At 37.5% G+C, this 144,179-nt stretch overlaps 2 protein-coding genes across 2 annotated transcripts; one reads left to right on the top strand and one right to left on the bottom strand.

Moving 5' to 3' along the window:
• Window positions 1-29,836: 29,836 nt before the first annotated feature.
• On the bottom strand, window positions 29,837-112,134 carry ilrun (inflammation and lipid regulator with UBA-like and NBR1-like domains). Its single transcript, XM_039748684.1, has 5 exons — window positions 111,812-112,134; window positions 72,156-72,310; window positions 66,180-66,377; window positions 43,428-43,732; window positions 29,837-32,446 (listed from the first exon to the last, which is right to left on the bottom strand). Exons 1-5 carry the CDS (start codon window positions 111,967-111,969, stop codon window positions 32,411-32,413), a joined length of 852 nt encoding a protein of 283 aa, XP_039604618.1. The 5' UTR covers window positions 111,970-112,134; the 3' UTR covers window positions 29,837-32,410.
• Window positions 112,135-120,776: 8,642 nt separating this feature from the next.
• Window positions 120,777-136,738, top strand: snrpc (small nuclear ribonucleoprotein polypeptide C). Its single transcript, XM_039748683.1, has 6 exons — window positions 120,777-120,865; window positions 123,490-123,532; window positions 124,051-124,159; window positions 124,353-124,445; window positions 131,276-131,380; window positions 136,335-136,738. Exons 1-6 carry the CDS (start codon window positions 120,858-120,860, stop codon window positions 136,457-136,459), a joined length of 483 nt encoding a protein of 160 aa, XP_039604617.1. The 5' UTR covers window positions 120,777-120,857; the 3' UTR covers window positions 136,460-136,738.
• Window positions 136,739-144,179: the final 7,441 nt, after the last annotated feature.

The raw sequence follows: 144,179 nt of genomic DNA, 5'->3' as shown, positions 1-144,179 counted from the left end.
TACTGAGCAATGAATTCAGTGTGCGTTTTCGCGAACAGGACTTTGCGCTGTTTACGTCACCATACTCTTACAATGTTGAGAATGCGCCTGAGAATATCCAAGTGGAATTGATTGAACTGCAGTCAGATTCTATTCTGAAGGCAAAATACAACGAAGTTGGTGTGCCAGGCCTGTATGCTTACCTGCCACCCTCGTATGTGCAGATCCGTAAGTTGGCATCGAGAGTATTGTCTATGTTCGGAAGCACTTACCTTTGTGAGCAATTGTTTTCATTTATGAAAGCTACCAAAATCCCACATCACTCAAGACTTCCTGTCAAGCACCTTTCATCCCTCATAAAAGTTGCAGCTGCACAAGATTTCAAGCCTGGTATTGACAAACTGGTTACTAACAAGAGATGCCAAGTGTCAGGACAGAAGAAATAGATCTCACGCTGTAAGACTCCTATATAAGCAATGCATGTAATATAATAAATATAATAACATAAGGACCTAGCTAAGAGGCTAAGACTCTAATTGTATGCTGTTGTACGGAGACTGTATGGAAATAAATTGCTTTTCTTTAAACTTTAAGCGTTACATTTTTTAAAGTTTTCAGTATTGGAAAGAAAGCTACAGTAACTTTGTATAATAGTATTTGTTACAGTGCGGCACACCAATGGTTGTGAGTTTGACATGCCTGCTGTAAATGATCAAATACTCTTATTTTGTAACATGGAGCATCATCCTTTCCCCTATTTTTTTCAGTTTTAGAGGCCTTCTTGTCATTCATTTCTTTATCCCCCAAATTAAACTAATTGAACTTACATATTTGGAGTCAAATGGCTATTGTTTGATTGATTAACTGCACCCCTGGTCAAGATATAATATTTTCTTCAAGGTTAAAGGAATAATATTTACAATGCTTACAAAACATATCACACACCCTGAGGCATTTTGCACTGTTGTAATAATAACATTTTGCTGGAAATTTGGTTAGTCATCAATCAACTCTATAATATTAACTTGATATATTTGCCTAAATCCAATCACTATCCATGTATACAATTCAGGATCAAATGGAGTTGTTGCCTGTCCTTGCATCTCTTGCGGCAAAGCATAAACTAACCCTGGGATGAATGCCAGTACATATGTGGGCACACTCACACATGCAACCACACTTGTTTTGAGTCAAGTGTTAACACAGCTCCTGAAGAAAACATGCAGATTACCAGGAGGACATAGAAACTCAGGCTGAGTTCTTTCTAAGATCTGAACCCAGCTATCTGGAGCTGTGAGGCAGAGGCATTAAGCACCACACCAATGTTTCCCTCTCTTCTGAATTAAATCTAAATAGAAAACAGTGAAAACAGAAACTTTCACCTCCTTCACTATGACAAACCTAAATACCCTCTAGTGCAACTGGTTGACTTTAGAAAGCAGAAAATAACTGAATGGAGTCCCCCTGTGGGCAGCAAAGGTGTTTCAATGAGCTCCAGTTAAATACACTGCCAGTTGTCCATTTTTCATTTTCTGAACTTGCATATTCCAGTTCAGGGTCATGAGGTATCTAAATCTATCCCAGAGGTACTGGCTCAAGGTAGGAACCAGTCCTGGATGATCCATCTAATGCAGAGGAAATTCACTCAATGAGAGAGTCCCGAGTTATCTTAACAACAAGACCCTTTGAGATGTGAAAGCCTATTAGTACATTTGACTAATCTAGATGAGAACAGGTCATGCAGCCCAACACAGCTCACCATTCCTATCCACTTAATTATTTTAAAATAACATCAAGTTTAGTTTTGAAAGTCCATAAAGTCCTACTGTCTACCACACTACTTGGTAGCTCATTCCATGTGTCTGTGGTTCTCTGTGTGAAGGAAAACTTCCTAATGTTTGTGTGAAATTTCCCCTTAACAAGTTTCCAACTGTGTCCTCATGTTCTTGATTAATTCATTTTAAAATACAAGTCTTGATCCACTGTACTAATTCCCTTCATACTTTTAAACACTTCAGTCATGTCACTCTTAATCTTCTTTTGCTTAAACAGAAAAAGTCTCAGCTCTTTGAATCTTTCTTCATAATTCATCCCCTGTAGCCCTGGAATCAGCCTAGTCACTCTTCTCTAGACCTTTTCTAGTGCTGCTATGTCCTTTTTGTAGCCTGGAGACCAAAACTGCACACAGTACTGAAGATGAGGCCTCACCAGTGCATTATAAAGGTTGAGCATAACCTCCTTGGACTTGTACTCCACAGATCGTGCTGTACAGTATAACCTAACATTCTGTTAGCCTTCTTAATGGCTTCTGAACACTGTCGGGAAATCGATAGCTTAGAGTCCACTATGACTCCTAAATCCTTCTCATAAGGTGTACTCTCGATTTTCAGACCTCCCATTGTGTATTCAAAACTAACATTTTTACTTCCTATGTGTAATATTTTGCATTTACTGACATTAAATTTCATCTGCCACAAATCTGCCCAAGCCTGTATGCTGTCCAAATCCCTCTGTAATGATTTAATGGATTCAAAATGATCTACTAATCCACCTATCTTGGTATCATCTGCAAATTTAACCAGCTTGTTACTTATATTCCAGTCCAAAATCATTTATATATATTAAAAATACCAGCAGGCCTAGCACTGACCCCTGTGGAACACCATTCTTAACCTCAGCCAGTTCTGAAGAGGTTCCTTGCACCATCTCCCAGAATGTAGATACTTCCTGTGTCTAAAGTAGCCAATGTGGACATTATGCAGAAAGCAACCAACTGTAATTTAAACCCTGCCTTCTGGAGATATGTGGCAGTAAATCTTACCATTGCATTGCAATTAGTTCAGCTAATAGAAACAAATACATTAACAAAGGCAAAAAAAAAAAACTCAAGGCACCAGTCATGGAAACGGTTAAGAAAATTTCAAGCCTTTAAAAATCTTTAGAAAAAAAAACCAATGAAGACATACGAGACTAACTGAGAATCTGTGGGGGAAAAGGTCTTTCTCCTGAATTGACAGGACAAGAAGGACCATTTTCTGTGTAAAACTCCTTTTTCCGGGGTCGTCTCATCTTCTGGCAGATCAGTGATCAGATTTGAAGTTAATTCCTGTCTTGTACACTTTGCTGCTGGAATATGCCCTCCTGTATCCTTGTATTGCATTTAATGGGTTTGATAATGGATGAATAGATAAATTAAATTTAAAATGTCCCACAACACTGAAGTTCATTAAGAAAGTTCAGCATGAATGAGTGGATGGAAAATTGAAGTGGATCCCAACAATTGTTCAAGGTACAGTATAATAAATTGATTGTATTGATTGACTGATGTAGGCATTGATAGTAAACTGTCTTTGTCCAATTCTGGTATAAACCTGATATCAGGTGTACAAAGCTGTCTCCCTCAATATCAAGTACCTTTAAAAGCTTTAAGTAGGCAGACACATAGAGACATTACCAAACACTATGGTAGATAGCAGCTATAAGGACCTTCAAAGACTGATTAGTCATTTTAATTTTTAAAGAGTTTGCTGAATGAGGAACTGAAAACTTAGGTTAGACTGTAAAGCCTGTCTTCACAAACTTTTTTCTTAAATAGTCTTAAATAATCTTTTATCTAGGAAACAGTAGTGTCTGTCATCTACATAAATAAAACTGTAATCTGCCTGTTTGTCCATATGTTTGTTTGACAGTGGCCCAAAAGAGGCTGAACCTATTTTCATGAAATGTAAGTGTGCGTTGGAGTTGGTCCAGTTTAAAATAGAGGCTATATGGCGTACCAGGCAGAGGGGTTGTAATGGATGAGGCAGCCCCCAAAACCAATGCCAATATGAGGACTACATTTACATTTATCTTCTTAGTAGACACTTGAATCCAAAGCATCTTAAAAAGGGAGTAAACATAACCAAGTAAACATTAATCTGGAGACTGTTTGGAAACTAAGTGTTAAAGATCAAGGGTACAAAACTGATCATCACAAGTGCAGAGCTCAGAACAATTACAATTCCCATCAGGCAGCAGGAGTGCACTGGCAATGATGGAAGGGACCAGCACATTCAATGTTGTTCTACCCGCCAAAGCAGGATCTCATTTAATACTATTCTTGACTAAATTGGATAACAATTTCATTGCCAAAGCATTTGACTAAAAATACATGTTTTTGACTCATCTTGGGTTGTGTTCAGCCATGTTGAACTTCCAAAAGAGAGTTCTTTTCCCAATTTATTTTCATTTAGACCTTTTACTGAAAAATATAAACGTTCAAAAGGTATATATGGTGTTGCCAAACCCTTAAAAAGCGATGTTCTTTTCTTTCACCCCCTCCTCCAAATTAGGTTGAAAACTTCCAAACACCCTTTATAGTGAGTGTCGCCGTCACAAAATGTCATGTGAAATGACATTTGTGAAGCTGTATGTGAAAGGAAACTTGGCCGTTTTGCTGACCGCCACCTAATATTTTGTGATGTTATATTATACATAACCAAGGGAGCAAGATTCAAGCCACCGGACAAGGACTACAGCGATATATATGATGTATGCTAGTAAAATGTACAGCTAGGAATTGCAATGCACTGCAACAATAATTCTAAAATTTACTTAGAACACTACATTTTTAATCAAAGCACAACTATTTTTGAAAAATCCAACACAATTTGTACACAGTGGAACCTTGGATTGTAAGCATAATTTATTCTGGAAATGTGCTTGTAATCCAAAGCACTCATATATCAAAGTGAATTTCACCATAAGAAATAATGGAAACTCAGATGATTCATTCCATAACCCAAAACTATTCATATAAAAATGATTAATACAAAATATAAAGTAAAAATACATAAACAAATTAACCTGCACTTTACCTTTGAAAAGAATCATGGCTGGTGTGAGGGAGACGAGAGAGAGGAGGGTTATTGTGTAGGACGACTTTCACTCTAACTAAAGGAATCCCTGCTATCTGTTGGCTCACTGGAATCTTTTTCTTTTTTTTACGACTTTAACAAGGAAACCTATCCAATGACAGTTGCTTTTGCCTGAAGAGTCACTACACTTGGACACAAAATAAAAACATGCTTTACGCACTGTAAGGTTTCTAAACTCATGTGGGATTCCACCCAAGAGAGTCCCGAAGCAACCGCAGGCTCCCATCGCTGTAGCAAAAAGAGAATCTGAAAAGATCGCGGACATGCTATAAGTGCCTGCTGTTGATGGGGGATACAAGGAACATTATAAATATGCAGGGCACAGTATTACTTGGCCATTAACCTGGCCATGACCCTGCCTGACTGCTGTGTCTCTGTATAGAAGAGCGGTAGATCCCAGTACAATAAATAACCGTGATGTTCCTGTTTCAAGATGAATAAAGCCGTTGTTGCTAAAGTACTGAGACTCAGCTTCATGTTTTGGGGTGCAAGACAGGGACTCACACATTACAACACACACACGTGGTCACCATGCTATAGTAAACAGTATACGCTCATACAGATGTTGACTATATGAGCGAGGCATGTTGACTGAGAATGAGAATGGGAGATGATTACCCACAAAATCCTGCAGCGAAAGAGAGAAGAACCATCACCTCTGTTGTGATCACGTCACGCTCAGCAGACAAAGCGTACACGTACTACTCGTATTGCAAGACCTCGCTCGTTTATCAAGTTAAAATTTATTAAAAATTTTAGCTTGTCTTGGAAAACACTCGCAGACCAAATTACTCGCAATCCAAGGTTTTACTGTACCTGCAAATAACTACTAAGTGCAACTGAGATAAGCCATGATGAAAGAGAATGAAACATCATTTTTTAGCACTTACTGAGTCGTTCTTCATAATATGGTAGATCAAGGATGACTGAGGACTGTGTTAGTAACTGTTACTCTTTCTTGGTGCCAGGCATTTATTCAAGTCCATTTTATGATGAGGAACATACAATTGCAGGATTTGATTACAGTACCGTGATTTGTAGAAATTTAAATCAATGTTCAGCCAGTGAACTTGTAATCATCTGTAAACATCTATTAAATACCACCACTAGTGTTGTCTGCTGTAATAATATGAAGACTTGCTGCTACGTCTCTGAACTCCAATTACTAAGCCCCTCAAACACCGTTGATTCAGTAATTAATGTGGGATTACAGTAAACATCTACTTGCGAAACCACACTAAAGCAGGAAATACAATGACATAGTATTCATGGCTCCAGCCCAGCAAAGAGTTACAGCAGTTATAGAATCCAATCATGCACAAAAAGAACAAATTCTCGACTCATGAGAGCAGAAAAGAAGAGAGTTACCAGAGAGGTGGTGTAGAGGATGGGCGAGACTCCTGCATTTCAGCCAGCACTGACAAAACCATGTCTAGAACACATATAGTGCATACTGTATTTCCTTTCATACCTTAACTCAGGGGTCCTCAATCACAGTCCTGGAGGGCCACAAGTGGCTGCAGGTTTTCATTCCAGCCAGCCTCCTAATTAGAACTGTCTTTGCTGATAGTGAAATTTGGTATTTAACTATATGTCTTGTTCATGTCATTCATCAAAGGCAAACTTTAGATATATTGTAGGTCAGAGGTCCTCAATTACAGTCCTGGAGGTCCACAGTGGCTGCAGGCTTTCAGTTCAACGAATTTCTTAATTAGAACCCATTTATTTACTACTAAAGCAATATGTTTTTTGGGCTTAATTTTAGTAATCTTGCTGTAACAAGTCAGAAAATTAATTGCCTATTTTAGTTAGTTTTTAGCAGCTGCATTTAAGTCTTCATTCTTGCCTATGAATTAGTTAACCAGTAAACCGGTCTAATGGTCTTGTAACTAAGAAACTGGCTGGAAGAAAAACCTGCAGCCACTGCGGCCCTCAGGCACCATGATTGATGACCCCTACCTTAACTGCCAGCACTTGGTACTTCCACTAGGAAATCATAAAATGAAGAAAAGCTTTGGAAGGTGTGGTAGATAGGGGGCACTCTCACTCCCTTGAACCCCTGTCCACGACTCCAAACACCAGGTAAAAGTCCAACAGTTGACTTTATTAATTCGCCACAGTGCACAAAGCACACTCTCCACCACTATACTCATAAACAATCAATAACAATTACAATAATACAATCATCCAGCTCCCAGACGCGTTGCCACCCTTCCACTCAGCTCAGCTCACCGTCTGGGAGCTCTCATAGTCCTTTTATATTCCCTAACCCGGAAGTGTTCCCAATCCCCAGTCCATGTGATCCTCAATCACTTCCGGGTCAGGTAAAAAGTTCTTTTTTTCAAACCGGAAGCCCGTTGCTCTTCCTTTGATGAACTTCCGGGTCATAGGGCACAAATAAGTCCTTGGTCCTCCCTGCAGCTCCCTCTTGCGGCCCCTGAGGTATCCAGCAGGGCTGAGGATAAAAACTACAGCGTCCATGATTCCCTGCTGGTCTTCGGGGCACCTCCATACTGCAGGGAGGGCTCCATCTGGCAGCCTGGGGGTATTGGCCGGGATGATAAGACGGCCAAATATCACAAAGGATTAAGATGGATTAAAACTTTTGTTTTCTGATTTTTACATTTTATTTTCTTCAGTAATTTTTTCATTACTGGGTTGTCAGCTTCAAGGACAAAACAACATCCTTAAAAGAGACCAGAGTTTATTGCAGGGTACAATTGCACACAATAGCTCGATTAAACTAATAAGCATTCCAGAGGGGAAACCGGACCACTCAGAGAATAACACATGTAAACACTCAATGAATAACATGAAGAGTAATTCAACATAGCAGCAAGTGACTGGACTGAGAGCTGAATGCAAGTCCCTGAAGCTGTGAGGCTCCTCACCATAATCAATAATATAAGTAACATCTCTATATATAAATAAAATCCAACGCCTGTCTGTCTGTCAAATTTTCACTAGAGAACTACTTAATGGAATAAGATCAGGTTTTTTTCTATAATTTGCTTGAACGTTCCAATTGATTTTGCGTCTTCTCTCAATGCGCTAAGTATCGTAGTTCGCTTGCGGTACCAATTTATTTGCACAAATCCAAGAGACACGCAGAGGCCGAGGGTGAGGGGGGCAGAACCCTCCTCACTCACGCATCAGCCTCGGGGCGTATCTTATGTCTGTTTAGCTAGCAAACGAGAGAACTACTTAATGGATTTAGATCATTTTTTTTCCAGAATTTGCTTGAACATTCCAGTTGATTTTGCGACTTCTCTCATTGAGCTAAGAATCATAGTTTGCTTGCAGGAGCGATATATTCGCGCTAATCCGAGACAGAGGCTGCGGGCCAAGGGGACAGGGAAGTGTGACATCAGGAGTGGAGAGTCAGTCTACCTCTGCATTTTGGAGTGTACTTTGCCTCTGCTTAGCTAGTAATACCTTTTTGTCTATTGTTTAACTAAAATTTGATTCAGAAAACAATAAAAATATATATTTTATGTTAATAATAAAAGGATAAGTGTCTGTGTGTCTATCTGGTTGCTATGTCTCTGTAATCCAAAAAAGGATGCATCACAAACATCTTTACTAATAAAATGCATTGCATTCATCATTCCAACAGATGATGCATCACAAACCTTAATGCTGCTTTTAAAAATCCTATACCAAATGGCATATAACAGAGACATACACATTTCATGGTGCACTGCAAATGTTACACTGATGTCTATGTAGATTACTGAGATTTCAACCTGTCTTAGACAGGCAGCACAGCTAGTTACCTTTAAAAACAAAAAATGGCTGTAAGTAATAAAAAAAAAAACAATTTGGACATGAGCGTCAGTAGGCTTTGTGCCCTAGAAACCAAGTTACCAAGTTAACTATTCTATAACATCCATCCATCCATTTTCACACAGGGGCCTGCTGGAGCCAATCCCAGCCAACACAGGGCAGGAACCAATCTCAGGCAGGGTGCCAACCCACCACAGGACACACACAAACATATCAAGGCCAGTTTAGAATCGCCAATCCACCTAACCAGCATGTCTTTGGACTGTGGGAGGAAACCGGAGCGCCTGGAGGAAACCCACACAGACACGGGGAGAACATGCAAACTCACGCAGGGAGGACCCGGGAAGCAAACCCGGGTCTCCTAACTGCGAGGCACCAGCGCTACCACTGCGCCACCATGCCGCTATTCTATAACATTTCAGTAATTATTTACTGCTCTGATGCTGATCTTTCTGATCATAAAATAAGTCATTATGATAGCAATTGACTAGAAGAATTTATAATTGCAGAATTATGGTATTTGAGGGTTACTCTAGAGTACCTCTTTCTCTTGTATTGTTTGGCTCAAAAACTAATCAGCACATCATCATCTCATAACAGGCTTACATTTCCAGTTCCATATTTTCCTGTCCAGCTGCTTTAGCTCCAGGCTGTCCTCAACAAACTTTGACACACAAACACACACCCATCATCAAGATATCATTGTTTTCAATATCAGGGGACACTAAAACGTCAAGATCAGTTGAAAACTAGAGATCAAACTTTTTGACGAATCTACAGCTTTTGCTCGTCCCCCACAGAAAATAGGTTATGGTAGGGGAGGACACAAAGCAAAAATAAATTAAAAATATTCAAAGAACATGTTTGAAATACTACTGTCTAAAACTGAAAACATTGTTTCAAAGTTCATGCATGTTAGGTTAATTGATCATTTCAAACTGGCCCCTGAGTGGACTCTGTACATGGTTAGCTCTGGCCTTGTACCCTATACTGCCATGAACGGCTCCAGCCATTTTAATTAATCATGTAGCCTTACAGGTCTTAAATTGTTAGCAAGGCAACCTAGAACCAAAACCTTTAAGAAGTCATGACTGATACGCATACAGGAACATTGCAAAAAAAAAAAACAAATTAACATAAATAGTAATGAAACAAAAAGTTAGAGTGGGGAATTTTGTATACCACACCTTATACTGCAGTATCTGATATTTAATTGCAAAGAAACCTGAACATTAAGCCAACATGCATCATGAATATACTGGAGCCCTTCTTACAGTTTTGATATTGCTGCTCACCTCAACATTAACGCACAATCGGAATACCGGAAATACACAAAAAGTAAGAAAACAAGCGTGATAAGCAGTATCCACAGTAAGGACAACTACAAAGGATCAGGTCTTAATTATATGTCACTGAGTTTTTCCCCTCAAGCTTAAGCTTCTGCACTTTGTAGATTTTGTGGAGCACAGGTTAGGTGACATTTCTGACTGTTAGTTGGTGTGTGTTTGAATGTAAGCATGAGTGTTCCCTGGGAGCTGAGTAACCCTGACTTTCATAAGCAGGTTATTAGGTGAATGGATGGACAGAGTAAATCTCACTTTCTTTTATGGGACACTTGCCTGTACAGAGAATGGCTCATGTCACTACTGCTTTCTGAGTTGGTAGCCCAGTATTCTGGAATGATAGCCAGGAATGGCCTGACAGTCTTGTGAGACCCACCTGTTTTGAGGACCCTTTACACTGGCTGTCAGAAGTCGAGTAATGACTTAATAAATTGAATAAATGGGTCCTTTTGGTAAATGCAGGGAACGAACTATCTTCCAGAAAGGAGACACTCAAATGACTTGTTAATTTTTATGCTGGTACTACCTGGAGGGCACATTCCTGTAAATGTTCTGTTATCTTTTTGTGTGAACTTAAAGACAGTATGGGAAGCATTCATAAAAACTCTTCTTCTTCTTCTTCTTCTGGCTGCTCCCGTTAGGGGTTGTCACAGCGGATCATCTTCTTCCATATCTTCCTGTCCTCTATATCTTGTTCTGTCACATCCATCACCTGCATGTCCTCTCTCACCACATCCATAAACCTTCTCTTAGGCCTTCCTCTTTTCCTCTTCCCTGGCAGCTGTATCCTTAGCATCCTTCTCCCAACATACCCAGCATCCCTCCTCTGCACATGTCCAAACCAACGCAATCTCGCCTCTCTGACTTTGTCTCCCAACCATCCAACTTGAGCTGACCCTCTAATGTCCTCATTTCTAATCCTGTCCATCCTCGTCACACCCAATGCAAATCTTAGCATCTTTAACTCTGCCACCTTCAGCTCTCCTGCTTTCTGGTCAGTTCCACTGTCTCCAACCCTTATAACATAGCTGGTCTCACTACCGTCCTGTAGACCTCCCCTTTCACTCCTGCGAAACTAACACAAGTCATTTTCTTTAATATACCCATGAATGCTATATTCATTAGATATCAAGAACAAGTTATGCATTTTCTACATTTATATTTTCTTTGTCAAAAAGTCATGTTATGGCAGAATAACCTGTTCTTTCAATTTTTTTTAAATATATTTTTGAGACTGAAACCTGATCAGCTGCACAACCTGTTGATTATATATATATATATATATATATATATATATATATATATATATATATATATATATATATAATATAAACTGAAAAAGAAAAAATAATCCTCCCACATTTTTATAAACAAATTTAAGTAAGAATGACTAGAACATTATTCCCCACCACTGGATTTGAATGATCTCGTGTTACAGTGGCATTATAGAAATTAGTTAATCTGCTAACACGACATGCACATCAGAATAATGGAGCGGGCCACACCAAGGACACTGCTGAAAACTGATCCTCTATGCCTGAAGACAGGGGGCAACAACAGAACACACATCACACAATGTCACTTATCATAACAATTGCTACTCCAGAGTAAGCTTGATTGACCAAAATTGTTTTTTGTGGGAGGCTTCATGGTGAAAGGTGCAGTTAAGGTTACAGAACATTCCGGCATAATCTAGAAAATGCACTCACTATATTCAGTAAACTGAGGGTGCAGCACTTTAGGGGATGCTGTCAGATAGGCAGGGCTCTAGTCCATTACACATTTCATTCAAATCTGCAGTTATTCTAAGCTTTCACACACAGACGGACGATGAGTCCAAGCCTCAAATGAGCAACAACTGGGTGCAGGGTTTCATTTAAGTTTACTGGATCTTGGGGATGCAGCACAACCCTCTTTTAATTCACTCATTAATATACCAGTATGAAGGACAAAGAAAATAAACCACGTGTACGTCCATGACTTTGACTGTTACTGAAAATGTAGAAGATCCTGGTGGTTGCTTACCAAGAGGTAAAGTATGATCCACTCATTTTTTTTTGCTAAACACCCTTTAAGGGCTGCGTGGGACCTGATGCCATTTGGTAGCATCAACTGCAAGTCAGGGTACAGCCAAATGATCACAGTGCACACATGGCACATCTACACTGGGCACGTGTTTCAAATACACAAGTATCCGGAGAAAGAAACTGACGAGACATGCAAGAACAGCAAAAGCACTATACGAGAAAATGTTTGAGGATAAATGACAGACAAATGACTGAGAAAAGAAAATAAAGTGCCTAAGTGATATAACAAATAACAAAGTATCAGGTGATTGAAAGTAGTAGCCACATGTCACAGGATTACAAATCAATTGTCACACCCAGGTTTTATATCAGCACTTTGCTTTTGTCACACAACATGCAAGCTACTATTTAATGAAGTGAGACAACATCTAGTTTTACTGCCAGTCTTCAAGTACTCACGTTTAATCTTCATACAATGGCTTAGGGAGCTTATAAGATGAAAGTGCCTATCACACAAAGGCTGGGGAGCCACATTCCTGTGTGCAAACCTGTGGCAGCAGCAGTGTGGCAGCCCAGTGTCCCTGGGATTAAAAAAACAAAAACCTGACTCACAAACACAATGAAAATTATCTAATCAACATTACATATTTTTCTTTTTTTGTTGCTCATTGAAAGAAACTCTGTCATTTTTTTATTCCTTTAATTACGAAATACAGTGTAGCTTCAGTATAGAATAAATTAAATTGATTCTAAAAGGAAGGCCATTTCAGATTAGTGCCAGTTTTTTCAATTTTGTGGCATGATCTGGATATTTCCCACAATGTGTGCTCTTGAGCAAGTGATGCACGTTGCCCATGAGTAATAAAGGAATGTCTACGCTGGTCCTGTCCTATTGAGATAAAGGAAATGCAATCACAGGGCTTATCAGCACCTGCTCACCCACGTCTTCTTTTAGAGGGGCTTTCGTCTTCGGTGTGGGTTCATCATTATAGAAATTAGTTAATCTGCTAACACGACATGCACATCAGAATAATGGAGCGGGCCACAACAAGGACACTGCTAAAAAAATTGCAATTGAATTACCCCTTGGGATTAATAAAGTATCTATCTATCAGATGAGACCCTTGGCTCCTGCCTCTTTGGTTCTTCTCTTGTCAGCAGTAAGCCATTACCCCAAGAGCAATATGGCATGTCATGCCATGACAGGATATTCTCAAACCCATTTAATCCATTTCAGGATTGGAAGTTTCCAGGACCCTCATTTATAAAGCTTGCATACACACAAAAATAGACTTGAAATGTGCACATGCAATTTCTCATACATGTCTGGATTTATAAAAGAAAACTTGATGGGGGAACGTGTATATTTATGGTATTTAGGAGAAACTGGGAAATGCAGCTAAACCAGCTAAATGACGACTTGTGCGTATAACAGTTCATATCTCAGAGCCGTTATTATAACATGCATTGACATGGCAAACATTCACTCCATCATGCCTGCTGTACTGGAAGCCATTAACCACCCATCGAGGTGCTGCAGCCAGTTTTTGTATGGTGTGAGTGTATGTACATTAAACATAACATGTTTCTTTCAACATAAAAAAGGTGATTTGCAGCAGTGTCTGGTTCACCCAAATGTAATCGGAGCAAATTACTGTACTCATACTGCAATAATGGCACTGAGCAAGAATGAAGCTGCTTTTGTTAACCATAAGCAGTGACATTCCATTAACACACAAGTCATCTGTAATACCCAGATGAGACTGGTAAGCATTGTGTCTCTGTGGTCTGGGTCAACTTGTAATTCATTCATGATGAGGCAAAGTAGCTTTGGCAGACATGACAATATTGTACATGGTGGCTAGCATCTTGGTAAGGTAACTGGCTAAACTCTCAGTTTTTTATACAGTCTGCACTGCTTATTGTAACAGAAATCATATCATTACATGTGCCAGGTAATAGCAGCTACCCACTCAGACACTGGCACCTTATGCCTTTCCCAGAACCCCAGAACACAAAGGAGAGGTGTTATAATGCTGCGAATGATCTTGCACTTTCAGTTGCAGAGCACAGCCAGATACTCTAGAATGCAGGTGACAGGATCTCGGCCTATCAGGAAGGAGGCTGCTCTACCAGCCAATGAAGTTCTGCAGCATTGTGACTGCATTTGTATGAGGCTGATTAGCATGCTCCATATATGGATGTTTCAGTACAGCTTTCAAGGCTAATACAAATCGAGTAGAAATGTGTGTACCTCAGGTTTTAGAAATCTGATTTTCTTAGCATCGTTGGGCATAAAGAAAAGGAAAATTCAATTTTAATATGTATGCATCTATTGTATGTATTTGTATGGATGGTATGTAATATATTTATACACTATAAAAATGGGTGTGTGACATTTATAAATAATAATATAAAAATATAAATAATAATATATTTTTTATTAGACTGTAATGGACAGGGCTGTTTTCATTTTGTGTTCAGTACTGTCAGATGTGGCTCTTGTCCCATGAAACCACGGACTTGTGTAAATAGATCTGAGAATGTGTTGTTACGTAATGTATTTTATAAAACAAACACTACACTTTAATAATTATTCCTGTAAGAGTCAATCTGAGAAAGTGAATGTTAATATTCACATTTAGTGTTTGTTTAATCTAAATTGAATACAAGTTTCAGTAGACGGATTGGGAGAGCATGGGGGGAGGTCATGAGGTCGCCACAAAGGGGTGTGTGGCTCTCCCGATATCTCTGCAAAAGGACGAAGGTGCAAGTCTTTAGAGTCCTGGTGCTTCCTGTCTTGCTATATGGTTGTAAGACATGGATGCTATCCAGTGACCTGAGACAAAGACTGGACTCCTTCAGTATTGTGTCACTTCGGAGAATCCTTGGGTACCGCTGGTTTGACTTTGTGTCGAATGAGCAGCTGGTCACAGAGTCCTAAAAAGCATGTTACCTGCAATGTGAAGAGCGTCAGTTATGACACTATGGTCATGTGGCGCGATTCCCCGAGGGTGATCCAGCTGACAGGATCTTCATTGTTGAAGACCTGAGAGACTGGGCTAGACCAAGGGGAGACCAATGTAACACCTGGCTGTGGCAGATACAGGGTCATTTCCGGAGGGTGGGAGTACACCACGTTTTTGCCTTGGGGGTTGCCAAACAGTATCCTGAACTGTTTTGTTGAGTGGTGGGAGCAACAACGTGCTGTACCATTGCATGCTCCCCAGCCTGACCTGACCTGACCTTCATGTAGTTACTTAGATAATAGTATAATTGCCCCCCACTGTTTGCTAACTATAGAACTTTCCCAGACATTTGTGTAATAACAGAGTTAATTAGCTAGTTAAGAAACAGTCTCTGAAGCTAGAAGCGTGGGCTGTTGGAGTAGCTTACAAATAGAACAATAGAAAAATGTTTTCTGACTGCTTTATAAACAAATGAACATTTGAAAGTATGACCATATAAAGAGGAATTAAACAAGATATCCATCCATCCATTTTCTAACCCGCTGAATCCGAACACAGGGTCACGGGGGTCTGCTGGAGCCAATCCCAGCCAACACAGGGCACATGGCAGGAACCAATCCTGGGCAGGGTGCCAACCCACCGCAGGACACACACAAACACACCCACACCCCAAGCACACACTAGGGCCAATTTAGAATCGTCAATCCACCTAACCTGCATGTCTTTGGATTGTGGGAGGAAACCGGAGCGCCCGGAGGAAACCCACGCAGACACGGGAGAACATGCAAACTCTACGCAGGGAGGACCCGGGAAGCGAACCCGGGTCTCCTAACTGCGAGGCAGCAGTGCTACCACTGCGCCACCGTGCCTCCCCTAAACAAGATATGCAAGTCTAAAATAGGACTTTTCTTTTTTCACAATATCAATTTTCCTCTAAACTATGTTTGCTTTGAATTTTACTAAAACTTTTAAAGTGAAGATACTTTGACTGTGAAAATATTGAAATATATGTTACATTATTGCCTGAATCATTTAATAAAATAAACTGAAGTAGCAGAATTTTGGAATCCTTGGACAAATGAAGTGTCCCAAGAATGAGTCAAAGACATTATGAAGGTTTGCGGCAGCCACCTGTATATTGTTCCAAGGCTGCAAAATTGAGTTAAATTAAAGAGAGATGTACAAAGATCCGAGTCCAAAACAAGAGTTAAGATGGTGGCGTTATATGCCGAGCAAAGGAAGTGATATCATCAATGCATCAATGGTGACTGGAACCGGAAGTGACATCATCACTGGTGACCGGAACTGGAAGTGATGTCATCGGTGGCATCGGAACCCTGCAGGATTTCCTGTGGATGGTCTGCAAGAGATTGAGAGAGACAGTCCGCGCACCCTGCTACCCCCTGGTCTGGCGTGGAACTACAATCATTTAGGCCCTTTAGCTATCTCCCAATCGCACATGTATGACAGCAGTAACAACTCCTTTTGCTCCATTAATCCCCTTGGGGATTAATACAGTGTACCAAATACCAAACTAGAAGGGAGGCACACTTTTAGCACTGATTGAAAAGGATGTTGGCAGAGGTAGGTATGGGTGACATGGGAAGCCACACAGGGTGTCTACACCAAAATAATTCGTAATGGGGATTACAGCCAAAGCCGATCAAATCCATTAGGTGATCTTTTTATAAAAATTAAGGTGTGCGCATTCTGTAAATTCCGCAGGATGTACAGAGGGGGCACTGCCCACCCCCAACCCCAAGCACCTTGGGCTCCAAATGGGCTTCACCCAGCACTGTCTGATGCCTCACAGATTCAGTTTCCTGAACCAAATTCCAAGTTCTCCCCACATCTCAAAAGACATGGAAGCTAGGGATTGGCTATGAGGATAAGTGGGCCCTGTGATGGACTGGTGTCCTGCCCAGGGTGGACTCCTCCTTTATAGCCAGTTTTACCAGGACAAGCCACAGCCCATTGTGACTCTGAATTGATATAAGTGTATTTCAGAGTGTATCTTCATGCTATAGAAGGTATGTTCTGGAAATTTAATATTTCTTTTCACAGTTATTCTGATGATACACAGGTTTATATTTCTGTGTGTAACTCTGCAATTAATTGGCTACACAATTGTCTTTTTGAACTAAGATCTTTTATGGCAGACAACTTTTTTGATCTCAATCAAAATAAAAAGGAAGTGCTGAAAGCTGCTCCTTCAGCCAAAGCGCAAATTGGACTTGAACAGCTCGGCTCTTTCACTGGGTTTTGCAAACCTCAAATTCCGTAATCTTGGTGTTGTCATTTTTGACAGTAACCTCTCTTTTGAGAAATAGAATAACTCTGTAAAGTTGCATTTTATGAACTTTTTTTCTTATCTCATAGGGATCTTAAGAAAGCTACTCATGTTTTAATCTTTCCTCAGCTTGATTATTGCAACTCATTGTATTCTGGGATCAGCAATTCCGATACGCAGGTTGCAGTTGGTTCAGAATTCTGCTGTTTGTTTTTTGGTTGGGTAGAGAAAGTTCGATTTTAGTTCTCCAATATTAGCTTCTTTAAACTGACTGCCTGTTAGTTTCAGAATTGAGTTTAAAATTTTGTTGCTAGTTTTTAAATCATTACATGGATATGCTCCTGCCTATTTAGATAGATAGATAGATAGATAGATAGATAGATAGATAGATAGATAGATAGATAGATAGATACTTTATTTATCTGAATTGTGTGTTTTACACCAGCCATCCAGAGAGCTCTGATCTACCAGTCAGTTGTCTCTTATGGTCCCTCGCACTAAGTGTAAAACTAAGGGGGACAAGGCTTTTGCAGCTGCTACATCTCATCTGTGGAACTCTTTACCTCATTAAATTAAGGAGTTACCTTCAATTGAACTGTTTAAAAGAAGATAGAATACGCATTCGTGTTCTCTACTTTTTCGTGACCTTCACTGATACTGATGGTTTCCCTACTCTTAGTCATCGTCTTTCGTTTTCTTTAATTTACCGCTAGCTGTATTTTGTTTAATTGTACTTTATTTCAATTTATTTTATTTATGTTCATTGTATGTTTTAATGCAAAGCGTTTTGGCTACAGCATTACTGATGTCGTTTTAAATGTGCTCTATAAATAAATTGACATTGACAATTATACTGGACAGTTCTTTTCCAAAAGTTTTCCTTACTGAAAAATTTTTGCCAATTGCAATAAACAGCTGTAAATTGAACCTAAATATTATTTTAGATTGACTGCGTCACATAAGAATTGGAGAAGCAGAATTTTAACATGTATTGAATTTATTGCGTTTTGCTGCTGATTTTTGTTTGTACTCAGCATCTAATGATTCTTGTTTCAGTGTCCCAACAGTAATTGGCCAACATTGATGGATTCCACTTGCCCTGACACCACTTTTGCATCATTAAAATGTACTGATGAACCTTTTCACATATTCATATACCAAGATGATCAAGGAAGAAGTCCAAGAGTGAATGCAGAAAATGAATCTTTAACACTTCAAGGTTCAGTATGCTTGAATCATGTTGTCAATCAGATGGCGGTAGCCTGGTGCTTTGTAGTTGCTAAGAAAATTCTCAACAACATCCCTAAATACCTTCCACGTGATTTCCTCCAGCCTCACTAGTAGAACTCGGATCCACTTGTTGTTGATGACTTGTTTGATTTGTAGACCAACAAGAATGCCTTCCTTAATCTTGGCATCAGTTATTTATGGAAATATCGGTCTTCAATATCAAAATCCTTCACCTTCCTTGCTCATTTCTTTCACAACATTTTCCATCAATCCATGCACTATATGAAGAGGTCAGGGTAGGTTAGGTAGCATTCACTGGTACAGTGTGTTGTTGTACCCACCACACAACACAACAGTTCAGGATCTTGGTTGGAAACCCCACCAAGCAGACATGCAGTCCAGTACCCACCTCCGGAAATGCTCTGCTCCAGCTAGGTGTTATGTGGGCGTCCCCTTGGCCTGGTCCAGCCACTCAGGTCCTCAACAATGAGGATTCTGCAAGCCGGATCACCCCCTGGGAACCATGCCACATGGATGTAATGTCGTAACTGACGCTACCTCACAACGCAGGTAATGTGCCTCATTCGGGACTCTGTGAGCAAATGCTCATTCGACACAAAGTTAAATCAGTGGTACCCAAGGATTCTCTGAAGAGCCACAGTATTGAAGGAGTCCAGTCTTGGTCTCAGGTCACTGGATAATGTCCATGTCTCACAACCATATAGCAAGACAGGAAGCACCAGGACTCTAAAGACTTGGACCTTTGTCCTTTCGCAGAGATATTGGGAGAGCCACACATCCCTTTGGAGTGACCTCATGACCCCCCCTGCTCTCCCAATCCGTCTACTGAAACTAAAGACTTGAACTTTGGTCCTATACAAAAGATATTGAGAGCACCACACACCCCTTTCCAGCGACCTCATGACCCCTCCATGCTGTCTCAATCCATCTACTGACTTCATAGGACGAGGCACCAAAGACATGGATGTCGCTGCCGAGGTAAGTAAACTTCTCAAGGAGGTGAAAAATAACTTTGTTGGGTTAACAAGTGGTTTGTGTGTCACACTTTTCTGCCCCGGAAGATAATGCATATAAAGTGGTCAGCTCTTTTAATGTAATGAGACTCTTCAGCATGGATGTTTTATTCTCAAATGAAACATCAGTACTTGGGATATCTGAGCTGCTTGATTAGTAGCAGTGCCACTACTTTTAGGCCACCACAGATGATCCAGTTGTAGTTGGACTGTATATGTATATTTACAATACAAAAATCACAAAAAATAGGCAATTGCAATAAAATAGCAAGTGTCAGGAAAGTTTAAAGGTGATTTTATAGTGATCAGCATGCCAAAATCTGTAAGATACACCCAAACTGCTTAGGAAGTTAAATCTTTACTGTCCTGTGTTAGAGTGTTTATTAATTCACTCATTTTACAGATCTGCTTATTCCAATACTCTCTTCTGTGTTCTAAACCTGCATTATAAAATACATAGGCAACACAACCAAAAGAAATATGTATCAGGAGCCAACTATAAACTTGTTTTCTAAGGAAATAAGGAGATACATATTTCATGCCAATTTCTGAGAGATTTATGTTTTTAATAGATTCTTCTCTGTTTCTGTGTGGAACAAAATACTGAAGACAACATGGCGGCATACTGGTTAGTGCTACTAGTTTACAGTTCCAGAGTTTAAAACTTAATCCTGGCTACTGCCTCTTTGAAGTGTGCACACATTTTCCTCCCAGATCTCAAAGATATGCATCTCACATTTATTGACTGTTCCACCATTACCCTGAATAACTAATTGGGCCCTACAATGGCCAGGTGGCCCTTTGGGTTGGTCAGCAGTTCTTCTGTCCCTTCATGATTAAGCCAGTGATGAAACAATTATATATTAACAGAATTCTTCATTACGGTTATTCATTATTTTTCTTCTCAAATCATATGACATTAATGCTACAGAAACGCTCACAGTACACTGTATGTCCCAAAGAGAAGGGTGCTGGGAGAACTATTACAATATGCCAAAGGCACACATATTATTTTAATTTGAATTGAGGCATTGTGTAGGCGTATTGCTGATGATATAAGGGGGCCATGTTGGCTGAAAGTTCTTAGTATGTCAGAGCAAGGATGTGCAGCATTGTACATAATGGCTCTCACTTTTGTTTTAATCCTGTCCTTTTCTATGACCTCCAGGAAGTCAAGAGTGTGTCTCATAACTGAGCCTGTCCTTTTAATTAGCCTGATTCAGTTGGCCTCTCTTCAAGTGATGTTAACAGCCCAGCACACCACAGCATATAGAAATCACACTGGCCATCACAGAGATGTTGAACAGAGTCTCCTAAGGAAAAAAAAGAGTCTGCTCTGCCCTCTCTTCTGTAATTACTCTTGTAATGTGTTACAAGACCAGTCAAGTCCTTGGAATAGTGCTCCACCTCTATAGTGCACCGGATGTAGAGGCTCTGGTGCAGCAAAAGTCATAAATCATATCCTTGGTTTTGATGATTTTCTCTGTACCAAGAAACAAAATTCTCCACCTGACTAATACACTCTGTCTTATCACCATTATCGATACATCCCATAAATGCAGTGATATCTGGGAATTTCTGCAATTGACATGACTTGCTGTTATATTTATAGTTTTGACATGTACACCGTAAACAGAAAAAGAGACAGGACTGTTCTTTGGGATGCTCCAGTTTTGCTCATATCGGTATCAGAAATACAGTTCTTGAGTCTCACAAACTGCAGTCTACCAGCCAAATAGTCCATTATCCAGGACACCATAGACTCATCCACTTGCATATCTCTGACTTTACCTCTTAACAGGGGTGGTTGGCTGGTGTTGAAGGCACTGGAGAAATCGAAAAACATAATCCTCACAGTGCTGACATCTTTGTCCAGGTGAGAATAAGCCATGAGGAGCAGATAAATAATTGCATCCTCCTCCTCCTCCTCCTCCTCCTCTACAATCTTTGTCTGATAGGCAAACTGCAGAGTGTCCTGGTGGTCTACCACAAGAGGACCCATATAGCCCAGGACCAGTCTCTCAAAGGTCTTCATGATGTGAGATGTAAGTGCCACTGGTCTGTAGTCATTAGGTAAACAGGCACCTGGCTTCTTTAGAACTGGAACAATACAAGATGTTTTCAACAGCAGTGGCACTTCTGAAGCCTTAGGGAAAGACTGAAAAGGTGATACAGGACACTACAAAGGTGGTCAGCACAGGCTTTAAGGACCGACTCCACCTGGTCCCACAGCTTTTCCTGTGTGTAGCTTCCTCAGTTGCCTCCTTACTTGGAGTTCAGTTATGGACAGTCCACAGTCATGGTCAGAGGTGGACTTGTCACTGGCCATTCCAGTTGAGATGGGAGTTGTTGATGTAGTAGGGGTGGTGTGGGGAGACTAGTCATTGGAAGAAGGAGGCAGTGGGAGGACAATCTATAAAAAAAAATTGTTTCAGGGCATTAGATTTGTCCATATCCTCTTCTAGCACCTCAGCCCTGGATTGCTTGAATCCAGTAATCATACCCAGTCAATTTCAGGCATCCTTTATGTTATTCTAAATGAGTTTGTTTTCTACTTTGGTTTTGTAAGCTTCTTTTCCTTCACTCAGCTTTCACTTTAGCATATGCTGTATGTCCTTCAGAGCCCCTTTGTCACCGGACTTAAATGCCCTCTTTTTCTCAGTCTGATCTTTTAGCTACTTTGTAGTCCAGGGCTCATTGTTTGGAAAGTAGTGACCAGGCTGGGACGCGTACCCTTGTCTAAGGGGCTGTAAAGCAGTAGTACCAACCATAATATCACAGTGTAAACCTCCAGATAATCCAGGATGTTAGCGACACAAAAGGAGATGAACCACACTAACGTAAATAAGTCAGTATCATTTACACAGGTGCTCTAAACATTTTGCAACCTAAGATAGTCCACAATTAGGACAAACTACATGACCTGATTACACTACATGAAAGTTTCTAAAATGCCATTGTGGTAAAGGGCTTGGTTCCAACATCTAATTAAATAAACAGACATGTGGGAACACACCTGAGACAAAATGACATTCAGCCAGCCGTAAAACAAATACAGACGCACTTGTTAAACAGACGATGACAACGAAAGGCCACACATTACCTCTTTTTAACCCCTGGTATGTTACTGAGACTGAAAAATTAACGACATAAATGGGGAATCAGGGGATAATGGGAGTTAGTCCTTCAGCTACCGTAGGAGTGGTGATTGCCATTTAATTAGTACAATCCGGCACCCCACTGCTCTCCCTTTGAAACATTCCTATACCTTATCTCTATCTAACTTACATTGTCATGCACTATTTGATATGAAGGGTTGGCCTTCCTCTTTTATTACAAACATAAGCAGGGCGTTGTCCAATTATTCCTTTACACAAGGACATTTAAAGTTACTGCCTTGAACAATAGTGGTTTTGGCAGGCTTGTTGGAAAGAAAGTCAAGGGCCTTGAACAGGCTCCTGTCAAAAACACAGGTAACCCTATTCCGGGGTTTCACACTGAGCGCAGTGCTAAAATTCTGAAATTGTGCAATGCATGAAAAGTACAGCCATGATTTGAATATACACAAAACAAAGGTCACCTACTATTTAAGAGGAGATTGATCCTGTTGCAAAATATTAGCAAGTTCCAGGAAAAAAGAGAAAAAAAAAAAAAAGTACTGTATTGCACTGTCTGTTGCAAGAGATTTTTTTACATGAGAAAGGTGGATTGGACAAGTCACCTAAGAAGAATAAACTTGTTTAACATTAGCTCAAATGTCTAGGAATGGGAAAATCTTTCATCATCTAATGAGCATTTTATTTGTTTCGGTTTCCTGTTCATCTTATCAAACTAAAATAATTCCTGAAGAGCTCATGGGAGAGGAGACACAGGCTTTTCAACTGAACCACCACCATGAGGGCTTCTATCAAGTCTTAAAAGTGACTATTCATATTCTAAAGCTTAGACAGCAACAGAAGCATTAAATGTAATATTTTTAAATACCTTACAGTGGGGGAAATAATTATTAGATACCCTGCTGAATTTGTAAGTTTGCTCACTTACAAAGAAATGAACAGTCTCTAATGTTTATGGTGGGAATGAAAACACGTTCAAAAGGGAAGACAAGACTTCATCCTTCTTCCCTATAATGTTGCTTCTAATCCATGTGCCAAATAGAAAAACACACAAAAAGAATCAGTGTTGTGTACTTAATTTTTTGTAGGACTGCATGGTGGCAGAGAGGTTAGCACACATATCTAGCATTGTGGGTTGAATTCGGGATCTACAGCTTGTGTGGACTTTGCACATTCACCCTTTGTCCTGTGCCTGTGTATTTTTTTTCTAACCGATTCAACCTTTCACATATAGAGGGTATGTGTATTTGACATACTTTACCCTATGTAGATGTGGCAAATGTTAGTCCCTGTCCCACCTTGTTTAGGTTCTGGGTATGCATGGCCCTAAAGTAAATTACATGAGATTGAGAATTATTATATAAATTGTTGTAATTTCCTTCTGTGAATAATGACAATAGAATTATAAATGCTTTGGGGTTTTTTTTGTCCCTCAAAACTCCTCATTGCTAGCATTTCAAAGCTCTAACTTTTTTAAAACTCTTGGCTATTTCACCGACTTGCATTGAGCTATATAATTGAATTGCTGCAGAATTCACGAAAAAATGAATGTTGAGTGTTAGGGACCATCTTCAGCATGTATCATTACATGTGCTTTGTGTTCTATTAATTAGATGGTGTTTAATTAATGTGTTGTTTTTTTGAATGAAATAAAATTCTAACTGCATATATCACAACTGTTAACGTCTTTCATTTCCAATTGTTCAACATACCTTAATAGCACAGATTGACACATATCCTCACTTATAAGCCAGGAACATTCATACTCACTTTAGATTACTCTGGTGACATGTTTGAAAACACTCAATGATGCTATAAGACTCCAAAAATGTTTGATTTCAGCACCCAGAAATTGTTCCAACACCAATTATTTATACACCGTGTGCACAATTATTAGGCAAGTGAGCATTTTGACCATATCATTTTTATTTATATATTTCGACTCTAAGCTGTACAAACTTGAATAGTTGTTGGATTTAAGCATATCAGGTGATGAGTATTTGTGTATTGAGGGAGGGTGTGGCCTAAGGAGATCAACACCCTATATCAAGGTGTGCAAAACTATTAGGCAGCTTGTTTTCCTCAGGTAAAATGGGCCAAAAAAAGATATTTAACCGTCACTAAAAAGTCAAAAATTGTAAAAAGTCTTTCAAGGGGATGCAGCACTCTTGAAATTGCTCAGATATTGGGGCATTAACACAGAACAGTCAAACATTTCGTTGCAAATAATCAACAGGGCCACAAGAAAGTTAACTGCCAAAGATTTGAGAATAATCAAACGAGAAGTTACCAGGAACCCATTATCCTCTAGTGCTGTCATATTCCATAACTGCAACCTATACGGAGTGCCCAGAAGTACAAGGTATTAGGTGCTCAGAGACATGGTCAAGGTAAGGAAGGCTGAAACCCATTCACCACTGAACAAGACACATAAGTTGAAACATCAAGACTGGGCCAAGAAATATCTGAAGGCAGATTTCTTTTTTTTTTTTTTTTAAAAAAAAGGTTTTATTGACTGATAAGATAAGAGTGACTCTTTCCGGAGCAGATGGATGGGCCCATGGCTGGATCAGTAATGGGCACAGAGCTCCACTTTGACTCAGACACCAGTAAGATGAAGGTGGGGTACTGGTATGGTCTGGTATTATTAAAGATAAGCTAGTTGGACCTTTTCAGGTTTAAGATGGACTCAAAATAAACTCCCAAACCTACTGCCAGCTTTTAGAGACAAAGACACTTTATTCAAGCAGCGGTAAAAGAAAAAGTCTGCATCTTTCTAGAAGACCATGATTTTTATGCAGGACAATGCTCCATCACTTCCATCGAAGTACTCCACTGCGTGGCTAGCCAGTAAAGGCCTTAAAGATAAAAGAAAAATGACATGGCCCCCTTCCTTACCTGACCCAAAGCCCTTCTTAAATGGCAGATTTACGGAGAAGGAAAAGGGAACACCTCTCTGAACAGTGTATGGGAGAGGCTGTGGTTGCTGCTGCACAAAAAGTTGTCAACAGATCAAGAAACTGACAGATGCTATTAATGGAAGGCTTAAGACTGTTATTCAAAAGAAGGTTGGCTATATTGATCACTAATTTTTTTTTTTGAAATGTCAGAAAAGTTTATTTGTAAATTTTGAATTGCTTATTATTCTCACTTTAACAAATGAAAACAAACAAGTGAGATGGGAAAATTTTCATTTTTCCTTTAGTTCCATAATAATTCTGCACACATATGTATTCCCCTGAGAATGTTCACATTTCCTTAGTTAAAACATTCAAGTTACAGGTTTAACAATATTTTGAATTGACTGATAGCACTGTATTTGTTCCATATAAAAATGTATCCTCAAAAATTAGTGCCTGTCGCTCTGCCACAGATGTTAAACTGTCCAACTTTAATCCTACAATAAAGCCTGCCTTCTTAACAAGTTTGTCCAGGCGTGAGGCGTCTTTCATCTTTATGCTGCCACCCCAGCACACCACCGCGTAGAAGAGGGCACTCGCCACAACCGTCTGGTAGAACATCTGCAGCATCTTACTGAAGGACCTTTCTTACATAGAGCATCAGTATTGGCAGTCCAGTCCAATTTGTCATCCAGCTGCAGTCCCAGATATTTATAGGTCTGTACCCTCTGCACACAGTCACCTCTGATGATCACAGGGTCCATGAGGGGCCTGGGCCTCCTAAAATCCACCACCAGCTCCTTGGTCTTGCTGGTGTTAAGGTGTAAGTGGTTTGAGTCGCACCATTTAACAAAGTCTTTGATTAACTTTCTGTACTCCTCCTCCTGCCCACTCCTGATGCAGCCCACAATAACAGTGTCATCAGCGAACTTTTGCACGTGGCAGGACTCCGAGTCATATTGGAAGTCTGATGTATATAGATTGAACAGGACCGAGAAAGTACAGTCCCTTGCGGCGCCCCTGTATTGCTGCACACAATGTCAGACCTGCAGTTCCCAAGACGCACATATTGAGGTCTGTCTGTAAGATACTCCACAATCCATGCCACCAGGTGTGAGTCTACTCCCATCTCAGTCAGCTTGTCTCTAAGGAGCAGAGGTTGGATGGTGTTGAAAGTCCAAAAACATAATTCTTACAGCACCACTGCCTCTGTCCAGGTGGAAGAGGGATCGGTGAAGCATATAGATGATGGCATCCTCCGCTCCCACCTTCTCCTGGTATGCGAACTGCAGAGGGTCGAGGGCGTGGCAGACCTGTGGCCTCAGGTGGTGAAGCAGCAGCCGCTCCATGGTCTTCATCAGATGTGACGCCAGAGCAACAGGCCGGAAGTCATTCAGCTCACTAGGACGTGATACCTTTGGGACAGGAGTGATACAAGATGTTTTCCAAAGCCTTGGGACTCTCCCCTGTTCCAGGCTCAGGTTGAAGATGCGCTGTAGAGGACTCCCAGTTCCAACGCACAGGCCTTCAGCAATTGTGGCGATACACCATCTGGACCCGCTGCTTTGCTGGCACAAAGTCTTTTCAGCTCTCTGCTCACCTGGGCTGCTGTAATTGTGGGTGGGGATGTCTCACCTATGCTGGTATCAGCAGAAGGATGGTTGGAGGATGCAGTACTCCGAGGTGAGAGTGGGTTAGGTGATCAAACCTATTAAAGAAGTTGTTCATTTGGTTTGCTCTCTCCACGCCTGTCTCGATGGCGGCACCCCGCTTCGAGCTGCAGCCAGTGATAATCTTCATCCCATCCCACACTTCCTTCATGCTGTTGTTCTGCAACTTCTGCTCCAGCTTTCTCCTGTACTGCTCTTTCGCCGCCTGAGCTGGACTCGGAGTTTCTTCTGCACGCACTTGAGCTCATGCTTATCACCACCTTTAAAAGCCCTTTTCTTCTGGTTCAAAAGGCCCTTGATGTCACTTGTAACCCATGGCTTGTTGTTAGCATAGCAGCATACTGTTCTTACTGGAACTACAATGTTCATACAGAAGTTGATGTAATCAGGTTGTGCATTCAACAGCCTCTTCAATGTTCTCACTATGTGACCCAAGCAATATATCCCAGTCTGTAGTTCCAAAGCAGTCTCTCAGAGCCTGCTCTGCCTCAGGGGACCACTTCCTGAATGAGCGTGTAGTTGTAGGTAGCGCCCTCACTCTTGGTTTGTATTGAGGCTGAAGCAGAACCAGGTTATGATCTGCTTTCCCAAGCGCAGGCAACAGGGTGGTGCTGTATGCGTCTTTAACGTTTGCATACAGTAGGTCGATAGTCCTGTTTCCCCGAGTGTTACAATCCACATACTGGCATTACATGGTTAAAGTCTCCAGCGATTAGCACACGGTGTATAAAAAAAAAAAAAACAACAAGAACTATGCTGCATGAGTATGCAGAAGCTGAACTGGAGGAAATTAGTTTTTAATTTTTTCTCTTTAATTGAAGAAAAAATCTCCAGCTATGCACTTGATTTATATATAGCAAGAATAGACTTAAAAGTGTTCTACAGGAAACCAAACAATTCAAAGTCAACAGATCACTGACACACTGAACAAAGCACTAGGCATCACATTTTAAGGTTTTCTTCTTCTCTCTAGAAAATTTCTCTGCTAAAATTTGTTGTTAATTACATCAACTTAAAAGAGGTCTGTGCACAAAAATAAAATACATTTACTGTAAGACATGTTCAGGGACTTCTTAGACAATGCAAGTGGTTATCTAGGTTTATTTTCTCAATTTTCTATGCTAATTAACAAAGCAATAAGTAGAAACAACCCATTAGAAAATTAAGGTAATGTAGATTTATAAGAACACATTGCACATCTCTTTTCAGAAAACAAAATCCTGTCGAAAAATGAAAAACGGAACCTGAATTTGGCAAGCACCCAGCCTGTCACAATTCTGATCCTTCGTTACACAAACTTTCAGTCTGTCACTTGAGGTGAGTTCTGTTCCTGCTGTGTCTGAGAAGATGGGAAGAATTGCTCTTCTTATTATATGTTCTGTTCGCTTTGTCAACATTTCTTCGATCCAGGTTTCTAAACAATTATTATAATACAGAGTTTTAAGGGGGCTGGTCTTAATGGGTTTAGTCACAAGGCAAGAACCAGTCCATCACAGGATACACACAACTCCCAACCTCAGAAATCCTAGCCTAAGTTAGAGTGATCAAACTACCTTACCTCCATATCTGAAGAAGAAAAGTGGAGTACCATTAGAAAACATTAATGAGCATGGGCAGAACATGAAATTAAGCTTGACCCTATCAGCTGACACTTAACTGACTGACTGGAAACTCTACAGTGGTTTTGTTTGAGCCAGGTTGGGTGTACTCTGTGATGGACAGATGTCTAGCCTAGCCTAGGTTTAGTTTGGTTTCTGCCTTTCAATGATCCTTCTAGGCCAGGTTCCTTACGCATGAAACCATACATTATATTAAGTTGGTTGAGAAACTAATTAAATTGAACAAAAAAGGATGAGGCTTTATTTCTGAAAACCTACACGTTCATTTTCTCTGTCTGTCATAAAAATCCAAGGCACAAACAAATCCTAAACATGACAGCATTCAATCAGAGAGCAACGTGTACTCTTACTCAAATTAGGCCTTATATAGGTGATACAATTTGAAGGGTAAATAAAGGTAAAGTGGAAAGATACAGAATTACTATATTCTGGAATGACCTAAAGCTACCTTTATTTTGCAGATTAAAATAGACTGCCCTGTAAAGTTCACAGCACGACCTGCTATCTGCAAGACATTACAACAGTAAATGCTTTAGTAGGACAGAAAGTGAAGGTAACAGACAATCTTCTCAGACAAAAAAAAAAAAAAAATCACCATTTCAATATAAGCAACATCACAGAAAAGGCAGCTGCTATAGCACACATTACAATGGCACAGGTGGCAGCCACTGTACAGTAAAGAACAAACAGGTAAGCAAAACTCAAAGTGCCCCCCCCAAGACAACACACAAAAAGGCTAACTGATTTTTATCATAGTAGTTTCCCGAGCCAAAAGAGAAAACACACCTATTGGGCGCCAAGGTAAACCAATATTGATCATTATCTGTCACGTTATTTTTGTCCTCACTAGATACACTTTTCTTTCTTCAGTAGACAATTTGCAAAGAAATCAATTTTTTAATAAACAAAGACAAATTAAAAATGGCAAAAAAGAAAAAAAAATACAAGACTACTTCATTCTTATTTTCAGTGTTAATTTAATCATACAAATGTTCATTTATACATAAAGGAAGAAAAAACTTTCATTCATTGTTTTTTTTTAATATTTTTTTTAAATGTGCTATCACAGAATTCTACCCAGTCTTTTACAATTCATCCAACATGCCAGTCTACCAGCGTGCACTCACCCCAAAACAAAGAAAACAGGCAATAAACCAAGCTCACACGCTTACAAAAAATAATAATAATTAAAACAAAATAAAAGAAGGACAGTGTATGCTTTTGGGAATGAAGAGGGCTGTGTAAAGTTCAGATATACAAGACCAAACTGGGTCTACATCAAGTTATTATTGCCAGTGCGACTAGTGATAAGGGCCAGGGAAAGAAAAGACCCTGTAACAGTTTAATACATCATTATATTGTGCCACATGTGTCAAGCGTCAATGTTTTCTAGCTCTTGGCCACCTCAGAATAATAAACCATATTAAATTATGACTCGCTCCTACATGCTAGAGAAAAGATTATCTCATGAACATCTGTAGAGAGAAGGAGAAAAGACAACTTAGGCTAAGGCATTTTTAGTACTATTAACATATGAATGTCCCCAAAGCTACATAGTCAGTGTCAGTTTTTATTTGATACAGCCACCCTAACACATGGCTACTGTGAGGCAGAAACAGAATACACTTTATTTATAAAAAAAAACTCTCACCTCACTCCCCCCAAATGACAGTGACAGTGTTCTCACATAATACAGATGGACTAATATTAAGAATGCTTCACTTCATTGATGGAAAAACAAAGCAAAGAGACTGGCAGTGATGGAAAAATAGTTAAATTATTTCAAAACTTAAAGAAAGTATGAAAACATATACAAAAATGCCTTCCTAAAACAAATCGGGAAGAAATATCCTGAACTTTCCTGTGCTGTGAGAAAACAACTGATGTATCAAGAGAAAGATTGTCAGCAAAAATGCAGTGCAGGTGATCATCAATTCACAGCTTCACAAATCATTTAGTGAGATAATCAGTGCATATCTGTACCAAAAATCTAAAGATTCTAAGCTTACTAACAAGGCACATTCAATATTCTATTAAAAATTAGAATAGCTTCCCAAATGATACAAGTCAGGAAGTGGCTTGCATCTTGGCTCTGGCTTTTAAATGGAATGAAACAACAGCCTGAATGAGCTGTAGCAAATCAAGTTATCATTGCCAAAGAATGAAATGGACCTCTTGACTTGCCCCTCTGGTAGCAGAGGCAAACAGATTATCTGGTAAAATGAGGCACAAAGAGATTTCAAGCATATCTTCCGAAAAGGGTGACAGTGAATAAAATCAATAACAACAAAAAAAAATTATTAGGATAGATATGGTGCAAACCTTTGAGTTATTTAGACATGGGCAGTGACACTGGTTATCTTTTTTTTTTATACTTAAATGCAGTGCCAAATTTCCCAAAATGTGCACTGAATGAGGCATTAAAGACACCTTCCAAAACTGTGAAAGGACTGTGTATTTGACCCAACACAGGAGCAGAATCAAAATATTATCACATACACTCACATAAAATGGGAATACGCACTTTTGTAGTAGATCTGCTGGTCTATGCAATTTCCAATGCTTTTCAGCATATCTTTGAGGGACTGTCAGTGATCTTCGTAGTTCACTGCATATCAAGATGACATAAAGATGAATTGCCCCTTCATGATTAGTGTCTTGGAGCTCAGCATTAACCCTTATTGAAAATTAACACTAAATGGCTGTATTGTAATGAACAATATGCATTATTTCTGCCCAACTGCACCCTCTTAATACTACATCTCTGAAGGCATCAAAAATACAATGCAGCACTGATCATGCGATGCAAAGTCCACGCATGATTAATGAGCAGCTTCATAACTGTGGAAAGGATACTTTATTGGAAAAATAAAATATATCTGTAATTTAACAATTTTGGCTTTAAAATTACAGGGAGGGATATAAAGAATGTGGCTAAAACATATACACTGTCCAAGAAACAAGAATATAGAAAATACAAAACAAGACAGCAACATCTACTCAAAATCTACAGTCTCTCATTAGGCAAAATAATTTTGTAAATGGCTTTTCTTTGTTTATCATTCACTCTGTCTCACTCACTCATTCACTCTCAACTGTGACAGGAACATTTCATAAAAAAGGACCCCAAAACAAACAATACACACAACAGCTTTGTGAATTCAGTTTCCTCTTTTAAACAAATCATAGCACTCCTTTAATTTAGCATTCACACATGCATACATGGGATTTGCTGTAGTTACCAGAATCAAAATGGGGAATGAAAAAAGAGAGTAAGGAACAAAAAAAACAACAACAAATTGCCCTGTTTGTTGTTTTTCTTCTTCTTCCTCTTTATTTCTTATCACTGCTGATTGCCACAGGAAGTGGAAAGAAAAGGAAGGGGCAGGTCTTCCAAGCATCAGTTTCAACTATAACAAGCCCCACCCTTAGATAGTCCAGTTCCACCTCACTTGGCAGGCTTTGTCTTCATGTCTGCCCTCCCCCCTCAGTTTTATTTGTTTATTTATTTTTTAGAGAATTACCCGTGTTTTAAGACTGTCCAAAAGGATAGGGGCCATGAATACCCTAAAACAAAAGAAGAAAATCACTCATTAGTTCACATGCTTAAAGTACCAAGAAAACATAAATCACAGTCAAAACATAAAACGTTTATCTATGTAACACTTCCAGACAAGTATGTTTTTCATTCACGTCCTACAGAGTAGGAAAGCAGTAATAATAATAATAATAATAAATTTTATTTATATAGCGCCTTTCCCATGCTCAAGGCACTTACAGAATATAAGAAAGAATGGCAGGTATACAGTATATAGCATTGTACAAACCACAAATAAATAAAGAAGATAACGACAGTGAATTCAGAGAAAAAAAGAATTAAAAAAAAAGCCTAACAGACAACATAATTGATGGTCTAGCACACACATACAGGTTACATGAGCATCTTGACAGAGAGGTAAACTGAGAGAAGGGTAATAAAGTCAGGTAGAGCTAAAAGCCTTCCTGAACAGATGAGTTTTGAGTTGTTTTTTAAAAGAATTCATGGAGTCAACTGATCTAATTAATTTCAGTAGGTCATTCCAGAGTCTGGGCGCTATACAGCTGAAGGCCCTATCACCTATGGAGTGTAGATTAGTGTGGGGCACAACAAGATTACCAGAATCAAAGGACCTTAGTGGGTGGGCGGGCAGGCACATAGTGATGGAGGAGGTCACTGATGTAGTTTGGCGCGAGGTTATTTAAGGCTTTGTAGGTTATTAGTAGGATTTTATATTCGATTCTCTAAGACATAGGGAGCCAGTGAAGACGGAGCAGGATGGGTGTGATGTGCTCGCTGCTGCGGATTCGAGTGAGGACTCTTGCAGCTGAGTTTTGAATAAGCTGGAGCTGTGATATAAGATTACAAGGGGCACCTGCCAACAGCGAGTTACAATAATCGATGCGGGATGTGATAAAAGTATGGACAAGTTTCTCAGCATTAGAAAAGGAGAGGAAGGAGCGAACTTGTGATATGTTACGGAGGTGAAAGTAAGAAAGTTTCTTAATGTGACTTATGTGGGCGGAATAAGAAAGGGAGGAATCAAAAATGACACCAAGATTCTTTGCAGTAGAGGCAGGTCTGATGAGATCACCGTCAAGATGGACTAGGAAAGAGCTCATGTTATTGAGTTACATTTTAGTCCCAATTTGCAGGAGTTCAGTTTTGTTGCAATTTAATTTTAAAGAGTTCTGCTCCATCCAGGTTTTAATTTCACTAAGGAAGGTTGTGAGCTGAGAAAGCGCTGATGAAGTTCCACTTTTAACATTGAAGTAGAGTTGAGTATCATCTGCATAAAAATGATAACCCAGTCCATAGCTACAGATAATATGGCCAAGGGGAAGCATATAAATACAGAAGAGAAGTGGGCCGAGGACAGAGCCCTGATGAACTCCTTATGTGACTGGCGCCGAATTGGATCTGCTGTTGCCAAGACTAACAAACTCTTGCCTATCAGTCAGATAGGACTTGAACCACTGGAGGGCAGTGCCAGAGATGCCCAGCATGCTCTCCATTCTGGACAGTAGAATGTCATGTTTGACAGTGTCAAAAGCTGCACTGAGTTCTAACAGAATTAATATGCTGGTTTGTCCAGAGTCTGCTGCCATAAGCAAATCATTTGTTACCCGCAGCAGAGCAGTTTCACAGCTGTGCCACACCCTGAAACCAGATTGAAAGGGTTCCATCAAGTTATTAGTGGTTAAGTAATTGGTGATCTGGGAGGCTACAACACGCTCAAGAACTCTTGACAGAACTTTTCAGTAGACTGAAAGCATGTCTTTAAGAAATTCCTCTCCCTCAATTCAGAGTCTAAGTCATCAACATGGATAACTTTAAGGACTTTACGTAAATGCAACAGACTATACTTTCAAAGATTATACTAAAATGTTTCAATATGATGAAGTAACAGAATGAAAATGTAGTAGACCGTACATTCATTAAATTATGGTGATATTTTGACTTAACAAATGCTACCTTGTCATCAGTGATTAAAAATTACTTGATCAAAATTGTACTTTATTTTATAAATTTTATTTAGCGTCTCACCCTTATGACTTTGAATTTCTGAAATACAAATTCAGATTTTTTTGTACAAGATGTTACACCACTTTGGTACATATTGAACATGGACTGTCAACACAGAATCCATGCTATTTATTTATATAATACAATTTATGACAGCACGTTCAGCACTAGTTACTTGGAAGTGCATTTGTATGTTCAGTGGGGTTTTGCACATGCCTGGGCTCCAGGACAGGTAAAAAGAGTACTGCTGAATTTGAAATGTTTGTTTTTAGAATAGTAAATATATGAACAAATAAGATAAGTAATGTTTAGCACTCAATGCTTTTTCCATATAAAGGTGCGATTTCCTGTAAAATTTAACACGTTAAAATATTTTTTCTTTTATTCAAATGCGAAATCTTCAAAGCATATAGAAGTATGTTTATATTGATGGTTGAAATTGATATTAAAAAAGCTAAAGTAAAATTCATATTATATTTCAATCATTTGCCTGTAAAAAGAATAAATAGCATTTTGAGTGTTGACACACAAAGTGCTTCATAATTTGGCACTGGTGAATAGTGCTGACTTGACTTCTCTCTCTGTTATAGCGCTATAGGCCCTTACACACAGTTGTTTGATGTCTGTTACGGCACAAGTTTTATTCGTGTCAGAGCTCTCATTCCAGCAACAGTGTGTTAAGGTTGAAGCAAATAATGGTACTATAGCAGACACACATCAGCATATAACATGAACACTTTCTTTAAATGTAAAAATCAAATACTTGACATTATTTTGTTTCAAAATTTTGGTGCTACTGATCAAATCTGGAAGTGCCAGCAGACATGAGACCAGTAAGTGGGGTGAGCAGTTTGGTAAAGATGGCATTTTCGTGCAATTTTTACGAAAATAATATATTATAGGTCTTACACAGATTATCAAATATTCTCCTTAAGAATATTCTTGTGAAGTGCAAAATTCATGGTTCCTTTAATAATGACCAAGTCACCTACATTCTCAGGCAACCTAAAACATCACACTGCCACTCCCATGTTGTATTGTTGATACTGTATGATGTTCTTATTTGCAAATGCTGTTATTAGCTTTACAGCAGACATAGCGAGACTGGTGTCATCCATGGTTCTACTTTGACTAGTTTGTCCATACAATATTCTTTAGAGATCACCTGGGGGTTTCTTTTCAAATGTGTCAAAAGAATGGGTGTAACTGTTAGCAGAAGATTCTGCCTTCCTACTCTTCCATGAATCTCATTTTTGTTCAAACTTTTTTTCTTGTACCGGAGGCTAAAGTCTGTGAAGGGTGCTATATAAATAAACTACTACTACAACTAGAGGCCTGCACTGCTTTACAAATACTTCGGGGATGCATTGTGACTTTTTAAATGAATCTCTTTCCCCTTCAGGTAATTCTAGCAGGTCAGCTAAACTTTCCTGGGAAGATTCATTAATATTCCAAATATTCTCCATTTAGAGGTAATGAATTTCACTGTGGTTTTGAGCCCCAAAGCCTTAGAAATGGCTTTGCCACCTACTGATTGCTAAGTTTCCACAACTTTTCCTCATCTCTTCTGGAATTTCTTTAGATTGAGGTATAATATTGTTCATGGTAAGCATCAGTACTGCATATGGTGAGATTCAACACATAATTATCAATTTACTATGTTTATCCACTTGAGTGAATACCTAAGGGGCAATCACACTATATCATAGGCAATATAAGTGTTAAATAGCTTTATTATTTAAATAAAGTAGCAACTACAAAATGGTGTTACATGTTTACTCTTGTTCCCTTTATCTAATCTTACATTTTGTTTAAAGATCTGAAGTAATTAATTGTGACAAATACAAATATACAAAAATAGATGATATCCGGCATAAATTGAACAATACAAGATAGAACAAGTAAAAGCAAGATGATTTAATTAACTGAGCTGCAGAATGATCAATAGCTTTCACAATTCTTTATATTTAGTGATTTGCATCCTGTCCAAAGCTGTTTTTGCCATGGAACCAAAACTTCTGGGAAAAGCAATGTCCCCCACCTACACCCCACAAACCTGAATAGGGCTAAGTGGGTTAAGAATGTTATCTTCCACAATACAGATACAAGGCCAGGAATTGCCAGTGATGCTACATCACAGTATGTTATTTATTATCTCAAAATTGGGGAAAATTGTTTCTTACAATTTCAAGAGATTTCACTGAGTGATTATGGAAATTAAATGGTACCAGCTGTATTTATGGTAAACCCTACTCATCGTGTGATCAGAAACAATTCACTTCATCCACCAGTATTTCAGCTGCTGAAATAGATACTAGAAACATGCAAAAAAGATCAAAATGGCACTTGCTGAAATACTACAAAATCTATGCATGTATACAAGTCCGGTGATTGACTGGGCCATGCAAGCAGCTTTATTTTCTTTCTCTGAAACCAACAAGAGAGTTTCCTTGGCTGTGTGTTTGGGATCGTTATCTTGCTGAAATGTCCACCCTTGTTTCATCTTCAGCATTTTGGTAGATGGCAGCAGATTCTTTTCAAGAATGTCCCAGTACATTTCTCCATTCATCCTTCCATGATGTTCCCACCTCCAAACTTCACCCAAAAAACACCATACCAACAGTGATGTGCAGTGCCATTTCTCCTCCAAACATGGTGTGTGCAATGACATCCAAACAGTTCAATTTTGATCTCATCTGACCAGGCTATATTTTCCCAGTGTTTAATTGGCTTGCCCAAATGTTGTGCAGCAAACTTTAACTAGCTTCAACATGCTTTATCTTCAGCAGTGCAAAACTGCATGGTGAGCATGGATAGAGGACATGGCAATTGAGTGCATTACTTATTGTTTTCTTTGAAACAACCTGCTAATTCCAAGTCTTTCTGAAGCTCTCCTTGGCTCTTGGACAACTCTTCCTATTATTCTTTTCACTACTCTGTCAGAAATCTTGCGAGGAGCACCTGGTCGTGGCCGGGTCATGGTGAAATGACGTACTTTCCACTTCCAGATTATGGCCCAAATGGTGCTCGCTGGAACATTCAGAAGTTTAGAAATAACCACTGCCACCAGTATGTTTTGAAACAATAAGGTTGTGATGGTCTTTAGAGGACTCTTTGCTTTTAACCATCATGAGATGCTTCTTGTGACACCTTGGTAATGAGAAACCTTTTTATAGGCCATAAATTAGGACTAAACCAGATGTTACTAATTTGCATTGATAGGGGGAAGGATTGCTTTCTAAATACTGACGAGATTTCAGCTGGTTTCTTGGCTTTCCATGCCTTTTTGCACCTCCTGTTCATCATGTGTTCAATACTTTTTTCCCTGTGTCATTCCACTTTATTACACATAACATATGAATTTATTTATTTTGATTTCTTTGTATGTGTGGACTACTTGGTGAAAATGTCATGTCAATAGCCCTGTTAGAAATATATTTACTGAGAAAAAAGCTGACACATTCAATACTTATTTTCCCCGCTGTACATTTAAGAATGTAAAATACAAAACAGCAAACAAACAAAATATACTATAAAAGGATCTACCCTGATATCTATCTGTATCACAGTTCAATGTTATTTTAAATATTTCAAGAGATCTACTGAAGTGTTCAACAGAAACAAAAGAAAGATAAATATTGACTTTATTCATTTGTTTACTTGCAAGCTATATGTAAAGTATAGTAGAGCTGTGCTTGTAAATTACAGGTTTCTCTGTAAGATTCCTGATAATTCTACAGGGCCTGACCACAAAGAGCATCTCTGGACTTACACTCGCATAGTTCAATTTTAGAGCTATTTACTTTCACAGACTGAACATAACATTATCATCAAGCCCAGTGGAAGACGGTCTAAATATAAGTAGCTATATTGTACAGAACTGAGTAAAGTGTCTCATTAAGTGTGCAATTGTTTAATCAACTGAAACTGAAAACAAAGAAAAACAAACAATCTCAAGACCTGTCTCAAGAAAACAGAGGCAGACAGAAAACACCTTCTGTGCTTTAGAGGTCAAAAGTTTTAGAACACCCACACTCCAAGTTCAAGTCCAGCGAAAAACCTGAAATAGTACAACAGTAAATGGTTAAATGCCAATGGTTAAAAACTGATGAAAATGACTTTTTCAGGGAACATCTAATTGGTTAACAGCTTAGAGCTTCTGTGCATCAATGGAATTTAATTAAGCCTTGAATGTTGGTGCAGACAATTACGTGGATTACTTAAAAACCTTGTCTGTATAAAAGCAGTGTTTGAAAAAAACTGTTTTGTGACAGCCATTGAAGCATTTTGGACAACACTGCACAGCAAGAAAAAGTATATTGCTATCATAATGGTGAGATTAAAGCAATTAACAAAGCAAGACAGACAGATTATTATAACCATTAAAAGTTTAGCTCTTTGGAACTGGAGGAAACCAACAGGAGTAGAATTGCCAGACCAAAAGCTACAACAGAATCCAAACAAAGTTTCTAAGAATTAACAGCTTAGCTAGGTGCCTCACAGCACAACTGATTGAAGCACAGCCGAACAATGGTCAAAATGAGCACTTGCAATTGTGAAGATTTCAAACTGTGCATTTGACAGGTCAAGTGGTAGTAAGAAGGCCTTTGCAAAAATGGTCAAAGTTTTAGAACACACACATTTTTCCAGTTATTAAAATTTACAATTTAATGTCTCAATGTACTCAAATTGAAGTACAGAAAGTGAGACTGGTTTACTTAGACTACCATTAAGCTGTACTTGAAGCTGTTGTCCTGTGATATGAATATGAAAATATTTTTTCAAAAAACATTTGTTTTGCATCAAAACTGCAATTATCAATGTTCACAACAAATTACATTATAAACATGCAAATATATAACCACAGAACTAAAGTTATTAACCCACATGGCAAGGTATCAGGTTTTAGCATCTGATAAATTAAAACAAAACATTCCTCAACTTAAATCAACCTCAGTACTATCCTGAGAGATGATGAATGCGTTTTTAAATGTACAGATTTTTTTCATTCATGATTGAATGACAAATTACAAAACCATAAACCATATTGTATCCTGAATAAAGTAAACAGTAGACAGCAGAGTAAGGAAAGTGGGTGTAGGAAAGTGGGTGAGCCATCTTACAAGTGAGGCAGGAAATACCAATTATGTCAATTTTTGTTTTACTTTACTGTTATATAGGTAAAATTTCGTTACAATGAATATCTTGAAACGAAAATTTCATTACAACGAAGTATATTTATGGTCCCCGCAGCTTCCCCATATGACACAAGTCTATAGAAATCTTGTTAATACGAAGTACATTCAGCAGATACTTTCATTACAAGAAGTGCACAAACGACCTTGAAATGCCTGAATGAATCAGCTGCAGAGCAGTTAGTTCTGTGGCCGCAGCTCAGTTGTGCACAACAATCCCTAAACAGAAACACTGTAATTTTTTTTTCTTTCTTCGAACTTTCCTTGTACTGTTTTTTTTGCCTTTTTTGTTTCCTGTGGTTTTCAGTGATACCTTTTGCTTATTGCTCGTCAACATTTGAAAAACATCCATTGGAATTAAACTCATTGTTACCCTCCTATTGAAACAGAAGACACGAAAAAACGCTAACAGTTCATATTAGGAAAAAAAAACTCATTTTTTGCAGCTCTTGATTGCGCCAAAAAGAAAAAAAGACGTTGCCAGTGAATTCGGAATTTCGCCATTGACACTGTCAACTTTCTTGAAAGACAGAGCAAAAGAGAAGAAAAATCTCGGGTTATAAATGTATGTGAACTGCTGCATTTGAAGACGTCGAAAAAGCAGTTTTTATGTGGTTCAATGATGCTCGTTCAAGAAACGTTCCTATTAATGCAGCACTCAATCAAGAAAAAGTGAAATTTGTAAACTCTCTTGGGACCTCCCCCAACTAGAGAGCACACCAAAGAGTGTCCTGAAGTGTGATCTCCGTGTCTGTACGGGGCAACAGCAGCCTCACAGCAATGCTGCGTCTCACCGCCAAAGTAAACAGAAAAGATCTTGATAGGTGATGCAAGGTTTGGAGTACATTGTAAATGCAGATAACAGGATTACTCGGTCACTGACCTGGCCATGACCCTGACTGACTGCTGTGTCTGTGTATAGCAGAGTGGCAGATCACGCTACAATAGATAACTGTGCCGTTCCCGTTTCAAGCTGAATAAAGCTGGTTTTGCTAAAGTACTGAGACTAAGCCTCGTGTTTTGAGGTGCAAGACAGGGACATATAGAGCGAGCCTGATGTTTTATGATTTGCTTCTGTGGCGCTTCACTGCACCGCTGTGAGCCTGCTATTGCCCTGCCCCAGCAACGGACAAACAATCTTCTACAGACGCAATCGCGCTTCGGGATGCACTTCAGCGTGTCGTTCCCGTTGGGTGGGGAGTGAAGGGGGGATCCCTAAAAGTGCTCAGAAACCTCACAATATGAAGAAGAAGAAGAAAAGGATGATTCGGCTTCTGATTGATAACTGTGCCGCACACAACATGCTTCCACATTTAGATAATATTCGCATTGAATTCCTCCCACCCAATTGCACAGCAGTGCTTCAGCCATTGGATTTGGGCATCATTCACACCCTAAAAGTGTATTATGGCAAGGAAATGCTGAGAAAAATTCTCGTCAGCATAACTTGTAGGCTGGAGAAGATTAAAATGAACGCAAAAGATGCTATTGAAATGATTGCAAACATCTGGATACAAGTTAAAGAAAGCACTATAGTAACAAATACAGACGGGAGAGCTGATGTTTACTTTTGGTACTGAAACATCTCAAAATCCTGGTACCGTACCAGTTTTAAAATGTGTGTTTTTCAGAACATTATCAGTACTAATGCACCATGCAGCCCTTGAGTATCATATTTCAAAATGCAAACCTAGGCTTGTCAAATATTACCACTGTGGCCTTATGGCTTGCTATATTGATATATGGAAGAGAAAATGACCAAATAGCTATCAGTGTGATTTTGGTGCTGATCTAGTGCTATTCATTATTTTCTGCTAAATATCTATTGTAGCGATCGTTCCTTTTGCAAATTAATGACAATAATGTTGCATTTAACCACTGGCCTATAAGGCAGTGGTAGATCTATAATTATGACTGCTTCTAACTAGTACTCCAAACACATTCTATATCCAGATTGACAAATGGCTTAGCCAGGTTGGAGCCAACACATAACTTTCTTCATCAAAGTTTATTCCTTGTCTATTTAACAAAGGACTTAAAAGTAAATTTTGAGTGGAAAAAAAAAACAACAACACACGCATCTAACACATAATTTCAAGAGCGACATTTGGGGGTGGCAATTGGGGGCGACAGCCCCAGGCCCCGCTTTTGAGTTATTTTCAAGTTATATTCTCCAGTTATATTTTGATTAAGTCTGTGTGTTATCTTGCAAAACTTTAGCTGAAAACTGTAATGAGAAAATCTCTGTACGTTAACATTATTTTTATTAAATTTGAACGCAAGTTTATATAGTACGCACATAACCATAACAGCGTTTGATGTAATCGGCCCCGCATGGGGTTGGTCAGCCTTAAGTCGCCTCTGCATAATTTTAATAGGAAATGGGTGGCATTTAGCAATTAATGCTGGAATTTAGACAAAACTGACACTGAATTTGGTGTTAGATATTGTTAATACTATATAAAGCCAATGGCCTGTAATACATGCAACATTTATTTAAATATTAATTTCAATTATTTAATAATTTAGCATTTTATACAAAAAACACAGAACCATTAATTTAAATGGAAATATCTTAAGCATTCCCTACTCAAAAAAATGACCAAATGTTTACTCCAAACACGCAAAAACAGGACAGCTAAATAATAGTGGTGAAAACTTTCACTTGAATTTCACATTCTATCCTAATTGTAACTTCTCGGAAAGGTAGTTATTTAGCATAAGGAAGACAGAAGCTTCAAGGCCAGGTCGCTCTACTCACTAATCATGTTACTGAAGGATTGTGTTACTTGTTGATTAGTAAATGTGAATGGGAATTTCAGTTTACTCTGTATATAAACAATACTGACCTTAAGAACCTGTTAACCTATAAAAATCTAGACAATTAATATAGTAACAAGATTGTTGTCACTAACCTGTCATCTTTAATAGGGATTTTGAATTATACTACATAACATTTTTGCAGAAAGAATTAAGGAATGACTGAATGTTTCAGGTAATGACTCACAGTAAACTAACCACTGAATGAACAACAGAATTGTTTGCTAAATTAGTTTCCCCTTTAAGTTAGTTTTACTGAATGTTGCACAAATACATAATATACATCATCAAAAATACATGTAAATCTGTAAAATATTGTAGCAACCAGCTCCTCAGGTTTGAAAATGAAGAAACACAGAAGAATGAAGTAGGAATCAGAGAACAGTTTACTAGAACAAAAAAATAAAAAAGTATGTTTTACTGGAACAAAAAAAAAAAAAAGTATGCCTTTTAACTTGAACTATTTACAATTGCCCATAAATCTGTAATTGTTCTGGTCCTGAGAGATACCGTTAATCAATATCAAAAAAACAGAAGAACATCGACTTCATAAACCAATAACACCTTCCATCTTGAACCCTCTCCTTCGAGGCCATTCCCCAAAATAAACTCTGCCTCCATCCCCTCCGTTCTGGGTCCCACCCTCTTTCAGTGTCAATCATACCCCCACTGTCAGTCCTCCACGCTGTACTCCGCCCTCCCTCAATCGAGCCCAACAGTCACTCCCAAGGGCATTCAACCTGGCCAGGACTATACAATATATGAATAAATCTACGTTTTTAACTTTGATTAAATATGTTGTTGCCTCGAAAGGAACTCATTTTTACTTTACCTTTAAAGAAATCACTTCTTATTTTTGCCCTGTTTCTGTCTAAATGCTACTCAGATTTGATAAAAATTAAACAGAAAGGCCAAGCATTGAAATGCTTAATATGCCTATGTTTTCTGACCTTCACTGCACCATACATACCTGACTGTAAGTCACTACTGATAGGTTGTTTTGGAGACTGTTTGGTGTTATATTTACAGAGCTGTGAGACAGTCCATTTTGATCCTGCTGGATCTGATCTGATGATGACACCCACGGGCCTCCAGGATCTTTGAGACTGTTGTTATCTCCATCATGCTTGTTCTTCTGAGGAGAAGCGAAAGGGTTGAAGTTGCCCTCTACTTTGCGATGCGGCTGCGTACTAAATTCCGTCTCAAAAGAGGATAATTGTTGTGTTACTCCCAGAAGTCCTCCAACTTCAACGCTCAAAATTACCCAGATGACATCTAATGAGAAAGAGGAAAAGACTGTCATATTTTCAAAGTAATTATATGAATATAAATTAGTACCATTTCAGTATTACCAAGAATAATGGAGTACTGTCAGTTAAATAGTCAGAAATCAGACTTGGAAATTTATTTGACTTCTGGAGTAATTTAAGGTGATTTGTTTTGTCAAAACTATGAATGACAAGAGACAAGATTTGGGTTGTTCTTAGCCTGGTTTAAAGAAGCAAGATTGGGATGGGTGGGGGTTGGATGAAGAATGTGTAAGCAAAATTCATACATCTTATTCATGCCTATAACTGTAATAATAAGGGTGACATTTTGCAGAACAAAATATTTCTGACAAGGATTGACAGTGTGAAGTGTGGATTTCTGCTGAAATCTGCAGATAGGTGTTAATTTGCTTCTCTTGTTTTTGAAGATGAACATTAAATTTAGTAAGCTAGATGAGAACCTGTCTGAATCATATGCAAAAAAAGTTCTATTGTACTGTAGTTCTTTCAGATCACATATAGTATTTTTGTAGGAGACCAATTTAATCTCATAACAATAATACTCAATGAGTGGAGATCCTGAAACAAAAGGCATTCCCCTTTGTAGCTACTGAAATAGCAGAAAATGCAAGGAGTTTCATTACGGTGTTTAAGAAACTAAATAAAATAAAAATATGACTATAATTTAATATATTTCTTGATAAATTAGAAATGACAGTTTTACGCATTGACAAACCACAGAGGCTTATAATAATTCAAGATGGTGTAATTTCATTACAAAGCAGGAAAGCCACTGGTCCATGTGAATTTATCCAGCTGAACTTTACAGAAGGATGTTTGTTAAATTAGTCCTATTAATGATGGCTACAGTGTATTCATAAAGAATTCAAAACCCTTCACTTTTTAAAATTTTATGCTGCTGCCTTATGCTAAAACCATTGAAATTAATTTTTTCTCTCATCAAGCAACACTCAATACCCCAGAAAGACATTAATGAAAACAAGATTTTTGAATTTTTTGTACATTTACTTTTACTCAATGCTTCGTTGAAACACTTGGCAACAAATAGTTTGGAGTCTTCTTGAATATGACAACCTTTGCATGCCTGGTTATAAGGATTTTCTGCCATTGTCCTTTGCATATCGTGTGAGGCTGGATAGAAACTGTAGGTGGATAGCTATTTTAAGAACTTTCCAGAAATATTTAATAGGGTTAAAGTACAGGCTCTTGCAGGGCTACTTAAGGAGATTCACAGAGTTGTCATAAGTGAATCCTGCATTTTCTTTGCTTTGTGCTTAGAATTGTTGCCCTGTTGGATAGTGAAACTTCAGCCAGTCAAGAGGTCCAGAGCACATGGGAGCAGAATTTCATTAAGGATATCTCTATTCCATCCAGCTTTCCCTTAGCCCTGATTAGTTTCTCAGTTCCTTCTGCAGACAAAACAATGCACAACATTATGTTGCCACCACCTTGCTTCATCGTTGGAATGGTATTAAGCAGGTGATGAGTGGTGCCAAGATTTCTCCAGACATGACACTGAAAATTGAGGCCAAAGAATTCAATCCTACTTTATCAAACCAGACAAACTTGTTTCTTATAATCTGAAAGTCCCTTAGGTTCCTACCTGCAAGTTACAAGTGGGCTTTTATCTGTATATCACTTTGGAGAGGCTTCCATCTGAAGACTCTGCCATAATGCCCAGATCCATGAAGTGTTGCAGTGAAATTTCCCTCATCTTCATACATGCTATCTGATACTCAGCCAGAGTGACCATCACTTTCCTGGTTACTTCTCTTACCAAAGCTCTTCTACCCGATTGCTCAGTTTGGCTGGGCGGACAGTTTTAGGAAGAGTCGTGGTTGCTACAAACTTCTTTGATTAAGAACTATGAAGGCTACTATGCTCTTGGAAACCTTCAGTGTTGGCAGTTTTTATAGTTTTCCTCAGATCTGAAAAAATCTTTGTGCTGCACGTTTGACGGGGTGAATGGCAGCAAGAAAGCCATTCCTTAAAGGACAAAATAAGAAAGCGAGGCCTGTCTGGGCCATGAAATACCAACTGTGGACTACTGCAGACTGGAAGGAAGTTTTACGAACTGATGAATCAAAATTTGAAATCTTCGGTTCATCAGGCAGGGTGTTTGTACCCCATAAGGTTGGTGAAAGGATGGTTCCCTCAGTGTGTGACACCAACTTGACCAAACATGGAGGTGGAAGTGGAATGGTCTGGAATTCTTTTGCTGGAGGCAGAGCTGGTGATTTGCTGGTGACTGGCATTCTGAATCAAAAGGGTTATCACAGTTTAGCTGTTATATCAGCAAAAGGTGGCTACTTTGATAAATCAAAAATTTTATTAAACTTTTGTACACTTAATGATGGCTTTACTTATTTTTTGTTATTTACCATTGTTTATTTTTTCTATGCTTTGATTTCATGAAACATTAAGACATTAAGCTGTGTGCATTTCCATAAAAAATGAAAAAACTGAGGAGTTCTAAAACTTTTGACCGATAGTGTATGTCTTTGGTAATGGTTGGAAATGAAATTATAAGAGAATGAATGGAATAAAACTATCCCTCAGTGTTGGAAATATGGCTTTCTTCTCTACTTATCCAAAAATATCATTGCCAATTGTGCTTAGTCTACTAAATCAATTTCACAATACTTCTGGTTCAAAGTTAACTGGAATAAAAGCATTCTATAAACAATTTAGGTGTATAGGATTCACCATTACAAGAAAGAATTTCAAAATCAAATTTTTGCAACATGCAAAATGTAAAGAACTTTTTAAATCTATTTGTGCAACATGCTGGAAAGCATTAAACAAGGTGTTAACAGGTAGGCAACTCTTCATCTTTCTCTAGCTTGAAGAACAGTCATTCTAAAAATAGATGTTCTTCCAAAATTTCTTCCCCAAGCCCCCCCCGCCCACCCAGGAATATTGCCATACACACTAACAAATCCATTTTTTTTTGTTTTTTAATGAATTTTATTGTAATCATTCCATACAAAATCAATCAATTTTTACAAAAAGTAGGATTGAGAACAAGTCGACCCCCACCCCTGAGTGAGAGAGCATGGCTAATGGGGTAAAACTTAAGACTTGTAAACATACCTAAATTGATAAGTTTGATAAGCAATAGAGATGAATGGAGAAGAAAAAGAAATGCAGAAATAATTGCTTTCTTGTGGTTTAAAAGCTTATTCTTAAATAATATTGATTAGATCCTGCCATGATTTGAAAAAAAATCTGTACAGATCCTCTGAGTATTTGATTTTTTCCAATTTCAGATAGTATAAAACATTGATTTCCCACTGACTTAAAAGTGGAGATTTAGGATTCTTCCAGTTTAGCAAAATAAGTCTGCGTGCCAAAAGTGTAGTGAATGCAATCAGTTTGTTTGTCCTTCTCCACTTTAAGCCCATCTGGAAGAACTCCAAACACAGCTGTTAATGGGTTAGGAGGGATTGTGACACCAAGACTGTCTGAAAGGTAATTACAAATTTTTGTCCAGAATGGTGTTAATTAGGTGCAAGACCAAAAAATGTGACCCAGTGAGGCTGGGACTTGATTGCAGCATTCGCAGGTTGGATCCTGCCCTGGAAACATTTTGGAAAGTGTTAGGCGAGACAGATGTGCTCGATATATAATTCTGAGTTGAATAATTGTATGCTTTGCGCATATGAAGCTTGAGTGAATTCTCTGCAATGCTATTTTCCCCTCTTTTTCTGATATATTGATTAAGAGATTTTTTTCCCAGTGTTCTCTTGGATCTCTGAAAGGGAGGGACTGTAAAATAATTTTATATATTGCAGAGATGGTGTCAAAGTCCTTGAAATTGGGCAATATTTATTCCAGCATGGACGAGGGTGCAAGATGAGGAAAATCAGGCAGGTTCTGTTTAACAAAGTTCCTAATTTGAAGATAGTGAAAGAAATGTGTAGCTGGAATGTTAAATTTGGAATGTAATTGTTCATGGGATGCAAAGATGTTGTCTATATAAAGATCTCAAAGCAAGTTAATCCCAAATTTTTGTCAGATATAAAACTGCATATGTTTGCAAAGGTTGAAAGAGGTGGTTCTCTTGCAGAGGTGCCACAGATAAAAGCTTCTCCATCTTAAAATGCTTTCTACATTGGTTCCATATTCTGAGTGAGTGAAGCACAATTGGGTTATTAGTGTATTGCCAATAACTTGCATTTATTGGGGCACAAAGCAGGGAATACAAAGAAGTACTGCAGGATTTTACTTCTATTACAGACCAGGTCTGTGTAAGTGTCCAGATTTTTATAGCTTGTATGTTTGCTGCCCAGTAATAAAACTGAAAGTTAGGTAGAGCCATGCCACCTTCTGCCTGGTCATTGTAGGGTCGCTCTTTAGATACGTGGTTGTTTTGAGTTCCAAATAAATGAGGTTATTGTTGAATCTAATTGCTTAAACAATTATTTATTGATGTATATTGGAATGTTTTGAAATAAAAAAAAGCTTAGGAAGAACATTCATCTTAACAATGTTAATTCTTCCAGCTAGAGTGAGATGAAGGGTTGACCACCTATGCAAGTCTTGCTTAATTTGTTCTATGCAGACAGCAAAATTTTGTTGATAAAGAGCTTTATGTTTACTTGTGATGTTTACCCCTAGGTATTTAAACTGTTCAGCAATGATAAAAGGTAGGGTGTCTAATCTAATATTATATGCTTGAGAATTCACTGGAAAGAGTACACTTTTATTCAGATTAATTCTGGGACCAGAGATCTTTTAAATTCTATAAGTGCTGTTAAGACTGCAGGCATAGAATTTTGTGGGTCTGATATATACAGTACCATATCATCTGCATATTGAGAAATTTTCTGTTCCAATCCTTCTCTGCTAATCCCCTTTATCTGATCAGCATTTTGACAGTGAACCGCCAGTGGTTCAACGGCGATTGCAAATAGCAGCGGTGACAAGGGGCATCCCTGTTTGGTACTTCGTTCTAGTTTAAAGTATTTTTTATATATACAGTAATCCCTCCTCGATCGCGGGGGTTGCGTTCCAGACCCCCTCGCGATAGGTTAAAATCCGCGAAGTAGAAACCATATGTTTGTATGGTTATTTTTATATATTTTAAGCCCTTATAAACTCTCCCACCTTGTTAACATTATTAGAGCCCTCTAGACATGAAATAACACCCTTTAGTGAAACGTTTAAACTGTGCTCCATTACAACACAGAGATGACACAATTAAAAGAAAGCAAAACATATCATCTTCAAAGGAGCGCCGTCATAAAGGAGCGCCGTCAGGAGCAGAGAATGTCAGAGAGCGCTCGCAAAGAAAAGCAAACAATCAAAAAATCAATACGTGCTTTTAAGTATACAGAAGCACCGCAATAAAGCGGCATTTTGTAGAGGAGCGTCCGTGTCCTCTGTGCAAACAGCCCCTCTGTGCACACACCGTCAGGCAGAGAGAGTGAGAAAGATAGAGAGAAGCAAACAAGCACCACGTGGGAAGCATATCTTATAGCATTGAGGAGTTTTAGTTAATATGTAATACATGCTCTGATTGGGTAGGTTCTAAGCCAACCGCCAATAGCATCCCTTGTATGAAATCAACTGGGCAATCAAACTGAGGAAGCGTGTAGCATAAATTAAAAGACCCATTGTCCACAGAAAGCGGCGAACCAGCGAAAAATCTGTGATATATATTTAGATGTGCTTACATTTAAAATCCGCGATAGAGTGAAGCCGCGAAAGTCGAAGCGCGATATAGCGAGGGATTATTGTATAACTCATTGGCCTAATTGTATGGTAGGCACATAGGCCACATGTTAAAAGGATGACAGTCCAGAGATCAGAAGCATAGAATGGAATGTCATGACACTGCCACACTTACAACTTTACTGGATCACAAATATTCAAAAAAAAAACTTGAGGTAATCAATGGAAGCAGACATGAACATGCATAGTTGGCGTTAGACAAGAATGTCTTATATCTCTTTGAAGGCTGAGCCTCTGTTCTCTGTAGTTCAATTGCAGGAAAATTATATATTTCAGCCCTTCTTAACTTGCACAGTATTTATCACGTTTATTAAATATCTGGGCCTATATTAGTGATATGTTTATATCCTTTGATTATATCTGTCTGAAATATGGAACTTCTTGAATACATTTCTTTATTTGCTTTAAAATACAGAACCTTATTAAGAGGAGCCTGCACAGCTTTTCTAATCTTCAATCACAAACAAGTTTAAGTATATTTGAGATAGTAAAGATAAAAAAGTATCAGCAGTGTTTCCATACTTGATCAATTAAAGTCATGTTGTGTACTACTGGATGTTCACATGCTATACTGGGTTAGGGCTTTTTTGAGTGATATTTAAAACCAGCGGCAGAGCTAAAATCAGGGCTCTCTGGATGTACACAAGGATGACAAGAACCTTTTTCATCAGGCACAATTCTGCGTGTAATAAAATGATCAAGTGTCCACATGCCGTAATCACCAAGGGAAGAGGAAATGATTGCATGTCCAAGGGCTGAAATTACCAAGGAGAATGTCCTCACACATTAGTTCTAAGGCATGATCATCTGTCAACGTGCCAAAACCACAAAGGTGGACCCCAAAATCCAAAGCTGGATGAAACAATCAAGTGTCTATACACCAACATAACCAGAAAGGAAAATAATGAAATGATAAAAGAGTGTCTGCACATGAAGACAAAAAGTGGAAATTGACACAATGCATTAAACAACCAGGTATTTGCTCACTGCACTGCAAGCTTGCACCTTGCTAGGTCATCATGTTTCGGAATGGTCCAAAATTAAGCCCATTATGGGGGAAAAAATATTTGCTTAACTGACACATAGTATTAGATTTACCATAATTCCTAATCCTCTAATGGTAATGTTTGGACTAACATGAGATGGGATTAGAGTATTGAGAAACTCATGGTGATCTCTTATGCTAAACTTTTTAGTGCTGCAATTAATTTTGCTTAACTAGAAGAATCACAATAAACCCTTTATAACTGTTTTTCTACGAAAAAAAATCAAATTTTCTTTGTGTGGAACAATGGAGATTTTTCTTCAGAACTGAGCAAAACTGTTTTAAGTCTGTTGGGATCCTGGTTAATTTTCTGTTGAATTGTTGGTGTTTTAATTAATATAGGAAACTATAATATAACGGGCTTTATTTATGGTTTTAAATGGCTCTCTATCCTGTTAAGGAAGGGGTGTCAAGTGATGACTATGATTAATGTATCTTAACTCTTTCCTTGATATGTCACAATTGTTTACATTTATGACTGGTCTGTTTTTCCCCATGTAGTGGTGTGTTTGATCACTTATAAAACACATTTGATAAATAACATTTAAAGAAATGAAGACAAAAACACTAAGAAACAAGAATCATGAAAAGCAATTAATTCCTGTATAGTCAAAATATAAACCTTAACTAAAAGCCTGATGTTAAATAAATAGTATACATTTATGAACGAATTAAAAAAAAAAATTGTATGCTTACTTAAATGTGTCTATGACAAGCATTCATTTAATTCCTTGCAAAGAAAACATGTAGTTACAGATGTCACTATAAGTTGAAAATAATTAAAATGTTTAAAGTGTGTCACCTAGTAATCAAAACCTGAATTACTTGCACAAACCTATCAAGTTTATTTTGGTAGCTTATCAAGAGTAATTATATCCATTGATAAACTGAACCATTAATAATCACTAGTACTTTAATGTGTTAAAAGCCATACTGTATTTGTAAATAAAAATAACACATTATGAAAAACAAAATCTACTGTTTTATGACAAGTATGAACTAAAAGTGAAATACCCTATATTAATCAATAAATGAATTACCATCTTAGTGTTAATACCAAGGTTATTATAGTTTTGCGTTTTTATATTAGTTTTTATTTCTACATTTTTCCTGACCTTACTTGGAAATTCAGTTTAGTTTTAGTTTTCCTTCATCAAGTATTTTTAGTTTAGTTTTATTTCACAAAAACATTTCTATTTTATTTTTATATATAGTAGGGGGCTTTGCTCACCCACCCCGGGGTTTGGTTTACCAGATATAGAATTTAAAGAGATTGTTAGTTTCATGGGAATTGTTACATATGCATTATTTTTCACTAAAAACCAATACTTTATTTCCGGCCCCAGGCGTGGTTACATAATTTTCGCGCATGACGTATAACACTGCTCGCGTTGTGAAGGGGCTGAATGCATGCTAAGGAGACACTGTCGGATCATCTGCTGTGTTTCTGCTGCTGGCGAGCTGCCTGTTCTGCTGGTCTCACTGCCCGATCATTTCAAAGCCTGTACAACAAATGTCCGTTTGCCACTTTGCATCTTTGTCACTCGCGTTGTTAAGGGGAGGCAAGGGTTAGATTGGCTAAACGCACGCTAAGGAGAAGCAGTCTGATCATCTGCACGCTTTTTGCTGCTGGCGAGCTGCGTGTTTTGCTTGTCTCTTGTTGTTGTTTTAAGAGCTGGGAGCACATAAAGTGTGTCTGCCAACAGCAATCCAACAACTGCTAGGTTAGATGTCCGTGGACCTGTTTTAAATGATGTCGCACTGCCTTGTCTCACGTGACGTTGTAAAAACAATTCTTGTCCTTTATCTCTGGCCCTGGGCGTGGTTAAATCTCTTTCTCAGGACGTATAATACTGCTCGCATTGTCAAGGGGGGCGGCTCAACGCATGCTAAGGAGGTACTGTCGGATCATCTGCTATCACGCTGCTATCAGTCTTCTGTGCTGTACTCTGACCTCCCTCAATACGGACCTAACATTCACTTAAAACAAAAAAGGCTTCGACCTGGCTGGGACGCTACAATACTTTAGAATTTTACTGTTTTCATTATTTTTTATTTATTTTTTTATTTATTTTTTTAACTTTCTCTGCATGTGTATCACGCCATCGTTTGATTGAGACTTTCGAATTCCACTGCTTTCATAATCTCTTATTTGCCTTTTCTCTCCAATGCTTTTGGGTCTCTTTTCTCCGCGCTGCTCTTTCTTCTTTGCTTAGTCGTTGACGTTTCATCTAGAACGTATTGTCCTTATACGCTTTATATGTGCTGAGAGCACTGGATCTGTGTGTGCTACGTGCCTTTACACGACTGAGTGCTCTTATTTGATATTGTTTGCGTCTCGCGGGTCTTTAAGTGTCTTCCGAGAAGATCACGTCTCGTCACCCTGCTTTTCCTTTCCAGGATTTTTTTTTTTTATAATGGAGAGATTAGTTTCAGTTTTAGTAATTATGGCATGGAGCGTCTACGGAGTTAGTTTTGTGTCACAATCAGACAGAACTGTACACTTAACAGATTTGGATATGGGTTTAATGTAATTGGAAGCTTACTACACTGCCTGGTTTACTATCTGGTTTTGTTTTTGTCTGATAAAAACAAGCATAATCAAAACTAGATATTGAATATGAACAATTTTACACAATTTTATAATTTTTAAAATAATTTCTCATGAAAATCACAGGGGCTTAGGAAGAACAGGGTTCTTAAACTTGAATCAGTGTGCAGACCCCACCTAGCGGTATTGAGGGAAACAAAGTACAACACGCATGTAGTGTCAAGGTTAGGGGTGGTGAGTTTTGAATAGCCCACCATAAGAACAATAAACCCATAATGAGCAGGGCAAGAGCAGGTAATAAGAGCATGGACAGGCACAAAACAGCAGATACAGCATCTGAGATTAAGAACAACATATACATTATCTAAACCTGTTTATCCAGAGTAGGATTGCAGGAAACCTGGAGCCTACCGCAGCAGGTTTGGATGCAAGGCAGGAAAAATCCCTGGCATGCAATATGTATGATAAGGCTGATGTTAAGAACAAAAAGAATATGATATTTCAACTATCTATTTTGAGAGAGAGAAAAAAAAAAACACTGAAAAAAGGGAGACAAATATTTTAAAATATAATTCTGCTAATGCATTACTTTCACAATGTCAGGTATTTTGAGTTGTGAATATGAATTTAAAAATATAAATAAATATGGAATAAATACAAAAATCCATTAGTATGTTTAGTTTTTCATCACTTGTCAGACTCTCTACCTTTGTTTGTTAAATGATGGTTTTAAAGCAAAAGTGATTGGTCAGCAACAATATGACCTACTCAGTCTCTCGATCAGTGCCATTTTATTTTCAAAATCTGGGAGTGGTCTCCCCTCAACTTTCTTGTATGCTCAGATATGGGGATGGATATTTGAGGAGTAAACCGCAAGAGAATGATTATATTTTTATATTATGTACATTAAGGAACCATCAGCAACAAATCAAATAAATAATATATTGGACAATTATTATAAAAGTTGAATAAATCGGACTCTGCAGCTGTATAAATAATTTTTTTTTTTTAAAAATCGAGTATGTATTCAGGTAAAGTACCACTTCCGGGTGATGGATTTGGCCCAAAAGTTAAAACAGATCTATAATTGTGGTGTAACAACCACATGCCGAATTTCATCCATCTATCTAGTTGCGTTTTTGAGTTATCGTGTTTATACATACACAGACACACACACGATTCCAAAAAACAGTATTGTTGGACACTGGTTAGTCTATAATGTCAAGATTCATCAAAATATCAAGGTCAAATTTTTTCATGATTACTATACTTTCTCTATACTTCGTATATGAGAAAGTAAAAACGATTTCTCTTGTGCGAAGTGGCAGGTGAACTGCTATTAACAAAAAGCAGACATCTGAGAAATAAACTGAAACGTTACTCATTTGTGATTTTTCTGTCCATATGATAAACGTTTTGTTGACCAGCACATTCTGATTTCAGCCGTTTGAATTACATCTTGATATACAACAAGCACAAAGAAAAGCGGCATGCAAATTGCTTTCTATTTCTCACGCTTTACGCACTTGCACTCCACTTGCTCTGTCACCTCAAATACTGAGTGAACAGCCACCCTCCGTCACCAGCCGCTGTTCATTGGATGAATATATGTGGGTGGCTCATGGTGGTTGACTTTCTGTTTTAAAGTTAAAACTTTCAAGGTTTAAAGACTAACAGCAAGAATATTCATTCAAAAATGAATACTAAACATATTTTAGTAAATTATTATTTTATTTCAGTTAGTCTTTCCAGCTACTTTATTAGTTTCGTTTAATTTTAGTTTTTCATTTCAGTTTTGTTAATTATTTTATTTCAGTTTACAAAAATATTTTTTTTAATAATAGTTTCAGTTTTGATTTTAGTTTTTATTAACTATAATAACCTTGATTAATACATCAGAATAAGGAGAAAATGCTAAATACTAAAAGTGAAAAAACTATTCAAACAAAACCATGTATATCATTAAAAACATATTTTGCATGCAACACAGAAATGTTGAATTTGCACATCAATATTTACTTAATTTCAATTACCAAAAAAACTTTTTTATTCCTCAAGATATTGTCAAGTTACCAGTACCGGAGATATTAACTCACACACACCCCTATCTATCTACTACATATACAATGCCATGAAAAAATATTGGCCCCTTCCTGAAATCCTCTATTTTTTGCTAATTGATGCTAATCTCCAACAAATTTAGCATCATACAAAAGACAACCTGATTAAACACAATGCAGTTTCTAAATGGTCACTTGATTTATTGAAGAAAGACAGTTCAGCAATATGTATCTCACCCATGTCAGAAAGTAATTGCCCTAGAAACTTGATACTTGGCCGTGCCACCTTTAGCAGTAAAAAAAAAATAGTAATCATACACTTCCAGTAACAGGAGATCAGTCTTTGGCATTGCTGCAGAGAACTTTTAGCCCACTCTTCTCTACATAAATGTCTAAAATTTAGCCAAATTGAAGGAGTTTTGATACAGTGTTCCAATTACGTTTTTTTTGTCCAATATCAATTGCCGATGTCAAGTTACAGGAACAGGTTTTGTTTGCATCCCCCATCCCCAGTGTACCAACTGGACATCCTTAATTCTTGAGGTATAATTATAAATTCAGCACACCCCCAAAATTTGTGGAGTTACATTCATAGAGCACCCGTGAATTGTGAAAAACCGCAAATTATGGATGTGGTTAAAAAAATGCCTATTTTTATAGTTTAAACCCTAAATATGCCCACAAAACACTTTCATTTCATTTTAACCTCTTTTTAATACATTATCAAAAAAAAAAAAAAAAAAGAATGTAAAGGTAAACCTGTGTACTGTACAGTACTGTACTGATATGTCACCTGCAGTCCTAGAATGTAAAATACAGATGTTACCGCTAATATGTACTGTAATTCATGCATGGGCATTTTCATTGCCAGAAGCCTTACAAGGTGCAGGGCATTTCGGTGGCATCTTGGGGCTTTAGCCCTTAAACTGCCACATACTTGGGGGTTAATGCATCCCCGGACACCAAATGCTTTTTTGCTACACGTTTTAAGTAAATGTCACAATTCACAAAGAAAAAGTGAAATTTTAATGGAACACTTTTTTTTTTCATGCAAAGAGCATCACAATTACTGCAACACGGATCATTTTACACACCACTAATGAACTGTAAAAACTATTTTAAAAACTACTGGAACAATATGTACAAGGTGCAACTGACACCATTGATGAAATTCAGTAAATCACCAAGCCAACTGCACTTGAACTGGCTGCACACAAGAACACAGAGGTACACTGTGTGTACAATTATTAGGCAAGTGAGTATTTTGACCATATCATCATTTTTAATGCGTATATTCCAACTCCAAGCTGTATTAACTTGAATGCTTATTGGATTTAAGCACGTCAGGTGATGTGTATTTGTGTAATGAGGGAGGGTGTGGCCTAAGGAGATCAACACCCTATATCAAGGTGTGCAGAATTATTAGGCAGCTAGTTTTCCTTAGGCAAAATGGGCCAAAAAAGAGATTTAACTGACTCTGAAAAGTCAAAATTGTACAAAGTCTTTCAGAGGGATGCAGCACTTTTGGAATTGCTAAGATATTGGTGTGTGATCACAGAACCATCAAACATTTTGTTGCAAATAGTCAACAGGGTCGCAAGAAACGTGTTGAGAACAAAAGATGCAAATTAGCTGCCAAAGATTTGAGAAGAATCAAACGTGAAGCTACCAGGAACCCATTATCCTCCAGTACTTTCATATTCCAGAGCTGCAACCTACCTGGAGTGCCCAGAAGTACAAGGTGTTCAGTGCTCAAAGACATGGCCAAGGTAAGGAGGTCTGAAACCCAACCACCACTGAACAAGAAACATAAGTTGAAACGTCAAAACTGGGCCAAGAAATATCTGAAGACAGATTTTTTTCAAAGGTTTTATGGACCGATGAGATGAGAGTGACTCTTGATGGACCAGATGGATGGACCTGTGGATCAGTAATGGGCACAGAGCTCCACTCCAACGTGGAGGTAGGGTACTGGTATGAGCTGGTATTTTTAAAGATGAGCTAGTTGGACCTTTTGCATTGAAGATGAACTCAAAATCAACTCCCAAACCTACTGCCAGTTTTTCAAGACACTTTCTTCAAACAGTGATACAGGAAAAGACCATGATTTTACGCAGGCCAATGCTCAATCACTTGCATCGAAGTTCTCCACTGCGTGGCCAGCCAGTAAAGGCCTTAAAGATGAAGGAATAATGACATGGCCCCCTTCCTCATCTGACCTAAACCCTATCGAGAACTTGTGGGCACTTCTTAAACGCTAGATTTACGGGGGAGAAAAACAATACACCTCTCTGAAGAGTGTCTGGGAGGCTGTAGTCACTGCTCCACAAAAAGCTGATCGTCAACAGATCAAGAAACTGACAGACTCCATGAATGGAAAGGCTTATGACTGTTATTGGAAAGAAGGGTGGCTATATTGGTCATTGATTGATTGATTTATTTTTTTTGAAATGTCAGAGATGTTTATTTGTAAATTTTGAGGTGTTTGTTTATTATTCTCACTATAACAGCTGAAAATAAACAAGTGAGATGGGAAAATTTTCATTTTTCCTTTAGTTGCATAATAAATCTGCACACTAATAGTTGCCTAATAATTGTGCGCACATATGTATTCCCCTGATGATGTTCACACTCACATTTCCGTTGTGAAACATTCAGGTTTATTAACATTTTGGATTGACTGATAGCACTGTGTTTGTTCCATATTAAAATTAATCCTCAAAAATACAACTTGCCTAATAACTCTGCACTCCCTGTACGTTGTAAATACTGATATTTGCAGGCTAGTCTAGTGCAGCAGCTGAATCCCAGAGACAGTGAGGCTGCAGTGCTGCAGGGGCCGGCAGTGGTCATGAGTTGGCCGCTCAACAAATGTACGGCACTAACTGATCAGCTCCAGCATGCTGATAAATTGCACTGGAAACCAACAATAGCCGGTTGCGGTGTTCAATGAATGTACATCACCGAATATACTCGGCTCCTATGTACTGGGAAATAGCACTCGGAAACTAGTATAGCCAGTCTTGGTGGTTTAAGGATTAAGAACAAAATGGAAAACACGAGAACACTCAGCTGGAGATGCATCACAGGGTAGCAGTCAATCAGCCGCAAGGAGAAATGAATAACGCTGTAGCGGTCCAGTGCCGCTAAGATTCACACTGTTGAGAAGATTGGTCAGCAGAAGACCAATCAGAGCCACTGCAGGGACTGCTGGGAGTTACAGTTTCAAATTCTAGTAGAGTACAACGCTCTTGGATTGGCTACTTTCACCATCCCAAGCCGTGTTTTCCTCTACAGTTGCTTCTTGTTCTCTCTACAGTGCAGTATTGCCATAAAAAGGCCATAAGAAATTGTGGAGAATATTTGCGGTTTACGCTAATAATTATTAGTTAGATGCTAAGGAAAAATCTGCAAATGACTAAGGCCGCGAACCCTGAACCGCATCTTCACGGGGGTCTACTGTATAGATTATCATTTAATTACGCAGTTCTTGGTATGTACCAAAACGTATACTGTATGACACAAATAATAGACACAGCAAAAACCTTTAAAAACGCAAACATACAGTAAATCTATCAAGTGTTCATAAGATGTTTAACATGAAGATAAAAGTCCAACATGCTTAAAAAGATTTCATGTGAAACAAACATTTGCTGTTAAACTAACAAGCCTTATGTTTACTAAGCAGCAATTTCAAATTCTTCTTAACTTCTTATATTCTACTTGAAAATGTAAGCCGTTGTATTTAACAAAAGTTTGTTTACTGTCCAAATTCAGACAAACAGAGGTTGTTTTAATTAAAGAACAAAATAAAAACATCTGAATTCATTAAAGTAGCTTTTCTTGCCGTTTGTCCTGTTGCACAAGACCACTCCTCCAATTTGTGTTTCTCAGTTTATTACTCTACTTTCTTTAATGTAGAGGCTAACATCCGGTCTTTTCTCTCTCTGTACCCCGCCCCACCCCCCGGTTAGGTTGTCTTTGCCGATGTCTTTTTACAGGAAGTTTGCAGCAAAAAGACATGCTTCAACTACTGTAACACCTCAGGTAAAGGAGCACTGCAACTAAATTACCATAAAGCAATAAAAAGCCAGATACTGTACTGAAAAAACAGTTTTATATGATCAGCCAATCTGCCAATCTACCAATCACCAATTGAGTCTTCTGTGGTGAAAATCAGCCAATATACATCAAGGCATCACCAGTTTTTGACTATGAACTGCCCATTTAAAGTCTTACCACAACATCTCAATGGAGTTCAAGTAAGGACTTTGCAATTGCCAATCTAAAACCTTAATATTGTTTTCTTTCTACCATTCAGAGGTGGACTTGCATTTGTGCTTCAGGATCACTGTCATGCTGCATAACCTAACTGTGCTTCAGCTTCAGATTACAGACTGATAACCAGCATTCTCTTTCAGTATTTTCTGGTAGAAAGCTGAATGCATGGTCTTTTCAGTTATAGCATATTAACGAGGCCCTTAAGCAGCCAAACATACCCACAGCATCACACTACCACAACCATGTTTGACTATGGGCATGATATTCTTATTGTGGAAAACTGTGTTAGCTTTACACCAGATGTAATGGGACTCGCGTCTTCTAAATAGTTTCACTTTTGACTCATCAGTCCACAGAACATTATCACAAAGGTTCCAGGGGTAATCAAGATGTTTATGGCAAATGTTAGATTTATCCGATTTTGTAAACTGAATGAAACCATCCTTCTTCACACTTAAACATTTTGCCCATTTCTTAAAAATGTACATAATTTGTTCCATTGGGCCTAGAATATTGTAGATAATTAACATCTCATTGATTTCCAGCTTTGTCCCTGCTTACTTTAAACATGCCATTGTCAGCCTCTTCTAAAAACGTCAAATATTGATGGTAATTGACTACTACAGCTCTTTTCTAAACTGCATTTTATGGCAAAGATCTTAGAAAACAGTATTAACCATCTTACAGTGGCCCTTGAGAAAAACAAAATTTAAGATAAATTTCAGTCAGGTTTCTGTAGGATGCACTCAATCAAGATGGTTCTTCTTAGTGTCTCTAATAAAATTCTAAAGCATAAGGATGCAGATGAATACTCTGAGCTGGTGTTGCTGGATCAAACAGCTACATTTGACACTAAATATTAAGTGCTGTACATGCTCATACTTTTCATGTTCATACCTTTCAGTTGGCCAGCATTTCTAAAAATCATTTTTTTGCATTGGTCTTAATCGATATTCTAATTTTCCAAGATACTGAATTTGGGACTTTCATTAGAAAGAAATAAACATTTGAAATACATCAGTCTATGTGTAATGAATGAATCTAATATACAAGTTTAACTTTTTGAATGGAATTATTGAAGTAAATCAACTTTGTCATGATATTCTAATTTTATGACCAGCACCTGTATGTCTTACAGGACGTTCTCTGTTATTTGACTTACATCATCTGCTACTCTGTCCTGTGGTGAGCCCCAAGGTTCTGTTCTGGGGCCTATTTTGTTTGTCTTCTATTTAATTATCCTTCATAATTTTTGAGCACTTTTAAATGCTTATTATACTGCTGCTCTGCTGATAATTTACAGTTAATCTATGATAATTTACAGTTAATCTATTTTAAACCGTAACATGTTGTAACGTGGGGCAGCACGGTGGCGCAGTGGTAGTGCTGCTGCCTCGCAGTAAGGAGACCTGGGTTCGCTTCCCGGATCCTCCCTGTGCAGAGTTTCAGAGTTTGCATGTTCTCCCAGTGTCTGCATGGGTTTCCTCCGGTTTCCTCCCCCAGTTCAAAGATATGCAGGTTAGGTGTATTGGCGGTTCTAAATTGTCCCTAGTGTGTGCTTAGTGTGTGTGTCTGTGTGCCTTGTGGTGGGCTGGCACCCTGCCCAGAGTTTGTTCCCTGCCTTGCCACCTGTGTTGGCTGGGACTGGCTCCAGCAGACTCCCGTGACCCTGTGTTAGGATATAGTGGGTTGGATAAGGGATGGATGTTTCAATGTTGCCTATTTTGCATGACTGCATTAATGATATAAAAAATTGGATGGTTGATAATTACTTTCAACTAAACACTGAAAAAAGGAAAATTTTAATTTGTGCAACTGACAGTTTTAGATGACCTAGGCTCTGTTTCCTCTTTTGTGATATCCACTGTCAGAAACTTAGAAATCTCTTTTGGACAGACACTGACCTTTGACAAAGTCATGGTCTTGTTGCTTCCATTTCATGAACATTGCCAAACTTAGACAAATTGTTTCCCAGAGCTGAAGAAGATTCTGAATGCATTTGTGTTTTCTTGTCTTGATTGCTGTTAACTCTCTGATTACATGCTTAAATTCTCAGTTGATCACGTACAGCTGGTTTAGAATGCTGCTGCAAGGATCCTGACTAGACTGTCTAAAAGATCTCACATCAAACTTATCCTGATTTCTTTGCACTGGCTTCCCATGAAATTCATAGTTCATTTTAAACTGCTGCTTCTCACTTAACGAGCCCAACATGGTCAAACCCTTACTGATACTGTATTACTTGGCTACTGTAGCTTCATATCGCATGCAGCTCTCTGGGGTCTTTTGATCAGGGTTTGTTAGCTGTCCCACACTCCAGAGTTAAGACTAAAGGAGATTGTGTGTTTGAGGTTGTAGCTCCTAAAGTATGGAACTCATGTCTACACTTGACATCTTTCAAAGATTTATTCAATTTATTCAAACTCACCTCTATAATTTTACTATGTTTTACTGTGTATGTCTATGCACTTTTTCCTGGTCTTAATTTGCTCAATCTTTCTTTTGTGGGTTATCAAGTTTTATTGTATACTGTATGTCTAGGCATATTTTTCTTGGTTTCAATTTGTTTAAGCTAACCGTTTTGTGTTACATTGTTACTAAGTTTTATTGCGTATGTCTATGCATTTTATTCCTGGCTTTATTTTATTAGGTCCCTTTTGTGTGTGTGTCTGTGAGGACTGTTTGTAAATCACTTCGTGACATTTGTTCTTGAAAAGTACTATATAAATAAAATGTACTTAGTTTACATATGTTCCTCTTATTTAGCAGTAGTTTTCACCTTCAAACTCTCCCATGGATACCATTTTTGTCCAGTGTCTTTCTAATGGTGGAAACCATGAATATTAACATTTAATTGAGCCGAGAGAAACCTGCAGTTCCTTAGATGTTCGTGTGGGTTCTTCAGCAACTTCCCAGATAAGTTTTCTTGGAGTGATTTTGTAGGCCGGCCAGTCCTGGGCAGATTTACAACTGTTCCAAGTTTTCATAGCTCTCATGGTGAGAAATTTGTATTGTTGTCCGCATATTGATTTGGGAAAATTTTACACTGGATGCCCTTCCTGACATAACCCTCCCCATTTATCTGGGCTTGGGACCGGCACGAAGAAACACACTGGCTTGTGCATCCCCTGTGGCTGGGCTGGTTAGCCAGAAGGAGTTGCATTATGTCTATTTGGACCTGGAGAATGCATATGATAGGGTGCCTTGAGAGGAGTTGTGGTATTGTACGAGGAAGTCAGCAGAGAAGTAAGTAAGAGTTGTACAGGATATTTACGAGTAAAGTGTGACCGTGGTGAGGTCTGCAATAGAAGTGACAGATGCATTCAAGTTGGAGGTGGGATTACATCAAGGATCTGAGCCCTTTCTTATTTGCAATGGTGATGGTCAGGTTAACAGATGAGATTAGGCAGGAGTGAGTCCCTGTGGACTATGATGTTTGCTGATGACATTGTGATCTGTAGCGATAGTAGGGAGCAGGTTGAGGAGACCTAGAGAAGTGGAGATATGCTCTAGACAGGAGAGGAATGAAGGTCATTAGGAACAAGACAAAAAACATGTGTGTAAATGAGAGGGAGGTAGGTGGAATGGTGAGGATGCAAGGAGTAGAGTTGGAGAAGGTGGATGAGTTTAAATACTTGGGATCAACAGTACAGAGTAATGGTGATTGTGGAAGAGAGGTAAAAAAGAGAGTGCAGGCACGGTGGAATGGGTGGAGAAAAGTGTCAAGAGTGATTTGTGATAGATGGATATCAGTAAGAGTGAAAGGGAAGGTCTACAGGACGGTAGTGAGATCAGCTATGTTAAATGAGTTGGAGACGGTGGCACTGACCAGAAAGCAGGAGACAGAGCTGGAGGTAGCAAAGTTACAGATGCTAAGATTTGCACTCTATTCTATATTTTTAATGTTTTTCACAAAATATATCAAAATAAAGACAAAGGAACATTCAAAACAAGTCAGAGATATGATTATAGAGAAGCACATATCTGCAGAATGGCACATGACCATCTCAGAGGCACTGAAAATATCACAAAATTCAGATCAGTGTGACATACAGAAGTGGGTAAAATAAACTACGCTATGATGCTTGGGTCAGACTGTCCTTCTAACCTGAGTTGGCAAACAAGATAAAGTTTGTTACAGAAGCTACTGTGACGCCAATTGTCACTAACTGAGTGGTTGAAATCAAGATATGTTGATTGGAGAGAATTTTTACAGCTCAATAATCTTCATGGCATTGCAAAGAATTAGCACTGGTTAAAAATAAATAAATAGATAAAATCTTTCCACAGACAAATAAAACCATCACCATTGTAAAATGTGGTGGTGTGACTTTGTAGGGATGCTTTTCAACAGCAGGGACTGGTAATCTGATTAGGATTGATAGGAAGCTTTATTATCCACAGTACAATACAGATCCTGGATTAAGGCCTGCTCCCTCTGCCAGAAAGCCTAAATTGGGTAAAAAGTTTATTTTTCAACTTCACCATGACTCAAAATACACTAAAAGAGTGAAGTGTCACAAAAAAAAGAAAACTGATGGCCTTTTGTGGCACAGTCAAAGTCCTGGCCTTAACCCGTCAAACATCTGCAGTGTGGCCTAAAAATTACTGCCGAACACTGCTCTCCAAGTAACCTAGAATGGGAAAATAATCATGTTGCATAAAATTAATGGAGACTTCTCAAAAAAAAAAAAAAAAGACTACTTGCTATAACAGATGTTGTTCAACAAAAACTGAATGGGATGAATACTTTTAAAATGGTGACATTTCAATTTTTATAATTTATTCTTAATAGTCTATAATTCTCTTTTTCTGAGGAACACTGGAGGAAAGAGAGTTTGACTTTCAAATAAAAACTGATGATTGTGACCATAGTCTGTATGTAAAAATGAATACTTTTTCAGTTATTATATATGGAATGGTGCAGAGTGGCAGGGCCCCGGGGGTGGATGGGATACACCCGGAGTTCCTCAAGGCTCTGGATGTTGTAGGATTGTCTTGGCTGACACATCTCTGTAACATCGCATGGACATCAGGGACAGTGCCTCTGGATTAGCAGACCGGGGTGGTGGTCCCTCTCTTTAAGAAAGGGGACTGGAGGTTGTGTTCCAATTGCAGAGGGATCACACTCCTCAGCCTCCCTGGAAAAGTCTATTCAGGGGTTCTGGAGAGGAGGGTCCATCAGATAGTCGAACCTCGGATTCTGGAGGAACAGTGTGGTTTTCGTCCTGGTCGTGGAACAGTGGACCAGCTCTACACCCTTAGCAGGGTCCTGGACGGTGCATGGGAGTTTGCCCAAACAGTCTACATGTGTTTTGTGGACTTGGAAAAGGTGTTCGACCGTGTCCCTCTGGGAATCCTGTGTGGGGTGCTCCGGGAGTATGGGGTACCGGACCCCCTGATAAGGGCTGTTACAACCGGTGTCGGAGCTTGGTCTGCATTGCTGGCAGTAAGTCAAAACCGTTTCCAGTGAGAGCTGGACTCCACCAGGGCTGCCCTTAGTCACCAATTCTGTTCTTAAGGCCCCAGGGAAGACCCAGGAAATGCTGGAGGGACTATGTCTCCCAGCTGGCCTGGGAACACCTCAGGATTCCCCCAGAAGAGCTAGAAGAAGTGGCCAGGGAGAGGGAAGTCTGGGCATCTCTGCTCAAGCTGCTGCCCCCGCGACCCGAACTCGGATAAGCAGAAGAGGATGGATGGAAGAATGGATGGATGGACAATGGTGCAGAGGTAGCACTGCCACCTTATTGATCTAGCTTCCTGGGTCCAAATCCTACACTTTGGCATTGCACAGGAGAAGTATGCTGGTTAGTGCTATGTCAGCATAGTTTACATTTGATTACTCCAGTTTTGCTCCTGCACACCAAAGACACATAAATTCACCTAAATGGAGATTCCAAATTGTCATCTATGACAGTAGGTCCTGTGGCACAGTGAAGCACTGTTTAGCAAGGTTTCCTTACTTGTACTAAGTTCTAACAAGGATACGCTGTGGACGCCCTCTCTAATGGTCTTGAATTGGATTAAACAGTTTTGAGAACATACAGAAAGGTTTTCCAAGAGCTTTAGGTTTAAGCAGACACATTCTGCCACCTTGTGGTATACAGAAAAAACAAATATAAACAAAGCAACATTTACAGCATAGGGCAATATATTCATTACAAATAATTTACCTATATAAAATAAAAAGATATATTAAGAGTCACAAAACCTAATACAAATATATGTAATAGAAGTACATTTACATTTAATCCAAAAGCCTATTTAATACCCTTAAAAGTTAATCTCAACTACACAGAATGTCCATCATAAATTAGAATGTTCACCTTAGATATACCTAAGCTTTTCCAAACAATTCTAAACTAATTTGTATCCAGTGTTATTATGCAAAGATGCTCAGAACTTTGTCAGAATAGATTTAAACCTCTGAGTTAATCAACTTGTATTAATTTTTTCAATCTACTTTAGGAAAAACTATACCTTGGACATAACTGTATAAAGAAATTAAGCAATATAAAAGTAATTGGTTCACGCAAACAGAAACTGCATTATGTTTTGGCAATATTATGTGGTTTATATTTCTATTCATAATTTACTTGAAGCGCTTACTACTTGACAAAATACCCTAATACTGCTACATGTCTTTTAAGTGCTATAATATGTTCATCATATGCAGCACAGGTTACAGGACAAGATGTTTATTAAGCACTAAAACATACAAGTTAAGACAGTATAATAAATTATATAAATGCGCACATACCACCAAAAAAGAGTCCAGTGGCTGTGCACATTCTCCACTGTCCCTGGTACATGCCAGGTGCTGTTGGGCTATGCATCTGTACGCTGACATCAGCAATTTCCTGCGGGTCAAGTGATCTAACCATCACCATGTTCACATGGCCAAACTGATCGCCTCCCACATATTTAAGACAAACACCCGGAGGCCACGATTCTGCACCTGCAAAACACAATCAATGAATACAGAGTAAGTCTGTTATACCTGCATTTTTATCACTATTTAATGTAATATTGTTTTTTTATCAGTATGCTGCTGCTGGAGTATGCGAATTTCCCCTTGGGATTAATAAAGTATCTATCTATGTATCTAATTAACATGACAAATTCTTTAATTTTTTTACCTGCTGAATTCAGTTCACAGCTGCAGGGGCCATACCTCATCCCTGTGACACTGTGTCCAAGCTGTCTTTGTTTGCATTAGGGTAATGCATTAGAGTTATTTCACAAGCACTGGCATGGATAACACACTTCTAATTGACATCTTTTTTAATGACAAAGTCTGCCTACAGTCACAGATATTTTTTTTTTGTATCAGACCTTGTTGGTTTAGGATTGTTGGACACCCAATGGGTCTAAAGAAAAAGCATGAAAACTGATACTAAGGAATATCAGAAAAAAGGTGCCGAAAAAGTGAGAACAACAGTTAGATTAGGAAAGGCTTCAAAAATTTCTTACATTTTTGGATTTCCACCTGGTCACTGAGGTCTCAACAATCAAGAAATGGAAGCTGATGAAAAAGGATGTCCGTCAAAATTAAACTTCTTAACAAGTAGGAAACTTATGATGGCCTAAGGAATCAATAGTCACCTTGAAACACCTACATAATTCACTGACCAAACATGACAAAGGTGCATCAGTTAAACAAATCAAGACAGATTGCTTTAAGTACATGAAACCAAAAATTGTGATGTGTCCCTAATATTTTTTTTCAGATAAACTAAATATTGACACGATACACTGCTTTTATTATTCGTAAGTAGAGGTTCAAAAGGTATGAGCATTTGGCAGGAATTTTACATTTTTTAATTGGGAGAAATTAAATTTATCATTGTTTGCAGTGGTTAACTGTTTATTACCAACTTAAATTAACACTTCAGTGTCTGTGGAAGTACTAAATATTACCTTAGGCACATCTAAGTATGTCTGAACAAGTATTGTGTAAGAGAATAAACATACTGCACACTTCTGGAGAAGTCAAGGAGAGTGTAAAGATGGTCTTTTGCCAATTCCACTTAAAGGGGAAACTAAACTGTTTTTTTCTCTTTTGTCACTAGATTACTGATCAATAATTTAAACAGTAAAGGTTAAAAATTTTCCACACCAATTTAAAAAATAAAACTCAAAAATTTAAAGCCAGGTCAAATGCCTGAAATCCTAATAAAAAAATAAATAAATAACAGATTTGTCAAAAAGAGAATCAGACTCAAAATCGGAGGTCTTCGGCTGACTAAATGATTCTATGCTGTATTTCCTAAAGTTAATTTGCTATGCTATATAGTGTACAGGTCACGTTCAAAGACATCATTGACAAGGCAAAGAGCAGGAAGGGAAAAAATTCTACAATTCTCCACATAAAAAAGCAAGGCTATGTGCCAAAATAATGAATGCCGCCATACAGCATACCTGTGCATGTGCGTGTGGTATAGTGGGTTCGTGGCTCAGAATAAAAGGCCAGATTTAAATAAATAATTGCCACATTCGCAGCTTAAAGAGGGTGTGTGGTAGTGTGGCCGGAGAGGTTCCCGGGCTCGATGCGGGCTTGGGTGTTTCCACACTGAAATGCACAGGTGTGGGATCTCCCATGTCCGTGATTGATGCTGGGAGCTACTAATCACCGCAATTGTGCCACTTCACCATCATATATAGTAGGAGTGCGAGTGCAGAGGGAGAAGAAAAAGTTCAGAAAAGAGAAAGGAGGTTAGAGGAGGAAGAAGAGGAAGCTGGAAGCTGAGAGCTGGTGTGGGTGTGAGCAAGTTCGTTGGTAGTCGCAGGGAGCTGGGAAGTGAGCCCTAGCGGAGTGTTTAGCTGGCACCCAAGGGCAGGTGGATTGTGTCACTTTTGCCGAGTTTTGTAGATCGAGGACAGAGGCTCCCAAAAGTGAGATGGGGCATGGAGCAAACCCGCATTGTCACAGTGTGATGCATGAAATAAGGGTAATATGGCACACATGCATTTTGACTTTTCAATAAGTGAAATTATTAACCCTAACCCAAAGATGACTGCCCTCTAACTCAATATACATAAGCCAGTCCAAAGAGGGTGTATCTATAAATAAAGCTGAAAAGACTAACTTATATTAAATGTATTGCTGCCTTGGCATAAGCATTCAAGAACAACATTTATTTATATAGCACAATTTCATACAAATAATGTAGCTCAAGTGCTTTACATGATGAAGAAAAGAGAAAAAAAAGACAAAGTAAGAATTAAAATAAGACAACACTAATTAACATAGAATAATAGTAAGGTCCGATGGCCAGGGAGGACAAAAAAAAAAACTCCAGACGGCTGGAGAGAAAAAAAATAAAATCTTCAGGTGTTCCAGGCCATGAGACCGCCTAGCCCCCTCTGGGCATTCAAACCATCCCAATACCATTTTGTCTGTAGTTATGTACTAAAAATGTTTGCATCCCTCAACTACAACAGTCTCTTCAGGAATATCAATTCAGTTAACAGCACCCACAGTGAGACATGTAATTTTGTTATCTACTTAGTGTGCTAAAGACAACAATCCATGCATGGAAGTTGGATTATGTGAATTTCCCCTTGGGATTAATAAAGTATCTATCTATCTATTTTTTTGGCTGTCTACATCCAAACAAAGTACCTTGTGTATTAGTTTATAGACTGACAGGAAGCTATTATAAATCAATATTTGGAATGACTATTAGGGAACTACTTCTTATGTCTTCTGTTTATAGACACTTGGGCAATATATGAAAAATTGTTAACTTGTGCAAACCAGGACATTGCAGTTATACTAACCTTACATTCACTACACTCAAGGCTTTATGACATGACTTTATGTACGGTACAATGCTTCTTTAAAGGTCTAGAACCATTATTGGAATTCTTTCATGTTACATTGTGACAATAAATAACAGTTATTCTTATGTCTTAATTTTTTATATAACATACAAAGCCAAAAGGTCACAAGTTATTTATACACTCATGAGAAATTCTTGCCAAAAAGGAAAAACTCTTGTATGCTAGAAAACATTTTACAGCATCCTTTCCAGACAGCTAAGAACACTCAGTTTGTTAGCACTGCCATATGCTTAAAAGCAAAGATTTATAATATTTTTCCAGTCACTCATAAAGACAAAATCAATTTTAACTGCAGGTAATATTAATGTGCTTTGTACTTTGACAAATGAATCTAATGTAAATCATCACATTTAAAAGAGCAACAATTTTGCAGGACATAATCACTGCTTATATCACATCAATAACCTTAAACACTTGATGCTTTTAAATTAGGAATGTCAAACATTCAAAAGTCTATTTTCCCACTCAGCCATTCCAGCACAGGTTCACAGTTAACAATTAAGACAGCAGTGACTTTTCAGGATTTTGTTTCCCCTTTTTGGGACTGAACATTTTCAACAATGAATCAATGTTCCCTGCACCTGGTAAAGTGTAATCAAGACACATTTATGCACCATCCACATCTGTGCGTCATAGGTTTTTTGAATGGCTTAATTGTTTGTTTGTTTTTTTTTATTTATACAGAGACTTGGCATTCAGAGAATTGGCAGAGAAGTGTTTAAATGTAAAATTTCATTGCTTGTTTAAACATATACTTCTGTATATTTTATAGGTAACTATTGGTAGGGAAGTAATTTGTACCTATTGTTTAAATAAAAACACCTTTTAAGCCATTTGCTTTAATGGGGTGGGGGGGGAAATCAACTACGATGATACCTCATACTACTACTACAGTATATAACACCAGTATAAAGATCAGCTGTCAGTATTTTTTGTTAGTTATTCATACAAAATAAATGATCTATTGGTATACTTCTAATTCAAGAAGCACTAGATGTAACTCAAAAACTACTCCTGGATTTTACAATCAGCACAATCTACATCTGAGAACAAAAACAAATGAAGTAAAAACTAAATTTTTCTGTTTAAACACTTTAATATATACATCCAAGCTAACATAATGTATTTTCAGTGTAAGTATGCAAATAGGCATGCAGCATTTCTGCTGTCTACAATACACAGATTATTACATTTTTTTGTGAGAAGCTCCAGCACACAAAATGGTGACACTTCACACAGCTCTCCTTAATTTTGTTACATCTGCATTTTTTACCTGGCATTGCATCTGCACTTTTTCAGAGGCTTTGATTTATTTATTTTTTCTTAAACGGTGCCATATAGCCAAATTCCTCATTGTGTTTGTCCTTCCAGTTTCAAAGTACAATCTCAGATGTATCAGTATCGTCATGTCAAAAGAGCAAGGAATTTTTTTTATTTTTTTTTTTTGCACTGCTATGTCTGTGGAAATGCTGTAAACACTATGCTCTTTTCCCACAGCCTGTTCAGTCCACTATGTCATTTTCTCACAAAAAAAAAAAAAAGTGAGTTCTTATCTAACTGAAATAACAGTGGCTTGGATATTTTTTTTCAGATTTATCTATGTCTTCATCACATGTAGTGAAACATGGTGAGTGATTACAATTGTGATTTTTTTGGTGAATACTGTAAAGTTGCCTACAAAAGACAGATAGTAATTCACATTTGGGCAGCAACACTTAATAATATCAATTATAGGGACAGGACAAGATTTTTCAAGGTGTAAAAAAAAAATGTAAATGTATTCAAGTACAAGCCAAAAGAGAAGATCAGCAATTCACACCTTGTGCGCCAGCCTATGGTGTGAAATTGTGGTGGTGGGTGTACTATCAATTTAACATAACCTTACTAACTAACAAATGGCTCTTATACTATATAAAAAAAACGCTTATTTCAAATATCAATATGTCCCAATCAGGCATGGGAAAAATTAACGTTAATTTTTGCACTTAATGCATCCTGTTTAACGAGATTTAAAAAAAAAAACCTGCCACATTCAAGGCAGGCAATGAGGCAAATGCTTCAGGCTCTAGTTTGGTCAGGGAGTCATTCTCATGTTTTTTTTTTTTGGTTTTTGTTTTTTTAACAATATGAAACAATACTACAAAAAAAAAGTGCTTACCTAAAACATTAAATACACATTCAGTACTGTATTTATATACTACCTACATTTAAAAGGTTTACAATTTGTTCACAATTATACCACATGTCAATATGTAGCACTTCTTTCATTTATTTATTTTAATAACTTTTGTTTTTTGGTTTTTTTTTGAAAGGGATGGTAGTGAAGAGACTTCACTATTAGAGTCATGCACATATGTGGAGCTTTTTTTAAAACACTTTTTTAAGGGAAATCATGTTTATTAAGTATATGATGTAATAAATCACAGTTCTCTGTTGCCATATTTTTGTTTCAGAGGCTCTCAAATACTTTTGCAGCTTTAAAAAAAAAATATGAGAACCAGCTAGTGTTTCACCAAAATGTACCCTTTTTAAACCTGTTGAATCATAAAGATTTTAAATAAATATTTAAAATAAAAAAGTGATAACCAATGTATTCTCTTTAGGTACATTCACCATGTGTCTAGTACTAAAATTATCAATATTCCCACTTAACAGCACACGTTGATATAGATTATAGATTTGTGATAGTATGCTAGTTTTAACATTTTTGTACATTTGTACCCACCATTAATAATTGTCATGTTTGATATATTTAATCATTCAACTGGGCATTTCATAGTTTGTAACAGCACCAGATAAAGGACCATAACAATGCACAATGTCCCCCTGCCAATATCCTAAAAACAAACCCTATCTCCCCAATTGAAACAGTGGCAGAACCCTCTCTTACCTGTGTTTTGTATCCTCCACGTTTTTGTGAATTGTGTATCAGGCGGCACGGACTCTCCTTCGCCTATTGTTACATCCTCCACAAATGACATTGATGGTGCATTGATGTTAGGGCTCTCAAAGTCATAGTATGCTCCTATGGCAGCTTGCAGATTCCTTAGAGAGAGAGAGAGAGAAACAAAATATTCATAAACGTAAAAATCACAAGTCAGTTTAAATAGCCTAAGTAGACAAACTTTCTAGGAAAGTGTATCTAACTTACCAATCAATATAAATTTTGAGCTTTGTCTAGAATGTCAGTATGCTACTATCATTATAAGAAGAGAATGCATCTATCAGGCATTCTTAATCCAGTTTTATAGTTTTAAGCAATCTGTTCCTGACTAGGTTTAAATGTCACTGGGATAGGCACCAATACCGAACAGGGTGCTAATTCAATAGGGATAATCGCAAACAAACATACTAAACAATAAGGTCAATTTAGGGTAACCAATTATCATAAAATTCACTCATTTAAGATGCTGGATGAAAACAAAAAATCTGAGGAAAAATCCACAAGAACAATATGTAAGCTCTAGTAACTATAACCAGACATCAAATACAGTCTCTGGGAGCTGTGAAGGAAGTAGCAGAATTAACTGCTGTGTCACGCAAAAGGAATTGAAGCATTAAAGTACTTTTACAGTAACTATATCTGTTTGTACCCCACACATTTTCTAAAATCACCTTGTCAAGAACTGCATAATAAAAGAGTTACAAATACAGAATAAAATATGAACAATTTTGTAAGCAGCTTTAAATGGCATCTTGCAGCTTATGAACACATCAACACATTTTCTCCCCAAATACAGAACCTGTAATATTGCAAGGGAAGAAAGTATAATTTTTGTAACTTAAATATCTATTAACAGCTTTTAGAACTATTTCATAGTTGTAGAGTTATGCAGGAATTTGGCTTTGTGGTAGGGTGGTAAAATATATAAAAAAATTACTTCAATTTATGCTGTGCTGCAGACAACTAAATGTAAATATTTTCAGCTTTACAAATAGGAACACAAATATATACTGTGGAAACAATTGGGATACATTCTTCACAATAAATGGCAAAGATCCAAAAAAAAGATTACTTGATTTAGTCTGTTTAATATATCAGTTAAACCATCTATTATTAAAGTAGAACACTAAGCAATTTAACAACTTTAAAAAAACTACAACCCAATTCATAGTATAATTCTGAAACTGTTTTTATGCACATTTCACATTTTTAAAAAGGAACTAAAAGTAATGGCATGTATAGATAATTCTACAATGTGTAGCATTTGTGTGAAAAGAAACAGATGTCTAACAAGCAAATAGACATGCATTATCATATTTTTCCCTTTTGACAAAATCTTCACTTAGATAATCTTTACTACTATATTCTGGAGAAGAATACCATATATTTTACTTTTTAGACAAGGCCAAGAGGTTTAGTTATTACTTGACCAAACATTACAAAGGCCAAGATACATAATCTAAACAAATATAATTGTAGCAGGATTACAGAGAACAGTGCAACAACCTAAAAAATGTTAACATTTTTTTTTTCTTGGAAAGGTTTTATTTACACAATGTAAGAATTTGTTTTTTTCATACAACAGTTAATTATTACATCTGTGTTTACTGACCACATATAACCCTTTATGATCACAGAAGACTAAACATTTTTCAAATGGACCCCAACAGCAGGATAGTAACCAATGTCACAATGCAAATATCATCTCAAGCTGGTCTATAAACATTTTAGTAACTTCTGATGAAGCATCTTTGATAGAAGAAGAATGACAAAATCAATATGTGGACAAAAATATGCAGGAGCTGTGTGATGTTAAATTTAGCCTGAACCAAAATCTCTAAGGAACGTTTTTAGCTTCCCGTGAAATGCATGCCTAGAAGAATTTAAGATGTTCAGGAGGTGACAAGGGAATCCTACCCAGTACAATAAACACTCACCAGCCACTGTTTAAGGTACACCTTGCTAGTACCAGGTTTTACCCCTTTTTACCTTCAGAACTGCCGTAATTCTTTGTAGCATAGATTCAGCAAGGTGTTGGAAACCTTCCTCAAGGAGTCTGGTCCATATTGATATGATAGCATCACACAGTTGCTGCAGATTTCTCGGCTACACGTCCATGATGTGAATTTCCCATTCCACTACATCCCAAAGGTGTTCCATTTGATTAAGATCTGGTAACTGTGGAGGCCATTTGAGTGAATTCATCGCCATGTTCAAAAAACCACTTTGAGATGATTTGAGCTTTGTGACATGGTGCATTATCCTGCTGGAAGTAGCATCAGAAGATGGATACTCTGCAGTCATAAAGGGATGGACACGGTCAGCAACAATACTCAGATAGGCTGTGGCATTTAAACAATGCTCAGTTGGTACTAAGGGGCCCAAAGTGTGGCAAGAAAACATCCCCCCCACACCATTACAACACCACCACCAGCCTGAACGGTTGAGGTAAGGCAGGTTGAATTTATACTTTCATGTTGGCAACGGCAAATTCTGACCCTACCATCCAAATGTCACAACAGAAATCGAGACTCTTCAGACAAGGTAATGTTTTTTTTCCAATCTTCTCTTGTCCTAATTATGGGGAGCCAGTGTGAATTGTAGCCTCACAAGTCTGTTCTTAGGTGAAAAGAGAAGCACCTGGTGTGGTCTCCTGCTGCTGTAGCCCATCTGCTTCAAGGTTCGACATGTTGTGCATTTAGAGAAGCTCTGCTGCACACATCAGCTGTAACAAGTGGTAATCCGAGTTATTGTTGCCTTTCTATCAGCTCAAACCAGTCTGGTCACTCTCCTCTGATTTCTTGACATCAACTAGGCATTCTTGCCCAAAGAACCAACATTCACTGGACATTTTCTCTTTTTCTGACCATTTTCTGTAAACACTAGAGATGGCTATGTGTGAAAATTCTACTAGATCAGCAGTTTCTGAAATATTCAGACCACCCCATCTGGAAACAACCACCATGCCACGTTCAAAGCCATTCAAATCACATTTCTTCCCCATACTGATGCTTAGTTTCAACCTCAGCAGGTTGTCTAGACAATATCTACATGTCTAAAGGCATTAAGTTGCTACCGTGTGATTGGCCGATTAGATATTTGCATTAATAAGCAGTTGAACAGGTGAGTGCAGGTGTATCTAATAAAGTGGCCACTAAGGGTATATGTAGTGCTTCACAATTATTTTACTGGTGGTACTCAAAAACACCAAAGTACAGGTAGTCCTATAAAAATACCACAGGACTGTTCTTGTGTTTTTTGGTACACAACAGCATCTTTGCTTGATGGTTTGATAATGTGCTGGACCTTAATGTGACTAGACTGCAAGTAAAACGAATAAAATTAGAGACAAGATATGATTTGTTTTACAACATGTTAAAAAAAAAACTGACCTTGTGATTTTCTTCTTTAGTGACACTGGTGCTTACACAATCCAAAACATACAGGAGATGCTACCATCACTTTGAAACACTTTCAACAAAACCAGCTAATTAGTAACATAATTAACAGATATGCTACAAAAGTCTAGAATCAAAACATACTGTTTTTTTCATAAAGACTACACTACTAAACTACACTTTTTCAAATTTAAAAAATACAATCATTTTTTTGAAGATTAGATTTGTTTATGATATAAAAACTGTTATTTTGAAACAGTAATATCAAGTTTTGTGGCCAAGTCTATGAAGAGCTCAACTTTTTGGTAGCATCATGATTATGTGCCAACAGAATATTTCAAGTGACAATTGTGTGTCCTTGAGGACAATTTCAGCTGCCTTAAAAGATGGAATTGAAGAATACTAATAACACTAAATCCCAAATGGTTTATTTAAAGGAGTTTAAATACATGTTTGTATGGAGGTTACACGTGTTACACAAACACAGGAACAATGTGCATATTCAACAGTCTCTTGGAAATGTGAGGTATCAGAACAGTGCAGCTAACAAGACCAATAATACTACTCATAGGATGTTATGGTGGTGGAGGGCTCAATGACAGCTGATTGTTTGAGCTCTGAGTGGCATTACCCCAATACATCCCAGAGACATCCATGAAGGTCAGTGAAGTTTCATCATCTGCTCTTTCTCTTTGTGAGCCAAAAGCCTGCTTCAACCAACAAAGACAAATTCCTGTGGAGCATCCCATATCAAAATGTCTCTAGAAGATGTGACAAAAGTATTAATTATAATTAATTATACTGTAATTTACAATATTTTCACTATAATCCACGTGCTGGAGTTTTAGAGTGGAAATAATAGATTGTTATTTAGAACATATGCATTTCATGTGTGTTCCGTTACTACAATAATCTGTGTAAACACATTGTTAAAACAGAAACGTTTTTCATATTTTAGTAGTGAATGACAAAATGTTGGTATAAACTATATAATGTGTGAAGCCTCCGTGGCGTAGCGGTAAGATTTACTGACTTGTAATCAAGAGTCCCAGGTTCAATCCAACTGCCTCCTATATTTGCCGTTTTCAGTAGTGAGCTGCTCTTATTGTTAATATTATATAGTACACACATACATTTGGTTTACATCTGTAACAGATGGTGTGCATTTGTAGGACTTGTGAAAGTTACCTTTTTTTTTCCACTTTTATTCTCTCAGTCACAATCACGATGCATACTAAGGGGAACTGACACTGTTAGTTTTTATTTGAAACTGGGAGTAACTGTAGATGCGAGTGGTGTTTTGAGGCAATGAAACTGGACATTCTCTGATCTAGAGGGATAAAAGCTGACACAAAAACGCTGGTGAATCTGCCTTCTTCGTATCTCACCCGTCAAATGATTTTTTTTAATTCAGTTTTATTGAGTGTTCCTGCTCACGCTGAATTAGTATGCACCTTATGGTCTATGATGTCAAAAAAATAAATAAAATAAAAAATACAGACACATAGGTATATATGATATTTGGAATTATTCATTCAGAGAGGTCATTTCAGCGATATATGCATTTATCAGATCCAAATGTTAACAGTTCACACACACGCAAGGACCGAACTTCCTACATTTACGACACGTGTACCTGTTGTAATGCACACACTTCTCTGTGTGCTGTGGTTTCTATTACACACCTGAAAGAAAGAGACAATATATGTGACATTTTGAAGAAATCATTTTATGACCTGAATAGTACCAATCAGAAAACATCATCGCACTAATGCAATATTATTTGAAAACGAACAGCATCAGATCGGGTGTGAATTTTTGCTGGCGCTGTCACTTAGAGTCCGATTAGGAGGGGCGGGGTTGGGTGTGTGTGTGTGTGTGTTTGCGGGGGGAGGGGGGTTTTAGGGGGAGTACAGCTAAATTTGTCTCTTTTTTTTCTCCGTGCTGTGTTGATGTCGTGCACCAGAGAGAGAGAGACACACACACACACACACACACACACAAAGGCGGTCATGCGAGAGAGACACACACACACACACGGCGCGCGCGAGAGACACACACACACACACACACACACAAACGGCCGCGCACGAGAGAGACACACACACACACACACGGGCGCGCGAGAGAGAGACACACACACGGGCACGTGAGAGAGACACACGGGCACGTGAGAGAGACACACGGGCACGTGAGAGAGACACACACACACACACACGGGCACGTGAGAGAGACACACACACACACACGGGCACGTGAGAGAGACACGCACACACACGGGCACGTGAGAGAGACACGCGCACACACGGGCACGTGAGAGAGACACGCACACACACGGGCACGTGAGAGAGACACGCACACACACGCACACACACACGAGAGAGAGAACTAGAAGCATAAGGTAGAGAAGGCAGTTAAAGAATGCACTGGGCTCGTTTTTGCTTAAATTTCTGTTTACAGCGTTCATTTTTTCCCTGTGCTTATAACTCATAAAAAAAAAAAAAAAAAAATGTTTTATCGAGTGGTTCTTAGCACTATAGCGTGAATTATTGCAAGGTTTTCTCAGTGTTATTCAATGTTTTTTACATTTAGTTTACTATTATCCTGTGCATTCTATGGTATAATTAACTATATTTGTGCTTAAAAACTAAAAAAAATTAATATATTTACATACAGTTTGTACGGTCTGGAACGGATAAATTGTATTTACATAAAATCCTATGGTGGAAATTGCTTCGGGTCACGACCAAATCGGTTTACGACCAGTAAATTCGAGTTTTGGAATGAATTATGGTCGTGAACCGAGGTTCCACTGTATTAAGAATAAGAGCAGCTCACTACTGAAAACAGCAAATATAGTCGGGATCAAACCGGTGACTCTTGATTACAAGTCAGCAAATCTTACCGCTACGCCACGGAAGCTGTTGTCTTATCCTTGAACCTTTTGTGAAAGTCTTTATTTGATCTTTGGACTGCAGGCTTCACACATTATATAGTTTATGCCAACATTTTGTCATTATCTACTAAAATATGAAAAACATTTGCTTTAACAATGCGTTTACACAGATTAGTGTAGAAACGGAACACACATGAAATGCATGCGTTCTAAATAACGATCTATTAGTTCTACTCTAAAACTCCGGCACTTCACTCCCAGATAATCAATCAAGGCATGAGCTGGGAGAAGTTTGTGCACGTTCTGCAGCTGTGGGGGGTGGAATAGCAGGCTGCTTGCTGCTTGTCTTTATTTTGCACATTTACAGGACAAAAGACGCTGACGGAGAGGTGTGAACGGATTTAAGGTGGGCCAGATCTACGAGTTTTTCCATAGGCTCTGGTAATTCTAGTGTTAAACGTGCATTTTTAAAATGTGTGTCTTTCACAGTCTGTGTTCAGCTGGAACAGAAGACACTAGACCTGGTTCACACGCATTGTGTTGTACTAAAGAAATAGGACACAACTCAAGTATGCAAAGAAAACCACATGTACCTGAATAAAACATGCAAAGTTCACAGATAAATTGATCAGGTTGAGAATTAAACCCAGGCCCCTTAAACTGAATGACATATGCTCTAAATATTGGACAACCAGGTTACCCTCAAAAACAGGAAAATAAACATTGCTACTCACTAACACAGCTACATTTAAATATGTGCAGTTTTCAGAGTCAACATGGAAAGTAACATTTAACTGATGTATGAACCTTTTGCAAAAGGCGGAGCACCATTAGGATCTTGAACTGCAGGGCTGAAGTTAATAAACAGAGCTACTTGTAGATGAGGTGATGCAAAACCAGCTGCAATATCAGTGCATCTCTAAACGTGTCATGCCTTTTTGCAAACACAATATTTCCACATCTCAGTAGTGACAGAAATGCTACTATGCTACTTCAGCAAGTTATTTTTGTGCAATTTCTGGTCCTCCTGTAGTCAGAATATCTCTTCTTAGACATAGTCGAGCCTCAAATTTCCAAATATCATTATACCTATTAATACCAGATTAACCAACTTTGACTTTTTATCCTGTTTTTATGTCTGCATATCATAAACTTCAACTTTTGGTTAATCAAGTCTCCTAATGTTTATATAGGATGCAGTTTATGGACAATTGAGAAAAACATCATCTCTGTGGTCTAATATTCGAGTAAGATCCAGTACATTACTGAATGCATTATCACAACAAGCAAGGCCCTTTTATTGGACAGATTCTAACTATATACTAATAAGCCACATAAGAAGCACAGGAAAGGCAGCTGGCCAAGGTTCAACTTTTATGCATGTGCTGAGGTTTCTATGGGATTCTCCATTTGCCAGAGCTTTTGTCATTGTTTTTCTTCTTATTCATTAATAAATTGAATAGCCAAAATACCAAGCATCGTCCAGAAATATTTGTATAATGGGGTAAAGGGTGAGTTTGGTATTTTCAAGTCAAAGTTATTTCTTCATAATCATTGTATATATTAATTTGCTATATTAAATTGTGTTCAAAAGTGAAGAATTTTATAATAAAATAATAAAAAAAAGATTTTAAAAGGAGACTGGCTTATGTGGATTGTTTTACTATTGCCAACTTTTATTTAGCAGTTATTGCATACTAGCAAAATACCCGCGCTTCGCAGCGGAGAAGTAGTATGTTAAAGAAGTAATGAAAAGAAAAGGAAACATTTTGAAAATAACGTAACCTGATTGTCAATGTAATTGTTTTGTCACTGTTGTGAGTGATGTTGTCATATATATATATATATATATATATATATATATACATATATATATATATATATATATATATACACACATATACATATACACATATATACATACATATATATCTACATACATACACACACATATATACACACAAATACATATATATATATATATATACATACATACACACACACACATATAAACATATATATACATATACATACATATCTACATATATACACACACAGCCATTTCAGTATCAGTGCAATACGCTGTTTGTTAAAACGGTTGACTCCGCTCTTACGTGCAATAACAAATCAAATCATTCAGTTGTCTTTGCTCATATGTCATTTTAGAGCTGGACGCCTGGCATCTTTTTGGCCACAAGTTCGTTTCTGTTTGGTGTGAGGTTCTGTGTTGTGGAGATTCTCAGGATGGATTGCAGGTGCTCATCAGTGAGGCGTCTCCTGTGTGCTGTTTTGTTAGTCTTTATCACTGAGAAGAGCTTCTCACACAGATATGTGCTACCAAACATGCACAAGGTTCGAGCCGCATGTAGACGGACTTTTTTTGTTCTTCAAAGTCACCAAAGCGCCGTGCAAACTCAGTGCGCAATAACTCTAGCTTCGCAAAGCGCTGCATTATGGGATCTGTAGTTTATTGTGTTACCAGCGCTTCATATATCCGGCTTTAATAACAATAATACAGTATATAAAATGATCTCGGGCGGATATAATTACACGCCGGGCGGATGTGGCCCGCTGCCCTTGAGTTTGACACATATGGACTACATAGAACTTGAAAAGATATATTTTTTCAAATGTGATCGCGCAATTCAGATAGAGTTGACGCGACTACAGCCTGCATGCCTCAATGAGTCATCCTCCCCTCGCTCTTACTTTTTTACCGTTCATCTAATGAATACACTGAGTATGGCTTTACCAAAACAATCATTGATGGCGAATAAAGTATCCATTATTCGAGTATGTAGAGCGGGATATATATATATATATATATACATATATATATACCCGCGTAGCAGCGGAGAAGTAGTTTGTTAAAAAGGTAGAAAAGAAAAGGGAACATTTTAAAAATAACGTAACATGACTGTCAATATACAGTATTTGTTTTGTGAGTGTTACTGAGTGTTGCTGTCATCAAGGATTTGATTATCATTATTTCTTTCAATCAGGTTCGTATTTGTAGGATGTGTTGTGTTCAAGTTACATTCCGTGTTTGTCAATCGTTGTAAAGATGACAGGTTTCATTCATCGATTCGTTTCTTACTGCATCAATAAACAGCTCGTCTTCTTCTTTATCTGAGACCTGACACACTGCATGCACGGTTTTTTTTTACACTGTCTTCCTTTAGCGGGACATTGACTTTTTCCAACGTGTGCTTTGTTTCCACAGTAGCTGCATTTATGAATATGCTTATCAGACGCTTCATATTTTTGCTGCCTTTTCAATTGTGTAATTCGGTTTTGTTCAGCGCTCTTTGGAACTGTTGCTTTTATCTGTGCACTCGCCAGTTCACGTGAGCCACTCGGTGTACTTGCATCGAAGGTTCCCAGCTGTGCTGGTGCCATCTCGTGCTATGTCCATAGCTTTATTTAATGTTACCTTAGTCCTGGCACTTAAAACTTTCTCTCGCAGTTTCGCTGAGTTTGTGTCAAACACCACCCTGACCATCTCATCTTCCTCTCCATAAGCACAGTCCTTCACCCGTGAATATTTACCCGTGGCAGTTTGCTATTGGATTGCCGCTGACGGACGGCCTTATATGGGCAGGCACTAAATTACAAACGCCAGCGCAGCCTGTCTATGAACTTAATTTAAAGTGTAGGTTTACATCGTGCTTTGTTTCCGAAGTAGCAGAACTCATGAATATGGTTGTATATGTCACTCGCTCGCTTCTTATTGTTTCGCTGCCTTCTCAATTATATAATGCATGTTTTCTTGAGCGCTTTTTTGAGGTCTTCCTGGTTTTCTATGTACTGCGTGATTACGTGGGAGGCGTGATGATGTCACACGAAACTCCGCCCCCACGGCGTTGAAGCTCATCTCCATTACAGTAAATGGAGAAAAACTGCTTCCAGTTATGACCATTACGCGTAGAATTTCGATATAAAACCTGCCCAACTTTTGTAAGGAAGCTGTAAGGAATGAACCTGCCAAATTTCAGCCTTCCACCCACACGGGAAGTTGGAGAATTAGTGATGAGTCAGTGAGTGAGTGAGTGAGTGAGGGCTTTGCCTTTTATTAGTATAGATAAGGTATCTGAATACATGCAGATTTTGTACTAACAATGAAGACATGCAAATATATCACAAAAAAACCTGTCCTATTCAAACACTAAGCAATACAGCTCAAAATAAAACAAATATACTAGACTGCACAAAAAGACCCAGTAATTAAGAACACACACAAAACAGTAGCACACACCTATATCCAGCATGCAACATATATATTTTTTTTTTTTTAATTACTAGGGTGCTCCGCCCCTTGCTCGCTTCGTTCGCCAGCCCCTGTGTTTGTTTAATTGGATATACAATTTTAAAAGCTTTTTATTTTTTTCCTTCTTTGTAATCGTTGCTTTACTGTTGCGGACCACAGAATCTCATAGCGTACAGTTCATAATTGTGTAAATCTATGTTTTGTGCATTGAATGATGCGAAAGCGAAAAGACTTTGTTTTGTGCTCTTTGCCTTTTATTTCCGACGTTGCTTTATCCTACTATTTTTTCAATTACACCTGGTTCTGATGATTAATTACCTTTTGTTTGCGCTAATGAAATCTTTACTATCTTTTGTTTTGATACTGTAGCGACTGACGTAATAAAGTGCAACAAAAGTTCCACTTGAACAATTGCAGACTTCCTAACCCCAAACACAACTTTCTAGCACCCTCTCCAACCCCTCCTCCCCCGGGTTTCACACCCCCTTACCGCATCAATCAATACCCCGTTATCAGTCTTCCGTGCTGTACTCCGCCCTTCCTCAATTGGACGTAACAGTCACTTAAAACAAAAAAGGCTTGAACTTGGCTGGGACGCTACAATACTTTCGAATTTTACTGCTTTAACTTTAAAGCTTCATTAAAAACAATACTTTGGAATTACCTTTTCTTCCATATCGCATTGAATTTTGATCCCGTCTTTGGAGACACATTGTGACAATGCAATGTATAACTGCCCGTGAGTGAATATCGTTTCTGTTTCTGTAATAAATAATCTGAATCTTGATTCAGTTAATATGATTTGTTAATTGTCACAGCAAAAGCTACTCTCACGGTAAACTGTAAACACTTTAATACGAATGTTATATCACGATCTCGCTTGGTGTCTATTGTTATTCGTGGAATATATACATTACCTTTCTTGTCGCCTGTTAAAATTCACATCGCTTCTCCGTGATCATAAATATACACCTGACCGAATTGTGTACTCTTTGAAATGAAACATGTCGTTGCTTTGACTGGTGTGGGAGCACAGATTCTCATATAGTATGGTCCATTATTGTGTAAATCCACGTTTTATGCATTGAATGATGCAAAGGCGAAAAGACTTTGTTTTCTACTCTTTTCCTTTTATTTCAAACCTCGATTTGTCCTGCCATTTTTTCAATCACACCTAGTTCTGATGATTAATTACCTTTGTGCTAATGCGATCTCTACTATCTTTTTTTGATACTGTAGCGACTGACGTAATAAAGTTTCACAAAAGTTCTACTTAAACAATTGCCCTCTTCGTAACCCCAAGCACAACTCTCTAGCAAACGCCCCCCCACCGCATCAATCAGTACCCCACTATCAGTCTTCCGTGCTGTATTTCGCCCTCCATCAATCGGACCTAACAGTGATTTAAAACAAAAAAGGTTTCAACTTAGCTGGGACGCTACAATACTTTCGAATTTTACTGCTTTCATATTCTGTACCTTTCTCTGCATGTTTATCGTGCCATTGTTTGTTTGAGCCTTTATAATTTCACTGCTTTCATAATCTTTTATCTGCCTTTTTTCTCTCCCAAAAGTCTCTTTTCTCTGCGCTGCTCTTTCTTCTTTGCTGAGAGCACAGGATCTGTGTGTGCTACCGCTGGCTGTGCTCTTATTTGATAAAAAGGGCGTGTCTTTCAAGAATCTCATGTTCCACGTCTCCGCGAGTCGGCCCTGGGGCAATCTCTTGGCACCAAATCTTATGTTTGCGATCCCCGCGAGACGCTCCGTGGCCAGTCTTTTTTGTCTCGCATGTCTTTTAAATGTCTTCCAAGAACTTCCGAGAAGATGACGCATCGTCACCCTGGAAATTTCATTTCCACGATTTTTTTTTTATATAGAGATATAAAAAGTGTTTCTCTCAGTCAGCAGGAAAACTTACTTAAATAATCATCATCTGGCTCTACTTTGTTTTTCACAAATAATCTGCTTTAACTGTTCCCATTTTAGAGGACTTCAGATGATTTCAGAGTGCGTAATAACAAACTAATAATGCTGGAAGGGTAAGAAAATTTAAACTAAACTTTGACATCCTTTTCAAAATGTTCCTCTCTCTTAAAGGCACAACCCACAAATCTTTTATATATATTAAAATTCAACTCCATCTTTGGCTGAACTATTATAAACTTCAGGGAAAAAAAATCCTTTTTTGTGTTACGTATTTGTATATATCGTGACGCAAAATAATTTTAATCACTTTAAGTTGCTAAATACTGTAACCTGTAAATTTCTAATTGATTGTAATTGTGTATACCAGCTGATTTGCAACAATGTCATGCCATGATGGTTTAGACAAATAGGAACCCTACAACCCCAGCTGGCACTCGATTTCCAAAACAAGTTGACGGTATACACGGCCAAGTAACACTGGACATCTCGGGAACCAGCTGTAAATAAATTAAACTGATGTACAGGCATGCTCACAAACATCTGCTGTCTGAAAATAAATAAAACAGAACCAGTATCAGATGGACTTTGCAACACAGTTATGACGAAAAACCCCAATAATTACCAAAGAAAGCGCAGAGCATTTCCCCCAGAGCACTCACATTATAGCTGACTGAGCATAAGTCACAAAGGAGAGGCACATGTGGAAACCTATGACAGTGTGTCAAAAATCATGGCAACAGCAAGCAGTATGGAAAACGTAAGTTATTTTGTTAATGTGGTTCTAATTTGGAAGCAACAGTTTACTCTGCATGTCTTTGGGGACATGAGTATCCGGATGAAACAAATCCACTAAGACATGAGAAGAACTTGCAGAGAAAAAGCAAAATCCACACCCATGAGACAGGAAAGCCTATCACTAATGCTACTGGGGTGTCCTTTTTCAAAATAAACACAATAAAATAATAAACGAATTGGAAAATAACTAGCCTCACTTCAACCAAAACAAAAGGAAAACAATGTGCCTATCTATATGTTTTGATTAATAAATACAGTATGCAATGGTGTACTACAAAATGTCCTTATGCTTTTAGAATGTAACCAGTCCTAGTCATTGACAACTATAACGCCACAATGACTAGGAGAGCTTGAGTTTTTCAATACCATTTGAATACACAAATAATAAAAGTTTAAGCTAATACAAGAAAATGTATGGCTCATGCAGTAATTTTAACTGGATACTGGTGAATAAGCATCATAATCACAATTTAGGACAGTTCCCATCTATTTAAATAATTGTCAGGTCAGGTTGGAGAGCATGCACTGGTACAGCGCATTGCCGCACCCACCACACGACAAAATAGTTTGAGATCCTGGTTGGCAACCCCCCCAGCCAGACACACAGTCCAGTTCCACCCTCCGGAAATGACCCTCTATCTGCCGCAGCCAGGTGTTACGTGGGCATTCCCTTGGCCTGGTTCAGTCACTCGGGTGCACAACAATGAGGATCCTGTGAGCCAGGTGACCTTCGGGGAATCGCAGAAAACTGCCGTAGGTAACAGTGCAGGTAATGTGCCTCATTCAGGACTACATGAGTAACTGCTCATTTAACGCAAAGTCAAGCGGTACCCAAGGATTCCTCAAAGAGACACAGTGCCGAAGGAGTCCAGTCTTCATCTCAGGTCACTGGATAGTGTCCATCAATTGCAACCATTTAGCAAGACAGGAAGCACCAGGACTCTAAAGACTTGGACCTTCATCCTTTTACATAGATATCGGGAGTGCCACACACCCCTTTCCAGAGACCTCATGACGCCCCATGCTCTCATAATCAGTGTACTGACTTCATAGGAAAAGTCACCAGAGACATGATTGTCACTGCCGAGGTAAGTAAACCTCTCGACAAGGTTGACACTCTCTCCGCAAAAAGACACACTGCTAATGGCTGTGCCTAAGAGGTCATTAAAGGTGTGGAGCTTGGTTATTATTCAGGACACCTGCATGCCCAGACACACAGACTCCACGAAGGTTACAGCATTGTCAGCAAAGTCAAGATCAGTGAAACTCTTTTCACCAACAGATACCCCACAGCCACTAGACCCTACAACATTGCCCAACACCCGGTCCATGCAAGCTTTGAACAGAGTAGGAGCAAGAACACACCACTGATGAACCCCAGAATCAACTGAGGAAAAAAGCTGAGGTTCATCATCCACTCTGCACAGGACTCACAGTGCCAGTGTATAAGCCAGCCATGATATTCTGCAACCTTGAGGGGATTCCGCGAATTCTCAGGATGTCCCACAGGGCAGCTTGCTCAACTGACAAGAAGGCTGCTAGGAAACTCTGTCAATATTCGAGTTTGCACTCCATAAGAACCCTCAGTGCCAGGATGTGGTCGATGGTAAACGTAGACTTCTTAGGCATAAAATCAGACTGCTGCATTTGCAGGTACTTGAGCAAGTGATCACAGACCCTATTAAGAACAACCCTAGCAAGGACCTTACCTGGCACCGAGAGCATTGTTATCCCCCTGTAGTTGCTGCAATCCAGGCGATCATCCTTCCCTTTCCAGAAATGGACAACAAGTCACGTTTTCCAGTTAGTTGGGATGATGACAGTCTCCCAAGTGGAAGCAAATATTGCTTGCAATGTCAGGAGGACAACCTTACCACCAGCCTGGACAAGTTCACCCCAGATACCACAGACCCCTGCAGCCTTCCCTTCCCTCAGCTGTTTCATCACCTGTCTAGTCTCAGTAAGATTGGGTGGTTCACAGCTATTTGGAGGATCAGCCTTAAGAACCGTGGATAATTATTAAATAATTATGTCACTATTTATTTGTTACAGACCTAATACTCTTCAACCACATTTGTTGCACATCCTATTTTCTTTAAAATATAGTCACATAAAAGTAATAGACTCGTGACCAGCAGCTAACAGCACAAGGAACTGTGCTTTCTGCATACCTGCATGCACGCTGCTTCACTGCTTAATCAGTTCCTTTTAAGATTATGCAAAATCATCATCAATCCTCCTTCTGAGATAGACAAGCAATCGAACAAAATATCAAACAAAATATTAATAATTGTGATTTCTGTGATGTCATCAAGTTAGACTAATTTTGTCATTGCTTATTTCTTAATCTACATAAATCATTTCCTAAAATGCAAGATGTTTTCTAAATTATTAAAACGAATTTAAGGTTGTTCACAACAAAATATAAAATCTTCTGTCTTAAGAATTATTTTAAGCCTTCACAGGAATTCTAATTTATAGTTTTACTAGAACTGACAATTCTACCCATTCCTCTATTCATCCGTCTACTCAGAATGCCATGATGCAATATATGGTGTTGCTGTAAAATGGAAAGGTGGATGGTGCTTTATCGCCAAATTTTTGTTTTAGGTGTGGGAGTTTGGTCCTCCTCCTACCCACAGAGCAAAACTCATTGTGCAACTATGTAACTTAAATGTTACATACTTTAACTGCATTTTTGAATTAACAACAACTACTGTATTGTGAGCTTAAAGGTCATATGAAATGAACACTTCAGGTAACAAATACCCCCCCCGCCCACCAGAAAATATAGAGGTTATTGTTCTTATCATGTAACACAAATCTGTGTTTTCTATTAAATAAAACTAAGCATTGTTACAAATTCTGGTTTATCATGGTGTAAGAAAGTTGCATGGGTCAGACATTTGCAGTAAGTAAGAATTTCATTGCAGTCTGCATATTAGGGCTGCAACTAATTACTTTCATAATCGATTAATATGTCAATTATTTTGTAGAATGATAGGCTTGTGAATACTTGAATATAAATTTGAATTTGAATATAAAACTTTCAGAAATGTATTTTAATAAATACAAAAAATTGTATACAACATGTATATAACAAGACATTCAAATAAATTGTAATAAATAGAAATAAAAAAAAAACTTAGTACCACATTTGGCTCTGGGTGTCCAATGAATCAACACAAAAAAAAAACAGTTTTCAATAACTTAACTACACTCACAATATTCCTTATATATCGAGAATCACACTAAACACACACTTCAAAATTAAACGTAATTTAATTTTTTTTTTCTGGCAAAGCATCATGTAAATATATCTGACCACCACAAATTGCATAATCAGTACTTTTGCTTTTTATTTGTTAAACTCTGCAGTAATGTTTGAAATTAGTTGTCATATGCTGGGAAATGTCCAGACTATTTTCCTTATGCAGCAAATCAAGCGGTTTCTTTTGTGTAAACCTTAGTTCTTCTTTTGCTATGTATATGCAGAGTTTATCTATACTAATAAAAGGCAAAGCCCTCACTCACTCACTCATCACTAATTCTCCAACTTCCCGTGTAGGTAGAAGACTGAAATTTGGCAGGCTCATTCCTTACAGCTTACTTACAAAAGTTGGGCAGGTTTCATTTCGAAATTCAACGCCTAATGGTCATAACTGGAAGGTATTTTTCTCCATTAACTGTAATAGAGTTGAGCTGGAAAGACGTGGGGGGGGCGGAGTTTCGTGTGACATCTTCACGCCTCCCACGTAATCACGTGAACTGACTGTCAACGCAGTGCGTAGAAAACCAGGAAGACCTCCAAAAAGCGCTTAAGAAAACATGCATTATATAATTGAGAAGGCAGCGAAACAATAAGAAGCGAGCGAGTGACATATACTACCATATTCATGAGTGCTGCTACCTCGGAAAGAAAGCAAGGTGTAAACCTAAACTTTAAATTAAGTTCATAGACAGGCTACGCTGGCGTTTCACATGCCCACAGATAATGCGGGATACAAGTTTAATGAGAGGACGCAGGATATAAGCGAGTTTTGATCACTTTGTAACTAAGTTAAAATTGCAGGTGAAGGGTTATGCTTATGCAAATTCCGAGAGACTGTGTTTGTGGGGGATTGACAGTTAAGGCGGGTGGGGGAGTCACGTCATCATCTCCCCTCCCATTCATCTTATTTCGCTCTGAGCTGAACTCCGCAGCTAACGCCGTCTTCCGAAGCAACTTCATCAGACTGCCACCAAATACTCACAGAAAAATCCACAAGTTAATACACACGCTGTCTCTAGAGTTTCTACACACTGAATCCTCTAGGCACTACTTACAAAAGGTCACATTGACAATCGTGTTACGTTATTTTTAAAATCTTTCCTTTTCTTAGCACAAGCACAGCTGAGAAGCTTCGATGCATGTGCTCCATAACGCGTTAAAAAATAATGCATTTAATCACACTTTGCATTACAAGCAAAGGGGAGCTTTTGTCAATTTTGTCAAATTTGTAATTTCAATGTACCTGTACTTCTTAAAACGTTAATGTTTTACTGTTTAATAACTTATAGACTATAATTTATTATTTTTCCCTTGCACTCAGTGACCAAACCTATACACACACACATATATAATTTGTGTGTGTGTATGTATGTATGTGTATATATATATATATATATGTGTATATATATATATGTATATATATATATATATATATATATATATATATATATATATATATATATATATATATATATGTATATATATGTATGTATATGTATATATATGTATGTGTATAAATATGTATATGTATATGTATATGTGTGTGTGTGTGTATATATATATATGACAGCAGCAATCCAAGCTGTGAGAAAACAGTAAAAATGAGGCGTGTCAGACGTCGTGGTACATTTTCTGATGCAGCTAGACGAAAATAACTTTGTGACGCTGCCACCAAATACACAAAACAATTACATTAACAACCATGTTACATTATTTATAAAATTTTTCCTTTTCTTTTTCGTACCTTCTTTAACACAGTACTTCTCCTCATGGCTGGTATTCTGCTAGTATATATATATATATATATATATATATATATATATATATATATATATATATATATATATATATATATATATATATATATATATATATATATATATATATGGGCTGTTCGATACAACGATATATATCGGATGACAATATGAAAACGTCTATCGCTGCACATTACGCTATCGTTTGTTTCGTGGTGTCGCAAAATAAACTGTTTACGGCAATATTTTTTTCATTGTTTTGATAGCCACCACGTGGATGCAGACACACTAGCATGGCTGATGAAGACGAGGCAACACCAGGTAGCTCCACACAGAAGGACATTGTTCCTAACCGAGGGGCTACCTCTGTAGTATGGAGATTGGAAGTTTGGATTTGAAGAGTCTGACACAGACCAGAAAATGGTACTGTGCAAATTATGCTGCAAACCGATCGCTACCACAGACTCCAACACGACAAACCTCTTCTACCACCTCCGCAAAAAGCATGTGAGCGAGCATGCAGAGAGTTTACAACTGAGAGGCAGGCCACGTAGGATATTACAGTTGTAAAGGTACTATTTAAACGAGCATGTTAAAAGCTTGGAAGATTAATTGCTACCAAAACAATTTGCTTAAGACATAATTTTCCCTGCAGCGTTTGCTGTCAGCGTTAATCTTGTTAAAATTACGCTTACGCCACAACTGCAATAACGGGCAAATCTCCGTTAACGAGTTACGCGGATCACCCGTGCTTGGGGCTGGACGGCATCAACACGCTAGCGCCGTCCAGTCCCACGCACGGGCGATCAGCTGTAACTCATTAACGGAGATTTGCCACACTACGATGTGCAAATTAACATTTTACTAGAATGTAGCCTAAAAATATTATATTTAATATTATATATTTAATATATTTTTGTCGTAAGCCTTATTGCTGCTACAGTTTGAAGTACAATGTTTACATTTGGTTTTGACAGTTAATGTTAGACTTGTATTTATTTTGTTTAAAGGGTTTATTGGCCTTATATAGTTTAGTTGTTAGTGCTTTGATCCTTTTATATTTAATATATGTTGTGAGAGTTATTGCTGCTACAGTTCACATTTTGTTTATGTCAGGCATTTTATATAGCAGTATTTTATATTGGGCCTTTAGTAATTTGTTTTTGAAAAGTGTTTTATATTTAATACATTAACATTTTATGTTTACATTCTAAGTCAAACATTTGCTCAAATGTTCTAAATAAAAGAACAGAAATAATTACAAGTTGAGTACTTCTCATTTTTGATTTTTTAATTTAAATGAAAAAAGGAGTGGTGATTATATAAACTATTCACTGAATACAAAGAAAATGTACTATATCGTGATATGAAATGAAATATCAGGATATAAGATTTATGTATATGCATATATATATATATATATATACATACAAATACACACACACACTAGCCCTGAGTCTCTGCCCGCGTAGTAGTGAAACAGGACAGCTCCCCATTCCTCACATCACGCTTCTCCCTCCCCTCAGTCGCTGTCTCGGATTAGCGTGAATATATCACTCCTGCAAGTGAGCTATGAATCTTAGCACAGTGAGAGAAGTCGCAAAATCAATCGGAATGTTCCAGCAAATTATAGAAAAAAGCCCAATCTAAATCTGTTAAGTAGTTTTCTTGTGAAAAGCAGAAAGACAGACAGACATTGGATTTTATATATAATCATTTTTTTCCATATTACTCTCACTGCATCACTCAGAGTATTTATATCACTGTATCTGAGTGAAGAATCAAAGATCTACAGAACCTGAGAAAGAGTATTATCGGTATACAGCATCAAGGACTAGCTGCCTGAGCCATGCTGTCTATTGAAGTGCTTTCACCGGCTTTCCTGTACGGACCTCGAGGTTCAGAAACAGTTTCATCCCAAGAACTATAAACACACTCAATCAAGAGCTCCTTGTAGAACTGTTTGTACTTAGAATTATCTCAATGTAAACTTGCACTACAGTTATAATATTGCACAACCTGAGCCACTTTTTAAAGCGCGTATTTACATATGATGGCAATATCAAGATGAAATGCAGCAAAATATGTTTATTGTATTATACAGATAAAACTTTAACTTCATTTAAATAATCTACTGTATATTGGAGCCAATCCCAGCCAACACAGGATGAAAGGCAGGAAACAAACCCCAGGCAGGGTGCCAGCCCACCACAGTAATCTATATTGTTAATAATTAAACATGCCAGGACACGGTACAGCAGCGCTACCTAGGAGCTTGCGCTCCGTTCACAGATTGCTCCTGCCTCGCGCTGTATTCTAGCTTGTGCTGGCGGAACACTGGAAGGATAGATGGATATGATAATTAAACACTTACTACGAAAATATTTCAATTTTCCTTAAAAAAGTTTTGAAGAATCTGTGTTCTAAGCTTATAGATGGCTTAACGTCTATTACAGAGCTGATTGTGTGGCGATTGGGTATTTGGAGAAAGAAAAGTAAGGACATGAATTGGGGGTTAGTACGTTTGAAAGAGACAGAACTGCTACAATAAAGTATTTCATCAAAGGTCGCGCATGGCACAGCAAGCATCTTGCGTGAGACATGAACAATCACTGTGCCACTGTGTTCCTATGTTTAACAATATGATTTAACTCCTATCATCATGAAAATTATATCACGTATACATCTCAGTATTTTAACTATTCAGAGAGCTGTAATATCACAAATGTATTGGATTCTTTGTCCTGTCGGAGGAAAAGAAAGCCCGGAAGCACATAGTGATTCACACACATAGAGCACATAGAAGATCAAATACAAAACAAAACATTTAACGTGCTACTTTAGTTACGATGGGATTTGAGAAACTAGTAAATTAAACTATTTTAAGATGAAGTTTATGATATTCTACTTTAATGACAAAATAAACTACGTGATTAAAGTGGAAATTTCGAGATTAAAGTTTACATTTCATAGTTTTCTCCAATTGTGTGCCTATTTTTTTTTTTTGTCTGTACCCTAATAACCTTTCATATGATACTCAGACGGTGGGCTACGACTCGCCTTTTCATGGCAACTTTGATATGTGACTTCTTTTTTATTTCAGGCATTGTGCAACTTTGTGAACTTGAGCTTGAGAGTTTCTCAGACACTGTCACTCGATCAACTTCCTTTTGTTGATTATACCACTGTTTAAACTAACAAATAGTACGTTTTTCCTTTTTTCCCACTTGGTATTCACTGAAATTTTTATATTTTCCCCTGTGCTTTTCCCATTGTCTTTTCACTGACTGATTTCACTTACTGATTTATGTAGTGCAAGAACGTGGAAATTTGCTTACGCACAGATTTATGCATCTGGATTTTTCTGTGCATATGCACATTCCTGCTTTTGTGCTTACACCATGTTATAGTGTGAGTTCTATGCACGGCGTCATACATGAGGCCCCAGGTTAGTACTGCGAATAATATTTAAAAAATCTGCTACCCATTATTTAATATGGCTTTTTCCTAGCTGCTTTAGTTGTATTTTCTAATAGGCCATATGGGTATAGAATTCTATTCTTCAGGGATCTGTAATCTCTACTATTCTCCATGTTTTTTTCAGGTTCTTATGTGGTGGTGATCTGCGCCCCAATCACCTGATCAAGGCACAATACCCTGTGTTAACAGTTTGAAGGTAGGTGTCTCAGCTGTCCACAAAACCAATATCGTCAATTACTACCAAGTTAAGTATGAAAACAAAGAGGACTGTTTTATGATCATTTATGTTAGGCAGAATGCCCAGTAGGGGCTAGCTGGTCTTTTTGGCCCTCAATCTCCTGCATATTTGATTTTTCTCTTGAGCCTTACTGGAGTTTTTTTTTTGCTTTGCGCCCTTCCTCACCATAACCTATCATCTATGGGGGAGGAGCGAAAGCTTAAGATTAGTCAAAAATTTTGATCTCCAGTTTGACAGATCTTGACATTTTAGGGTTCCCTGATACCGAAAACATTGATATTTCAACGATGGGTGTGTTAACTGTATGTCAGTTTTATGACAACGGTCTAGATCTAAAATGGCTGGACGGAAAACTTCCAAACTTGAAACTTATTACATAACTGTGTTATGAGATGAAGATGTGCTGATTATCATTTGAGCTAAATCGTGCAAAAGAAAGAGGCACTCTTGAGGAACTCTAAAATATAGTAATTCTGGAATTAACTATGAATTATTCATGTCAATTGCTGTTCTGATTTTATAATCAGAAAGATTAGCATAAGAGAAGTAAATAATTACTGAAATGTTATAGAATAGTTCGGGACTACTTGATGCTCACGTCTGAATTTTTTTGTTTCTTCTGTCCTCCCAGCAATTTGACCTTACCTTTTCCAATTGTTTCTTATTCTTTTATATTATTGCCTAATCCTATCTTCATTTCATATAGCTTACTTCTGTCATCTTGTAAAGCAATTTGGGCTACATGCCTATATGAAAATGCGCTATATAAATAAGTGTTGTTGTTTGTCTAGTTGCATAGGACGAGTTCTCCGATTACATTTTTTTCAGTTTATTATTCTACTTTCTTTAATGTAAATGCGAATATACCAATCACCTCTCTTTCACCAATAAAACAATCGTCCACTCACTGGTCTTTGTTTACACTGCAGGAAGTTTGCTACAAAATGCCATAATACATTGCATAAAGGAGCACTACAACTAAATTACCGTAAAGCTTAGAAAAACGGGCTAAAAATATCTTTTTGTAATCTGCCTTTTTACCAATCATCAGTCGAGTATTTTTTTGTGAAAATTGGCCAATTCTGATAGGAAGCCAATTAATTGGAGCATTCCTAATTATTATTTATTCTGTTGGAGCTGGCACAACAAAAGTTTCTCTGGACACAACCATACTGGTGTACCGAATGTAATGGAATGTGGTCAGCAAGAGTGTGACATCATTCCCAACTCCAACATTCTATTTCTGAGGTAAATGGAATGAGGCATGAGTACCAAATAGCTTTGTAATATGGCATGGATATTAAACATTAGAGGAAAAAAAAGGTTACTTCAGAATTAACCCAATCTTCTATCTTTCTATATATTATAATAATTATTATTATCTCTATCTCTCTCTCTATTATATATATATATATATATATATATCTATATATATATATATATATATATATATATATATATATATATATATATATATATAAATTCACTAAGGCAAGACACCCATGGAAAGCACGCCAGAAGGGGCGTGATTTCACTAAGCCGCCGACAAGTAAGACACCTATGGCGCACGCAGGAAGGAGCCACGCCGGAGGTGAATCGCCATATGCAGCGTGTAAAACGGTTTGCGAGGGATATCCCATGGGATCCTTAAAACAATCCTTTACAACTGAGGTTAAAACACAATGTAAGCAGTCTTTCAAAACCGAGTTTTCGGTTATGATGCACGACTGCGTGCACCAAAGCAAACTGTTTTACACGCTACATACAGCAATTCGCATCCACGACAAACATGCGTCTTCTTAGATGCTCCTGCAGGAACACGGAAAGTCTACGTGAGTCACAGGTACATCTGGACTGTGCAAAAACGACAACGACTCAAGTGACGAGTTGGAGGTGGGCACATGAGCGATGGCGGTCCATCAATTTTCAGTCATGGACAATTGTGTGTTGGTTCGTTCCGTGCATTGTTACAATGTTGCTTTTCGTGCTGGTTTATTCCATTACCAATTTTTAAAATGTTAATTTTCTCCCTGTGCTTAAAAATCATTAAAAAACCGGCTTGATTATGCGGCATATGGTACGTCGCGGGTTGGCTAGTTATATATAAAAATGTAAATGTTCCTTTGTTCAAAATCTTAAATCTCCGAAAGTTCTTCACCAATTGCTTTGAAATTTTGACACAACGTTGCATTTGAATACACGCGTGTTTTTATATACATTTTGACACAACGTTGCATTCGAATATGCGCGTGTTTTTATATATCTACTATTATATAGATGTCACACCTGTGACAGGTAAAAACATACTTTTTTTGAAAAACAGCGCCATCTGTTGGATGTAAAAGCAACACAAGCTATAAATATTTTAGCTGCGACATTGCTACCAGGTGGAGGAACTGCTCATTCCGCTTTGAAATTGCCATTGAACATGCAATTCATTGAAACTCCCACGTGCAACATTTCCAAAGCATCCGGCATTGGAAAAGTATTGCAGAAATGCAAACTTACTGTTTGGGATGAATGCACAATGGTGCACAAAAAAACGCTCGAGGCTCTTGATCGATGATTGCAAGATTTGCGTGGAAACATCAGACCATTTGGGAACGCATTTATATTGCTTGCAGGAGATTTCAGGCAAACATTACCTGTAATTCCTCGATCGACACCGCCGGCCGAAATAAATACTTGCCTGAAATATTCTACTTTGTGGCGACACGTAAAGACGTTAAAATTAACTACAAATATGCATGTCCAGCTGCAAAACGATCGATCAGCTGAGATATTCTCACATCAATTGTTGGAAATTGGGAACGGAAAGGTGCCGGTTCATCTGACCTCAGGACAAATTTCATTGCCTCATAACTTCTGCAATTTAGTGACGTCAAAAGAAGAATTGGTTGAAAAAGTATTTCCCAAGACGTCTACAAACTTAACAATAGTATTTAGTCTAATATTCAAAGTGAGGCAGTCACATACAAGTCCGTCGACACTGTTGTGGAAGCAGATGAAGCGACAGGACCTTTCAAAGGTGAAGATGTCCTCATTCCTCGCATTCGTATGATTCCAACGGATATGCCATTTCAATTTAAGAGACTGCAATTCCCAATTCAATTGGTGTTTGCAATCGACATCAACAAAGCTCAGGGCCAACCTTTAGAATTTAGACACGGATTGCTTCTCACATGGACAATTATGTTACGTGTTCTAGAGTCGGCAAACCAGACAATCTCTATATCTACACAGACAATGGAACAACAAAAAATATTGTATACCCACAGGTATTGTGAAATTAAACATATTAGAAATGTGCGCTTTCTCTTTTCTTTCTTTTCCATTTAACCAGACTGAGCCACAGCAACGCGTGGCCGGATACAGCTAGTTTAAAATATGTAGTCAAACTTGAACAGAGAAGTTCGTTAGCATAAAACTAAGGACTTTAAACATAAGTGATCTTCCATAATGGAATAGTCTGAAAATCCTCCAAATGTGTTAACTTCAGAGAAAGGTTGAACAGACTATTTAGACAAAGGGAAGTCATTGTGACAATTTTTGAGGAGAAAAAAGCATTAGTAACTTCGGTATATTTTAAAATAATTGAATTCAAAGACAGGGGCATTTTTTCCTATTTGTTTAAGCAAAAGGTATACAGTAAATCCTTTTCTATGCTGCTTATTTTATGTATCTATTTTCTTCATATTGATCATGACAGGCCAATGATTCTTGAATTTACTATATTTCCGAGTTGCATGGAATACAGTATCCTCAGATTTCAATAATTTTTTTACATTAAAGGACACCTCATTTGCTTAAGAATAACGGACACTAGCAAAATACTTTTAGCTTCAAGTGTATGGTATAAAATAAAAACACACAGAGAATGGGAAAACCTGGGAAAAAGACTGTTAGCCACTAAGAAATTCAGGTCAGGATCCAGAATATGACAGGTATGAGTGTGACATCATAAAACATTTTATAACTTTTATAAATCTTTTATGACTTTTAGTAGAATTAACGGACAAAACTTTAGATTCACACATGTAAGCAGAAAGTGTGTTTAATAATGTGTATTTTTAATTAATCCTATGCTTTCTAATTGTTATATATATATATATATATATATATATATATATATATATGAGTTTCTTTTCCTTTGATTTCCAAGAATTCCTGTACTTAAACAACCTTTCCACTGGTTATGCAACTTCCAGCATTTCACAATTCTCTATCACATGAGGCTTAGTTAGCTAACACCAAGCTGAACTGTGAACGGACTACAAAAAAGCAATTGTGGTTAGCAAACACTAACAAAGGTTCTTCTGAACATCAGGCATTTATCAAATTTGTCTGGTTGTTGATTTTATATCGTGCAAAACAGAAAACAAAAAATGGAAATTATACCAAAAATGTTGTCTATTCTGTACAATTTAAGCCAAGGCTACTTTATAAAGTAAAAAAAAGAAAAAAAAAAGTGTTAAGATGTAAAAGGATAGCACATTAGCAAACTATATTTAAAAACAACCCACAAATTGTCCACCACAAACATCTTCCTCCTACATCCACTAACATGAAGAATGTACAGAACGGCATGACTAAGTAAACTGGTCTTTTATTGCTTTCAGAAAAATATATAGATGCAGGATCTCATCATAAACATGCATGGAGTGGGAGGAAATTAATAAAAGGGGACAATGAACATTAATGATAAGCTCTTCTGTTCAATGCCCTGTAAATTCGGGACTTCAATTTAAGTTATAACTCTGAAATGTGAGAAAGCAAATAAATGTTATGGAAGAGGCCAATTCACTTCAAAGTGTGGATCAACACCAACAAGTGTGTTTAGAAATACACACAAAATAAAGTGAGTAGCCCAGTTAAGACAAAAACCTGGTTTCTTAAAAAAACCTAGTTTACATATTCAGATCCACTTATGGAGTTCTCTTTTGGCAAAACACAAAAGACCAAATATCACCAATGGCTGCCATGAACCCAAAAACAAGCATGGAGCCTATGTCTCCCAAAATTGTGCTACTGACTTTAGCACATGGTCAAAATAAATGTAGCAATTTCTGAAATATTATTTCAACCAGGAGAAGGAATACTGTATACAACCACTTGAGCATTTGACTCAGGATATTTCTCTTTGTGGACGCTCCCGCCATTTTTAACCCGTGGCTGCTAGATGCATGTGCAAAGAAAACACAGGTGCACGATAAACTGATTGTGATGGACATGCGCAGACTATAAAATCCTTAACTGCAACCCAAATAAAGGTTTACATGTCCAAATAACCATATTACTAGGGGAAAAATCTACATGTATTAATCCAGGTTCTCTGTGAATAAAACATGTTATTAAAGCACATGTAAATGCCCACACTGTGTCAAATTAAAAACAGTATAGGAGCACACCAAACACATAAAACTTCAAAAGAGAATTTAACTACTGCATATAACCAAATATTTTTTAACAGTTAAGTGCACACTTTTAATACACTTCATCAATAAATTAATGGTAAAGCATTACACACACTTGCATAAAACATAATAGCACTGGGATAAATTTCCAAATTCAAGTTAAATAAACCAAGTAATACAATTACTGTAGACCCGGACTTATGAACTCATTTCAGTCGCAAGGGCTGGTTGCAACCCAAGACTATTTTTCCCATAAAAAATAATAGAAATACCCATAATGCATTCTGAACCTCCCACAGCAACACTTGCTTAACCTTTTCATAATAATAAAGGGTTGTATAATGTGCATAATTTACCAAAAACACCAATAATTTTTCTAATGTACCAACCAAAAAGTTATAAAAAGTGCCTAGCCTACCAGAAACAACAATTTCATATTGTATTCACCATTTAAGTTGACATCTTTGGCTTGCAGGAAGGGAGGAGGAGGAAAATGAAATGGAAGGTGGTTATTGTTATTGTTTGGAAGGAGACTCTGGCGTCCTTTCTCTCCTTGGGAGCGGTTGTAGCCCACCTGCTTCTGACTCACTAGGTCTCAACCTTTTCAGAAATAAAAACTGGTCTAAGGTTGTCTGTTTCTGTCTTTTCTTCAACACAGTTGTGTAGTATGATAGGACATTGTCATTAAGCAAGTTAATGCAACGATTAGCTTTTTCTCTGTCTGGGTGGGTCTTCTAATGTTTGTAGCTGTCCATTTTTTCAGGGTGTCCTTTATTTCAGAAGAGGAAATTTGCTGCACCGATTGTTGATCCTCCCCCTCTCTTCAGAAAGCTTCTCAGCTGCCATTCTGTTGTTCAGCCAGAAGTTGCTGAAGTTCCTCTATAGACAATTCCTCTGAGTGTTCCTCCACATCACCACTGTCCTTAGGCTTGTGGCCAGGCATTTTCTTCTCTTCCTGGGTAATGTATGTTCTCCTGTGCATTTTCTTCCAGAAAAGCTCAGTTTCATCACAGTTGAAAACTTGATGAGAGCAAAAGCCATTTCTCTGTGTTATCATTTCAAAGTGGTGTATGTAATTTTCAGCAGCCCTTTTATCAGCACTGGCTGCTTCACCATGCCTAACTACGCTATGAATCCCAGTTCTCGCTTTAAAATTGTGAAACCATCCCTTACTGGCACGAAATGTTTCACCACTATCACTTGTTGATGGTTTATCCTTTAAGAGATCTGCATTTACAGCCCTAGCTTTTTCACAAATTACAGACTCAGAAAGGCTATCACCTGCCATCTGCCTTTCGTTTATCCACACTAATAGCTTTTCGACCTCGTCTAACACTGTTGATTGTGACTTACTAATTTGAGTAACACCTTTAGCAACACTAGCTTCCTTATACAAATCTTTTCTTTGTAAAATTGTCTAGAAGGTGGATTTCGACATGCTGTACATATTAGTGAGATTGGTCACACAAACACCACTCTCATATTTCCAAATAAATTCCCTCTTCATTTCGATTGTCATCGCTTTCTTTACCTTCGTTACCTTCTCTTCCTTCCTTAGCTTCTTTTCTAGCTTTTTGGGGCCATTTTGATAGCAATTATCAAAATAAATTATATAAATCACTGCACTGACCGAAATTACGTCCACAAACACATCGCATTTGGGTCATAACACAAGATGTTGGTCGTAATTCAAAACAAAAATTTTGGTCGTAAACCAACTTGTTTGCATGTCAGGCTGGTCATATATTGAGGGTTGACTGTACTTAATTAAGACTATAAACCATACAATGGTTAACTGTTAACATTACTAGCCAAAAAAGAGTTATTTTGATCATTGTCCATGTGGAATGTGTATATCGTCCATATGTCAGCATGGGTTTTTCCTCTGGGTACTCTGGCTTTTCCCCAAAATTGTGCTGATTAAGTTAAATGTCTATTCCAAATTAGCCCTGTCTCCATGTGTGTTTTAGTGGATCCTGCAATGGATGAGCATCCCATTTCCTGGATTGCCTGCAAATACTGCTGAGATAGGGTCTGGCCCTATGTGATCCTGGACTGGATTAAAGCAGGAATGAGAACTTTACAGCATGCTTTAAGAATTATATCCTAAATAACAGTTCATCTTTTTATGGAATTGTAATTTTTCTTGTGAGTACACAGTTGAAATACTGATAGGGATGCACCGAATGTTCGGCAACCGAAATTATTCGGCCGAAAATAGCCAAAAAAAGCACTTTCGGTGTTCAGCCGAATAAGTAAAAAGGGCGAATAAATTTTGCCCAACAATGACGTTTTTAATGACGCGATCAAATAGTAACCCGCGTAGAGTGAGAGGCGCACGCTTTATGCAGCAAAAATGTCAGCAGTGTGGAAGCACTTTAAAGCGTCAGAGAAAGAGGCAAAAACGGCTGTTTGCAGACACTGTTCTGCTGAATTGTCCAGAGGGGGTGCATCTGCAAAAACGTACAGCACTTCAAGTTTAATTTATCACTTAAAATCAAGACACCCCGAACATCATGCAGAGAACGAGAAAGACACGGCAGCGGCTACGGCAACAGCAGCAGCGAAAAGGAAAGTAGCTCCTCCCAGTCCTAGGACACCCACTCCATCTGTGGCTGACTTCTTAGAAAAGGCAAAAAAGTTTGCCAATGACAGTGTCAAAGCTAAAGGTATTACTAAAAGGATAATGGAATTAATCGCATTGGATGATCAACCATTCTCCGTTGTAGAGGATGTTGGATTTCGCAGGCTTATAGACAATATTGAGCCCTGTTACACCATGCCTAGTAGACGGCATTTCTCAGACGTGTGCTTACCTGAGATGTATAACGTAGTTTCAACTCACGTCCATGAGCTCTTGGCCACAGATATTGCAGCCCTCAGCTTCACGACTGATATTTGGAACTCGAATGTGAGCCCCACCAGTATGCTGAGTTTAACTGCGCAGTGGATCGACACAGATTTCAAGCTATAAAAGATTGTGCTTCACTCACAAGAGTTTAGAGGGTCCCATACAGCTGTAGCCATATCTGAGGCGTTCGCCAACATGTTTGACACTTGGCATATCGACCGATCTAAAGTGCATGCGGTAGTCAGTGACAACGCAAGAAATATGGCTAAAGCCATGAAAGATAGTGATCTAAAAGGCATACGGTGTATGGCACACACAATTCAACTGGCGGTCAACGAGGGATTGTTGAGTCAGCGCAGTATAGCAGATGTGATAGCGATAGGCAGGAAAATTGTTGGCCATTTTAAACATTCACCGCTTGCCTATGCACACCTACAATCTATCCAAGAACAGTTCGGAAAGCCACAAAAACGTTTCCAACAAGATGTGAGCACAAGGTGGAACAGTACATATTATATGCTGGAAAGCCTTTTTGCGCAAAAGCGAGTCTTGGCTACATACATAGCAGATCATGACCTGCCCGCGACATTCACCGCATACCAGTGGGTGTTAATCGAGAACGTTCTCTCTCGTCTCGCCCCCTTTGAGCAGATAACAAAAGAGATAAGCTCATCTGATGCATCTGTGGCAGACGTCATACCTTTACTTGCAGCACTAAAGCGTCTTTTAAACAAAGAGGCTGAAACAGACCACGGAGTTAAAACAACTAAAAGTGCGCTCTTGGAAGCTGTCAGCACACGATTTAGTCAGGTGGACTCAGAACCCCTGTACTGCATCGCGACTGTGCTTGATCCACGATATAAAGATCATTACTTGGATGTGGGGAAAAAGCTGCGCACAAGAGAAATGATTCAGGCCGAGTTGGATTTGGGAAAGCCGCTAGGTGATGGAGACGGTCAGGTGATGCACATCGCAGGAGATGAAAACAGCGTAGAGAGTAAACGCTGTCTGACATGTTCGATGAGATCCTCCAAGAGAATAACCCATTTGCAAGACAGAGGACAAGCTCAACCGCTCAACAGTTAGATGGTTATCTCTCAGAAGTCCCCATCCCCAGGAGCAACAACTTCTCGAATTTTGGAGGACCAATCAAGGCCGCTTTCCCGACCTGGCGCAGATGGCATGCAGGTAGGCTACTTCTATGGGAAATTAATTTAAGATTTTATTTATATTTTGGATTATGGTAACACTTTATAAGTAGTTTCTATTTTTAACATTAACTAACAATGAAAAACCCTTATTAAAAGCATTTATTAATCTTAATGTTAACATTTACTAAAACAGTATTAAAACTAAGTATCACATTTTTAATTTTTGAATTAAAAAGTATCAAAAGTGGTAGGCCTATTTGTTAAAATTGTTAATGCACTTATACTAACATGAACTAAATATTTTTTATTATCTTACATTAACGAAGATTAATAAATAACATAACAAATGTATTGCTCATTGTTAGTTAATGCAATAATGTTAACAAAAGGAAACATTGTAAAGTGTTACTACCTATATTTTATATTATGTATTTTGTGAAAATGTAGTAAAATAGTAGACCTACACTTGGTTTCAACCATTTCATTGTCTTGAAGACATTGTTTGCTTTGAAATGAGCAACTGTCAGAAAACTGCAATAAAAATTTCAACTATTCATGCAGTCTGCTCCATGCACAAGCACCGACAGCGAGAGACTGTTTAGTGCTGCATCTCATGTCATCGATGAGAAGAGGAACCGACTTTCATGTGAGAAAGCAAAGAAGTTACTTTTCATAAAGAAGAACCTGCCACTTTTCCTGAAGAAGTAGGCTAAGTAGGCTTATGTCTAGGACAGTTATTCATTTGTTGTGGGTTCATCCACATTTTTTGCACTATTCAATGCACATCTGTTGTTGTAGACATACAGAGTTACATTCTTTCAGCAGTCAGTTATAGGCCTAACATAGGCTATTCAAGAAGGGGGGCTTCAAAGATGGCCAAATAAAAATATTTTTTTATTTTACTAATTTATTTTTTTTAAGTTATATTGTGCTTTGTTTGTATAATATCTGCTGGAATGTTAAAAAAAATGTTCAGTGTTAAATAAATATTTTGAAATTGTATTTTTGTTATTTGATTTATTTCTCTGAAAAGCAACACAAAATAGTAAAAAGCAAATTTTTACTATTTAATTATTGTAATGGTGAAAAAATTGGCAAAATAAATGGAAAAAATGCGAAACACCGCGTTCGGTATTCGGCCTTCGGCCAAGCATTTCATTATTATTCAGCTTCGGCCAAGAATTTCATTTCGGTGCATCCCTAGAAATACAGTATATAAATACAATTTTAAACATATCCAGTATACTAATTTATTGTATGTGCCACACATTAATGGTATATGAGGTAGATTCCCATAAACTGAGACCAGACAAACTGCTACACATAACCAAGGATTAAGCTACAAGTATAATCTACCATGCATCTTCCAGTCATTTCAGTAAAACTATGTGACTCATCAACTACCCTTAATTCTTATACTTGGTCCTAAACACCCATTTCAGTGTTCAAATTGTACTCTCCCAACATAAGCACCTGAAGCCTCAGTCAATCTAATTTTAAATACATTGTGCCTTGGAAATATTTAATTGAAACTGTCTAGATAAAATGTTTCATAGTGGTATATGGTGCACTGTAAGTAATCACTAACAGATAAAACCATTTCTTGAAGCACACGACAAAAACTTGCAAGCAGGTATAACCATTAGATTCAATATCACATAGAATATTAACATTTATGATTTAGTTGTATTACATGCGCATTTAAGTTGTATAGTCATATGTTACTAAGAAAGAACTTGAAGGAAAAAATGTTCGGAGAAGTTACAGGAAAAAGATATTCATATATAAATAATCCTTCGACTGCAACAAATACCAAAAACTACACAGTAAGCCTAAATAAAACCTCACCTGAGGTGACAGATGCTCAGATATCCTTGGAAACATTTTGGCTTTTCCTTAGTTATTTAATTCTCTAAAGCTCTGAAGTGTTCATGTCATACATATAAGGCACACTGCAAAATATCTTGAGGAGTTTAAGCAGGTACCACTTCCATATCATATCCTCTTAAAGCCACACTCCTTGTCATTTTTATTATAAGCAATTCAAATAAAATACATTCTTTGCTTTACAAGCACTTTGGAGGGGGCAGTCACCTCATCACCAGTGTAAATCTCCACAAGGTATTCTTCCACGTTCACAACAGAACTCAACATATGCAAGTGAGTCTAGGAAGCATTTCCGCATTTTATCTCTAGCCCCTAATCAAAACTGTAAATTTTTATACAGCATTATTCCAGTTCCATCACAACCTCTTGCTTAATCTGTTGCTGATGCTGGCAAGTGTTAAGATCAATTTAATCTTAAGGGCAGTATATTTTGCTAGAAAGGTGAAGCATAAGACATTAATAGGAAATATAAAAGAGTGAAAAACGTAAGATTATTATTATGTCCTGAACTGTAACACTCATATGAATGAAGTTTTACATTATCGATTTTATTTATTTAATAAATAATTACAAGGCATTTAATATACATACGCTTATTTTCTCTTAGTGCAAGCTTATGACAGCATAAGCAAAACTGGTGAAGAGTTGTTTTGATTTTTTAGGTTTAAGCACTATGTGAATTCACTAAACTCAAAATAAGTTCAAATTCCTCCTGTATTAATAAAATTATTTTTTTGAAATAACTTACGTAGAATTAATTACGATTATGTTTTAGGTGCGTATGTCCATTGCACACTGAAAATGCTTCCAACAAATTGTACATTTTTTACTTGAAATTTAAATTTGGTTAAACTAATACAAATAAAATGTCAAAAGAAATATACTGCATAATGGCAAGAATAATCAATTCCAACAACCTAGAAGCATTGTAAAATAAACTCGTCTAACTTTTATTTAAACTATGATACTAATAATTCAATAAAATTTTCCTTATACAGTATCTCCCAGGGCATGCAAATAAAGGGTTTTCATAATAAATAAGAGCCTCACTGAGACTACTGCATATCTAAACACAGAAAAATAAACTGCATTTCATAGCTCAAATAATGCCAATAAGTAATTTGACAAATACTACCAGAAGAATTTGTGATTTTATAACTAACATTTAAATGTTTATATCAAAATCAAATATAAAAATAACAGTTTCATTCCAATTGCATATATAAATAAAAAATCCAAATTTTCTATTGATGTTTATTATACCTATATATCTTTTGGGATTTCAGTATAAACATAAGTTGTTTCCCAAATTATATTTTACCAAGAGTAAGCCAATAAGAAATATATAAATTTATCAGACACAATCTAAGATCATATTTGAAATAAACCAACCCTTAAAAACTATAAACTCTCAGCTACCACAAAGCAGAAATCAAAAGTATTCACTCTGACTATTAAGTGCTCTTGAATCACCATATTGATTGTGCTGTAAGTTGGAATGGTTCTAAAAGAAAAAATTTAGTCACGCATTATAACCCATGTGAATGGGTACAAACGAATAAAGTAAAGTCCACAGAGAAACGCAGACTATGTACTTTCAAACTAGTGCTTTAAATGTTGAAAAACCTCATGAAATATCCACCCTGTTTTGCATGCTACATTCTTTAGTTTTCAACTCAGAAGGACAAAAAAAAAAAAAAATCACTAATATATGAAATCTGCCTAAACAGGAAACAAACTTAACTTTCAGAGGAGAAGAACAAAAAAAAGGCAATAACATATTTAAAATTAAATAAGTCGTTTAATAGCTTTATTTCATTTTTCAGTTAAATTTTAGACAAATATTCTCACACTTAACTGAATTACAGTTTAAAGTTAGTGGAAGTTCAACTAACAGTAGACAAAATACTACAAAAGTAATGGTTAAAAGAACCTTTAAATTAAAGGAATAATCCACTCAAAAAATATATTTTTTGTGTTACTTACCACATGTAGTTTGTAGTGGGAGCCAAAAATAACTTTAACCTCATGTTTCATGGAGAAAAGACACATTTTCTGATACAATGGGACCAAATGGAGACTAGTGTTGATCAGTGAATTTCACCAAAGCGTTATATGCAGCAAAATTGCTGCATTTGCCCTTGTACATTGAATTATTTAATGATAATTTGGCCGGTTTAGGAGAACTCTTTTCCCCAGCGCCGCATAATGCTAATTACGGCCAGTGTAACATCCCCTGGAGCTTTAACAGCCAAAATTGGATGGGACCACAAATAAGTAAATAATGCAGGTTCTCAAAATTTTATTTTTATGAAACATATACAGCAATAATAACAAGTTACAGTATCTCTGCTTGTCGCCAAATGTGCAGGTCGATCTTCAAGATCCACTTCAGCATAACAGAAGAAGAAGCATGCCCTATGCACGCATTATTAGCCACGTGAAGATAAAAAACAAACCTTGAAGGAGCCTGATGAGCCCAAAACACAGGAGACTCTATGAAATAATAAAAATAACAAAAAATTTATTACTATTTACAAGATGTTGGTAATCTTTTTGATTTTTGATAGAAGAGAAAGTGCAAAGCATCAGCACAGAGAGTTTGGATTGCCTTCAGCGCAACTTCAAAAGATCGAACATGCCTGTGTGCAGCTTCAATCATGACATGCCTCTTTGAATTTTCTGCCTTTAAAAGACCAATGTATTGTTTCTGACTTCTGACTACAATTTTGGCATTTCCACTGTGTTTTGCCGAAATATAGGACTGCGTTCTTTCTTCTTTGATCTCATGTAGGCATGGTGGTGGAGAGGTTGGCACTGCTTTCACACAGCTCAGGTCACCTTTTTGGCCACAATGACCAGTCCAGTACAGTTGGCAGAGGTTTCCCTAGCATTCGGGGACAATTTAAAGATGATTGCACCATTATAATTCAGTCAAATCAAATACAGTTAGTCCTTCCCCATTGAGTTCAATGCATTTTGCAGAGTTAAGTGATATGTGCAAACACTTCTATGATTTCTCCAAACTCAAGGCAAAACAAACACCATAAAGTTCGCTCATCACTAATGAAGACCAAAGCAAGACAAGAGCAAATATAAAAAATCAATCTTTGGGGGCGGAGGGGATTCAGGGGGGGTGGGGGGCTTTATGTTACTTGTGTCACATAATCCACACATCAAGCCATCTTGTTAAAAGCTTACAACATATAAAAGGCTTTTTTTTATTTTTACTAAAGTATTGTTAAGCACACAACTCCGGGAAAAGGAAAGTAGTCCACAAACTGGAAGCCCCTTCTCACAAGGTGCCACTTTTGAATTGAACACAGGATCTATGACCAATGAATGAGGGAAGGGGGCAGGTCTTCAAATCAAAAATGTGATTCTATATTAAGTGGCTTCCTGTTGATGGAATACTTTCATCTTACAGAGTTATTCATTTCTGAATTTCTCAAAGTTAGGTCTGCAATACATGGCAATGGGCTCCTCCCCAAAATGTATGGTGATATTTGGTAACAAATGTATAAATATCATTCACAATTGGTGTACCAATGATTTATGCTGTATTTCACTTACTTTAAACCACAAGACATCCAATTAGAATATAAAAAATAATGTCCTTTATTAAGCAAACCAACAAAATATTAAACAATAAACTTTTCAGACACCGTGGCCTTCCGTGTCAGCTTATAAAAAGGAATACTGTAATCTAGAAGACTGACTTTTTTTAAACATACACTGAAACCCCTTGTATCAAGCATGAGCATATGAGCACAAGCTTACAAATGTGCCTGCCATTCCCATAAATTTCTGAGAGACTTAAAATCATTGGAAAGCCTCACATCACTCACTTTGTATATTACTCATTATTCTGACTTGATAAGTAGCAGTGAAGCTAGTTAGCTATATTTTGGGCTGAAGGGGATTATTTTTAAATAACAGATATAATATTGAATCAAGCATCTACAGCACCTGATGAAAATAAGCCAACTTCATCTGAAAAAAAGGATATTATGATGACAATTATAGATTTTGGCATTGTTAGTCCTTATTCTCAAAACTGACTCCTATCAGGATAAAGTGCAGGGCACATTTCCATACCTACCTTTCATCCATCACTCCCAGAAATGAGAAACTAAGCAAGCAGAGGTAAACACACCCATCTCACTCATTTACTAGGTGCAAGACCATTTATATGCAAAAATGTAATGTAGTGCAAATCGGAAAAGGAGTTGTACTTTCAAGGGTTCTGCGCATTTTGTGATAATCATTTGTTCAGGGCTTCCCTATAGTGAGGTTCTGTCATTTTCTTCTCCTTTTAAGAAGTCCCTGGTCTGAAAATGTTTGTGAACCCCTGATTTATTGAACAATATTTTAGCAAAAAAATACATGCCTTTTCCATGTGATCATTTGTCTAGAAGGCTTGACACGTGGATTATATGTCATAGACGTTTTTGATATTGTTTGCTGTTGTCCAACATTGGTCACCATTTGGTCTTATTCTATCAGAAAGTTTGTTATGTCCTTTCTTGAAGAAACAATGAGGTTAAAAATTATTTTCGGCCACCACTACAAACTACATTGGGTAAGAAACATGTAAGGAAAAAAATCATTTTTGGGTGGAGTATTATTTTAAATTTAAAGCCAGTATGGATTTAAAACACTATATATGTATATTCTAATTACGACAATTAAAAAAAAAAAATCAAAAAGTATCCAACAGAAATGTTTATTTCACAATGTATATTCAAGTCAACATAGCATCTGACAATCCAAAGTAACACAACTGTGTTCAAGCATTAAAATAACACAAAGATTTTTTTTTTTTTTTTAATTTACAGTAACACTAGATGGAAGACTCAGATCTTTAATATCACTGCAAACCTTCTCCAATTGCAGCTTGTAGCCCATTACACAAAAACCAAAACAAATTTCAAACGACAACTACATAAACACATGCACCACTGTGGAAAAGAGAACAACGAAACTGAAAACCAGTAATGGAAGAACAAAATTTTGACCATCATAATGGCACAATGGTAAGCATAGCTCAATCAAATCTATCTATCTATCACATATCCAGGTACGTAGGTCTTACTTCTAGCCTGAAAATGAACTGTGTGTAATTTAACATGTAAATGTGGATTTATCCATGTTCTCCAATTTTCTTCAACACACCAAAAATGTGCATATTAGACTGATAGTTTCAAATGTGTGCTGTATGCATATTTTCCCTGCAACATACTGGTGTACAGACCAAGGTTCTTATGTTTTATGTCTAATACTCCTGAAGTAGACTTATTCTTGAGCTCATGTGACCATGTAATGGGCAAATCAGGACAGAGTACATGGATATCAGACTCAGAATACTACAAGAAATACCACAACAAGTTCTGCTATAATATAATCAAAGAAACCAATGACACATAAGAGAAACTTTGGAATTTAATCCTACTGCAAGTATTACATGTAGAAAATTAAGGTCACTCTTTTTATTTAAGCGGATACATATGGTAAACATTGCCCCAAAATACTTTATAGTGGTATTCATATCAAAATGACTCAAAGAGAAGGATGCAAAAGAACTATATGTTAACAAAAGTGAATAATATAAAGACAGTCTTTCACTGGAATGTTGAGCTCTAGCTAACACGAATGGTGGGGAGGTATGCGTCTGTTTACACTAACTTGGATTAATTCTTAACAGAAGCGTGCTATCAAACACAAGCTCTTCTGGTCAATGAGATAGTGACCAAACAGAAGCACTTTTTTTAAATATATTATTACATTCAACTGCAACTACCTGATCTCCTGCAAACAAAAGTGAGCATATCCTAGTTATTTGAAGCCCCAATTAAACCCTATCAGTCTAGCGGAATGCGAACTGTAATACTTAATTTTGATTTCGCTGCCAAAAACTATACCCAATTATTTTATGCACACACCAAACCTTTAATGAATACACCTGCTCATTTATTTAGCTGTTCAGACTAAACCTTCAGGCATTCTACTACCTGTCATTATCGAGTCACTCGTGTATTAGTTTGCAATGTTTGATTAGTCTGTCATCTCAGTTTATCCATATAATGATTATCAACATTTCTGAGATCTTTCCAGGTACCCTGTAAAACATGCTTCAGTCTACGCTGTTTCAGTATGCCTCTTTCACAACTAGCAGCGTCCTAGCAAAGAACTCTAAATGGCTAAGGGGCACACGGTCGGAGATCTTTCAACCAAACCGGTTCCCGAAGCAAAAGGCCAAAAATCCCCGGGCTTACCAGTTAGTCATGTCCAGGAAGAAGGCGCAACCGGCCGGGTTCAGCTGGAAACCCAGCAGCCTTTGGAACTCAGAGATAAGGACGTCCTTGTCGGTGGTCCCCATGCAGCTGAATTTCTGCATAAACTCCGGATCCAAGTCCACATCCATGCCCTCCATGGTGGACGTCCCAGGCAGTGTTGGGGAGGGGAAGGGTTTCTTTCCTAATTTAGTCCGAGGCCTTGGCCGCTCATAACAACTAGTCCGACAACAAGGCCAAGGCGCATGCGCAAGGCGCGGAGCCGCCGTCCGTCTCGGCGTACAGGAAGACGCCAAAACAAGGCAGCGGAATGACGCGACACTGCGGACGCACGTCACCGGGGCCAGTCACGTTTTATCAGACTGCTAAACGTTCAGGAGACGTGCATGATTTGAGAAAGCCATGCAGTGATCGTTCTACTGTCTCTGCCACTTAATCTAGTTTACTGTAACTGACTTCTAGAGGCTGTCTACGCAGCACTGGAGGACTGAGCTGCTGGCACAGCGTCAGTTTATTGGTGCCGATACCAGGTCCTGCTCCTGTAAATGTACTTAATAAATATTTAAGAATTTAGATTTTGTTATGTATTTAAAACGCATGAACACGAATTCTGTATAAATCCAGTACCAAAATAAACTAGAAGCAGTGGAAACTGGGAGCAATGTGTACCATAGTGCTTTTTTGTAAGAGAAGTGAAAATAGGGGGAGAATAATTCAGTAAACAGATACTAAACCCAATAAATAATTATATCTATTAAAAAAGAAAGCATTGGTAATAGTAATAACAATTATGATGTAATATTGGCGCCAAGTACCAAAATGGAATCTCTGCTCTTTATATGACCATTTTAGGTGGCTCGCAATCCATAAAAGAACTCCTCACCATTGCTTCACTAGTTGGAATTCTATTTGCAACTTTGCGAGCTTGTCACTTTCATAGGATCCCCTGCAGCTGGCTCTGAAGCTGCTCATTTGCATGATAGAATACCAGCCTCAACCTGTCAGAGCCATGATATAGTTGTCCCTTCAATGTCACTGTCCCCACAGACCATCTCCAATTTCCTGAAATGATGTACAACTCTTTGAAATGGCAGGTGGTCTTCGTTTGAGTTGCAGTTGTGCAGCCGGTGACAAAAGCACATTACCGGGGGTCTTCATTGCTTCATTGACTGGGGGCACAGCAGGGATTTGAGTGCTGTGTTGTCAGATGGAGCACTGCCCTCCAGTTTGGTGATCTGTGGAGTATAAGTGAACATGCACACTTACTTGTCTATAATGGTAGATGTCTCATAGCTGTTTTCCTTCACTAGATGGAAATTGCAAACAGTGTTTCAGGTCCAGATCTCAGCCTTGTGGCTCTCCAGTAACTCCTTAGAATAGCCATTGTAGTTCTCTGCAGCACATGGTGCTTTGCTAAATTGAACAGTAGGCTTTCTTCTTTAGGTGACTCATTAGTATCGCACTAGTTGGAATTTTGTTTGTAATAATGTAGGCTTGCCGTATTAATAATCTTTCCTGTAGCTGGCTCTGAAGCTGCTCATTTGTATAACGGAACAATAGCTCATACTATGGGTGACTCTTCCCTGGCTGATGCAACTTGTAAGCACCATTACAGTAATGACTTTAAGGCTGAATGGTGGTGCATTCTTGGGTGCTGTCATTGTGGAATATGCTGCTCTGTTTTCATCATTGGTTTATATCAAATATACTCCCCATATTAGACAAAATAACAGTATATTATTGCAAATTTACATACACTAGAAAAAAAATAAGGTGGCACTGTGCAGTGGTAGCATTGCTGCTTTGCAATGTGAAAATTGCGGGTTGTGTCCTAGGTGCTCCCTGCGCAGGGTTTGCATGTTCACATGGGTTTCCTCCAGGTGTTCTGCTTTGTACCTTGTACTTATTGTGGTAGACTAAAGGGTCCCTGTATTCTATAATTTTTTTACAATTTTTGGTAGTAGTATTACATATTAAATACCTTTTTTTATCCAAATAAATATGCAAAATTACAAATGGACTCTGTAGATATAAATATATTTTTAATATTTTTACATAGATGCACTATAAATATATATTAATATATTGATCATTTTATGAAAGATCTACATTCCTCAATACTGATTTGAAATATTTAATAATTTTCAATATGTGAAAACTGAATCTTGTGAATACAAGGAGTATCTGGGAATAAACAATCTTTTGCCACTTTTCTTTTTTAAATGATGAAAATGATGTGTCAACATAAACGCCTAAATGCTTTTCGGAGGATGCTTTATTTAGGACAGGGTCTCCAATCTTGTATTTATAATTGACATTCTTTACCCACATGCAATACTTTGCACTTTATTAAATTATATTTTCCAAGTGTTTGCCCAGTTTTTGAAGCTTGTACAAGTATTTTTGAATTGTTTTTACTGCATTCTCAGCATCTGGACTTTGCTCATCTGCTGGGCTTTATAGGAAAAGTCAGGCCTTGGTTACCTGGATAAGTTTACAGGCTATTCATTTAATCCAAACATGACCAAATTATAATGGGTATCATTTTCATCTTAAACGGTAATATGATCTTTTATGGAATTAGTTGTTGTATGAACTGGGGTCTAGCAAGGTTCTGTACTAGAGTCGCCATTGTAATTAATTTATATATAGGTCCACCTTAATAGAAGGATAAGTGCCTGTTTGTCTGTCTGTTTTTCCATTCGTTAGCTATGTCTCTGTCATTCCAAAAGATGGCATACCATAAAAATTCTTATAAAATGTATTGTATTTATCATTCCAATAAATGGCACATCACAAAAATTAAGACTGCTTTTACGAACACCATACCAAATGCCATTTATACATATACATTGCATGGTGTACTGCAAATCTTAACACTGAGGTTGATTCCTTAGATTTCATAGCTAGTATACATACTGTATATTGTAAAAAAAACAAAAGGCACAAGATATAGGGTGTAGGGCACCCAAAGTCAAATTCTGTATTGGAGTATGCAAAAGGCGTAAAAGAAAACACATTATATTATGCAATGTCAAAACATCATCAATTCTCAGATAGGTTTATCTAAGATGGCATCGTTTCCTTTAATGTAGAATTCTGAGAGGAAGAGGCAGGTCCAAGTGGTCTGACCCTGGAAGTGACATCACAGCGGAAAAGATGTCAGTCTTCCTTTCTTTAGAGGGAGAAGGAGAAGAGAGAGATTCATTAGACAGTGCCCCCTCATGTCTCGGCAGTAAATCACACTTACCTAAGTCCATATGTATGGCATGCAAACTAAACTATGTTAACTGGATTAGCAGATACCCTATAGTTAACAAAATGTCAACAGAGGTACTGGAATAAAATTCACAATTGGATGCCTCAGTGGAACCTGAAATTTAGTTGTAAATTTTACATATATGACAAAGACTACTACGTATTTGCCCAAAAAGGAGTAAAACTTTCCTTTCATTTAATATGTTTGTGTATGCCTTCCTTATGCATGCCTGATGCTCCCTTAAACCCTATAATCTGATTGAGGTGATTAAGCAAACTATTAGTTTGAAGGTAGAAACTTCACTTTTTTATAACAAAAGTTGTAACTTATTTTCACTTCTGAAATATTTTATATAAAAATAAAAATATTAATATGCCAAAATTATATTAATTTTTTGAAGTTTAAAAGTTGTACTGCTTTTTTATTTTATAGTGAAATGTTAGTAATATAGTGTACTAACAATAATCAATTTGGATTTATGTTCTCCAATTCCTTTTATAAATACTACATTTTCCAAAAATTGTAATCAAAGTAATAACACATTTTTTTCCTTACGTTTTGTAATTCAAAAAAGAATGTCATCATCACTGAACTGCATTTTACAGTTAAAGGCTTTCTATAAAATGTTTTGAACAACAATCCTTTTTTAATATAAACTGTAGTGTGAAGAGTTCACTTTATGATAAAGACAAGAGTAAAAAATGTAGCAAAATGTTTGCATCTTATAAATGTACTATAACTTTAAGGTCTACAAATACAAAAAAATTCTTACTATTAAATCAATTTTTTTTTTTTTCACTATTTACCATTATGCCATTTGTACTTTAGGTTTCCCTCATTATTGGGAGATTGCCCCTGACTGTACTGGAGTAAGCATGTTTAGAATGTGAATAAAACAGTGAAAGAATAAGCCTTGAACTATTAATTCAGGTTTGCTGAAAGCTGGAATATACCCTTACTTTTTAATAAACTACATATGAATCAACTCTTGACAAATGTATCTGAAAATATTTTGCTTGTCCAAGGGAAAGCAGGCAAAAACAGATGATGATTTTGCACCTAACAGTGTGTCACTGGACCACAGAAGAAAATGTAAAGAAAGTTTTAAAAATTATTTTACTTTTATGAATAAGACCTTAGTAATCAACATTCCAACACTTACAATTTTTAGATTTGCAATTACACATACCATAAGTGTTTTCACCACTAATTTAGGATCTCATTTCCTTACAATAATAATACCCAAGAGAGTGTTAAAAGTGTACATAAATCATACTGTATTGAAATGCATCACAAACTGAAGCTTGTTTTTCCAGGAAAGATGCTTATTCAATACCCCAAAGTTTTTCTGCAAAAACTAATTGCATGACTTAACATTATGCAAATGTTGAGAATAAACACTTTCCGAAAAACATACCATTGATGCAATTAGACCACTCACTCAGTTTAGTTCATTTAAAATGTAAAATTGTGAAAGATTGCCACATGTATAGTAATGCTTTTGACCCTGTCGATGCTGAACCTGGTCTCCCAGGTTCCTACACAGGGAAAATCTGCTTGTATATCTGGATATGAATTTAATTTCAGGTACTATTTTGATGGACATTATACATCTGGTACAGTATCCTATAATGAATTTCCAGTATCACAAACTTACATGGAAGGAGTAGACCGCAACCAGATGCATACCAGGTTACAAAATAAGTCTAACAAGACCAATATGCTTCTAAACTTTAAGTTATTTTCCTTCATCCCCAAAGTGACTACCAAAAGAATCCAATTTGAAAATGATGGTACTGCCCCCTCCAAATGTGGGCAGTCTGGTATGTACTGGAGTTTTAAACTCAACAGTTTATATGAAAATTGTGATCATATAAACATAAAAAGACACAAAAAATTATAATTAAGCTGCTGTTACTGGAAATAATTGTTCCCTATATTAAATTATAATTGTTTTATTTAAAATTTTCTATTTTAATGTTCTATATAGACTTGGGCAGATTTGTGGCAGAGGAAATTTAACTTAAATAAAGAGTTTAAAAATTCTAGGTTTGACTACACAGTGGCAGGTCTAAAACATTTAATGTACACTTAATAAGAAGTGTTTAAGAATCATAGTTGACTCATCACTATCAACTGCCAGACAGTGTTTAGAAGCCGTTAAGGAGACTAACAGAATGGTAGGATATATAGCATGATGTGTAGAGGTTATGCTCAAGGTTTATGACATCCTGGGAAGGGCTCATCTGGAGTACTGTGTACAGTTTTGGTCACCAGGCTATGTAAAAAGACATACCGACAATAGAAAAAGTCCTGACAAGAGTGACTAGGCTAATTCGAGGATTAAGAGGTATGAGTAATGAGGAACAATTAAAGGAACTGAACCTTTTCAGTTTAAGCAAACAAAAATTAAGAGGTTACATAATTGAAAGGAATTAGTACAGTGGATCGAAACAGTTACTTTAAAATTAGTTCAGCATTTTCCAATATACATCAATAAATAATTTTTTAAGCAATTAGATTCAGCAATAACCTCATTTATTTGGAACTTAAAACATCCACATATCCAAAGAGCGACCCTACAAAGACAAAAGGCAGAAGGTGGCATGGCTCTACCTTACTTACAGTTTTATTACTGGGCAGCAAACACACAAGCTATAAAAACCTGGACACAAATAGATGAACATACACAGGCCTGGTCTGCAATAGAACTAAAATTTCTGCAGTACTTCTTTATATTCCCTGCTCTGTGTCCCAATAAATGCAAGTTATCGGCAGTATGCTAATAACCCAATTCTGCTTCACTCACTCAAAATATGGAACCAATGTAGAAAGCATTTTAAGATGGAGAATCTTTTATCAGTGGCACCTCTGCAAGAGAACCACCTCTTTCAACCTTCGCAAACATATGTAGTCTTTAATATATGGAATAATTTGGGATTAACTTGCTTAGAGATCCTAATATAGACAACGTCTTTGCATCCTATGAACAATTACAATCTAAATTTACCATTCCAGCTACACATTTCTTTCACTATCTTCAAATTAGGAACTTTGTTAAACAGAACCTGCCCAGTTTTTCACATCTTGCACCCTCGTCCACGCTGGAAAAAATATTGTTCAATTTCAAGGACTCACACACCATCTCTGCAATATATAAAATTATTTTACAGTCCCTCCCTTTCAAAGATCCAAGAGGACACTGGGAAAAAGATCTCTTAATTAATATATCAGAAAAGGAGTGGAAAATAGCCATGCAGAGAATTCACTCTAGCTCCATATGCGCAAAGCATACAATTATTCAACTCAAAATTATATATCGAGCACATCTGTCTCACCTAAAACTCTCCAAAATGTTTCCAGGGCAAGATCCAACCTGCGAACACTGCAATCAAGTCCCAGCCTCACTGGGTCACATGTTTTGGGCCTGCACCAAATTAATGTCATTCTGGACCAAAATTTTTAATTACCTTTCAGACAGCCTTGGTGTCACAATCGCTCCTAATCCACTAACAGCTGTGTTTGGGGTTCTTCCAGATGGGTTTAAAGTGGAGAAGGACAAACAAACTGTGATTGCATTCACTACACTTTTGGCACGCAGACTTATTTTGCTAAATTAGAAGAATCCTAACTTTCCTCTTTTAAGTCAGTGGGAAACCGATGTTTTATACTATTTGAAATTGGAAAAAATCAAATACTCAGTTAAAGGATCTGTACAGATTTTTTTCAAAACATGGCAGGATCTAATCAATAATATTTTAGAATAAGCTCTTAAAGCACAGAGGAAGCAATTATGTCTGTATTCCTTTTTCTTCTCCATTCATCTCTATTGGCTTATGAAACTCAGCAATTTAGGTACGTTTACAAGCCTTAAGTTTTACTCTGTTGGCCTTGAACTCTCTCTCAGGGGTGGAGGTCAAGTTGCTCTCAATCCTACTTTTTGTAAAAATTGATTGATTTGTATGAAATGATTGCAATAAAATTAATAAAATTTAAAAAAAAAAATTAGTTCAGCAAGAATACAGGGACACATTTGGAAACTTGTTCAGAGTAAATTCAGCACAAATATTAGATTTTTCTTTACACAGAGAGCAACTGACACATGGAATGAGTTGCCAAGTAGTGTAGTAGACAGGGACTTTTCAAAACTCGACTTGATGTTATTTTGGAAGAATTAAGTAGAAGAATTAAGAGATATGCAAATCAAGCTCTCCTTTAAGAACTAATAATAAAACAACACATTAGGCACAAAAACACTCTGTAACTCCTTTAACAGTTACTAACAGTTTGTTTTTTGTATCCTTAGAGAAAAACTAACTTAATTTTAATGAGATTACACACAAGCCACTTTAATATGTCTGAAGATCATTAGACGTTTGAATTTTGGCAGGCACTTGGAAATTATTGTTTAAGCATCAATTACAACTCATTTCTCATCCTAAAATTTCAGATGAAATGCCAGCAACTATATAACATAAACAGAAAAATGTGAAGTTAGTTTCAGTTTCTCAGAGTTAGTAGAAGATCTCAAAAAAGATTTAGAGGACAGTATTGTCAATTTGTCAAAAGCAGTGAATTTTAACTAGGAGGTAATTAAAGATGGCAAAAATAAAATTGCTATTTTAGAAAAGGAAATTACAGGCCCCTAAAATGAAATGATATCTTAATAACTTGAGCATTATCAACAAAGATGGAATCTATGTATTGTTGGGATGGGAGAAAGATCAACAAAAATATTTGTAGAGGAGTAATTGATCTGATTTATCACACACTCAGAAAGAACTTCTACAATAGAATAGGGGAGCTGCCGTTGACTTAAACTTGCTATAAATGGTTAAAGTTGTTTAATCTAATTTCTAGCACTTTGAAACAATAAATGCATTGCTCATAAACAAAAATCTCTTTTTATCAAAAGCGGGATGGTCAAAGGCATTTGGTCATTAGTTGGATGGTATGGAATTATGTTACTGTTTGAGTTTTTTATATAGAACTACAACTTGAATTGTTCTTTATAGAAATATAGTCCTGTGATTAATTCAATACCCATTCTTTACGTAACTAGGGACTCTTTAAAATACGCACTGTGACTAGATTACAAGATCTCTTTATCAATAATATTCCTTTTCTTGTTTGTAATTTGTGATAATATTTTTAAAAGAACACCTCTTACGAAAAAATCTTTACTATTTTATTAGGCTGAAGTTTTATTCTCAATATTTTTTCTAAACATAAGCTAGTATTAGAACAATGTGTCTTTCTTTTCATACGCTCCCTAAAGCTAAAGAATAATAATGAATTATAACTCTTGCAAAACATTTCTGAGGTTACAGTTTAGGATGGTTGATGACATTTGTACATTTTGTGTAAAACAGATTGCAATTACAGATCACTATTTTCTGTTTGTAAATATTTTACATTTTATGTTAAAACATAGCCTACAATCTGATATTTAATAATATAAAGCTTCTCAGATTGACCTTTACTCATATTAAAGATGGTCTTACACATGAGGAAAAATTATTCCTGCCATATTTTATGCACAACTAAAGAATATATTCAAATCTTAATATGACCCTTAGACTTAATATTTTAATAACTTCAGACGGAGTGCAACAGTGTCGACGGAAGTGATTGTCAGTCATTTCAACTTATGATTGGCGAGGGTGTCGTTGAGGGGGCGTGATCAATTTTTGGTAATTTCCTGTCGTCAACTCGTCACTTCCTGCGCGACAAAGAGGACGTTGCCTGAGTTGAGCACGGCGAGTGGAAATGCCGAAGTAGGTGATTGTTTTCTTTTAATAATTGTTTTGTAAAGGATTGCTTGATTGATTATCATTACTATTTTGTTACTGTTTACCATAGAATCGTGAAGAATACGCGAGTTTAGAATGGACAGTATGTATCAAATCATGTGCGGAACAATGAAAAATCGACTGAATGATTTTTTTTCGATTCGATATACACATTAGATTCCGTTTGGAAAGTGGTATGAACGCAAGGTGGTACACAGGCAATTAAAAGTTAACCAGATATACTCGCAAACGTATACGTTTTGTTTTTCCTATGTTTGTATATTCGTTTCGGATTTTTACCATTAAATTAAGGTGGCGAAGCATCACAGATACAGATATACACCAGTAGTAGTATATGCATATTAAATCGCTCAGCGGTTTCATTCCTTACATAGCTCAGTTTTAAGTTGAGTAAACGTTTTTCCACGTCTTTAATATGTTATGCACAAGTCGGTAATTCTAAGATTTCGCTGCAAAATGTTATATTTTCTGAAGTAACCGGATCCATTGAATGCATTGTGTTATGTAAATCTGAGTGTTTACCTGTACATCCAATGCAAATGCTTCCTAACTGCTTGCCTGTATTGTTTATTTGTTTGGAGCCCAATTTATTTTAAAAGCGTGCAATTTTAATCGGTGATGTAAATAAATTTATTGGTAATATAAGCTGGTTGTATGTCGCACACGGTCACATTAGTTGATTAAAATGGTGTGACTAGCAGAGCGCATCGCGTTCGATTGAAGTTTCAAAAGTTCACCAGAGAAAAGCAACTCCTCATAACCCAGTTGCAAAAATATACATCGCCACAACTCATCTTAACAGTATTCTAGGATTTGTGTTTATTTTACCGTTTTGTATTTTTAAATTCTGGTTTCCACTTTGATCAATTAATGGAAAGAAACGCCATCAAAGATATTTTTTCTGAAAATCTCGATGTCTCATTTAAGGCCCGTTATCTGTTTATGAACCTTGCACTACATTGAAGAAATTATTGAAGGACTGCTGGATAACATACTTTTCATTAAAAATTGTATTTTTTTTTTTTTGGTATATGAGATGTATCTTTGCTTGCTTTACTGTGTGCTAGTAAGAAAAAATAGATACCCTTAATAAAGCAACTCATTCTTTATTATAAGGTGGAAATGTTTTAACACATTTAACTGAATAAGTCAGACGTTTAAAAAAAAGACAATTAGACAGTCTGTTAAGATTTTTTTTTTTTAATAAAATATGCATTTGTTGCTTTTGTTATTGATACATTTTCAAAGTAACTTGGAAGGGGTAATTGCCAGAATGCTACTCAATTTTTTTCTTTCATTCTCACATCCATCACAATCATTATTTCCTGACATCACTGTCAAGATTTTTATGTACGTCATTTGTACCTGGAATGCATTTTGTAAACATTATCTTTTGCTTCATTATTTAATATACAAATTGTGCTAGAAGATTCATTTTTTTTAATTATCTTCTATTCTGTGTAACAAGATAACAAGAAATGTATTAGATGTGGCCCTTAATTGCTTCTGGAGCTTCTTAAGCAAAAGCTGTTTCTTGCCATTCCTTGTCCAAAAATAGACACAACAAACAGTAAAACTCTCACAATGTTGAAATATCATGGTAAACATTGAAGTATGTAAAACACTGCTTTGTATTTTATTAGTCTTTACGTTTGTAAAGCACTTCATTTTTAACTATTGTGCTTTACCTATACAATGAAATAGTGTTGGTTTGTATGTGTGTATATTTATCTATGTATCTATATATCTCTATATATATATCTATATATATATATCGTGTGTGTTTGTATATTTAATATCTCTGCATTGCCTGCTATTTTATTCCAAAAGGAATAAAGCTGGGATCCTTCAGTTGTATGGTGGCTGTAAATTTTGCATAAAAAAAGTGTCGTCTTTGCATTTTCTGTTGTTACATTGAAATATACTACCTTTATCATATTAAAATTATTCTGGATATTTTTTATGGCAGTAATTCTGTGTAAGATAAGCAGAGATGTGTAACTAAATATCAATGATTAAAATCTGTTTGAAACTAGCTTTATATTTTTTGCCAGATATGTTCTACCTCTGGTGTTTATTGTGATGTGTGTTAGCTTACTGATAGTTTTTCTAAGATTCTGAATACAGGTTTACAAGTGGTGGGGATTCACCATCTTACATATTTTTGTTTTCACCCAGTAAAAGTGGCTTATAAGTGTTACATAAAGTGATGGCAGTTATTTTTTAAAGGATTAGCACATTAATAATTTCTGCTAAAAGACATGTACACATTTAAAAATCTGCCTGGAGAGGGATACATAATTTGAAGTTAAATGACTCCTTTTATTTTTAACAAAATTATAATTTAGACTGCTGTTTGCAACTCTCATCACTGTGCCCATTTTTTCTTTTAAAGTTTTTTTTTTTCCACATTTAATATTAACATTAATTAAGCCATATGGATGGTGTCAGTTGCATACATGAAGAAAAATAGCATAGCATGTGGTTTAAATGAGGGAAAACCTCTTACTTTTTTAGGCCATCTGAGTAAGAAGAAAATTCAAATGTATGGTATTAGAGTAATAACTTTTTTTTGTTTATTTTTTTAGATTTTACTGTGATTATTGTGATACATACTTGACACATGACTCGGTAAGTGGTGAGCAAGCTGCTTATGAGTTTTCTTTTTATGTGAATTTAGCATAAGTGATATCAGTGTTGGAATAAGGTACTTCTGACTTATTTACCAAAAAGGAGCAGGAGTTCACATCTGCACCGTTTATACTTGGGTATATAAAAATTGCATCATATATGTAAGTGTGAATCGATTGTTATGGGAGCTGGGACGACATGTCCTGTGTTTGCCTCTGTTCATTGAAGTATTTGTTGTGTAAGGATGTCAAACAGAAGCCCAATAAAACTGACAACTTGTGGGCCCTTCTTTACTTTTTTGGGCTAGAAGGTTAGCATTCCAAATGCCAAAATGAACTGAATGAGATTTATCTTTTTTTTTTTTTTAACACATTTTTCCGTGTCAACTTACTGTATCTGTTAATTCTGGATAGTTTTGTGGAGAGGTCTATTTTGGTGCCTCATCAAGTGTAACATACAGCATGAATTATAAAGTACCAGTAATCTTTTATCTTATCTGTAAAAAATGTTTTCTACAGCCATCGGTGAGAAAGACGCACTGCAGTGGGAGAAAACACAAAGAGAATGTGAAAGATTACTACCAGAAATGGATGGAGGAGCAGGCACAGAGCCTTATTGACAAAACAAGTGAGAATTTTGAATCTATAGCCTTTAAGTCTCTGTGCTGTGGTGATAGATGACATTTCACCAGACTTCAAATAAGTAGCACCATTTCTGAAACAATGATTGATGTGCTATAATACTGTTGTACCTGTCTTGAATAATGCATTACTCCATTGGTCACATTTTACCAGTAATTAACCTAGGTCTCTCTTCATAGCTGCTGCATTCCAGCAAGGAAAGATCCCACCAACTCCTTTCCCAGGAGCACCTCCTCCTTCAGGAGCCATGATACCACCACCCCCCACTATGAGTAAGTATTTGTGCAGGTGAAGTTAGCAATGGTTATTGTGGAAAAAGGTTTACTAAAAAATTTTTTGATGAGTAAATGCCTAACATATGTTTTGCCTGTTAAAAATAAGGTTTTTCAAAGAAGTGTATCATTAATCAATCCGTTTTATTCATATAACAGAAAACATTAACAGTGTGAGCTGTCAAATGGTACTTTATAGGGCAAACAGATTAACAACACATTATTAAAACTGAACGTTAAATTATCAGAAGCAGGCAAAATCTTCTATTTGGCAACAGGGGAGGGTTTGAAAGTATATTGGAGAGATTCAAATTGCAAAAGTCAGAAGGAGCCGTACAAATCCAGGACAGCAATGGTTTACAATTACAAAACAATGGGCTTAACAACAGAAAGAGAAAGATAGATATGGAATAAATTTTTACTTTAGATCAGAGGTTTTTGAGGTATCAGCAATGGGAAACAAATAGTTGTTTTGTTTTTTTTTAACTCTTTGCTCGATCAGCTGCTGGCTTGCTGCAGCTGCCGTGCCGTGTGATCTGCATCTCGCATGCTGCTTTGAACATTTAAAAGCCTGTACAGCAGCTGTCTTTGTCATCTACTCTTTGTCTTTTATTTCCGGCCCTGGGCGTGGTTAAATCATTTGGCACAAAGTCTTGTCTCGCGGGAAGTGAGATCTTGATATTTTAGTTTATAATTTAAAAACGGAATAAGAATCTGAAAATCTAACAACTGCACATTACATTTCGATAAATTCTGAAAAGAATGATACCAAACATACATATGTAGGTTTTAAAATAAGCCCAATTTAAAGCGTGACATAAAAAGTCACATAAAATTGTTGCAGTTTTAGGCTTAGGATTTTATATATATATATCTACAGTATACTAATAAAAGGCAAAGCTCTCACTGACTCACTCACTCACTGACTCATCACTAATTCTCCAACTTCCCGTGTAGGTAGAAGGCTGAAATTTGGCAGGCTCATTCCTTACAGCTTACTTACAAAAATTCGAAATTCTACGCGTGATGGTCATAACTGTAAGCTAATTTTCTCCATATAATGTAATGGAGTTGAGCTCGATGGCTGTGGGTTGGGGGTTTGGCGGAGTTTCGTGTGACATCATCATGCCACCACGTAATCAAGTGAACTGACTTGTCAACGCATTACGTAGAAAACCAGGAAGAGCTCCAAAAAGCGCTGAAGAAAACATGCATTATACAATTGAGAAGGCAGCGAAACAATAAGAAGCGAGCAAGTGACACATACTGTACAAGCATATTCATGCCTGCAGCTACTTCGGAAACAAAGCACGGTGTAAACCTAAAGTTTAAATTAAGTTCATAGACAGGCTGTCGCTGGCGTTTGTCATGCCCACGGCTAATGTGGGATACAAGTTTAATGAGAGGACGCAGGGTATAAACGACAGTTTTGATCACTTTCTAACTAAGTTCAAATTGCTGGTCAAAGGCTGTGCTTATGCAAATTCTGAGAGACTGTGTTTGTGGGGGGGATTGACAGTGAAGGCGGGTGGAGGAGTGACGTCATCATCTCCCCTCCCATTCACCTAATTTCGCTCTGAGCTGAGCTCCGCGGCTAACGCCGTTTTCTGAAGCAACTTCGTCACACTGCCACCAAATACTCACAGAAAAATCCACAAGTTAATACACACGCTGTCTCTAGAGTTTCTCCACACTGAATCCTCCAGGCACTACTTACAAAAGGTCACTTTGACAATCGTGTTACGTTATTTTTAAAATGTTTCCTTTTCTTGGCACAAGCACAGCTGAAAAGCTTCGATGCTTGTGCTCCATAACGCGTTAAAAAATAATGCATTTAATCACACTGCATTACAAGCAAAGGGGAAATTTTGTCAATGCATGATTTCCTGGTACACCGATTTACATTGATCGGCGGTTCCCGTTTCATTTTACCCTCACACCCCCTTGGTTTGAGAAGAAGTATGAAAAAATATGAGGTTAACACAGAAAAACAGATCACCAATTCAAGCTTTATGAATAATCGATTCGCCATCAATATTTGTTTTGGTAAAGCCATACTCGGTGTAATCCTCCTTCCATTTTATAATTTTTCTGCCACTAGCCATGATTAAATGAACGGTAAAAAAGTAAGAGCGAAGCGAGGGTGACTTATTCAGGCAGGCATATATATGACAGCAACACTCCTGACAATGTCAATCGTGTTACATTATTATTAAAATGTTTCCTTTTCTTTTTCATTACTTCTTTAACACACTACTTCTTCGCTGCGAGGCGCGGGTATTTTGCTATATATATATATATGAATGACCTCCAAAGAGCGCAGAGACTTTTGATATCGTGAACGTGTCTGCAAAAAATGGGTTCTCCTGCCCAGCAAAAGTCGAGCAGCCGGCGCACACGCATAGCTTTGCCGGCCTTTGAGACGCTGACCGCGCTTTTGCCTTAAGTCAAAGTGAGCACTTTTAATTTTTTTCATCCTCCCCCTGAGCTATAGCCCAGACAAGTGCAAACACAGGGCCCCTTTTCTACACCGCGGCAAACTAATATTAAGGCGATTCACACTTTCTTTTACATGTATACGATTATGAGGTCGTCCGCTCGGATTATGAAGACACGCACAGGAGTGGAGGACTGACAGTGCCATCACAGCTGATTAATGGCAGGGACGTCTCACCAGTCTACACAAGACTCACCACGACTGTCCCCAAAAGGCGCTCATATCGTCAGCGAACACATCTCTCTATACTATATAAAAGAAAAAGGCAACTTTCCTTTCTTTACACCTGTTTTCCTTTTATCCCAAACCAAAGCCTTTCTCTATTAACACTGCAGAGGACACAAAACTGAGTTTCTTTAATTGCTGGAACCTCCGATAAGGCACATTACCAGAGGCAGAAATTTGGACGTTCACATAGAAAATGTAATTTCTATACCACAGCCGTCGTTTAGCGCCTTTCAAAAGGGATCTACTACCGAGAGATGATCCATATACATTTTAGCTGCTGTTAGTACTACTTACCTCTTGTGTTACACAGTCTTTAAAATGTAGTTTACCCGCAACCACTCCAGTAGTGCTCAATGTACCTGTACTTCTTAAAACGTTAATGTTTTACTGTTTAATAACTTATAGACTATATTTTATTATTTTTCCCTTGCACTCAGTGACCAAAGCTATACACACACACACATATAGACACATACATATACATACACATATATATACCTGTGTGTATGTTTGTATGTATGTGTGTGTGTATATGTATATGTGTATATATATATATATATATATATAATTTGTGTGTATGTATGTTTGTGTATATATGATGTAGATAGGTGTGTGTGTGTGTATATATGTATATATGACAGCAACACTCATAACAGGGACAAAACAATTACATTGACAATCATAAATGTTTCCTTTTCTTTTTCATTACTTCTTTAACACGAGAGAGAGAGAGATTTGTTGCAATAAATTTCTATAGGTAAAACTGCATTTAGCTACATTTAATTATAATGATGGCACAAATAAAAGAAAAATCATAAATTTAATGTATTGCCAAGAATACGATGGGAATGTAGCAGCTTATTGTTTCCATTGAATCTTTACATTTACACGGCATGGTTAGTGTTTACATGTTATTGTTAAAATGATGATGTATAAATACAAATAAAATGAATAATAGTAATTGAAAAAATGTGCTATATTGAATACAGTTTTTAATACCCTGTACACATTTATATTTCCATGATATAAAAACTTCGGATGGTTGTTTAAATAAAATACTACTTCTGGTTGAGTAACTTTACTCAAAATTCATATCCGTTTGGTTTTTATCATTATAAATATCTATACAAAATTTAAATCATTAAGTGGCCCAAAAGTTGATAGGATTCCTTATTTTTGATATAAAGCAGATGTACAAAATCTCATTGACCAGGGTCAAAGCATTTTCTTTGTATGTAGCTACAACTGTGACAGCTGCTCTCTTTCTTCCACTCTGCCTTCACTAGTGTATGCTTCTCCCAACATTTTTTTTGTTTTGCCCTGTAAACCGTAGATTGAGAATCGCTGCTTTAGGATATACTGTGATATCTGAAATGTGGTGTGAAAGTATGGATGAAACACATTTCTGATTATCAACTAACTGCTAGATGCTGTGAGCAGCTGTTGACTAATCATAGTAAGCTTTGATGTCTCTTAGCTTAGTAACTTATCTAGTTTACTAAGATGGCTGGTTGTCTCCCAGATTTCCTTCATTTCAGTTTGTAGGTGTTGGAACAAAGGACCACTTTTGGGTGATTATTAGACACACGTTTTTCTGAATCATCAAGGGGTAATTACACTGGACTATAAAGATTTTGTTTCCTAAACAGTTTTTGGTGTACCTTTTAAAGAGATCACAAATCACCTTTAAGTTTTCCCATCACGTACTGTTCGAATAAAAGTTCATTTCATGTTTCTCCAATTTACTACTTGATAAAGCCAATCTGAAATTATTTTTGTGTTTAGCTTGAAGCTGTCTATTGTAATCACCAAACCTTTCTAGGAAGCAACATTTTTTTAAAAAAATGTTATCCAGTGTTGTTATAGTCCATGTACATCTAATTTCTTGCACCACCAACCAAGGGTGTTATTGCAAAAAAAGCCGAAAACTATTCATAACATTTTTTTTTGACACTGAAATAATTTACAAAACTAAGATGGTAAACTAAAACTGTATGAGACTACTACGGTATCTTAAAAGACTACCCAAAATAAAACAATAAATTATGAAAATGAAATATTTTCATTTTTTTGTTGTGTTTGGATTTATGTATAGGTTATCTAGGGACCCCGCTATTAATCAAATTATTTAAGTAATTAATTGTTCTTGGTTTTTCAAATAAATTTTCCTGCTGATAGACTGGCTGTTCGAGGCCACTTTAACTTTTTACTGTTGCCCCAAGACAACTCGCCCAGAACTAGTTGAACACCCACCATCATCTGTGAGTTTACTGCTCTCCAATGAACAGTAACTAATGACAGGGGAGTCTGTGAGAACAGCATTTGTGGTAGCACAGTGGACCTAATGCAGAGTTTCAAAGTTAGGTGAAATAATTTGCCTGAAGAAGAAGAAAGTGAATTTATATGTGTGTGGTATCAAAAAAGCTCTTAGCAACTTTGAAAAATGCTGAAAGATGTTCAATTTAATTGTGAAAGAGTCCAACAGACGTGTACAGCAACTGATCCAGCAACACATGCTGACTCTAAGTTCTCTATCAGTTATGATGAGCTGCTGGCTTCCTTTGCACTTATTGTGCATAAAGGCTTAATTAAAAAGCTTTAAGTTGAAGTGCAACTCTGCACGGACACCAGCTGTCAGAAAAGGGGGCTCGTTTGTAATACTTTGGAATTGTGAAACTCTGATGGAAAGTCATCACGCAGTCATGTAATTTGACATCCTTAGCAATTTTTAGTCATTTATACACAGGTGGTGAGATCAGAAACTGAGGTTGTCAGTTTTGACATCCCTTCCTAGCAGAGGTCGTGTAATGCAGCATCATCTTTACTTGTAAGCTGGGTGCTAATTCAGCCTGTTATTTCCTTAATTCCAGTAATTTGAAATTCAATTTTTTCAAACAAAAATGCAGTTAGTTTAGCACGAATAATCAAAACATATCTTATTAAATTGTTCATTGTCAGTATCTGGTTTTGTTTTTGCTTGTTTTTAATGCAACATAATTTGGGGCTTCTTAAACAATCATTTCCAAACTTACTAAGTCTACAGTTCTGTCTGATTGTGAAACAAAACCAAACTTTTTCATATCTATTTAACTATACCATGATTACAAAAACATATGATATATCCACATGGCTAAATGTGAATATGATATATCCACATGGCTAAATGTGAAAATAAAATACTAATGTCCTTGTAAAGTAAAATCTAAACAAAAACTATGAAGTGAAGCTACAGTTAAACTGAATTTCCAAATAATATCAGAAATGAAAACTAGTATAAATAGGGAAAACTGTATTAAGCTTGCTGCCAACTAGTTAAACACAAAGCACAAGTAAAGTAATCTGGCAAAATTACATATGTAAGAGCAATGCAGTTGTAATAACATGACTTCTTTTAAAACAGTGATTCTTAACCTATGATATGTGAGGATGTACAAGATGGTACGTGAAATAGCACACTCACACGCACAACTGCTGGGAGGTGTAAGCATGAGCAAAGGTGGGGATTAAAAACAGTTGCAGTTACATTTCCAGAGACATAAAATTCTGCTCTTTCTTAAGGCAAAAAGGTTGCATTATTAACACTTGCATAAATTTATGGAATGGGTTCAGGAGTAAAAAAAAAAAAAGATCTCCAATCCAGTCAGCTGTCAGTTCTGCAGTAGTTCTGCACTGTAATGCCATGCATTTGAATGAGGGAGCTGAATGGCCAGATTGTCTAAAATATAGCACCATACAGAACTCTTATAAATGAATGGAGTTTTCACATTTATCCTCTCATTGTAGTAAATGAGGCTATTTTTGTCAGTACTACCATCCATTCAGTTTTATAACTAACAAATCCATTTCAGATTTACATGTGATGTACTAACAGAAGTACACAACCCTGGGGACTCTTGTAGGTAGATTATCATTGGGACAGAGGAATGGTTGATTTCCAATTTTTAGAGATCTCTTTAAATCCCTTCCCAGACTCCTGTAAATTTCTTACTTGCTTAAAGAGCCACCTCAAATCAGAGTCTTAATGTGTTTTGCTGTCGTCTGCCAGTTAAGGTTTTAGTAAACACATGCGGGTTTTGAATTTTTTTTTTTTTTTTTTTTTGTACAGATGGCCCTCCCCGTCCTGGAATGATGCCAGCTCCACCAATGGGTGGCCCTCCAATGATGCCCATGATGGGACCCCCACCGCCTGGAATGATGCATGTTGGACCAGGTGAGTAACACTCTCCATGTGTTTAAAATATGTTGGTTTAATGTTGGATTAGCTGGTGGGGGTGCAAAAGTGGTCCCATTTTAAAGCCTGTGTGTGCGTGTACTGTCATTTTTTTCTGCTGAACAGACATGTTATGAAAGAAACATTCTTAATACATTGGAATCCTTAGTACCCCCTTTAATTTTGAGTAAATCCACCTGAGACTTACCATGGTCCAGTGCACAGGTGGTTGACCTTTGGCTATAGAACAGGTCATAAATATCAGAATCCATTATAATCAAGAAGGAGAAAGGAGAACAGGCAGTAATTTGTAAGTCAGTGGCGCTAAACTATTTGCTTGATTTTATTGATATGATTGCTATTATTGTCTCTTTATGAATATGTCATAATAACTTGTGTATGTAACAAACTTGTTCATAGGTGTAAGGTGTCATATAGTCTATGTAATATGGTATGAAATAAGCAGTTTTTTTTTTTTTTTGGTACAATAATTATTAATTAATAGATGTCAGTCTATGCAAGTGTATATGATGGGGGGAAAAAAGGGATTTTTAAGCAGATAAACAACCCTATGTGTAGATTAACATATGTTGTTAACATATGCTTTTACTTTGTGCTGTAATGTCATACATTTGAGGCAAACATAGGTTTGAAAATTCTTCAGGAAGCTTTGAAAGACTTGGTACTTTAAAAAAAATATTTCAGCATCCTATGCAGGTTCTGTGAGTATATGATTATTTTTGAGATGTTGGAGGAAACCCTAATTATATATACCGTGTTTCCCAGAAAATAAGATCTACTCCAAAAATAAACCCTAGCACTCTGTAATATAAGCCCTACCCCAAAAATAAGCCCTAGTCAAGATTGTCATCTGAAAGGTAAGACGCGTAAGGCCAGTTTTATACTTCATGAGATGCGAAGCGTGTGCCCGAAATATCCGTTAAATTCCGAGAAATCTCTGAAAAAGATGTTTAATGATTACACCCATCAATTTGAGGATGCGCCCATTCCAGCAGCATCGGCACAACACAGAAACAAAATCCCTGGATGAGACATCAGCTCATCGCAAGGTGAACACAAGCACACTCATACACTTGCCGTCATTGTAGCTTCACCAAATCCCCATACCTTCATGTCTTTGGATGGAAAACTGAGCACACTGTGGAAATGCAAACTCCTGGCAGGCAACACAAGTGACGTGACTCCCTGCGAGACAGCAGTGCTACCGCTCTGCAATCTTGACATCCCATATGTGTTACTATTAGCAGTATTCATTATTTAAGCAAAGTTAACAATTTATCTGTAAAATGTAACATACATATTTTAATGCATTTCATCATGAAAGTGATATCAAGTATAAATCTAAGAATTCTAAATGTGCAGAGAGCTGGAATATCATAAATGTAATGTGTTCTGTGGGGTGATGCTGCTGTCAGTTCAGGAGGAATCCTTAGAAGCGCATAGCAGTTTAACAACTGGGTCGGTTTTAAGATGACGTTTACGACAGTCTGCTTTAATGATAAAGTAAAGTACAAGGTTAAAGCCAAAATTTTCAATTTAATCACAAAAAAGACATTTTCATTATGTCCTTATTTTTTTTTCTCTGTTGCTCAAATGAGCCGCCGTACATTCTGATGGTATATTGTAAGGGCGCAAAAAAAAGACGGCACAGAAGATGGTATGTGAGACTTTTAAAATGTATCGTGTCATTACTTTGGGGAATATGCAAATCTTGAATATAAAAGTACCATGAATGTATTTGTATGTTGCCATTTTGCTTCACCACATCGAACCATTCATTAAAGGCACAACGATCCTGGAGGATCCTAAAAGAGGCTGGAGTAGCAAGAAATTCAGGCTGAAATTCAGGGTTTGAATGTGGAGTTATGACGATATTCCAGAAGAAGATGACTTGACTGTATTTGGATAAATGTATATTTTTGTACATGAATAAATATAAGACATCCCCTGAAAATAAGCCCTAGTGCATCTTTTGGAGCAAAAATTAATATAAGACCCTGTCTTATTTTCGGGGAAACATGGTAGATGCATTCAGACTACACAGAAACAGTGAATGGACCAGGGTCCAAACATAGTCTCTTGGAGCTATGATGCTGCAGCAGCACTAGACACTGCCAGCCATTCATAAAAAAATGTACAATACATTTTGAAGTGAACATTTAACAACAATATCTTAAGCAAATGATGTCTCCATCTATGTGCTGTCAGGAACAACTGTTGGGTTTATTAGACAGGGAGATTTGACATCGGACATTGAACTGCATATGGAAATGAAACTTTTGAGCTGTGTAGTTTTGTGTGTTAAGTCATTGCTACTTGTACCCACTGTATAGCGACTCACTTATTTAGATTAACTCTTTTGCAAGTAAGATTTGGTGTGACAATGTAATATTTTGAGTTGTATCCTGAGTTTGGAAAAACGTTAGGATACTGTATACTGCTTGGAGCACTAATGAGACATGGGCAGTATGTCTATAAAAATAGTATGTGATTAAAGAACTTAAAACTGCAATGAAAGTATTTTACACAATTTACAGTGTTTTGTGCTCATACGGGACTTCTAAGTTAAGCAGCTACACACTGGACAGCATATACAGTCATATGAAAAAGTTTGGGAACCCCTCTCAGCCTGCATAATAATTTACTCTACTTTCAACAAAAAAGATAAATGTTCCTAAGATAACCACTGTTGAGTACTGGGGTGTTTTCCGAACAAAGATTTTTAGTGAAGTAGTATTTAGTTGTATGAAATTAAATCAAATGTGAAAAACTGGCTGCGCAAACATGTGGGTACCCTTGTAATTTTGCTGATTTGAATGCATGTAACTGCTCAATACTGATTACTTGCAAGTTGTGCTTCCCTTTGACTCTCCTCTGAAGAGTGACAACATGGGATCCTCAAAGCAACTCTCAAAAGATCTGAAAACAAAGATTGTTCGGTATTATGGTTTAGGAGAAGGCTACAAAAAGCTGAGAGGTTTAAACTGTCAGTTTCAACTGTAAGGAATGCAATCAGGAAATGGAAGTCCACAGGCACAGTTGCTGTTAAACCCTGGTCTGGCAGGACAAGAAATATACAGGAGCAGCATATGCGCAGGATTGTGAGAGTGGTTACCGACAACCCACAGATCACCTTCAAAGACCTGCAAGAACATCTTGCTGCAGATGGTGTATCTGTACATCGTTCTGCAATTCAGCGCAATTTGCAAAAAGAACATCTGTATGGCAGGATAATGAGAAAGAAGCCCTTTCTGCACTCACGCCACATACAGAGTCACTTGTTCTATGCAAATGCTCATTTAGAGAAGCCAGATTTTGGAACAAAGTGCTTTGGACTGATGAGACAAAAATTGAGTTATTTGGTCATAACAAAAAGCGCCTTGCATGGCGGAAGAAGATCACCGCATTCCAAGAACATGTGCTACCTACTGTCAAATTTGGTGGAGGTTCCATCATGCTGTGGGGCTGTGTAGCTAGTTCAGGGACTTGGGGCCCTTGTTAAAGCTGAGGGTCGGATGAATTCAACCCAGTACCAACACATTTTTCAGGATAATGTTCAAGCATTAGTCACAAAGTTGAAGTTACGCAGGGGTTTGATATTCACAGTTCGAAATCTACAAAGGCATTCATGCAGAGGGAGAAGTACAATGTTCTGGAATGGCCGTCACACAGCAGTAAATAAAGGAATTGGAAATTATTGCCCAAAAAAAAAGCAGCAACTTAATCTTGAAAGCTGTAACAGAACACAGGTGTGCTTAAATATTGTTCTCTTTACTCCTGAAGCACATTCAGTGATGTTTTTATAAGGTTAAATGTAGGCACTTATTTTGTGATGTGATGGCATCAGCAGAAATCCATAGTTCAAGTAAGGAAAAACAATGTTTAATGTTTTGTGTAACAGAGACATATCATAGTATTAGCATTTTAGTTTTAATTATTCATTAAAGTAATCATGATGATGAATTTACATGATCTTAATGTTACCTTGATTTTCTCCAATGTTTATATTTCTCCTGTTGTCCAAAGATAAAGTTTGATCAGTTTGCAACTCTAAGTAGATCATGTGCAAGTGAGTGAGTGAGTAACTATGTAATGTATGTAAGGCTTTCTTGCCCATCAACGTACTGTACATACCTGGTTCAGAGATTGAATGTGTACATTAAAGTGCATCAAGACTTTGAAATATCATTATTGGGTTAAATGTGTAAGAATGAGAAAATAGCGGTCTTTTCTTAACACCTTGTAAGGGATTGAGATTGCATTTGTGCTTTAATTACTTTTGGTGTTGCAGATTTTGTTTGGTGCTAATAACCAAGTTCTTTTAAGTGGATACATTTTGGCAGGAATTATAAAATATTGTATTTATACATTATTTATCAGCTCTCAGAAAATGTTAAATATTTACTTATAGAAATGTAATAATTTACGCAAGTATTAATGATTCATAGGATGTTTTAAATTGAGAGATCTAATTAACTACAACACTGTGTTGGATTGTGGCTACAATTTGCACATCTCCACTTCAACCAGTTTTAGTAACTATCTGTATAACTTAAGTAATATATATCATTTAAATTGATTATATGACTAGTAATATTTTTTCATTGCCATTAATGCTGCCTAGTCTAGTGACTGTCACCTTTCTGAAATTTAATTTGTAATTGGCAATGAAACACTTTGGAAATGTTGCCATTTTGCTCCATGAGATTCGTAGGCTAAAAGGGCAGATGTATCCAGAATAGGAAATGTGTCTGACTTCCTGCCTTCAGTGTAAAACTGGAAAAAATAGTTATGTTAATACGTTTAAATTCCCTAGATTAATACAGTACATGTATTCTTAGTGTGATTTTTTTTTTTTTTTTTAAATGAAGGCTTTGTTTGAACAATGTTATTTTGCTTTCAGCTGTTTACATTTTACATTGTCTTCTTTTAGCTCCAGGAATGCGTCCACCCATGGGTGGTCCAATGCCAATGATGCCAGGGCCTCCAATGATGCGGCCGCCTTCCAGACCTATGATGGTTCCTACCCGGCCTGGTATGGCACGACCAGACAGATAACCACCTGATGAAGCTCAACAGTCTGACACTTCCTAGCTGCCCCCTCATGTTCCTACCCTAGTTTACTGGTACCATTTCATAACAAGTATAACTGTCCAGAGTTTTAAGTGCTTTGTTATCATACTTGTGATGTGAAGTGTGTACCATATGGTTTAACAAAACCCTGGTGGTGGGATGAGGGGAGAGGTTGGGTGCACTGGTATATTGCATCAAGCCTGATTTCAGGTTTTTATTTTGCTTTTGTTACTTTTTTTTTAATAAAGCAAGTTTTCCACACAACATTGTTCTAGTATTTAAAGAAAATACATTTTTGATCATTCCTATGACAACTTTCTTTAACTTTATGTGAATTGCACATAGATGAGATCAGAAATTATGAAACCTCAATTGCAAAGTGAAAGTGTTTACCTTGCCCATGCTACATGATTGACATTTTTTAAAGACATATATGCCATTTTCCAGTTTGACTGCATGTTACTGGTCACCTCAAAGAAGCCATAATGGCAGTTAAGTGTCATCTGAATTGCTTTATTTTATTTTCGTTTAATGTGGAAAACTCATTACTGGATTTTTTTTAATTGTTTCAGTACCTTATTTGTCATGTGAAAAATAAAATGAATGCTAAGTCACTGTTTTTTTCATGTAAAACAACCAAGTCTGACATTTTCCTTGTGTTTTTAAGTATGTTTATGTCAACAATCTAATTTTTCACAATTCCATTGTAGATGTCAGTTTCTTTAAAAGGATTCTCCTTGATCAAAAAATCTTGAAAATGTCTCAAAATATTTTTACATTGTAATAGCACAGTATGGTCAGAGACAACTTTGCCTAAAAAACAGACAACAGCCTAAAATAAAATTCTGGAAAAAACACCATATTTAAGCCGCTTTTCCACTGCATAGTACGGCACGACACGGTTCAGTACAGCTCACCTTGGTTCGGCTCAGTTCGGCTCGGTTTGCGTTTCGACTGCAGTTTAGTACCGCTTTAGAGTGGGTGGGATTATTCACGTGTCGTTAGAGTTGCGCCGCCTCTACTGCCGTGACACCGTGGAACTTTTACAACAACACGCAGACAACGACAACACTTTAGCTCGACGACGCGCAAGGTTAAGCATCTAAAAAAAGCACATCACTAGCTAACTTTTATCACTGTTGCAAAGCATAAAATGAACTTAACTGCCAGTGTAACATTAAAATGCTGATTCTGTATATTACAGATCTTCCACATTTTGCAAAAAAGTCGCCGCAACAGACTATCTGTTTTTCCACATTTTGCAAAAAAGTCGCCGCAACAGACTATCTGTTTGGACATTTAACCGTGCTTCAGAGTGGTGGGATGTGCTTGTTCCCGGTTTTACAAACACTCACTGGCTGGAGAACTTTCGAAACGTCCGCGTGTCTGTACCTTTAAAGAAAAGAATAGCCAGTGACGCAGTAATGACGATTTTCTCCGGCCAATCAGTGACCAGCAGAGTTTACACGTCACATTTTGGTAACGGTTCGGCACGCTTGGAACCTCGGCTGAGGTGGTACTAAAAAAAGGACCAGGTACCAGGTACTGTTCCCAGTGGAAAGCCCCGCAAAAGTGAGCTGTACTGAACCGTGTCGTGCCGTACTATGCAGTGGAAAAGCGGCTTAATATCTACTGGCATTTATGTCATAGTTTTCATTTCCTAGCATACACTACTTCCTGTCTTTTATCTGTGTAACGCAACATAGGTAATCTTGCAATCCAAACCCTGGGAGGGCTGTGTCTAAGATTCACTGCCGTGTAGAATGCAATGAGTGATTTTTATTTATTTATTTTTTTTTTTAAATAAAAATGAGCAGAGGAAGAGCCTCTTAACCATTTTACATCTTTTATAACAGATCCTGAGGATTACTGGTTTATCTGATAGTTAAATTGTGCTCTAAGATACTTGGTGATAGATTGGAATGAACTGTATTTGCATTGAAAGAAATAAATGGTGTCAAAAATTGGCAGTAATAGAGGAAATTCAAAAGTGGCTGATACCCTTTCATTCAATATAGTACAACAAATGGGTTCATAGTTGAAATTATGTATTTTTGTTTAAATATATGACTTTACAAGTATTTTAGTGATTGTTACCAATCTAGATTTATTTTTAGAGTATGTGTAATAATAACAATCAACAAATTATTGACACTGTTTAAACTAGTTTAGTTTTTACAGCGGAAGCTGATACTGGCAACATCATTGTAACGTCATTTTTTATAGGAACTCCTGTTTGGTAAATTGTTTTGTTCGGCTGAATCTTGTCCTTGCTTGGTCAGATAAACAAGTACCATGTACAGGTGTTTGTTCTTATGTTTGCTCCAGCTTCCTCTGAAATCTTGAAATAAGCAGGTCCACAATATGGATACATTATTCTTTTCTGACTAATAGTTTATAATACTTCATAGCTTGGCTTACCTTGAGGGCAAGATCTGCATACCTAATGGAACCTATATTAGACAGCACAATAAGCAAACAACATGAACAAGAGTTATTCAAATGTTTTTATACCTTTGCAGCATTTAGAAAGTTACTTGCTTTAAATAGTGAAGTAGCACACCTGGCATATTTTCTTGCTCAGCCTACAAGAGTATGTCTTGATACAGAAAGACAAAGAGAATAAATAACTTGCATAAAAATCAAGGAAGCAGTCCACTGATAGTCTTTGCCATGTGGGTGGTGTGTGGGTGGCACAGAAGCACAGGCTTTTTATTGCTTTGTTTTACTTATTTAGGAGAGCTGTTCTAGTCTTGCAGTATTTGTTAGAATCAACAAGTGTGAAATTTGGTTCTGATTAGATAATTTATTTGGCGATTCTAAATTGGCCCTAGTGTGTGCTTGGTGAGTTTGTGTGTGTCCTGCAGTGGGTCGGCACCCTTCCCGGGATTGGTTCCTGCCTTGTGCCCTGTGTTGGCTCCAGCAGACCCCCGTGACCCTGTGTTCGGATTCAGCGGGTTGGAAAATGGATGGATGGATAGATAATTTATTTCCCCCTAAAATAAATGCTAATGAGCAAACTGTGGTGTGTCCAAATAAAATCGGGGCTCCAGATGGCGACTAAAATGGTCGCCAATGTAACTTGATTTTATATTTTCTATCAACTAGTTTTTTCATTCCAGTCGCCGGTGGCGACTCTCTCTCTCTCTCAATCTAAGAAAAATTTTAAATTTAAAGCAGCAGAAACGGCTTTTAATTATGTGCGCACACTCTCAACCCGCGTCTACCTTTCCTATTAAACTAGATAGATAGATACTATCACATGATTAAAGCCAAACTGAAGCGAGGCATCATCTGACACACCCACTCTGCTTCAAACGTCCTCTCGCTAACAGCTGCGGATAGGGATCTGAAATAGAAGGGAATCGGGGCCACGACTACTCCTCGAATTCCATCCTAACTTTCCACGTAACACGCGAAATGTTCTACGTTTCCATGTCTACTTCTGAACGAACCGAAGATAATTCAGTCAGTGGGTTATCTGAGGTACAGCCACCGGCGTCCGGAAATGTACAGTTATTAAAGGATGACGACTCCGTCCCCTTAGCAAAGTCTTCTGCGCCCGCGGCTCTGACACCTGGAATACAGTTTAATGCGGCTTGGTTACGGTATGACAAGGGAAAGATGCATTGCAGCTTTTGTGCACAAACCGGACAAGAAATTGCTGGTAAAACAGAATTCATTTGTGTTATGAGCCATTTTAAAAAGGAAATTGTGAAAAAGCATGGTGAGAGTAAGAAACACAAGAATGCCAGAGACTGTGATCGCAAGGTCTGCTCCTTATGACACCCCGATAGCAAAGGCAGTGCAACGTGCATCTGAGAAAGTGACAGAAAATGGGATGAAAGAATTAAAAATAAAATTCAATGCAGCATATATGATTGCACTGGAAGAAATACCGTTCACAAAGTTTAAATCTCAAATTCTGCTGATGTAGAAGAATGGCATGGATGTGTCAAAAACATATGATAATGATACAGCATGTGGAGAGTTTGTAGGTTGCATTGCAGATGAATTAAAAGGTAATGTGCCGGAAGAAGCTTTAAAGGTAAACTACATCTCTGTTATAACTGATTGTGGAACAGATGTCTCAGGGAAAGACAATGTCATCACATACTGTAGGTATGTATCTGATGGAACACCTAAGACTCATCTAGTAGGTTTGGCTGAGATTGATTATGGTCATGCAGAAGAGATTCAAAACACCATTAAATCACTGCTTCAGAATACTGACCCAACCAACCCAAACTGGTGGGTACATAAAATGAGTGCTTTTGGAGCAGATGAACATGGGTGAAACAGGGGGAATAGGGGCACTTTTCAGAAAAGGGATAGGTGAACATGCTCTGTCTTTCCACTGTCTACCCCATCGGCTGGAACTGGCAATGCTAAACACACAAAGGTCAGTGCCAATGATTGAAAAAGTTTATGACCTTCTACAACTGTGGAAAATGTATAATTTCAGTCCCAAAAGCAAGTGGGAGCTGAAGGCTATAGGAGCAGAGTTAGGATGCACAGTACGAAACCCATCAGCAGTACAAACTCAGCGCTGGTTGCCACACATTTATCGGGCACTCTCAGTTTTTCTCCATTCAACTATGCAACAGGTCAGGGGCAGTAAACTGCTGTGCATCATCATATGGAGCACCTTGCAGTCATGTCCAAAAACATAGACATAAAGGGAAGAGCCAAACACATTGTTCAGCAAATTGAAAGCCTGTCTTTTGTTGCCTTTTGTCACTTTTTACATGACCTTTTTTCATAGCTCTCAAAGCTGAGCCTTACACTTTAAAAAAATTCTCATATACTTCCTCAGGCAGTTGCTGTAATTGTGGGCTGTATGGTAACAATTAAAGGATTTAAGGAAAATGGTTTGAGAGAAGGGAAGCTGCAGGAATTCTTACAGCACATAGGTTCTCAGCCTGAAGGTTCAGTGCAACAGGAAGGGCCATCAACAGCAGGAGTGAGAGGGCTGCAAGTAGCCACACGGTCATAACCTTCCAAAATTTTAAATTGAAAGGCCCCCAAAATCAGGCTACATTCAGAAGTGATCTAAAGGCCTCAATTGAAAAACAGTTGACATTACTGTTAAAGAATTGGAGATCAGGTTTGCAAACATGTCAAGTGTTACACAGCATGGACATTCAAAGGGATCAGAAATCATCAAGTCATTTTTAGTGTTTTGTCATGATGCATGGCCAGAGGACATTGATAGCTATGGCAAGTGTGAGATAGACACACTTGTTAAATGGTACAGGGAGCTCTTATCAAACAATGGCTGTGATGTCATAGCTTGCAGAAGGAACAGCTAATGTTGAAAATATTAGTGAAGGGTCAGTTTATGGATAAGACTTATGGTGACCTATGGACAGTGATGCTGAGCAAGGAGCCGTTCTGTACAGATTTTAAAAATCTGCTTCACTTAGTCGAAATAATGCTGGTGCTTCAGATATCTGCAGCTCAGTGCGAGCGAGGATTTTCAGCACAAAACAGAATAAAATCAAAAGTGTGCAACTCCCTAAGTGTAGAAACACTGGAAGACTTGGTAAGGATCAGTACAGAGGGCCCTACACTTGAACTTTTAGACCCAGAGCCCAGTGTAAACCGCTGGTTGTCAGCCAGCAAAAAAAAAAGCGCAGACCAAAGTATACTGGCTGGCCTAATGATGCTGACACTGTAATGATTAGTGACAGTGAACTTGAAGAGTAATTAATTTCTTTATATTTGTACACTTATTGCAAAATGATTATTTCAGAAATGACTGTTTATAATGTTTGTTATTGTGTTAATTCTTGTGTTATTATGTGTAAGACATTTTCAGTATTTGTATTTGTAGTGTTCCTTACACATGTTGTGTATAAGACTCTGGACTTGAAGTATTGCTTATTAGTAAACATTTGCACTGTTCACATTTATGTGACATTTATTCTTCTGTTATTATTATCTATAAGACCTTGCAGAGGACACTAGTAGGCAGGTCAAATAGCTCAGATAGGAGAAAGGAAAGGCAGTGTGAGGTAGGCCGAAGAAACAAATAAACAATACAAGTAAATATTATTTGTTTATTTTACATTTGGCATGCGGTAAAGATTATGGCTCCCAAAAAAAGCATTTGGCTCCTAAATATTTTTTTCTGTCTGGAGCCCTGTAATTTGCAATACTCTTTGTTGATTTTTTTTTTAATATGATGTTTTTGATAATAATATTGATACGATTTAAAGAGCTCTCATCATATTTGAAACCTTTCTAAATCGTGGATAAATTGATTAGAACTGTAGAAATGCAATACCTGCAGGGGCTGTATAGGTCACAGCTATGATCATTGTGACTTATTAGCTTTCTTTTTTGAGTGAAAAAAGAAGTTGTTGTTAAATATGTGTTCTAGATGACAGTTTGTCTTCTCTATCTAAAGACAAAATCTCTATATATAATTCACTAAGGCAAGACACCCATGGAAAGGCAAGACAACCATGAAAAGCACGCCGGAAGGGGCGTGGATTCACTAAGCCGACAAGTGAGACACCTTTGGCGCACGCAGGAAGGAGCCACGCCCACCAACTCCAAGACCATTGGATACGACGACAACTCGCAGGGCCACGCCCACCAACTCGGACGCGAGGACACAGAAAAAATGGCGTCATTTATATTCGTCTGTCGTATAGGCCGCATGCAGTGCAGATCAGGTTAATGTCATGTGCATGTCATGCACCTCCGAGCTACGTTGACTGTTCATAGCGGCATGTTTTTCGCGGAGGTGAATCGCCATATGCAGTGTGTGAAACGGTTTGCGAGGGGTATCCCATGGGATCCTTAAAGCAATCCTTTACAACTGAGGTTAAAGCACAATGAAGTAAGCAGTCTTTAAAAACTGAGTTTTCGGTTACGACGCACAACCGCGTGCACCATAGCAAACTGTTTTACACGCTACATACAGCAATTCGCATCCGCAACAAACATGCGTCTTCATAGATGCTCATGCAGGAACACGGAAGACGTTTCCCTGCCCACCAACAGTCATTTTTCACCGGCCGGCGTCTACCCTCGCTCTCTAGGCATTCACACTGCCTGCCCATTTGCCCGGACTCAAAAACTCACCAACCACCCAGTTAGTCCCTAGCGTCTGTGGTAAGAGTCCACATGCACGTCTGATCCACGTGGCGTTTGTTATGCCGCGGGTTCACTATTGTGTTGTATTTTGCTCTCTCCAGAGTTCCATCTTTTCATTCAGTTACTGTTGTATTCTCACACCAACCCGTTTTAGACATCCATGTCTTTCCTGAAGTGTTTAGCATTCAATAAATAATTATGCATGAGATTGACCGTGTGTCTACCCAGCGCAGAGAGGTGTGGGTAAGCCGTTGAACCCCATTCGGGCTGCAAGCCGTGGAATTCCCACTAAGTGCGACTTATACGCTCCCACTGCTTGCGTCCCTACCCTTTGTGCACACCCCCCTCCCACCTTGCTACTACCGTGGTTGGGTGTCTTGGTGGATTATATTTAGAAAAGCAGCCAACGACTCAAGTGACGAGTTGGAGGTGGGCACATGAACGGGCAATACATACTGAATGAGAATTCAGCAGAGTAGCATGATGGAGGGAGCTGAATGGACATCCTTCTCCTCTCCTCCCGTTCCACACTCCGTGCCGTGCACCCCCATCCCTCCGTCTGGCAAGAGAAGGCGCGATTGCGGTCTGCCAGTTTTCA

This window comes from Polypterus senegalus, chromosome 3 (genome assembly GCF_016835505.1).
Source record: "Polypterus senegalus isolate Bchr_013 chromosome 3, ASM1683550v1, whole genome shotgun sequence".
Classification (NCBI taxonomy): Eukaryota; Metazoa; Chordata; class Cladistia; order Polypteriformes; family Polypteridae; genus Polypterus; species Polypterus senegalus.
This window is presented reverse-complemented; position numbering and strand designations above follow the sequence as displayed.

Bases quoted from the DNA above. Each gene is read 5' to 3' on its own strand.
- ilrun (XM_039748684.1), bottom strand. From the start codon at position 111,969: ATGGAGGGCATGGATGTGGACTTGGATCCGGAGTTTATGCAGAAATTC. The intron at 72,311-111,811 runs GTAAGCCCGGGG...TCTCTCTCTAAG, and splicing joins TTCCTGGACATGACTAACTG to GAATCTGCAAGCTGCCATAG. The intron at 32,447-43,427 runs GTATGTATGGTG...CTTTTGTTTTAG, and splicing joins CAGTAGTGACTTACAGTCAG to GGTATTCATGGCCCCTATCC.
- snrpc (XM_039748683.1), top strand. The intron at 124,160-124,352 runs GTGAGAATTTTG...CTCTCTTCATAG, and splicing joins GAGCCTTATTGACAAAACAA to CTGCTGCATTCCAGCAAGGA. The intron at 131,381-136,334 runs GTGAGTAACACT...GTCTTCTTTTAG, and splicing joins AATGATGCATGTTGGACCAG to CTCCAGGAATGCGTCCACCC.